Source organism: Diceros bicornis, chromosome 34 (genome assembly GCF_020826845.1).
Source record: "Diceros bicornis minor isolate mBicDic1 chromosome 34, mDicBic1.mat.cur, whole genome shotgun sequence".
Taxonomy (NCBI): domain Eukaryota; kingdom Metazoa; phylum Chordata; class Mammalia; order Perissodactyla; family Rhinocerotidae; genus Diceros; species Diceros bicornis.
Window position 1 is genome coordinate 15,169,866 of NC_080773.1, and position 142,869 is coordinate 15,312,734.

The 142,869-nt window shown below is 46.8% G+C and overlaps 4 protein-coding genes and 2 long non-coding RNA genes across 11 annotated transcripts in view; 4 read left to right on the forward strand and 2 right to left on the reverse strand.

The window, feature by feature from the left end:
- Positions 1-415, forward strand: part of LOC131397987 (cytochrome P450 2B1-like) — a 10,003-nt gene extending 9,588 nt beyond the window's left edge. Inside the window, exon 8 of the mRNA XM_058531074.1 lies at positions 324-415. Coding sequence (XP_058387057.1) covers positions 324-415 — 92 coding nt within the window. The remainder of the gene's footprint in view (positions 1-323) is intronic.
- A 5,273-nt stretch (positions 416-5,688) lies between these two features.
- LOC131396878 (uncharacterized) lies at positions 5,689-69,002 on the reverse strand. Of its 2 annotated transcripts, none has more exons than XR_009216695.1 (5): positions 68,824-69,002; positions 57,630-57,670; positions 55,765-55,840; positions 7,970-8,185; positions 5,689-5,994 (listed from the first exon to the last, which is right to left on the reverse strand). It is a non-coding gene; the product is annotated as an uncharacterized LOC131396878 (long non-coding RNA). The 2 variants fall into 2 exon arrangements; XR_009216694.1 differs by lacking the exons at positions 5,689-5,994; positions 7,970-8,185 and adding exons at positions 50,576-50,946; positions 53,634-53,718.
- Positions 68,828-80,491, forward strand: LOC131396877 (cytochrome P450 2S1). The gene is made up of 9 exons (XM_058529376.1): positions 68,828-69,264; positions 70,401-70,566; positions 72,652-72,801; positions 73,318-73,478; positions 73,579-73,758; positions 75,743-75,884; positions 77,030-77,217; positions 78,936-79,077; positions 79,169-80,491. Exons 1-9 carry the CDS (start codon positions 69,094-69,096, stop codon positions 79,348-79,350), a joined length of 1,482 nt encoding a protein of 493 aa, XP_058385359.1. The 5' UTR covers positions 68,828-69,093; the 3' UTR covers positions 79,351-80,491.
- Positions 80,492-87,910: 7,419 nt separating this feature from the next.
- AXL (AXL receptor tyrosine kinase) lies at positions 87,911-116,851 on the forward strand. 2 transcript variants are annotated; one of them, XM_058529383.1, is made up of 20 exons: positions 87,911-88,268; positions 89,399-89,621; positions 89,936-90,036; positions 90,621-90,797; positions 95,915-95,995; positions 96,128-96,243; positions 99,824-100,034; positions 100,343-100,482; positions 101,160-101,310; positions 101,523-101,549; positions 103,010-103,142; positions 103,441-103,532; positions 105,400-105,495; positions 105,653-105,730; positions 107,220-107,312; positions 107,715-107,836; positions 108,464-108,573; positions 111,380-111,539; positions 112,084-112,220; positions 114,072-116,851. In XM_058529383.1, exons 1-20 carry the CDS (start codon positions 88,205-88,207, stop codon positions 114,421-114,423), a joined length of 2,664 nt encoding a protein of 887 aa, XP_058385366.1. In that variant the 5' UTR covers positions 87,911-88,204; the 3' UTR covers positions 114,424-116,851. The 2 variants fall into 2 exon arrangements, with proteins under 2 accessions (XP_058385366.1, XP_058385364.1); XM_058529381.1 differs by lacking the exons at positions 100,343-100,482; positions 101,160-101,310 and having other exon boundaries at positions 88,143-88,268.
- On the reverse strand, positions 110,417-113,213 carry LOC131396884 (uncharacterized). Its single transcript, XR_009216696.1, has 2 exons — positions 113,127-113,213; positions 110,417-111,005 (listed from the first exon to the last, which is right to left on the reverse strand). It is a non-coding gene; the product is annotated as an uncharacterized LOC131396884 (long non-coding RNA).
- A 1,553-nt stretch (positions 116,852-118,404) lies between the features above and the next one.
- The window catches only part of HNRNPUL1 (heterogeneous nuclear ribonucleoprotein U like 1), a 33,902-nt gene continuing 9,437 nt past the window's right edge, over positions 118,405-142,869 (forward strand). Inside the window, exons 1-10 of one of the 4 annotated variants that reach the window (XM_058529377.1) lie at positions 118,405-118,983; positions 122,605-122,730; positions 124,789-124,942; positions 126,752-126,825; positions 128,386-128,525; positions 130,366-130,465; positions 132,212-132,324; positions 136,767-137,033; positions 138,296-138,418; positions 138,517-138,645. In XM_058529377.1, coding sequence (XP_058385360.1) covers positions 118,689-118,983; positions 122,605-122,730; positions 124,789-124,942; positions 126,752-126,825; positions 128,386-128,525; positions 130,366-130,465; positions 132,212-132,324; positions 136,767-137,033; positions 138,296-138,418; positions 138,517-138,645 — 1,521 coding nt within the window. In that variant the 5' untranslated portion in view covers positions 118,405-118,688. Of the gene's footprint in view, positions 118,984-120,783; positions 120,848-120,868; positions 121,931-122,604; positions 122,731-124,788; positions 124,943-126,751; positions 126,826-128,385; positions 128,526-130,365; positions 130,466-132,211; positions 132,325-136,766; positions 137,034-138,295; positions 138,419-138,516; positions 138,646-142,869 lie in introns of those variants that run through there. The other 3 variants (XM_058529378.1, XM_058529380.1, XM_058529379.1) reach the window with 3 other exon arrangements.

Sequence of the window (142,869 nt, forward strand, 5' to 3'; positions counted from 1 at the left end):
GCTTCATTTCTCAGATGGAGCTGCCCCCACTTTCTAAGATGACCACCTGGGATATACCTGCCCACACAGGTGAACAAGAGCACGGGGCTTCTTGGCTTATGGGAGAATGCAGGTATATGTTCAAGAAGGAAATCAGGAAAGATTTAGCTGAAATCACACGCTCTTAAATCCTCGGTGGCTCAGATAGTAGCTCAGAGGTCTTCCACCTCCCTGTCTCGCTCTAGGTCTCCTCTCATCTCTGATCTGTCCCTCCCACCCCTTCTCTCTGCTCCCCCCTCCTCATGTCTGCTCCCTATCTCCCACCTTCCCACTGCCTCCCTCAGCCCTGCACCTGCAGCCCCAGGATGGTGGCCTCGGGAAGCAGCTGCCACCTTTCCAGCTCATCCTGCAACCGCGACAGCTCCTAGAGAGCTAAGCCCTCCTCCCACCCTAACCGCCCATCCCCCATCCATGACCTGGTGCCTTCCTTCCATTGTCTGGCCTCTGTTTCCCTACATGCACAACATGGAGGCTTTCCAGGGTTCACAATAGGCTCTGCAGTCTGACACCCTGATTTGGGACTTGTCTCTTTCATCGTTGCATCCCCAGCTCCCAGAACAGCATCTGGCACACAGTAGATGCTCCATAAACATTTGCTGAATGAATGAGTTTCTTTTTTTTTTTTCTTTGGCTGAGGAAGATTCACCATGAGCTAACATCCATTGCCAATCTTCTTCTTTTTTTGCTTGAGGAAGATTAGCTCTGAGCTAACATCTGTGCCAATCTTCCCCTACTTTATATGTGGGGCCCACCACAGCATGGCTGGTGAGTGGAGTGGGACTGTGCCCAGGATCCGAATCCACGAACCCAGGCCACTGAAGCAGAGCACACAGAACTTTAACCACTCAGCCACAGGGCTGGGCTCAAATGAGTTTCTTTAATAAATCCCTGCTTTGACACGTACTCTCCTGTGTGACCTTGGCCAAGTGATGCCCCCTCTATGGCCTCAGTTTCCTCATCTGTACAATGAGATGTAGGGGAGGAAGACAATTCCTCTACCTTCTAGGTCCTCTTGGGTGGTCTAAGAATTAAAATGACATGAGACAGAATGACAGGAGAAAATCAAACAAAGCTTTAACATGTACGCATGGGAGAAACACAGGAAAACTGAGTAACTCACCAGAATGGCCAAGGTCACCACCTTAAATACCATTTTCAGCTAAAGACATAGGAGGATGTTGGGGGTAGTGGTTTGAGATTTCAAGGGGGAGGAAGGCAATTTACATGGAGATGGAAATGCAAATGGGCCAACTATAGACAATGTGACTTGAAAGACACATTTTACACTACATTACAGTTATTTTATGGTATTAGCTCTTTCCTAGAACAGGCCCTTCTATTTTAAATTCTTTTAGGCAGTTATGGAGTCTTTTGTTCTTAAAAATAATCAAGCCAAAGAGATACATTTTGGGGTGGCCAATTCCAATCCCCCACAGTCCCACCTTTGAAACTTGAAGAAGTTTCATAAGTCCTTTGAAGCTTGAAGAAGTTTCATAGTCCAGAAGCTGAGTTGGTAGATTGTTTCATCTCACTGAACACATTTCTTAGTCCTGGTAATAGATCAGTCCACTTAAATTTATTTCAGAAGGTGGTGATGCAGGTGGGCTCCAAAGCTAGGTCTATATTGTGTAAGCAAGCAACCAAGTATTTAATTTAATAAGAAGCATTTCTATGGAAACAAAAAGAAAAACAAGGTTAACAGTTGGAGCAAATTATAAACCAGTTTTTGAGCCCAAGGGACAGTCAGTCAAAAAGATGTCTACATGTCAGGGTCAAAACATCTTTTGCAGCTTGAAATGTCTCTGATGATGTCATCTGTTGTTCAGCTATCCTGTTGAGTGGCTTGCATAGCAACAGGCATGCTATTGTGGTGACCTCTCAAGTTTATATCAAGTTATCCAGCTTTAGTTTGCAGGGCTTCAGGAAAAAGGGTGGTTTCAGTTCTCAATGATTCCAAAGGAAAATGATGAAAAAAATTGAAGATGTTAGCTTGGAGATTTGTAGCCAGATATTTCAGGAGACTATAAGAATTCAGGATCCAGCCCAGTTTACAGGTAGAAAACAAAAACGTCAAAGACAATTAAGAGAACTAGACTCCAATATCCACAATTGTGTATAACATATTTTTTACTGAGACATAATTTTTCTCTCTAAAATCACCCTCATTTTTACCAAAGAGAGCCAAATTAAGACTAACTGGTTTGCAAAATAAGTCTAGTTCCAATAAATTTGGCCCAATTATTTACATAAGTACAGTAAGAATAGCAATTGATCATATAGGCTAATTTAAATTTGCTTTGCTGGAACTTTTTATAAGGAATCTCAGATTGAACTTTAAAGGCTTCTCAAGGCCAGGAAACCAAAGCCAAGGACTTGACTCTGCCTGCAATACCTCTAGATTTGGGTGAATTCCTCTCTTATCAAGGTCCCCCAAATATTTTGAGGCTCCAGGCACCTGTCAGAGAAGTGATCTTCTTTACTTACCTGGTAAGGTTGCTAGGAACCCTGTAAACAAGATACTAGGCCAATATTTCCAAGTGGCTTTATTCCATAAAATCCAATCTTTGTTCCTCAAAGGCTGTCTGGTCATATCTGAGTGTATGTACACTTCTCTCAAATACGACATTCTAGTCAAAGTTTGGGTAATATAACTGTTACCCGCCCGAGGGGGGTTGTCTGCCCACTGCAAGACATGCCAATAGTCAAGAGGCAAAGTGGAAGGAGAGAAAGGATTTTATTACAGCTTGCTAGCAAGGGGTAGATGGCCAACTAATGTCCAAAAGAGCCATATTACAGAACAAAGACTACAGGCCAGTTGTACAGGGGGCTGGTCTCTGGGTGGGGGAGGCAGCTGATCTCAGAGTAGTGGCATCCATCTGATTTCCAGGTGGGAGCAGACATCTGGTCTTAGTTCCTGATAATCTTTTGTTTTACTGGATATGCATCAGAGACCAGAGCAATGCCCTATACCCAGATCTTTCAGTTGTCATTAATCATGGCTATCAGCATAGACTCTCTGCCCAGGGGTTATCACATTCCTAAGGAACTCAAAGGAACAAAGTTATTGGGGCTGGCCCCATGGCCAAGTGGTTAAACTTCCATGTGCTCTGCTTCAGTGGCCCAGGTTCACGTGTTCAGATCCTGGGAACAGACCTACACCACTCATCAGCCATGCTGTGGCAGCAACCCACATACAAAATAGAGGAAGACTGGCACAGATGTTAGCTCAGGGCTAATCTTCATCAAGGAAAAAAAGAGGAAGATTGACAACAGATGTTAGCTCAGGGTGAATCTTCCTCAGCAGAAAAAAAAACAGGGAGAACAAAGTTATTGACTTATTGCAGCTGGGAGGGGCCATAAAATCACCAGAGCATGTATTTATTTCTCCTGAAGGGTGCATATCCAGCTAGGTTAGTTAATCAGAGGTCATTCAAAGTTACAATATGGTTTTGTCTACAATATGGCTTCCCTTATGTCAACCTTGTGTTGAGCCAGTATGATAACCAATGTTTCCAATTGTGTCCTGTTATAAGGAGAAAAGATTCTTATTGAACTTATGCAAATAACTATATTGCCTTGAAAATAAGAATATTCACTCTCTAAGAGTTTCCAAATTCTGGAGGGATCAGGTGGGGAGAAAAAGATAAATGTTTCAATTCTGCTTACAAAGGTATAATTTACCCAATTGTTATAAGTCACAGTTAGCTTAAGAGAAAAAAAAAAAGGTTTTTTTAAACCTGGAAAAACAAAACATTTAAAAAATCAGCAATATTTCAAATGAAAAGTCACAAAAATTAAAATCATCCTCATCAGTTCATTCAGGCCCATGTAATCAACTCTTGATCTTAACATTCTGTTAGCAGTTTCATGAAGTCAGTTTTTCCATTGGAGTTTTGTAATTTCTTAGCTGGTTTAGTTTTATGAACTGAAAGTTTATCAGAAACCTATATCCTAGAGTAAGTGTCAGAATACTTTCCATGAATCTCTCTGAAGATTAAACATTTGCAAAAGCATCAGAGTAAAATAATAACTGTGTAAATGACAAAAGACTTAAAATGGCAGTTGACAAAGAAATTTGGTTATTTCTGTGACATACAACACTTTAAGATAATAACTAAAATTGTGACTTATAACCAGGACAGATCAGAATTTTAGGAATGTTATATAATTTTTAAAACACTTATATCAATTCATTTACCCACACAATATCATAGGTCGCTATGAAACAGTGCTTAGTTATCCATTTAGCCATGGTGACAATAAGATTTTCAAGTGAATGTAGAGAATTAAATAGCTGTAAGGAAAACCTTAGCACCTGTGATTAAAGACCTGATAAAAACAACACAGGAAATTTAATTTGGGAAAACATAAAATCCCTGTCCTTCTGGTAGACTGCTCTAAGTAAAACCTTCTACAATCTCTTTAAGAGCAGAATAGAGGCCGGCCCGGTGGTGCAAGCAGTTAAGTGCGTGCACTCTGCTGTGGCGGCCCAGGGTTCGCGGGTTCGGATCCCGGGCACGCACCAATGCACTGCTTGTCAAGCCATGCTGTGGCAGCGTCCCATATAAAAGTAGAGGAAGATGGGCACGGATGTTAGCTCAGGGCCAATCTTCCTCACAAAAAAAAAAAATTGGGGCCGGCCCCGTGGCTTAGCGGTTAAGTGCGCGTACTCCGCTATTGGTGGCCTGGGTTCGGATCTCAGGCGCGCACTGACGCACCACTTCTCTGGCCATGCTGAGGCCGTGTCCTACATACAGGAACTAGAAGGATGTGCAGCTATGACATAAAACTATCTACTGGGGCTTTGGGGGGAAAAAAAAAGGAGGAGGATTGGCAATAGATGTTAGCTCAGAGCTGGTCTTCCTCAGCAAAAAAGAGGAGGATTAGCACGGATGTTAGCTCACGGATGATCTTCCTCACTAAATAAATAAATGAATAAGTAAGTAAATAAATAAGCAGAATAAAAGTTTTGATTATCCTTTTAAGACAGAGAAAACCAAATTCTAATTTTTCTACCAGCTTACTTTTTATATTAAAACTTACTTACTTAATTAAATTCATTTCAATCTTAGCCAACTTAACCACATACAAAACTCTTTTTTGTCAGAACTCCTCTTTCACAAACCTTCTATAACTTTCTTTTTACATTCAGAATATGTCCCATGCCTTCTTTCTTCCTTTCTAATACTTTAGGACAAATTTATCTTTCTTAACAGGACAAAAATATTTCCATTATTTATACCTTCTTTACTGAAAACATACATATTACTTTCCTTGAATACAAAGATGTTTTCCTTATTAATTTTTAGCAGCTTTAATCACATTAGAATTTTAAACTCTTGGAAACCTTAATTTTTAGTGAAAACTAAGTAAGCAAGCAATTATGAACTGTCTTTTACAATAGCATTCTCTGGCTTGGCAGATTTATAAATACTTTTTATAATTTCTAGAAACATGCTACTTTATAGCACAATCTTTTAATAAGACACAAGACATGTTTTCTAATAGACCCAAACACTTTTTAGTTTCTCTGTAATAAGACAAAAGTACGTAAATTTAGACATGTTTAGCAATTAATGTTTTAGTATTTTATTTTATTTGGAAATGATCTAGACACTCAATGAATTTTTATCATTTAAATTAACCTAGCAAAACTTCAAAGTTTCAGTTACCAAAGAGATATTGGCATTTATTTTAAATATATATGCCATAAGCTACAATTATTGCTAAGTGTTTATCTATAAACTCTTATCTCACTTACATCTAAATTATTCGTTCCCAACAACTATGTTTAGAATACCCATGACAACTTCATGAGACATTAGACAAAATTAACTATCATTTTAAATCATCAGGCTCACAAATTTGTAACAGGGATAACACAAGCTTATTTGACTAGTAAATCCAGGCTGCACGTCTGCATCGTATCCAAGGCTGACAACTCTGAGGACATGCCTGTTTTAATCAAACCAAGAAACTTAAATAAGCTTTCACTCACCAAAGCTTATTTTATATCATGTTAACTTGAAAGATATTTGGGTTAGTTTCTATTACATTTAGAAATAATTTATGTAATCTCTTACCTTAAGCCAATTAAACAGAGCTCTTAATTTTGGCCATAGCATCTGGAGGTAAAATATCACACATATATAACATACATATAGACACACATATTCAAAGACTCCACAGCTACTGTTTTAAAACTTTAGGACAATGTACCACACCTTTAAAAGTCTACATAAAGCATTTAACAAAGGCCCTCTTTCTAAGTGTACAATTTAACCCTAGACCAATCTATCTTGGGGGAGGGGAAGCTTTGATTACCTTTTTTTATTAGCACCCAATATTAGCCTCTGGTTTTTATCTCATACTGTGTGGGCTCAGGCAACTTATGGACTTCCCTTTAATATGTTTAATTACCATTGTCTGAAGTGCAGATTTATATGCTGTCTTACAATCAGGCAGGGGAAATGTTCCCCAGTGAGACACAATGTCTATCCCCACAATACAATCTATAATACAATCAGGCAAAAAGAGATACAATCACTTCACATAAAAGCCTATAAATATATCAGTTTCCCTACAGAATTTCATCTGAATGCCACCAACTCTTATACCTCTAACCATAGCTTTCATTAGGACATTATCAATAGGTCCTGGTCTTATAATTTTGGACAGGGGAAGCATTCCCAGTCAGACATTTTTCAAACATACTCAGGCAAAGTTGATATAACCTCCTTACATAAATATGGCTCAAACATTCTGACCTTTATAATCTTATGAACATTTATACTTTTACATTTTCTCAGTTTAATTGTAGTCCGAGTCAGGGTCTTAAGGTTAATAGTTATTTTTTTAATTCCTTTTTAATTTGGTCTTTTCATAGGTACCAATAAAACAATTATGATGAAAGCTCTCAAAAAAACTTTCTTTTTTTCAATTTAGAAGTTTTTCCAATTTAAACGATCCATCGTCTGGCCACATTGATGAGAAGGACCTTAATAGCCACTCAAACCAATAAGCATTTATGGCTTAACCATGGACACAAGAGGTGTCCCCAAAAGAGAGTGCAAAAGAAGCAGCCCTCATAAGATCCAGAAAATTCACTCCCAAAAATAGTCTACAAGAGCAAAGGCCTTCATTGCACAGGCAGAGTGAACAAGCAATGAAGGCTGAAACAACAAAGGCCCCTTATGAAATCAACTGGGACCCCTTATGACAAACTCCCCTGAGAGCTGACACAGCCAGACAAATAGAGTGCGTCTCAGAACCCCAGTCTATTCGACTGGCCACCAAGATGCGTGCTGGTATGTGCATCCTCCAGATGGCAGAGACCAGAAAGATTACAAAGCCAAGCCTTCAAGACAGAAAAAGACAAAAGAAAAAAACCTCATCTTATATGCACATTAACCGCTTTAGCTAAGCCTTGGGTCTCTTGGAGCCAGAATAATACCTAGGAGGGAGGTGCTGTGGGGTTGGGGATCGTGTGTGCTTTACAGAGTACCTCGTCATTGCATGGACATTTTCTTGAAGTTGGCAGGGGACCTGTGTCATCTACCCTGTTCCATGACCAACTTATCCTATAATGGGGGTCCGCTTGAGGTGGCGAGAGCAGCTCCTAACTGCTGAATTTGTGGCCCTTTTGGTTTCCAAGATGCCCTTAGCAACAGCTTTCACTTCATGTGCATATTCCCAGACAACAGGCTTATAGAGATGCCTGTGTCTTCCCTTATGGCTTTTCCCTTTTATGAAAAACAACGCAAAAGACAGAAACAGGCAAAACAGTTCAGAGCCCATCTCTGAACTGGGAGAAGGATTTTAACCAATGAGTACTCAAACCAAATTTCCTAGAGTTGCTGAGTCCAAGAAGCTAGCTTCACCAATATTTTCTCCTGCTAATCTAAATTTAGAAAAGGAAAAAAAAACTCACCAATCTCGCTTCCAAGGGACTCTGCAGGCAGAGATCTGGGAGACTGATGTGGTAAGAACTCCTACCTCCTGCCGGCTCTTGTCAGGGGTCCAGGATCTCTTGGCTGCAGCAGTCCAAGAGTGAGCAGGATCCAGCCTGCTAAGTTTTATCCTGTCCAAGTCTCCAAAGTGGGCAGGAAGACAATTCCTCTACCCTCTAGGTCCTTTTTTGGCTTGTCTGAGAATTAAATTGACATGAGACAGAATAACAGGAGAAAAATCACACAAAGCTTTATAACATGGATACATGGGAGAAACCCAGGAAAACTGAGTAACTCACCAGAATGGCCGAAGTTGCCACCTTAAATACCATTTGCAGATAAAGACAAAGGAGGATGTTGGGGGTAGTGGTTTGGGACTTCAAGGGGGAGGAAGGCAGTTTACATGGAGATGGAAATGCAAAGGGCCAACTGTAGACAATGTGACCTGAGAGACACATTTTACACTACATTACAGTTATCTCATGGTATTAGCTCCTTCCTGGAACAGGCCCGTCTATTTTAAATTATTTTAGGCAGTTAGGGGGAAAGTCAAAGTTTCTTTCAGAGTCTTTTGTTCTTAAAAATAATCAAGCCAAAGAGACACATTTTGGCATGGCCATTTCTGATCCCCCAGGTAATATAAAGAGAGGTAATATAAAAATACCTGCCTCACAGCCAATATTAGTCTTCATTCAACAAATTACTTATCAAGCACCTACTATGTTCCTGAAGCTGTTCTAGGTGCTCAGAAAACAACAGGAAAAACTTACCCTTGCAGCATTGACACTCACATGTGTGTCAAGGAAAAAGGAGAAAGAGACAGATAATAATCAAGAGATATAAGAAATCACTAAATTGTATTAGATGTTAGAAGGTGATAAAAGCTGTGGGAAAATAAAATGAGAGGGAGAAGAGTGTGGGATAGGGCCGTTTGCAGTTTTCAATAGGGTGATTGGGAAGACCCCACCAAGAAGGGGACATTCGAACATTTGAAACTTGAAGGAGATGAGAGAGCACTGGTGCTGACTCTAAATGGAGAGAGTTCCAGGCAGAGGGAACAGCCAGTGCAAAGGCCCTGACGCAGGAATGTGCCTGGAGTTTGGAGAAGCAGCCAGGATGCCAGTGTGGCTAGCACAGGATGTGAGCCAGGGAGTTGGGGGAGGTGAGGGCAGAGAGGTGGTGGGACAGATTACGGAGGAGTGTGGCTTTAACCCTGAGAGAGATGGAACCCATGGGAGGATTCTGAGCAGAGGAACGATGTGATCTGATTTATGTTTTTAAAGCATCCCTCTACCTGCACACCTGTGTGTCCTCAGGCGGCCGGTCTCCTCCAGAGCAAGCGCGAGCACAAGGGAAGCCCCAGAGATCATTTCCTCCAACTCCCTTTTGGCACCCAGCCCCAGCAGGAGCCAGGCGCCTGGGCTGGGTTCCCACCCACGCTCCTGCCTCTGAGCCGCGGACGTGTACCGGGAAAGGGCTCACGTGCCTTCACCTGTCTTTTGGTAACTGAGTCCTTAAGCAAAGCCGGTTATGCAAAGAGAGCGTGCGCAGTGGGTGAACCAGCAAAACCTGCTATGTAACATGCACCCAAAGGCTGCCTCTCTGCTGCCCCCTGTGGAGGGGTGAGCTAAAGCAAGGATGGTCCTTAGCTGGGATCCGCCAGGGACAGTCGGGTTGACATCCTTGTCCCGGCTTAATTATTTTTTTTTTTTATAATTTTATTTATTTATTTATTTTTTTCCCCCAAAGCCCCAGTAGATAGTTGTGTGTCATAGCTGCACATCCTTCTAGTTGCTGTATGTGGGACGCGGCCTCAGCATGGCGGGGGAAGCGGTGCATAGGTGCGCGCCCGGGATCCGAACCCGCCAGCAGAGGAGCGCGAGCACTTAACCGCCAAGCCACGGGGCCGGCCCTCCCGGCTTAATTATTAACAGCGCCTCTTTCACTCTCAAAACAATCTCGGTGTGGACAATAAATTCTATGCCGTCTAGTTTAAATGCACTTCGATTTTACAGCCCAGTTATCTTAAAAAAAAAAAAAAAGTGGATTTAGGAGCTTTAAAGAGTAAACAGTTAACAACATAAATAGGTTGAATTTTAGAATTGCAGACCTGTCAAACAACCAAAATAGCTGGCCTTTATTAACTGCTTCCTCTATGCCAGCCAATGTTGTAAATATTTTATGGTTATTAACTCATTTAATCCTTCCCCAACGTTAAGAGGTAGGTTCTATTGTCTCAGTTTTACAGTTGAGGTTACCAGCTGGTGAGTGGGGAAGCCAGGACTTGCAATGCCTTGCATCACAATGCTATGCTGTCTCTCTAGTCATGGGGTTGTGACAATTTAGAATTCTACATTAAGGAGAATCACATGTATTTATGGAATGCTCATGTGAACCATCTTTTTAAGCTTGTGGAGTAGGTATTATTTCAGGTTTTGAAATTATTGAAAAAGCCATGTCAGGTTTTTTAAATTATTGGTTTACTTATTTTTAATTGTGGTAAAATATACATAACATAAAAGTTGCCACTTTAACCATTTTTTAGAGTAAAGTTCAGTGACATTAAGTCCATTCACATTGTTGTGCAACCGTCACCACCATCCATCTCTAAAACCTTTTTCATCTTGCAAAACTGAAACTCTGTACCCGTTAAACACTAACTCTTCATTCTCCTCTCCCCCAAGCCCCTGGCAATCACCACTCTACTTTACAGCTCTATGAACCTGACTACTCTAGGAGCCTCATATAAGAGGAATCAGACAGCATTTATCCTTTTGTGACTGGCTTATTTCATCTAGCATAATGTCCTCAAGCTTCACCCATGGTGTGGCATGTGTCAGAATTTCCTTCCTTTTTAAAGCTCCGTAATATTCCATTGTATGGGGGTAATGTAGGACATTTTGTTTATCCATTCATCCCCCATGTCAGTTTTATTCATTCATTCATTCACTCACCCACTCAAGAAGTTTTACTCGGTGCCTACTATGTACCTGGACGATAGGTGTAAATAAAACTGACAAAATTCCCTGTCCTCAAAATGTTTACATTCTGGCGTGTTTGGAAACAGATAATAAATAAACAAGCAAAATATATGACATATCAGATGGTAATAAGTGCTGTAGTCAAAAATAAAGTAGGGAGGGGGCAAAGGAAACGCTGGGGCAGAGGTGAGGTCTCCCTGAGAAGGAGTGTATTTGAGCAAAGACCTAGAGGAGACAAGGATGGGAGCCATTTGGATATACTGAGGAAGAGCATTCCAAGCAGGAGAGCCAGGCTGTGCAAAAGCCCTGAGGTGGGTGGGCCTGGTGTGTTCAGGTACAGTGAGGGAGCAGGTGGGGCTGGAGTTGAGTGAGCAAGACGGGGAGAGGTAGGTGAGAGAAGTGAGACTCAGAGATGCAAAAGGCCCTTCTCAAGGTCACATGGCTTGTAGATGGCAGACCTGGGACTTGAACAGGTTCTGCCTGACCTCAGAGCTCACGTTCTTAACCACAGCATCATTTTGCTTCACAAATAACCTAGCAACAATTCCCATGTATTAATCGTTTACTTTGCGCTAATCCTGTGCTCCTGCATTACAGCATTATCTCATTTTACATGTGGCAAAACAGAGACTCCAAGAGGTGAAGGAATCGGTGGGGGCAGAATCGAAGGCGAGTCTGTCTGAAGTACAAGTCCACACTCTTTCTTGCTATTGACACACAGAGCTATGGAGTCCTTAAATTATGGAACTTCAGCACTTTAGGATCTTGGGGCCAAGGCTGACATGACTATAATACTGGTTAAATATCTAAGTACTTCCCAGGCTGGTTGGTAAATAGCCACTACCCTGAGGATCTCCTCATACTGCTCCCATGTGACTCTGGGCCACCCCAGCACCCCCCCTAGACCTCCCCAGAATCCAGCACCTAGAGGGTTAATGCTGGGCTCAGCAAGGGGCCTCCCCACCCTGCTTCTGCCACAGATCAGGTATCTATTCTTATGGTACAAGTGTTAGACGCCTGTAATGTCACCCCTACTTGCAACTATAACATGACATTTCTGGAAAAGAGCAGGAGCTCAGCTCAGAGAATTAGCACCAAGTTCACCCAGCAAAGGTATAGAGAAAGGGGCCAAAGTCAGAGGCTTCTTCTGGGTTGGCATTCCTGGGTGCAGGCCTCATTTGAACCCGCCTCTAAGGACAAATACACACCCTGGGCAACAAGCCCTTAATCTCCAGAGGAATTCCTTCTGGAACTAGGCCTGAGGTCAGATTGTATGCTCCACCCTTTTCAGCATTACCTGAGGCCTACTGGTCTCCACTGTGTTGTCCACCAAAATACTTCAGCTATTGGTCCATTTCTTCCAAGGAAGGGAAGGACCTGGGCTCCCGAGCTGCTTAGTCTGGCTGACCCTGGTCAACACACTCACCTCTGAGTTTCGCCTTCTGTGTGGCTGAGGTGGAGGCTGTTCATAAACACCAACACCCAGCTTCTCTCCTCTTCCCAGGCACACAGCTAGACAACATTTCCCAGACTCCCTTGCAGTGAGGTGTGGTCATGTGACTGAGTTCTGGCCAATGGAATGTGAGCAGAGGTAGTATTCTCTGCTGGTTCCAAGCCTGGCCCCCCAAAACCTCCCACATGCAGTTCTCATTCTCTCCCCCACCTCCAGTTGCTGGCTGAATGGCAAGGACTCTGAACCTAGAGGAGGATGGATCCACAAGACAGGAGCCTGGGTCTCTGAATGATCATGTGAAAGTCCACCCACCATCTAGATACACCTAAATAGACTCTACATAAGTGAAAAATGAACTTATTGAGTTAAGTCAATGGGCTTTTAGAGTCTGTTTGGTACAGCAACTAGTGTTACTCACCCTAATTAACTCAGTATTGTCAGGAACTTGGGAAAATCACCTCGCCTCTCAGAGTCTGTTTCCTTGTCTATGAAATGAGAATAATGACACCCATGGGTTGTTGAGAAGACTAAATGAGACAATGTATGTAACATTTCTGGGACATAAACATTTAGTTCAATATATGCTCACTGTGTCTCCATCCCTTCCCCTTCCTTCCTCTCCTAATATGCTCACAAGAGAGGCTACTTATACCATAAGGTGAGGTCTCAGAGGAGTCTGGAGATGTATTGCTCCATGGATGGGCAGGAGACTGTGGAGGCAGAAGCATGGCTGAAGTGACCTCTGGGGAACTCTATATCTGATGCCCAGAAATTGGAGTATCTCCTCTGGGCCTAAATGAGTAGATTCTGGACAATCTCAAAATGGCAGATGACTCCCCAATAGTAGATCTTCCAAGAGACTGGAAGATTAGCAGCCTGAGTTCTTACCCTGGCTCCAGAATGAGTTGCTATGTTCCAGAAGAAACAGCAGGATAAAAAACCAGTAGGCATGAAAATGGGTGGCTTTAGGGGATCTAGTGAGGAACACGCATTACCTAGAAAAGAGACATTCTGTGGAGAAGATAGGGGAGAAGGGGTGGGGGTCTGAGGATTAAAGTCTTCAGTGTCAGGCTGAAAAGTGTATGTTTTCCTAAGGATGATGGGGAGCCACAGAGAGTTTTAAGCAGGGAGAGACAAGATCTAACTATGCTTTCAAAAATTTGCTGTGGATGGGATCATTGGATGATAAATACTTGACTCCACCAGGAAGCAGATGCTTACCCCATTGCCAACTGGGAATGTCGGAAGAGAGAAGGGGACCAGTAGAGGAGTGTGAGCTCGGTAAACACCCATCTCCCATTTCACATCAGATGTTTGACTGCCAGGGGAAAGAAGATACACTGAGCAGAAGGAAGAGGGTGTAGATAGAGACACGAGTTGGGCAGTCCATTGTCATCATCTGAACAAAAACAGTTAGCCACTGAAGGGGAGGCAGACTATCCTCTACCCACTCTGGGTCCTTTCTGGCTGGGCTACAGATTAAATTGGCATGAGACTGAATAGCAGGAGAAAATCAAACAAAGATTTATAACATGTACACATGGGAGAGACAAGGGAAATGGAGTTTCTCGATAAATGGTGGAGGTTTTCACCTTAAATAGCATATTCAGGTAGACAAAGGAGGATGTTGGGAGTGGGGGAGTTAGCTATGGGAGATAACCAGAAAGCACAAGAGTATGCAGATTTAAGTCCTCGCCTTCTGCACTGATAAGAGTTTCTAAAGATAATGTCATCCCCCCTTCTTCCTGGTACAGAGAGGGAGATACATTTACAAATGGAGATTTCCCTTATAAATATAAATGTTTGATCTTAGCAAGGACTCTCCCACTCTATCGCTTTTAGACAGTTTGGGGGAAGGTCAAATGTCCTTCAGAGAAAATAATCAAGGTAAAGAGACATATTTTGAGGTGGCCAATTTTGATCTCCCTCAATACTCACCATCCCCCAAAGGTGATTGCCACTCCATCAGTGTCCTTTTGTAGTTCAGGGGGAGCTGCCTGGGACCCCCAAATTCAGGGAAGAAGATAAAATATGGATGCATGCCATGTTGGGAAGGAGGAATTCCTTTGGGTGACTGAGTAGTAGTTGGTTTCCTGGCTTTGCCCATCTAACCTGGAGAACCAGGGGGTTGAGAGAAGGGAAGGAGTTCCTGCATAGTTGCCTGCTGTTTTGCATGTGAGAATCACTTTTTTAAAGAAACCATTTGGGGCCAGAGTCCTGATTCTCACCTTCTTGAAGCACAGCGATGGTGGTGCTGGTGGGAGAGGGTATCTGAGGAGAAGTGACTTTTCTTTGTAAGTAGGCAAAGGTTTATGGGGTGAGAAATGTGGATGGAGAACACCATGTGAGGAATCTTGTATTTGCCTTCCAGATCCACTCTCTACCCTTCTCCATCTGCTCTGGGCCCTGGATGCTGGCCTGTGAGGAGGGTCTCAGCTCCTAGACCACTGGATTCCAGTTGGGTTTGGCTAATGAGGAACCACAGCAGAAAATGAGAGGTAAGGAGAGAGGATAGGGAGGATGAGTGCTCTGGGCTGGATTTATATGTGGAAACCCTAACTCTAGCACCTCATAATGTGACCATATTTGGAGATGGGGCCTTTAAAGACATAATTAAACTAAAACAAGGCCATTACAGTGGGCCCTAATCCAGTATAACTGGAGTCCTTATAAGATGAGGATGTTTGGACACATAGAGAGACACCAGGGACATTTGCCCACAGAGGGAAGACTATCTGAGGACACAGCGAGAAGGTGGCCATCTGCAAGCCAAGGAGAGAGGCCTCAGGAGAAACCAACCCTGCCCACACGTTGATCTTGGACTTCCAGCCTTCAGAAGTGTGAGAAAATAAATTTCTGTGGTTCAAGCCACCCAGTCTGTGGTATTTTGTTGTGGTAGCCTAAGGTGACTAATATAACTGACTCATTACTTCCCTAGTTCTCTCCCTGATGGGTTGTCAAGGGCTGGCTTCATCCTTCAGTGAAGGCCACAATGCCTGCCAGATGACCTTCACTCTTCCACTCCCAACCCTTGTGCCTTCAGGAGTAGGCATATTGACAGCTCCCTGCTGCTACCAGCCCTGCAGTACTGCACAACTCTTGTTGCGTCTTCTCAATCCGATTCTCACCTCTGTAACTGTCCATTTATTTAACTCTTCTCAGCTACCTAGCCAGAGGGTGCTGCTTGTTTCCCACCAGAACCCTGACTGAGACAAATTGTAACCAAGATTTTGTTTCCATTCTATTTCTTCCTGTGTCTTTGGCCCTTTGACTATTTGGCCAATAAGGATATTTTTCAATTACTGCTTCGTGGAAAGGACAAAGTAGAAAACAGAGAAAAGAGGATTATTATTATTTCTTTGATTTTGAGTTTCCAAAATCTAGCCCACAATTTCTAGTGGGATAGAAATCATTCAGGTGGGACCAGTAAATAGGGATAAGGTGGGAGCTGCAGGAGATGCCCCCATGACAGACTGAATCTTGGAACTTCACAATGAAATTTTTTTTCTCTTTTGGTGAGGACAATTGGCCCTGAGCTGACATCTGTTGCCAATCTTCCTCTTTTTTGCTTGAGAAAGATTGTTGCTGAGCTAACATCTGTGCCAATCTTCCTCTATTTTGTATATGGGACGCCACCACAGCATGGCTTAATGAGCAGTGCGTAGGTCCGTGCCAGGGATCCGAACCCACGAACCCAGGCCGCCAAAGTGGAGCACCCAATCTTAACCACTGTGCCATTGGGCCAGCCCTCACAACGAATTTTTTTAATCTTAAAATTAGAGACTCTTAGAACCACAGGATGTTAGAATCACAGAATAATAATAGTCAACATGGACAGAGCCCGTCTTAGACTGAGCATTTGCACTGAGCAATTTACATTTGTGACCTTATTGAACCCTCTTTGTCATTTTCTGAGTCAGCTATTCCATTCTCTAGATGAGGAAACAAGCTCAGAGGGGGGTGGCCTCTGTAGGGTTAGAATGTGGCAGAGATATATTTGACCCCAGATCTGCCCCACTCCAAAACCCTTAAACTTTCCTCACACTGATGCTAGCATTCACACTTTTAACAACAGTCATGATAAACACAAGAATTCTCTCATTGCAGAGCCTGCTGAGTCAGCACTGCCGGGATGTTTGACAGGCCTTGTATCACTCAACCCCCACTTCACGGAGGAAAAAACCGAGGCTCAAAGATGCTAAGCCACTCATCCTAGGTCACCAGCAAGTAGGTGGCAGAAGTGTGTCTCGAATCCAAGCTGTTGTCTTTCCCCAAAACCCATCCCAGAACAGTGGAAGGGACCTCTCCCCGACCCTGACACTTGAAAATGAAGACACTGAGGGTCAGAGAAGGAAGCTGTGGCACAGGGAAAGGCCATGGCAATGAAGAGGAGGTGAAAGTCTTGGATCAGAGCCCTGTGTTTGTAGACATTCCTGTGCACACTTCTCCCTGCCCTCTTGAGAAGGAAATAAACACTGAGGACAAAGCAAGCAAGGGCCCTTAACCTCCTGAGGAAATTTTCTGGAACGGTGTTCTCTCCCACCGCATGTACTCTTCCTGCCAGGACACAGGTGCCTCCACCTGGTCAGCCCGGATATCCCAGGTAATTCTCTGTGCTTCTAAAGAGGAATCCTAGCCCTGCCTGTATGGTCCTGATCAAGCTCCTTCCCCTCACTGTGCCTCAGTTTCCCTAGCTGAAAATGAGAGAGTAAGGGAGCCAGGCAGAGAGGAGTAGATTTGAAGTAACTAGGCTAAATTCAAAATCTGGACCAGTCACTTACTAGCTGTGTGAACTTGGACAAATGTCTTGACCTCTCTGTGCCTCAGTTTCCTCACCTATAAAATGGGGTGATAAGAGTTCTCACCTCACAGGGTTGTTTTGAAGACTCAGTGAGGAGGTGGATGTACTAGGCATGGCAGATAAGAGTTTCTCAAAAAAGTTTACCTCTCCCTAATCCCATTCTAATCAACTAAATGCATTCATGGGTGGTCTGAGACACCAGGATAGCTGGTAAGGAGGGGGTCCTGGGGCTCCAGGGATGGGCAGCGGACTGAGGTGCTCGGGTCTGATACAGAGTCCCATGACCCCACGTCTTGGACTCTGTCTGGTACCCGAATGGGCCAGGGCTCGAGATATCTCAAAATATCAGCTGACAACAGGTCAGCAAGTATTCTGAGAAAATGAACAATTGACAATCTGAAGCCCAAGCCCTGCTTCAGCCTGAGCCCTGACCTGGATCCTGGTCACTCAGTAAATGGTGACCCCGGTCACACGTGAGGACCCATCAGAGCTGCTGACCCCACACTGATCCTGAACACAGCCTAGCCCAGGAGAAGCATCTCAGGCAGAAGGGCTGGCAAGAGCAAAGACCACGGGGCATGACACTGTGTTCTGTTTGCTTAGCGAGAAGAAAAAGTGCTTAGGCCAGAGGACCCATCAGGGGAAATTTTGGAAAATGGACGCCGAGAGGTCCCTTGGGCTGTTAGCAAAATGTCTGAATGTCCCACTAAGGAGTTCTGACTTTTTCTTAAGGCCTTGGGGAGCCATGGAGGATTTTAAGCAGAGAAGGTCACAATCGAATTTGTACCTTAGAAAATTCACTCCTGTTTGGAGACTGGCTTAGAGGGAGTGAGACTGGATGTGGGGCTGTGGGAGAGGCAGGAGGCTAGGATGGCTCTTAGGTGTAATAGTCAGCATAGGTTAGCTGTTGTAACAAAGACCCCAAAATCTCAGTGGCTTACAGCAACAAAAGTTCATCTCATTCACATCTCATTGGGATGAGGGTTTGGTGGGTCTCCCTCTAGTGGTGACTTAAAGACACAGGTTTTGGGGGGTTTTTTGTTTTTTGTGTTTTCTCCATGTTGTAATTCTTCCATCTTGCTGATGGAGCGAAAAAGCGTGGAGGATTTCACCCCAGATGCATAATCACCTTGATCCAGAAATGACACATATCACTTCTGCTCTCATTTTTTGGTGAGAACTGGTCATAAGTTCTCATCCATGTAATACTAACTGGACAGTCACTTCCCAGACACAACTCTGGAAGCAATAACTCGGGAAGGCAGAACACACATTCTTGGTGGTCAGCTCCCTATGGCTGCCACACCAGGGTTCTGGTCATGGAGATTCGATAGTCAGGGTTTGTTTATTAACTGAACAAATATTTACTGAGCTCCTAATGCATGCCAGGTTCTGTTCTAAGTACTTGGAATTCACCCAGGAGGCAAAGTTCTCACCCTCATGGGCCTTGGATATTTGTGAAAGAGACTGATAATAAACGCATAAATACTATTTCTCTTTAGTTGCAAATAGCAGAAACTCACTTCAGACCAGTTAAGAAAGCAAAAAGGAAACAAAGGGGCAGTATTTATTAGCTCCCATAAATGGATATTCCATGAATACATCTGTCTTCAGTAACTCTCTGTCTCCCTCCCTCTTTTGCCTATGCCCTTCCCCACCACACATACACACACACACACACACACACACACACACACACACACACGTTGTGTTATGGCTTCCTTCTGCTGTCACTCTCACATCTTTTGGTAGGAAAGATGGTAATTGACAGACTCAGTTTCACGTTAACTCCAGAGAGACTCTGATTGGCTCTGCCTGAGTCACATGCCTGTCCTTGGTCCAATCACCATGAGTTTATGATGGTAGCAGCCAGAGCCATTTGCTCAGCCTTGGGGATGTCAATGTGATTGACAGCCCAGTGAGGACCATTTGTTGTTGAGGAAGTTCCCCAAATCAGGTGGTTACCAGGTAAGGGAGGATGTGAACGTGTGCTCGGACAATACACAGTGGATCCCTCAGTCCTAGTCCACTACAGTCCACGTTTTAGAAGACCAGAATCGAGACATACCCACTTGCTCCTACACATAGCTCAAAAATGCCCCCACTCAATGCAAAAGCAACTGTCCCACACATGACCAAAATTTCGTTTACCCTCCTCCCCAAAATAAAGTCTAATTCCTGTGCCAATGTCTAATCAAGGAACTCCGAGAGAGGTGTGAGCTGTATGATACAGTGAGGTGTCAGTCAAATATCCAATCTCTACACCCGAGTGATCATTTAAACCACTCTTTAACCACCTGTGGTGGAGTTTGTCGATTGCCTACACCACTACCATTCCCATTCTCTTTCTTTTGGGCCTGTGTCCCACAAGAATTTGGAAATACTCATTTTCCCAGCATTCTTTGTGGCTAGGAGCACGCATGTGTCAAAGTCTGTGTCTTTGTGGCTAGGAGCACGCATGTGTCAATAAGCCGTAAGGGGGATTCCTGCTATGGTTAAAGAAGGTATAACCTTCTAAAAGAATAACCTTCTAAAAAAAGGTTATTGCCCCTCAATAAAAAGACAGTAGAACATGAGGAAAGTCCTCTTAAAGTGCAGGCTGCTTTCTGCTTTCTTTCTTTGAAGACGTTCTTGGGAGGGCATGATGCCTGGAGCTATGGCAGCTGCCTATGACCATAAGACAACAAGCCTGAGACCTAAAAGTCACCAAATAGGGAATAGAGAAAAAGAACGGAGTAAACTGGTTTTTTTATTACCTCGTTGAGTTACTGAGTGAGCTCTGGCATTGCTTACCTCCAGACTTCTTGCTTTGTAAGATAATTAAATATCCTTATTACTCAGTTCACTGTTGACCCAAGATTCTTGTTTCACCGTTCACTGGGTAACCAGGCTGTGCAGCCAAGGTTAAAAGGCAGTTAAGTGCCACCCAGGGAAGAGACCAGTGCATTATTTGAGGTGGCTGAGAAGAGACAACGTGCACACCAGGCTCATATGGTACAGCCTTTACTTATAGTAAGACAGCAGATAGAGTGCACAAGATCCAGCCCCTTGGAATGTGTCAGTCTCCCATGATCAGTGGATCCATGCCACAGCCAACGCCAGTGAAGTAACTGCACATACCCCACTTCATGCTGTAGTGGAAGCACTTGGACCCCCTTCCCTCTGGGATCTGAAATTCAGAAAGCTGGAGGTGTGCCTGAGCGCCACTGACACATGCACTTAGGCAAACAGAGGAGTACTCATTGAGCCTGGAACAAGGAAAGATATTGGCTCACAAGGCGATAAGCCCAGCACAGGCTATAAGGGTTCTTTATCTCTTGGTAAGGAAGTGTTCCAGTCCCAAGAACCATTTTTATGTGGCTGAGGAGGGGTCAAAACATGAGACTGCCTTTCCCAACAATTCTGCTACTTGTAGCTGTAAGCATTCGAACCATCAACATCACGGTAGTGGAGTGACTCCCTTCGACAACTGTGGAACGAATAAGAGAAACTTGAACTAAGTTGGAGTCCAGAAGGCCTGTAGGCGGAGCACTCACACCTTATCATACATCTTCAATTACACCACAGAGGAAAAGACTCATGCTTGCATCTCCAACAGAAAGTCCAACTACTTTACTTCTGCAGGAAGATTTCTCTCCCCACCTGGCAGCAGTCCAGCCAATGGGAAATGCTGCAGCTCAGCCAATGAGAAGCTGTTGCCACCCTGAACTGTTACTTTCCTCCAACAGATTTTCCTTTAAAATAGCCCCTCCCTACTCCCCCTTTTTCTCTATAAAAGCAGGTCCCTTCCTTTGTTTTCCAGATTTGCCTATGGTTCGTCATAGCATGCACATCCTGAAGTGCAATTCTTTTGGGTATTCCTGAATAAACTCATTTTGAGGGTAAAAAACCAGTAAGTTTGCTTTCCAAGTTGACATAACCAACAATGCTGCCTCTAATCCTCTTCTCTAAAAGTTAATTCCCCATCTTGTCGTCCTTGTCCAACCGAGGGAGTTTAGAGGAAGATTTCTCATCTAGGGTTGTACTGCTTTACTTCTTTTTGTTCCTGTGGTCTGAGAATTGCCTTGATCAACCACAGGCCACTATCTGCCAGAATTGGGGCCTATTCAGACTTCTTGAACCTGTGTTAGGGAGATACTTCAACTGTTGGTAATTCCATGGAGGTTGTCTATAAGACCAGAAATTCTGACAACTCATAGTTCTTGAATGTGAACTCAGGGCCAATAGGCCAAATGCACTTTGTGTGAGTTAGCAAAAGGCACTCCCTCTAGATGGATAAATTAGAAAAAGGATCTCATCTGGGCAGATCCATTCCTCAGTGTGCAAAGTTTGATGAGCATTACTTTCTTGGGGGGAAAAAAAAGTATCTTCCTGTAGTTGGATACAGCTCTGCACCAAGGTGCATGACTTGCCAGGTGAAATGTGAGCAGGATTGCAGTCACTGTTTATTCCTTGTGCAGTAAACAGCCTACACAACTGCACAAGCATTCACTGTTTGGACCCCATCCTCAAAAGTCTGCCTCTCAGCAACAGTCGTCAGAGCTCTTGGACCCCTGAGGGGAGTCAAGAGAGCTGGACATGCTGACAGATGTTGGCCAAGTGACTGAAGGATGGTGGGACCAAGGGTATGTATCAGGGCATCTCCAAGAAGGAGGCCTGGAGAATATCTATATTAATTAATGTAAAAGTCAAGTTGCTATAACAAATAGATCCCAAAATACAGTGGCTTAAATAAAATAGAAGGTTCTTTCTCTCTTTTGTGGCCCTCTTGAAGTAGGCAACTTGTCCAAAATGGCAGGTGGCTCCCCTCCATGTGGCCAATCAGGGACCAGGTTCCTTCAACCTGGTTGCTCTGCCACAGTCCAGTGGTTTTCAAAGTGCAGCCCCCAGATCAGCAGCTTCAGCATCACCTGGAACTTGTTTAAAATGCAAATTCTTGAACCCCACCCAGACCTGCTGAATCAGAAACTCTGGGGTGGGTCCAGCAATTTGTGATTCCACAAGTCTTCCAGGTGATTCTAATGGACACTCATGATGGAGGACTACTGCTCAATGGTGTCCTGATCTTCATGGTGGAAGGGCTTTGTACTTCTTGAATCATCCCTTCCTGTCCAGGAAATGGTCAGGATGGAAGTCCTGTGGCTGTTCAAAGACCTTAAGCCCAGAAGACACTTGAATTCCGGGCATGCAACATGGTTTAGGAGGGTGAGGGAGTCTGGTCTAGCATAATAGTTAGCAGCACAGATTTTGAAAACAGGCTGCCTGGGTTTAATTCCCAAAGTTGCCACGCACCAGCTGTGTGACTTTCAACAAGCAGTTTCCTCTCTCTGATCCTCAGTTCCCTCTCCTATAATTTGGGGATCATTACTATATCTCATGGTGTTACTATGAGAATTCATGATGTTTTTATGTGTCCTACACATAATGAGCCCTCAAAATATTAACTTAATCATTTTAATATTTAAATATTGATAGGAGCTGCTATTTGTTCCAAGCCTTGTATTAAATGCTTTCCCTACAATATCACATTGAATTCTCATGATGCTATCGTGATAGGTGTGTTTTATATAAAGATATTAATTTTATAAAGGAGGAAACTAAGGTGAAGACTGGTAAGTCATGTAGGTTATAGGTGATGGAATGGGAATTCTAACTCGGGTCTGATTCACATAGCCTCAAATCTTAACCACTTCTCAAGAACACTGATTCCTCTGTCTTCTATGAAGACTGCGCCATCTAATGGCTGAAGGGCTGATCTCTGATAAGAATGGACGCGGCAGGTCTAGGCGAGAAAGCTCTCTCAGCCTGTTTGTAGCCTCTCCAGATTTTCACAATCACTTGGGCAGGCAGGAGAATCCCCATAGGAAAGACGAGGAACAATGGGCCCAGTGGCAGATCCAGCCCCAGAGCCAGGTGTCCAGAGAGGTATGCACCAGATACTGCATCAGGCACTGTACATTATTGTCTCTGAATCATCCTAACAACTCAGAAGTTGATACTATTATTGTCCCCACTTTAGAAATGAGTAAAACGAGGTTCAGAGGTAGTAAATGTCCAAGGACTCAGCTTGGAAGCAGCAGCGCGGGACTCAAACTCAGGACTAATCAGCCTCTCCTGCGCCTGGCTCTCTATGGACTGGGAGACAGCGCCACCTGGTGATAACCGGTCTGAGCTGCTTCCCAACTGGAAGGAACCTGATGAAAAGTGACAGCGAATACATAGTGTTTGCCAAGTGCCAGGCACTGTTCTAAACGCGTTACTTAGATTTAATTCAAATTAACTTGTTTAATCCCTCATCCTAACAACCCTATAGGCAGGTAATTAATAATTAATAGTCTCCACCTCTCCCCATTTTTATTTTACTTTTCTTTCTTTGAAGAAAATATTTTTATTGTGGAAGATTTCCAGCACACACAAATAACAAATATAGATATAACCATATACCCATCATACAGTTTCAACAATATCAACTCACGGCCAATCTGGTTTCAACTATTCTCTCAACAATCCCTTCCCCTCACACTCTAAGGAAATCAGGATTATTTTGAAGTAAAACCCAGCCATCATATCAATTCATCTGTAACTATTTTCAGTTATGCATCCCTAAAAGTATTCCCATTTTACTGTTGGGGAAACTGAGGCATGAAGAGGTCACATAACATGATCAAGGTCTTTTTGCTGATGGGGTGCAGAGGGTGGATCAAACCCGGATGGTCTGGTTCCAGGGTGTTTACCTTTAATCTTGTGATGCCCCTTGAGTGTTACATCATTCAGACGGCAAAGAAATTCAGACATTTCTTTGCAAAGTTGTCAAACTGATTCTCAAGTTGACAAATTTGGAATAGAAAAATTAGAGATGAAAGGATTCTAGGGCCGGCCGCGTGGCTTAGCAGTTAAGTGCTCGTGCTCTGCTGCTGGCGGCCCGGGTTCGGATCCTGGGCGCGCACCGATGCACCGCTTCTCCGGCCAGGCTGAGGCCGCGTCCCACATACAGCAACTAGAAGGATGTGCAGCTATGACATACAACTATCTACTGGGGCTTTGGGGGGAAAAATAAATAAATAAATAAAATTATATAAAAAAAAAAAGAAAGGATTCTATCAGTGTTAACTTTACTGCAGTCGACAACTGTAGTGCAGCTGTCTCAGAGAACATCTCTGTTCTTAGGAAATGCACACTGAAGTATTTAGGGGTAAAGGGCCGTGTTGTGTGTAATTTACCCTAAATGATTCAGAAAAATTATTAGATACATAGATGACAGAGAGAACAAATGATATTGGCAATGGGTTAAAATGTTAACCCAAGGTGAATCTGGGTAAAGAGTATAATTGATGTTATTGGTACTACATTTATTCTTGAAACTTTTCTGTATGTTTGACATTACTTCCCCCCAAAAGTTTTAAAATTTAGAAAAGAATGCATACTGGAGGGGCGGAGTCAAGATGGCAGCGTAGGCAGACTCTGAACTCACCTCCTCCCGTGGACACAGCCAATTTACAACTACACGTGGAAAAATTACCCCTGAACTGAAAACTGGATAAGAGGAACTCCTGCAACAACGAACAATCCTAACTGGGGTAGAAGAGGCAGACACTCCCTTCTGGAGAGAAAACGCCACCTTCACAAGCCGCCAGCTTCACGGCCGCCAGGAGCAGCTCACAGGTACGCAGCCTCCCTGGAGGTGCGGGGCCCTGAGCCGGGGAGCGCCCCCGCTGTGGGCATTTTGTGGACCCAGCACAATCGACACCAGCGGCATAATATCTGACTTTGCCTGCTACTAAAGCATTGGGGAGTACCCCCAGAAAACCCAGTTCACAAAGAAACTAAAACTGGCTCTTAAAGGGCCCGCGCACAAACTCACCCGTTCCAGAAAGCATCCTAAAATCACCAGAAAGAAAGGTGCACAGTGCTGGGGTGAAAAGAGACTCACCTAATAGGCCCTGAGTGCATCTCAATGAGAGGTGAGACCTCTCCAGGGACTGGGACATTGGCGGCGGCCATTGTTGTGGCCTGGTGTGAGCGTGCTGACACAGACGCCATTGGAGTTCTCCCTGAGGCCTGCTAGCCCAGGGTCTGCTCCACCCGCTAGAGCACCGATTTAATCCAGCTCAGCCAGGGCAGGCAGCCCACCCTAGAGACTGGCCCCACCCAACAACAAGCCCTCAGGCAACGTGTGGGCCTGCATAGATTGGTGACTGGATTCTCTGCAGCCTGGCAACTGAGCTGACTTGAGTGGGGCAGGGGGTGCACAAGGAGCCAGTGGAGAGTGTGGGGTGGTGGCGGAGTGTGTGGGGCTCCCGCCATGGAGAGACTGGGTCCGCTTGGGGGTCGGGGCGCTCACACGGGGCAGGACTGTGTTGACTGTGTGTGTGGACCTGTGGGCAACAGGGCTTGTCAGCTGCAGAGGACTTGTGCTTCTCAAAGACCCACATAGGAGGTTTGCCCCACCTTCCAAAGCCTGAAACAATTGGGTGCTCCTGTGCCTGAGGCCAGCCCCACCCAGCTGCAATCCTCAGAGAGCTGACAAGAGACCTAATAGGCTAGATGCTTACAGCAATTGTAAGGCCCTGAGCCTAACAATCTGCCACGCTGGGGGCCTACTCACTTAAAAGAAATACTGCAACACAAATGTGGTATTAGAACTTGCAGCCAACTGTGCTGGGGCTCCCCACACCTGATAAAGAGATTGAAGGGCCCACAACAACTACAAACAGCTGAGCATTACAACAGCTGGCCAGGAGCATAACTCAGCCTCCCTGGGCGCCTATAGGGAGAGCTAACAGGCCACAATAGAAGGACACACGTAGCCCACATAGGGGTCACCCCTGGAACATTGAGAACTGAGGGAAGCACACTGGAAACCTCCTAAGGCATCACTTACATAAGGTCACCTATCCAAGAGCAGGAGACGTAGCTGACCTACCTAATACGTAGACACAAGCACAGGGAAAGAGGCAAAATGAGGAGGCAAAAGAATACATTCCAAGTAAGGGAACAGGACAAAACCCCAGAAAAGGAACTAAGTGAAACAGAAATGAGCAACCTACCTGACAGAGAGTTCAAACTAAGAGTGTTAAGGATGCTCACTGATCTGGGGAGAAGAATAGATGAACTCAGTGAGAATGTCAACAAAGAAATGGAAGATATAAAAAAGAACCAATCAGAAATGAAGAATACAATACTGGAAATGAAAAATTCATTAGAGGGACTCAAAAGCAGAGTAGAGGATACAGAAGAACGGATCTGTGAGCTGGAAGAAAGACTGGAAGAAATTACCCAAGGTGAACAGGTAAAAGAGAAAAGAATTAAAAAGAGTGAGGACAGTCTAAGGGACCTCTGGGACAACATCAAGCGCACTAACATCTGTGTTATAGGTGTCCCGGAAGGAGAAGAGGGAGACAAGGGGGCAGAGAATCTATTTCAAGAAATAATAGATGAAAACTTCCCTAACCTAAGGAAGAAAACAGACATCCAGGTACAGGAAGCACAGAGAGCCCCAAACAAGATAAACCCAAAGAGGCCCACACCAAGACACATCATAATTAAAATGTCCAGAATTAAAGATAAAGAGAGAATCCTAAAAGCCGCAAGAGAATGTCAAGTTACATACAAAGGAAACCCCATAAGGCTATCAGCTGACTTCTCAGCAGAAACCTTACAGGCTAGAAGAGAATGGCACGATATATTTAAAGTGCTAAAAGAAAAAAACTTACAGCCAAGAATACTCTACCCAGCAAGGTTATCATTCAAAATGGAAGGAGAGATCAAAATTTTCCCAGATAAGCAAAAATTAAAGGAGTTTGTCACCAAGAAACCAGTGCTACAAGAAATGTTAAAGGGACTGATTTAAGGGGAAAAGAGAAGACCACAAATAGGAAAAATTATCTATTTCCATGATTAGAACGTAATGGATACAAATGCACAAAAAAGAGGTTAGATATGATATCAAAAACATAAAAGGAGGGAGGAGAGGACTTAAAGAGTACAGCTTTCAGACAGAGGTCAAACTAAAGTGACCATCAATTCTGTATAGAAGTAAGGAACAGAGAAGGACTACTACAACACTGAGGGAAAAAAAAAAAAGTTAAAAAATGGCAGTAAGTACATACCTATCAATAGCTACTTTAAACGTCAATGGACTAAATCCTCCAATTAAAAGGCATAGGGTGGCTGACTGGATAAAAAAACAAGACCCATATATATGCTGCATACAAGAGACACACTTCAGACCTAAAGACACTCACAAACTGAAAGTGAAGGGATGGAAAAAGATACTCCACGCAAATGGCAATGAAAAGAAAGCTGGGGTAGCAGTACTCATATCAGACAAAATAGACTTTAAAACAAAAACTGTAAAAAGAGACAAAGAAGGGCATTACATAATGATCAAGGGAACAATCCAACAAGAGGATATAACACTTGTAAATATCTACATACCCCATGTAGGTGCACCTAAATATATTAAGCAATTATTAACAGACATAAAAAGAGAAATAGACAGTAACACAATAATAGTAGGGGACTTTAACACTCCACTTACACCAACGGATAGATCATCCAAACAGAAGATCAATAAGAAAACATTGGCCTTAAACGACACACGAGAACAGATGGACCTAGTAGATATATACAGAGCATTCCATCCAAAAACCGAAGAATACACGTACTTTTCAAATGCACATTGAACATTCTCCAGGATTGATCACATATTAGGCCACAAAACAAGTCTCCATAAATTTAAGAAGATTGAAATAATACCAAGCATCTTTTCTGACCACAACGGTATGAAACTAGAAATCAACTATAGGAAGAAAATCAGAAAAGCCACAAATACATGGAGATTAAACAAAATGCTACTGAACAATGACTGGGTTAACGAAGAAATCAAAGAAGAAATCAAAAAATATCTGGAGACAAATGAAAATGAAAATACGACATGCCAGAATTTATGGGATACAGCAAAAGCGGTTCTAAGAGGAAGTTTATAGCGATACAGGCCTATCTCAACAAACAAGAAAAATCTCAAATAAACAATCTAACAATGCACCTAAAGGAACTGGAAAAAGAAGAACAAACAAAGCCCAAAATCAGTAGAAGAAGGGAAATAATAAAAATCAGAGCAGAAATAAATGAAATAGAGACCAAAAAAACAATAGAAAAAATTAATAAAACCAAGAGCTGGTTCTTTGAAAAGATCAACAAAATTGACAAACCTTTAGCTAGACTCACCAAGAAAAAAAGAGAGAAGGCACAAATAAGTAAAATCAGAAATGAAAGAGGAGAGGTTACAACAGACACCTCAGAAATACAAAAGATTATAAGATAATACTATGAAAAGCTATATGCCAACCAATTTGACAATCTGGAAGAAATGGATAAATTCTTAGAAGCATACAACCTTCCAAAACTGGGTCAAGAAGAAGTAGAGAATTTGAATAGACCAATCACCAGTAAGGAGATCGAAACAGTAATCAAAAACCTCCCCAAAAATAAAAGTCCAGGACCAGACAGCTTCCCTGGTGAATTCTACCAAACATTCAAAGAAGACTTAATACCTATCCTTCTCAAACTCTTCCAAAAAATTGAGGAGGGGGGGAAGCTCCCTAACTCATTCTACAAAGCTGACATTACCCTGATACCAAAACCAGACAAGGACAACACAAAAAAAGAAAATTACAGGCCAATATCACTGATGAACATCGATGTGAAAATCCTCAACAAAATACTAGCAAATCGCATACAACAATACGTTAAAAAGATTATACACCATGATCAAGTGGGATTTATTCCAGGTATGCAGGGATGGTTTAACATTCGCAAATCAATCAACGTGATACACCACATTAATAAAATGAAGAATAAAAATCACATGATCATCTCAATAGATGCAGAGAAAGCATTTGACAAGATACAGCATCCATTTATGATAAAAACTCTGAATAAAATGGGTATAGAAGGAAAGTACCTCAACATAATAAAGACCATATATGAGAAACCCACAGCTAATATCATCCTCAATGGTGAAAAACTGAAAGCTATCCCTCTAAGAACAGGAACCAGACAAGGATGCCCACTGTCACCACTCCTATTTAACATAGTATTGGAAGTCCTAGCCAGAGCAATCACGCAAGAGAAAGAAATAAAAGGGATCCAAATTGGAAAGGAAGAAGTGAAACTGTCACTATTTGCAGATGACATGATTTTATATATAGAAAACCCTAAAGAATCCACCAGAAAACTTTTAGAAGTAATAAACGAATATGGTAAAGTTGCAGGATACAAAATCAACATACAAAAATCAGTTGCATTTCTGTACACTAACAACGAAGTAGCAGAAAGAGAAATTAACAATACCATCCCATTTACAATTGCAACAAAAAGAATAAAATACCTAGGAATAAACTTAACCAAAGAGGTGAAAGATCTGTACACCGAAAACTATAAAACATTTCTGAAAGAAATTGAAGAAGACACAAAGAAATGGAAAGATATTCCGTGCTCTTGGATTGGAAGAATTAACATAGTTAAGATGTCCATACTTCCTAAAGCCATCTATAGATTCAATGCAATCCCTATCAAAGTTCCAACAACATTTTTCACAGAAATAGAACAAAGAATCCTAAAATTTATATGGAACAACAAAAGACCCCGAATAGCTAAAGGAATCCTGAGAAAAAAGAACAAAGCTGGAGGTATCACACTCCCTGATTTCAAAATATACTACAAAGCTATAGTAACCAAAACAGCATGGTACTGGCACAAAAACAGACACACAGATCAATGGAATAGAATCGAAAGCCCAGAAATAAACCCACACGTCTATGGACAGCTAATCTTTGACAAAGGAGCCAAGAACATACAATGGAGAAAGGAAAGTCTCTTCAAGAAATGGTGTTGGGGGAGAGTGACGTCAGCATCATGGCGGAGTGAGCTTTCCCGTGAATTCTTCCCCCACAAAATACAACAAAAGTAACAGCCACAGACAAACAACGGAATCCCAGACAGTCAAAAGCTGGAGCGGAGGGATCCACACTGCCGCACATCTGAGAGCGGAACGTGCTGGGCCCCCGGAGGAAGTGGGGAGAGGTAAGGAGAACTCCGCTCCCTCCCCATCAGATCAGCGATCCGGTCCGCGCGGCTCCCAGAGAGGGGGGAGGGGCGGCCCTCGGCGGGAAACTGCAGCTCTTCGGGCGCTCTCAACCAGTGGGAAACTCCTGCACAGAGGGCTCAGAGGAGCCACAGGACTACCATCAACATCTAAGCAACCCAGAGAGCGGATAAAGAGGGGCAAACGAGAAGCCTCCCACATCAGGGACCCAGAGGGCAAAAGAGAGAGCTCCCCCCTCCCCACAACCCGGAGTCTGCAGCTCGACCAGATCTAGCGGTCCGAGGCAGACCTGAATAAATTGGACTGGACCCGTGGATCGCAGTGGGGAAAAGAAACAAAACAAAACAAAACAAAACAAAACTGCGGATCGCAGCAGAAAAACTGGGGCAGAGCGCAGGGGGCTTAGACTACACAGCCCTTCACCACCACACAGTGGCGGCAGGTGGAAAGTGCAACCAGAGACTTCCAGGATGAGGAAAACCAAAACCAACACAGGAACCACAATGCAAAAATATATGAAATCACCAGACCAGAAACAAAATGACAAGCAACCAGAAATCAACCCCGAAGACACAGAAATCCATAAACTAAATGACAGAGATTTCAAAATAGCTATCATAAAAACACTCAACGAAATACGAGACAACACAGACAAACAATTCAATGAGATTAGGAGTTTCTTCACAAAAGAGATTGAAATCATAAAGAAAAACCTATCAGGGCTGATGGAGATGAAGAACACAATGGAGGAGATAAAGGAGAATCTGGAATCTTTAAAGAACAGAGCTGACAATATGGAGGAAAGAATTAGTACTTTAGAGGATAGGAATACAGATATACTCCAGATGGAAGAAGAGAGAGAACTAAGACTAAAAAGAAATGAAGAAAGACTCCGAGAAATATCGGACTCTATTAGAAAATGTAACATAAGAATTATAGGTATTCCTGAGGGAGAGGAGAGGGAAAGAGGAACAGAGAGCCTATTCAAGGAAATAATAGCTGAAAATTTCCCAAATCTGGGGAAGGAGCAGGAAATACCAGTAAGCGAAGCCAACAGGACGCCTATATATATTAACAGACAAAGGCCTTCACCACGACACCTAGTGGTAAGGCTAGCCAGGGTCAACGACAAAGAAACAATATTAAGGGCAGCTAGACAAAAACAAAAAATAACGTACAAAGGAACTCCCATCAGGCTCTCAGCGGATTTCTCAACAGAAACTTTTCAGGCTAGAAGAGACTGGAATGATATATTCAAAATACTAAAAGACAAAAACTTTCAGCCAAGAATACTCTATCCAGCAAAAATATCCTTCAAATATGATGGAGAAATAGTAACTCTCCCAGATAAACAAAAGCTAAGGGAGTTCATGGCCACGAGACCGCCACTACAAGAAATACTCAAGAAGGCCCTCAGGCCCGAAAACAAGAAGAGAAAGGGAACACAAAGCTTGGAGTAAGGAGAAAAGTAGGCAGACAAAATCAGAGAAATAGTAGATCTTTACCGGAATAGGTTAGCAACCACTTAAATACTAAACTCAAAGATCAAAGGAAGAAATTCACCAAAAATAAATTTAACCTCATCACTGTAAACACACAGCCACAACCCAAGATAGAATAAGGTATAACAAGAGCAACTTAGAAGGGGAAGAGGAAAGTGACTGAATTGACTTAGTATAAGGAAATAGGAGGCTATCAGATAATGGACTATCTCATACAGAAGATTTTTTGCCCAAACCTCAAGGTAACCACTAAACAAATAATCAAATTAAAACCACATATGATAAACAAAGAGAAAACTAGAAGAATCATAAGACAGAACAACCAAACTGAATTGGCAGTCCAAAACAAATGGGACAAGAAACAAAGGAAATGCAAAAGAACCAGAAAATAAGTGACAAAACAGCAACATTCAACCCTCATATTTCAATAATTACCCTAAATGTAAATGGATTGAACTCTCCAATCAAAAGATACAGAGTGGCAGGATGGATTAAAAAGCAAGACCCAACAATATGCTGCCTTCAGGAAACACATCTTAGCACTAAAGACAAGCACAGGCTCAGAGTGAAAGGATGGAAGACAATACTCCAAGCTAATGGCAAACAAAAGAAAGCAGGTGTTGCCATACTCATATCAGACAAAGTAGACTTCAAGATAAAACAGGTTAAGAAAGACAAAGAAGGGAAATATATAATGATAAAAGGGACACTCCATCAAGAAGACATATCACTTATAAATATATATGCACCCAACATAGGAGCACCAATGTACATAAAACAACTATTAACAAACCTAAAAGGAGAAATCAACAACAACACAATAATAGTAGGGGATCTTAACACCCCACTTACAGCAATGGATAGATCATCCAGACAAAAAGTTAATAAAGAAATAGTAGACTTAAATGAAAAACTGGACGAGATGGACCTAGTAGACATATACAGAGCACTCCACCCAAAAACAGCTGACTACACATTCTTCTCAAGCGCGCATGGAACATTCTCTAGGATAGACCATATGTTGGGAAACAAAGCAAGCCTCAATAAATTTAAGAGGATTGAAATCATAACAAGCATCTTTTCAGACCATAAGGCTATGAAACTGGAAATGAACCAGGAAAAAAAAACTGGGAAAGTGACAAAAATGTGGAGATTAAACAACATGCTACTGAACAACCAATGGATCATTGATGAAATTAAAGGAGAAATCAAAAACTATCTGGAAACAAACGAAAATGATAACATGCCATATCAAACCATATGGGATGCAGCAAAAGCGGTCCTGAGAGGGAAACTCATAGCGATACAAGCCCACCTTAACAAACAAGAAAAAGCCCTAATAGGCAACCTTAAATTACACCTAACAGAACTAGAAAAAGAAGAACAAACAAAGCCCAAAGCCAGCAGAAGGAGAGAAATAATAAAAATCAGAGCAGAAATAAATGATATTGAGACCAAAAAAACAGTAGAAAGGATTAATGAAACAAAGAGTTGGTTCTTCGAGAAGATAAACAAAATAGACAAACCCTTAGCCAGGCTAACTAAGAAAAAAAGAGAAAAGGCTCAAGTAAATAAAATTAGAAATGAAAGAGGAGAAATTACAACGTATACCATGGAAATACAGAGGATTATAAGAGAATACTATGAGAAATTATATGCCAACAAATCGGACAATCTAGAAGAAATGGATAAATTCTTAGACTTATACAACCTCCCAAAATTGAACCAAGAAGAAATGGAGAATCTGAATAGACCAATCACAAGTAAAGAGATTGAAATAGTAATCAAAAACCTCCCAAAAAATAAAAGTCCAGGACCAGATGGCTTCTCCAGTGAATTTTACCAAACATTCAAAGAAGATTTAATACCCATCCTCCTCAAACTATTCCAAAAAATAGAGGAAGATGGAACACTTCCTGAATCATTCTACGAGGCCAACATCACCCTGATACCGAAACCAGACAAAGACAATACAAAGAAAGAAAATTACAGGCCAATATCGCTGATGAACATTGATGCAAAAATCCTCAACAAAATATTGGCAAACCGAATACAACAATATATTAAAAAGATCATACACCATGATCAAGTGGGATTTATACCAGAGACGCAGGGATGGTTCAACATCCGCAAATCAATCAACGTGATACATCACATCAACAAAACAAAGAATAAAAACCACATGATCATCTCAATAGACGCAGAGAAGGCATTTGACAAGATACAACATCCATTTATGATAAAAACTCTCAATAAATTGGGAATAGAAGGAAAGTACCTCAATATAATAAAGGCCATATATGACAAACCCACAGCTAACATCATACTCAACGGGGAAAGACTGAAAGCCATTCCTCTGAGAACAGGAACGAGGCAGGGCTGCCCACTCTCACCACTCCTGTTCAACATAGTACTGGAGGTTTTGGCCAGAGCAATTAGGCAAGAAAAAGGAATAAAAGGAATCCAAATAGGTAACGAAGAAGTGAAACTCTCACTATTTGCAGATGACATGATTGTATATATAGAAAACCCTAAAGAATCTGTTGGAAAACTGTTAGAAACAATCAACAACTACAGCAAAGTTGCAGGGTACAAAATCAATCTACAAAAATCAGTTGCATTTCTATATGCTAATAATGAACTAACAGAAAGAGAGCTCAAAAAGATAATACCATTTACAATTGCATCAAAAAGAATAAAATACCTAGGAATAAATCTTACCAAGGAGGTGAAGGACCTATACAATGAGAACTACAAGACATTATTGAGGGAAATCAACGATGACATAAAGAAATGGAAAGATATCCCATGCACGTGGATTGGAAGAATAAACATAGTTAAAATGTCTATATTACCTAAAGCAATCTACAGATTCAATGCAATCCCAATCAGAATCCCAATGACATTCTTCACAGAAATAGAAAAAAGAATACTAAAATTTATATGGGGCAACAAAAGACCCCGAATAGCTAAAGAAATCCTAAAGAAAAAGAACAAAGCAGGAGGCATCACAATTCCTGACTTCAAAACATACTACAAAGCAATAGTAATCAAAACAGCATGGTACTGGTACAAAAACAGACACACAGATCAATGGAACAGAATTGAAAGCCCAGAAATAAAACCACACATATACGGACAGCTAATTTTCGACAAAGGTGCTAAGGACATGCAATGGAGAAAGGAAAGTCTCTTCAATAAATGGTGTTGGGAAAACTGGACATCCACATGCAAAAGAATGAAAGTGGACCATGTGCTATCGCCATACACAAAAATTAACTCAAAATGGATCAAAGACCTGAAGGTGAGACCTGAAACTACAAAACTCATAGAAGAAAATATAGGCAACACACTATTTGACATTGGGTTTAAAGGAATCTTTTCAGATGACATGCCTACCCAGACTAGGGAAACTAAAGAAAAAATAAACAAGTGGGACTTTATCAGACTAAAGAGCTTTTATAAGACAAATGAAATCAGAATCAAGATGAACAGACAACCAACCAGCTGGGAGAGAATATTTGCAAAACATACATCTGACAAGGGGTTGATCTCCATAATATATAAAGAACTCACACAATTGAACAACAAAAAAACAAACAACCCGATCAAAAAATGGGCAGAGGAAATGAACAGACACTTCTCCAAGGAAGATATACAGATGGCCAATAGGCACATGAAAAGATGCTCAACATCACTAATCATCAGGGAAATGCAAATCAAAACAACACTAAGATACCACCTCACGCCCGTTAGAATGGCTATAATCACCAAGACAAAAAACAACAAATGTTGGAGAGGATGTGGAGAAACAGGAACCCTCATACACAGCTGGTGGGAATGCAAATTGGTGCAGCCTCTATGGAAAACGGTATGGAGATTCCTCAAAGAATTAAAAATAGAGATGCCCTATGATCCAGCCATCCCACTACTGGGAATCTATCCAACGCACCTGAAATCAACAATCCAAAGAGGCTTATGCACCCCTATGTTCATTGCAGCATTATTCACCATAGCCAAGAAGTGGAAGCAACCTAAGTGTCCCTCGACTGACGATTGGATTAAGAAAATGTGGTATATATATACAATGGAATACTACTCAGCCATAAAAAAAGACAAAATCGTCCCATTTGCAACAACATGGATGGGCCTGGAGCGTATTATGTTAAGTGAAATAAGCCAGAAAGAGAAAGACAAACACTGTATGATCTCACTCATATGTGGAATATAAACAAACACATGGACAGAGAAAACTGGACTGTGGTTACCCGGGAAGTGGGGGTGGGGGGTGGGAGATGGGCACAAGGGGTGAAGGGAGTCATATATGGGGTGAAGGACAAACAAAAATGTACAACCCAAAATCTCACAATGTTAGAAACCATTAAAATATCAATAAAAATGTAAAAAAAAAAAAAAAAAAAAAAAAAGAAATGGTGTTGGGAAAACTGGATGGCCACATGCAAAAAAATGAAAGTAGACCCTTACCTTACACCATACACAAAAATTAACTCCAAATGGATTAAAGACTTGAATGTAAGACCTGAAACTATGAAACTTCTAGAAGAAAACATAGGCAGTACGCTCTTCGATATCGGTCTTAGCAACATCTTTTCAAACACCACATCTGACCGGGCAAGAGAAACAATAGAAAAAATAAACAAATGGGACTACATCAAACTAAAAAGCCTCTGCACAGCAAAGGAAACCATCAACAAAACGAAAAGACAACCTAACAATTGGGAGAAGATATTTGCAAACCATACATCTGATAAGGGCTTAATCTCCAAAATATATAAAGAACACATGCATCTCAACAACAACAAAACTAACAACCCAATTAAAAAATGGGCAAAAGACCTGAACAGACATTTCTCCAAAGAAGATATACAGATGGCCAACAGACACATGAAAAGATGTTCAAAATCACTAACTATCAGGGAAATGCAAATCAAAACTACAATGAGATATCACCTCACGCCCGTCAGAATGGCTATAATTAACAAGACAGGAAACAACATGTGTTGGAGAGAATGTGGAGAGAAGGGAACTCTCATACACTGCTGGTGGGAGTGCAAACTGGTGCAGCCACTATGGAAAACAGTATGGAGATTCCTCAAAAAAGCAAGGATAGAACTACCATATGATCCAGCTATTCCACTGTTGGGTATTTATCCAAAGAACTTGAAAACACCAATTTGCAAAGGTACATGCACCCCTGTGTTCATTGCAGCGTTATTCACAATAGCCAAGACTTGGAAGCAACCTAAGTGCCCATCAAGGGACGAATGGATAAAGAAGATGTGGTATATATACACAATGGAATACTACTCAGCCATAAGAAACGATGAAATCCAGCCATTTGTGACAACGTGGATGGACATTGAGGGTATAATGCAAAGTGAAATAAGTCAGAGGGAGAAGGTCAAATACTGTATGATTTCCTTCATTAAGTAGTAGATAATAAGAACAATAAACAAACACATAGGGACAGAGATTGGATTGGTGGTTACCAGAGGGGAAGGGGGGAGGGAGGAGGGTGAAAGGGATAATTCGGTACATATGTGTGGTGATGGGTTGTAATTAGTATTTTGGTGGTGAACATGATATAATCTATGCAGAAATAGAAGTACAATGATGTACACCTGAAATTTTTACAATGTTATAAACCAATGTTACTGCAATAAACAAAAAATTAAAAAAAATAAAAATAAATAAATAAATAAAATAAATGGGGAAAAAAATCTCAAGAACAATATTTCATGACATTTAAAAATTCTATAAAATTCAAATTTAAGTGTTTATAAATAAAGTTTTATTGGAATACAAAAAAAAAGAAAAGAATGCATACTATAAATAGTATAGGATTCCATTTATGTGATGTTTTTAAACAGGCAACAGAACTCTAGATGACAGAGGTCAGGACAGTGGTTCTGTTTGGTGGGTATCAGCAGGAGAAGGGACAGGACAGAGCCGTCCAGGGCACAAAAAAATTCTATATCTATTATGAACATGTCTCATTAGGCAGTATGCTTAAAAGCTTCCCACTTTGCTGTACACTGATTATACCTATATAAAAATGAAGGCAAAGGAACAGAACAGATTGTCATACATTCATAAAATGGCTTATTATAAAGCAAGGAAAATGAATGAACTATAGTTTTATACAATAAAAAGGATGAGTCTCAGAAACATAATTTTGAGCAAAGGAGCCAGATGCAAAACAATATCTATTACATGTTCCGTTTATGCAAAGTTCACAAAAACAGGCATTTAAGGATGCATGCTTAGGAGGTAACATGCTGAACACACTTATCAAACACTAAAATGCTGTGAAAGTCAGGAAAATGCTTTGCTTTGGGAGAGGAGAGGTAGTGGTCGTGGGGAGAGTCAGTAGAGGGGCTTCAGGATGAAGCAACATTTTGCCCCTTAAGCTGGTTTTGCTTTGTCACAACTCATTGAGCAATACTCACTTGCTGTGGGTACTTTTCATATGTATTGAAATAAAATACACATAATTTTCCATCACATCTAAATCATGCGATACTAAGGAATAAATTTAATAGAATATGTGTAAAACCTGTACACTGAAAACCACAAAATATTATTGAGGGAAACTGAATAAGACAGAATAAATGGAAAGATATACCGTGTTCAAGAATCAGATGACTTGGGGGCCGGCCCCATGGCGTAGGGTCAGGGTCAGTCTTCTTCAGCAAAAAGAGGAGGACTGGGGCCGGCCCCGTGGCTTAGCAGTTAAGTGCGCGCGCTTCGCTGCTGGCGGCCGGGGTTCGGATCCTGGGCGCACACTGATGCACCGCTTCTCCGGCCACGCTGAGGCTGCATCCCACATACAGCAACTAAAAGGATGTGCAGCTATGACATACAACTATCTACTGGGGCTTTGGGGGAAAAAATAAATAAATAAAATTTAAAAAAAAAAAAGAGGAGGATTGGCATGGATGTTAGCTCAGGGCTGATCTTCCTCACACACACACACTAAATTAATTAATTAATTTAAAAAAAGAATCAGATGACTCAATATTGTTAAGATATCAATACTCCATTGATTCGCAGAATAAGTGAATCCCAAACAAAATCAAAATCCCGGCAAGCTTTATCTTTTGTAGAATATTTAATAGATTTTGTCAAGCTGAGACTAAAATTTATAGGCAAATGTAAAGAATCAACAATAGCCAAACCATCTTGAAAAAGAACAGAGTTGGAGGATTTACACCACCTGATGTCATGATTGACTATAAAACTACAGTAACAAAGACAAGGTGGGGGCTGCCCCAGTGTCACAGTTGTTAAGTTCACGTGCTCTGCTTCGGCGGCCAGGGGTTTGCAGCTTCAGATCCCAGGTGTAGACCTACACACCACTCATCAAGCCACGCTGTGGCAGCATCCCACATACAAAATAGAGGAAGATTGGCATAGATGTTAGCTCAGGGACAATCTTCCTCAAGCGAAAAAAAAAAAGGGGGGAACAAGACAAGGTGTATTGGCATACGGATAGAAATATAGATAAATGGAACAGAATAGGAAGTCCATAAATATGTGATTAATTGATTTTTGACATAGGGGTCAAGATAACTCAATGGAGAAACAATAATATTTTCAACAAATGGTGGTAAAACAACTGAATGTCCGTGGAAACAAAAGAAACCCTGCCTTTTACTTCACATTACATACAAAAATTAACTTGAAATGGATCAAAGACTTGAAAGTACAAGCTAAAACCATAAAACTTTTATATAAAAGATATATAAAAATCTTCGTAACCTTGGGGTAGACAAATTTTTTTCTGCAGGACACAAAAATCACAACCGTTAAAAAAAATTGATAAACTGGACTGAGTCCAAAATAATACTTCTGCTCATCAAAAAGCACCATTAAGAAAATAAATAGACAAGCCACAGATGCGGAGAAACAGAATACATATATCTCACAAAAGACTTATGTCTTGAATACATAAAGAACTACAACTCAATAAGAAAAAAGATCCAACAAAAAATGGCCAATAGGCGTATGAAAAACTGTTTAATATCATTAGTCATCAAGAAAATACAAATTAAAACCAAGCAGCTAACCACTACACACGCACTAGAATGGTGAAACTGAAAGATGCAGACAACACCAAATGTTGGCAAGGATCACCAGAATTCTCATGCATTACTCATGGATGCATAAAATGGTACAATTGCTTAGAAAAACTTTTTGGAAGTTTCTTAAAAGTTAGACAAGAGCCAGCCCTGATGGCCTAGTGGTTTAAGTTCGGTGCTCACTGTTTCAGCGGCCCGGGGTTCACTTCCTGGTCATGGAAACACACCACCCAATCTGTCAGTTGCCATGCTGTGATGGCGGCTCACATAGGAGAATGAGAACAACTTACAACTAGGATATACAACCATGCACTGGGGCTTTGGGGAGGGGAAAAAAAAAAGAGGAAAATTGGCAACAGATGTTAGCTCAGGGTGAATCTTTCCTTGCAAAAAAAAAAAAAAAAGTTGGACAACATGCAACAACAGCAGATGAATTTCAAAATCATGCTGACTAAAACAAGTCTTAAAAAGAACACATGGGGCCAGCCCAGTGGCGTAGTGGTTAAGTTTGCACGTTCCACTTCAGCAGCCTGGGGTTCACTGGTTTGGATCCCGGGCAAGGACCTACACACTGCTCATCATCAAGCCATGCTGCGGCAGGCGTCCCACATATAAAGTAGAGGAAGATGGGCATGGATGTTAGCCCAGGGCCAATCTTCCTCAGCAAAAACAGGAGGATCGGCAACATATGTTAGCTCAGAGCTAATCTTCCTCACCAAAAAAAAAAAAAGAAGAAGAAGAACACATGGGGTATAATTCCATTTCTTTGAAGTTCTAGAACACATAAAACTAATTTATGTGGGGAGAAAAACACAACAGTGGTTGTTTCTGGGACACTGACTGGGAAGGGACATGAGACAACTTTTTGAAGTGATGATGGTGTTCTATATCATGCATTTTATTCTATGTCCATTTTACCTTAAAAACATATACAAATATTCAGTTTTAGGTAATGATATTGATGCTTAGTGTTTGGGGGTGAAATGTCCTGATGTCTGCTATCTAGTTCAAAATGCTAGTCAAAGACCAGTCCTTTCTTTGGAATGTGCAGGATTTGAGCACCCTAAACCTGTCGAATTAATTATTTGCTGCACATGGCCCTACCTCTGCCACTCAAGTCCTTGGATGTCCCTCACGAAAGAATTTACACTCTCTAAGCCTCCATCTTCTCGTCTATAAAATAGAGATAAAATAAGATGGCAGCTCACCAGTGGCTGACACAGTGCCTGGCATGCCAGAAGTCCCAATAATAATATCATTAACACATATACAGCACTGCAATGTGCCAGGCATGGATCTTATTCCCTCATTTCATTCTCACCTCAACCCTATGACATAGCAACTATTATCTTTCTACTTTGCAGATGAGGAAACCGAGGCATTGAGAAGTTGAGTGACTTATCCAAGGTCACACAGGGAGTTAAACATCAAACCTGGAGCTGGACCCTCCTAATCATCCCTCCAGACGGAGCCCCAGCAAATGCGAGCTATTGTGGGTGGTAGCATTATTATCGTTATTGTGAACAATAAATGGGGCTGTTGTTGTTTGTGACGATGATGCTGGCAATGATATTCGGTACTTCTGAAATAAAGCAAATTTGATAAATAAAAATTTTGGACAAATCAGTTTTGTCTAACTAGGTTTTTAGATGAGTTGATCTAGAGATAAATACAACAGAGGCTTGTCTGATTTCGTGCTAATAACAGATGTAAAGGGTAAAGTGCTGTGCCTACAAAAACGAAGAGGGAGGTGAAAATACAGAGCAGAGTCATTTCTACTGTACTTTGTACAGAAATTTAGTCAGAGCAATACACACACACAGACACACTCAGAAACATACAACACCCAGTCAGTTCTCCATGATGACAGCGCAGTAATTGCTCATGTATTTCACTCAGAAGCGCGCACACAGACACACACACACACACACAGACTTACATTTTGTCCTAGCCTATGTGAGGCTCATTGACCCATTGCAATGAGGGAGAGAGGGCGCACCCTACAGGGACCATGGAGCATCTCACCAGACAAAGGAAAAGATGCAGGTATCATAGGATTTGGGGGAGAGTGGCATTTAGGTGAAATTTAAATGAAGCAGTGTTTTCATAGGCTCAAAGCAGGGCTGTGTGTAGAAGGATCAACATCAGGTCTGGACTGAGAAGTGGACGTGAAAACAAGGGTCTTGTTAACGTGGAACTCTCAAAGTTAAGTGTAGAATTGTGTACTCAGAAATCCTTTATCTAAAGTCCTGCACCTGGGTTGGAAAAGGAGGCTGCTTCTCTGTGTCCAAGAGCCTTAGATCCACCAGGAAGGGGTGGGATGTTTCATTCTGACTGTTATAATTTCAAACAGCAAAATTTCTGATCACCTATGATTTCAGAAAACAAGGTTTTCTCAGTGAGTAAGAAGGCACTAGGGGCCGGCCCAGTGGCGCAGGTGGTTAAATGAGCGCGCTCTGCTGCGGCGGACCGGAGTTTGCCGGTTCGGATCCCGGGCGTGCATCAACGCACTGCTTGGCAAGCCATGCTGCAGCGGCATCCCATATAAAGTGGAGGAAGATGGGCATGGATGTTAGCCCAGGGCCAGTCTTCCTCAGCAAAAAAAAAAAAAAAAAAAAAAAGAGGAGGATCGGCAGATGTTAGCACAGGGCTGATCTCCTTATAAAAAAAAAAAAAAAAAAAAAGAAGGCACTAGTCACTCCAAGCAGTGAGTCATTATGACACTTTAAAGTTACAGGGTGACCATTTCCTCTTAACGTTGCACCTGGCTTTATCCCTCTGTTATTCCAACCTGATGAATAGCAGGGCACATTTTTACTTTCTCATTATGAGCGAATTTTCACTTTCTCCATTTAAAATGGAAATGAAATGCTACCTACTTTGCAGTGATATTGTGAAGATTTAGCAAGACACGTAAGCGAAGGGCTGATCACAAGTCCTGGCGTGTAAGAAGCTGTCCATAAATATTAGCTACTGATGTTGTTGCTATCATCAGTATTATTATCGCTATTGTCACACAGACCATTTTGATCAGCTGAAAGCCCCACCCACCTGCAGAGAAAAGGCTTTGTTCCCAGATCATCTAGGTTCAAACCTGGCTCTGTTGCTTCTGAGCTGTGTGACCTTCAGCAGTTATGTCACCTCTCTGAGCCTCAGTTTCCTTATCTGTAAAGTGGGGATCATAAGTGTAGTTCCCTCAGGATTTGTGAGAATTAAATAAGATCTTTTTATTATTATCTCTCTGTCCATGTCTTGCCTGCTCCCACTCTAGCCATCTCTGTCCTGTTCTCCTCCTCTATCCCTCCACCCTCCCACTCAGCGCTTCAGCTAGAGCAGGCATTTGTGGGCTCACAGCGCCGCCTGGTGGTCCAGAGGCTCTGATCCTTGGAAGGAAGCACAAGACTGGAGGTGAGGATAAAAGGGAGGGTGCTCGTCAGAATGGCTATAATTAACAAGACAAGAAATAACAAAAGTTGGAGAGGATGTGGAGTAAAGGGAGCCCTCATACACTGCTGGTGGGAATGCAAACGGGTGCAGCCTCTATGGAAAACAGCATGAGATTTCTCAAAAAGTTAAACATAGAAATACCACATGATCCAGCTATCCCACTACTGGGTATTTATCCAAAGAACTTGAAATCAACAATTCAAAGAGATTTATGCACCCCTATGTTCATCACAGCATTCTTCACAATAGCCAAGATGTGGAAGCAACCCAAATGCCCATCAATGGATGAATGGATAAAGAAGATGTGGTGTGTGTGTATATATATATATATATATATATATATATATATATATATATATATACACACACATATACATACATACATACAATGGAATACTACTCAGCCAGAAAAAAAGACCAAATTGTGCCATTTGCAACAACATGGATAGACCTGGAGGGTATTATGCTAAGCGAAATAAAGACAGAGAGAAACAAATATCATATGATTTCACTCATATCCAAACACATGGATAGGGAGAGTGGATTAGTGGTCACCTGAGGGGAAGGGGTAGGGGGAGAGTGAAAGGGATAAAGGGGTATATACGTATGGTGATGGATAAAAACTAGACTATTGGTGGTGAACACAACGTAGTCTATACAGAAACAAATACATAATAATGTACACCTGAAATTTACACAGTGTTATAAGCCAATATGACCTCAATAAAATCACTAAAAAATAAAATTTAAATTTAAAAAAAGGGAGAGAGACGTCAGCATCATGGCGGGGTGAGCTTTCCTGTGAACTCTTCCCCCGACAAGACACAACAAAAGGAACAGTCACAGACCAACAACGGAATCCCAGACAGTGAAAAGCTAGAGCGGAGGGATCCACACTGCCGTACATCTGAGAGCGGAACGTGCTGGGCCCCCGGAGGAAGTGGGGAGAGGTAAGGAGAACTCCTCTCCCTCCCCATCAGATCAGCGATCCCGGTCTGCACGGCTCCCAGAGAGGGGGGAGGGGTGGCCCTCGGCGGGGAAACCGTGGCTCTTCGGACTCTCTCAACCAGTGGGAAACTCCGGCACAGAGGACTCAGAGGAGCCACGGGGCTACCATCAACATCTGAGCACCCCAGAGAGCAGATAAAGAGGGGCAAACGAGAAGCCTCCCACGTCAGGGACCCAGAGAGCAAAAGAGAGAGCTCCCCTCTCCCCGCAAACCGGACTCTGCAGCTCAACCGACCAGACCAGACCTAGCGATCCGCGGCAGACCAGACCAAGTTATCTGCGACAGACCAGACCAAGCGATCCGCGGCAGACCTGATCAAACGACTGGACCCGTGGATCGCAGCGGGAAAAAAAAAACAAAAAAAACAAAACTGCGGATCGCAGCAGAAAAACCGGGCAGAGCGCAGGGGGCTTAGACTACACAGCCCTTTACCACCAGACAGTGGCGGCAGGTGGAAATTGCAACCAGAGATTTCCAGGATGAGGAAAAACAAAACCAACACAGGAACCACAATGCAAAAATATATGAAATCACCAGACCAGAAACAAAATGACAAGCACCCAGAAATCAACCCCGAAGACACAGAAATCCATAAACTAAATGACAGAGATTTCAAAATAGCTATCATAAAAACACTCAATGAAATACGAGACAACACAGACAAACAATTCAATGAGATTAGGAGTTTCTTCACAAAAGAGATTGAAATCATAAAGAAAAACCAATCAGTGCTGATGGAGATGAAGAACACAATGGAGGAGATAAAGGAGAATCTGGAATCTTTAAAGAACAGAGCTGACAATATGGAGGAAAGAATTAGTACTTTAGAGGATAGGAATACAGATATACTCCAGATGGAAGAGGAGAGAGAACTAAGACTAAAAAGAAATGAAGAAAGACTCCAAGAAATATCTGACTCTATTAGAAAATGTAACATAAGAATTATAGGTATTCCTGAGGGAGAGGAGAGGGAAAGAGGAACAGAGAGCCTATTCAAGGAAATAATAGCTGAGAATTTCCCAAATCTGGGGAAGGAGCAGGAAATAACAGCAAGCGAAGCCAATAGGACACCTATATATATTAACAGACAAAGGCCTTCACCACGACACCTAGTGGTAAGGCTAGCCAGGGTCAACGACAAAGAAACAATATTAAGGGCAGCTAGACAAAAACAAAAAATAACGTACAAAGGAACTCTCATCAGGCTCTCAGCGGATTTCTCAACAGAAACTTTACAGGCTAGAAGAGACTGGAATGATATATTCAAAATACTGAAAGACAAAAACTTTCAGCCAAGAGTACTCTATCCAGCAAAAATATCCTTCAAATATGATGGAGAAATAGTAACTCTCCCAGATAAACAAAAGCTAAGGGAGTTCATGGCCATGAGACCCCCACTACAAGAAATACTCAAGAAGGCCCTCAGGCCTGAAAAAAAGAAGAGAAAGGGAACACAAAGCTTGGAACAAGGAGAAAAGTAGGTAGACAAACTCAGAAAAATAGTAGATCTTTACCGGAATAGGTTAGCAACCACTTAAATACTAAATTCAAAGATCAAAGGAAGAAATTCACCAAAAATAAATTTAACCTCATCACTGTAAACACACAGCCACAACACAAGATAGAATAAGGTATAACAAGAACAACTTACAAGGAGAAGAGGAAAGTGACTGAATTGACTTAGTATAAGGAAATAGGAGGCCATCAGATAATGGACTATCTCATACACAAGATTTTTTGCCCAAACCTCAAGGTAACCACTAAACAAATAATCAAAACAAAACCACATATGATAAACAAAGAGAAAACTAGAAGAGTCATAAGACAGAACAACCAAACTGAATTGGCAGTCCAAAACAAATGGGACAAGAAACAAAGGAAATGCAAAAGAACCAGAAAATAAGTGACAAAACAGCAACATTAAGCCCTCATATATCAATAATTACCGTAAATGTAAATGGATTGAACTCTCCAATCAAAAGATACAGAGTGGCAGGATGGATTAAAAAGCAAGACCCAACAATATGCTGCCTTCAGGAAACACATCTTAGCACTAAAGACAAGCACAGGCTCAGAGTGAAAGGATGGAATACTCCAAGCTAATGGCAAACAAAAGAAAGCAGGTGTTGCCATACTCATATCAGACAAAGTAGACTTCAAGATAAAACAGGTTAAGAAAGACAAAGAAGGGAAATATATAATGATAAAAGGGACACTCCATCAAGAAGACATATCACTTATAAATATATATGCACCCAACATAGGAGCACCAATGTACATAAAACAACTATTAACAAACCTAAAAGGAGAAATCAACAACAACACAATAATAGTAGGGGATCTTAACACCCCACTTACAGCAATGGATAGATCATCCAGACAAAAAGTCAGTAAAGAAATAGTAGACTTAAATGAAAAACTGGACGAGGTGGACCTAGTAGACATATACAGAGCACTCCATCCAAAAACAGCTGACTACACATTCTTCTCAAGCGCGCATGGAACATTCTCTAGGATAGACCATATGTTGGGAAACAAAGCAAGCCTCAATAAATTTAAGAAGATTGAAATCATAACAAGCATCTTTTCAGACCATAAGCCTATGAAACTGGAAATGAACCATGAAAAAAAAACTGGGAAAGTGACAAAAATGTGGAGATTAAACAACATGCTACTGAACAACCAATGGATCATTGATGAAATTAAGGGGGAAATCAAAAACTATCTGGAAACAAACGAAAATGATAATACACCATATCAAACCATATGGGATGCAACAAAAGCGGTCCTGAGAGGGAAACTCATAGCGATACAAGCCCACCTTAACAAACAAGAAAAAGCTCTAATAGGCAACCTTAAATTACACCTAACAGAACTAGAAAAAGAAGAACAAACAAAGCCCAAAGCCAGCAGAAGGAGAGAAATAATAAAAATCAGAGCAGAAATAAATGAAATTGAAACCAAAAAAACAGTAGAAAGGATTAATGAAACAAAGAGTTGGTTCTTCGAGAAGATAAACAAAATCGACAAACCCTTAGCCAGGCTTACTAAGAAAAAAAGAGAAAAGGCTCAAGTAAATAAAATTAGAAATGAAAGAGGAGAAATTACAACGTATACCATGGAAATACAGAGGATTATAAGAGAATACTATGAGAAATTATATGCCAACAAATTGGACAATCTAGAAGAAATGGATAAATTCTTAGACTTATACAACCTCCCAAAATTGAACCAAGAAGAAATGGAGAATCTGAATAGACCAATAACAAGTAAAGAGATTGAAACAGTAATCAAAAACCTCCCAAAAAATAAAAGTCCAGGACCAGATGGCTTCTCCAGTGAATTTTACCAAACATTCAAAGAAGATTTAATACCCATCCTTCTCAAACTATTCCAAAAAACAGAGGAAGATGGAACACTTCCTAAATCATTCTACGAGGCCAAAATCACCCTGATACCAAAACCAGACAAAGACAATACAAAGAAAGAAAATTACAGGCCAACATCGCTGATGAACATTGATGCAAAAATCCTCAACAAAATATTGGCAAACCGAATACAACAATACATTAAAAGATCATACACCATGATCAGGTGGGATTTATACCAGGGACGCAGGGATGGTTCAACATCCGCAAATCAATCAACGTGATACATCACATCAACAAAACAAAGAAGAAAAACCACATGATCATCTCAATAGATGCAGAGAAGGCATTTGACAAGATACAACATCCATTTATGATAAAAACTCTCAATAAAATGGGAATAGAAGGAAAGTACCTCAACATAATAAAGGCCATATATGACAAACCCACAGCCAACATCATACTCAACGGGGAAAGACTGAAAGCCATTCCTCTGAGAACAGGAACGAGGCAAGGCTGCCCACTCTCACCACTCCTGTTCAACATAGTACTGGAGGTTTTGGCCAGAGCAATTAGGCAAGAAAAAGGAATAAAAGGAACCCAAATAGGTAATGAAGAAGTGAAACTCTCACTATTTGCAGATTACATGATTGTATATATAGAAAACCCTAAAGAGTCTGTTGGAAAACTATTAGAAACAATCAACAACTACAGCAAAGTTGCAGGGTACAAAATCAATCTACAAAAATCAGTTGCATTTCTATATGCTAATAATGAACTAACAGAAAGAGAGCTCAAAAAGATAATACCATTTACAATTGCATCAAAAAGAATAAAATACCTAGGAATAAATCTTACCAAGGAGGTGAAGAACCTATACAATGAGAACTACAAGACATTATTGAAAGAAATCCATGATGACATAAAGAAATGGAAAGATATCCCATGCACGTGGATTGGAAGAATAAACATAGTTAAAATGTCTATATTACCTAAAGCAATCTACAGATTCAATGCAATCCCAATCAGAATCCCAATGACATTCTTCACAGAAATAGAAAAAAGAATACTAAAATTTATATGGGGCAAGAAAAGACCCCGAATAGCTAAAGAAATCCTAAAAAAAAAGAACAAAGCAGGAGGCATCACAATCCCCGACTTCAAAACATACTACAAAGCAATAGTAATCAAAGCAGCATGGTACTGGTACAAAAACAGACACACAAATCAATGGGACAGAACTGAAAGCCCAGAAATAAAACCACACATATACGGACAGCTAATTTTCGACAAAGGTGCTAAGAACATGCAATGGAGAAAGGAAAGTCTCTTCAATAAATGGTGTTGGGAAAACTGGACAGCCACATGCAAAAGAATGAAAGTGGACCATGTGCTATCGCCATTCACAAAAATTAACTCAAAATGGATCAAAGACCTGAAGGTGAGACCTGAAACTATAAAACTCATAGAAGAAAATATAGGCAACACACTATTTGACATTGGTTTTAAAGGAATCTTTTCGGATGACATGCCTACCCAGACTAGGGAAACTAAAGAAAAAATAAACAAGTGGGACTTTATCAGATTAAAGAGCTTTTATAAGACAAATGAAATCAGAATCAAGATGAACAGACAACCAACCAGCTGGGAGAGAATATTTGCAAAACATACATCTGACAAGGGGTTGATCTCCATAATATATAAAGAACTCACACAACTGAACAACAAAAAAACAAACAACCCGATCAAAAAATGGGCAGAGGAAATGAACAGACACTTCTCCAAGGAAGATATACAGATGGCCAATAGGCACATGAAAAGATGCTCAACATCACTAATCATCAGGGAAATGCAAATCAAAACAATACTAAGATACCACCTCACGCCTGTTAGAATGGCTATAATCACCAAGACAAAAAACAATAAATGTTGGAGAGGATGTGGAGAAACAGGAACCCTCATACACAGCTGGTGGGAATGCAAATTGGTGCAGCCTCTATGGAAAACGGTACGGAGATTCCTCAAAGAATTAAAAATAGAGATGCCCTATGATCCAGCCATCCCACTACTGGGAATCTATCCAACGCACCTGAAATCAACAATCCAAAGAGGCTTATGCACCCCTATGTTCCTTGCAGCATTATTCACCATAGCCAAGAAGTGGAAGCAACCTAAGTGTCCCTCGACTGACGACTGGATTAAGAAAATGTGGTGGGGCCGGCCCGGTGGCGCAAGCGGTTAAGTGCGCACGCTCCGCTGCGGCGGCCCGGGGTTCGCTGGTTCGGATCCCGGGCGTGCACCGACGCACTGCTTGGTAAGCCATGCTGTGGCGGCGTCCCATATAAAGTGGAGGAAGATAGGCACCGATGTTAGCCCAGGGCCGTCTTCCTCAGCTAAAAACGAGGAGGATTGGCGGATGTTAGCTCAGGGCTGATCTCCTCACAAAAAAAAAAAAAAAAAGAAAAGAAAATGTGGTATATATATATAATGGAATACTACTCAGCCATAAAAAAAGACAAAATCGTCCCATTTGCAACAACATGGATGGGCCTGGAGCGTATTATGTTAAGTGAAATAAGCCAGAAAGAGAAAGACAAACACTGTATGATCTCACTCATATGTGGAATATAAACCAACACATGGACAGAGAAAACTGGACTGTGGTTACCAGGGGCAGTGGGGGTGGGGGGTGGGCACAAGGGGTGAAGGGAGTCATATATATGGTGACGGACAAACAAAAATGTACAACCCAAAATTTCACAGTGTTAGAAACCATTAAAACATCAATAAAAAAAAAAAAAAAAGGGAGGGTGCTAGGCTGGAGAGAGTTATAGAGCCCTGGCACGATACCTGTTATGGCTGGAAAGGACTTTGGTCTGTGTGTGGGAGAGAGCGTGCCCCTGTGCATGTCGTGTCTGGGTCTCAGTGAGTCTGGGGTCCGTGAATGCTTGGATGGGTCTGTGTAAGGTTCTAGGTGAAAGGCAGTTGAAAGTCTGAGACAGCTGGAATCTGAATAACCTGGAGGCTTCCGAGTATGAAAGACTGGGTGTACGCAAGTCTCTCCAAACAGATGCATCAAGGGCAGGTCTGGGCCCCAACTGGGTACCTGTGTTGTTGGGATGCGGTGTACAAGTGTGAATCGGTGAATGTGTGTACTATCTGGACCCAATAGCTTGACTGTACCTCCCTAAAAATGAAAAGAACCAGAAAAACATATTAAATGGTCTTCATTAATTATATAGTAATAATATTGATGTTATTCTGAAAACTATTAGATATAAATATAGATTACAGATATGGATGTACAATATTAGCTTATATACATAAATGATACTGATATAGAAAGATGGTATAGACATAGATATCTATACTATAAAGATATATATATATAGTATAGATGTAGATGACATACAGGTAGATGATTTCAATATATGTGATATAAGTATGGTATAGACATATGATATTGATGCATAAATAGATGTAGATGATTAGAGAGGATAAAGCAGATAAATAATAATTTATGTTAATGATAATGATAATAATTATTATGTTAACATAATGATATTACATTAATATCATTAAGAACCAAGATCTTCGGGCCTGCCCTGTGGCTTAGCGGTTAAGTGCGCGTGCTCCGCTGTTGGCGGCCCGGGTTCGGATCCCGGGCGTGCACGGACGCACCGCTTCTCCGGCCATGCTGAGGCCACGTCCCACATACAGCAACTAGAAGGATGTGCAACTATGACATACAACTATCTAGTGGGGCTTTGGGGGAAAAATAAATAAATAAATAAAATTATTCAAAAAAAGAGACAGAAGGTCTTGAAGTACAGTTTGATAGAAAACGCAACAGAAATGCTTGATTCTTTCCCTTATTTATCAGTTTTCAAAAAAATGAGTTGGTTTCTCAGCGTCCTTCCAAGCTGAGCCGTGAGGTTCTTTTGAGTGTCATGAGGATGATTCTCTGAGGTGCCTGATCATGGTGAGAGTTTCATGGTCATGTCAGAATCTAGGGTTGAAATACTGACAAGTGCTTAGAAAAGTAAGAAAATGAAAGACAAAGCAGTTATTAGCTTTAGGAAAAACAAGCCTGTAGGAGAAAGAAAAGTAGCTGTAGGTCGCTACATGGCCCAGCTGTGAACTCGATTACATAGTCGTAATAATGTAAGCACTCAATATTGATTTAACTAGAAATGGGGATCAACTCCACTGAGGAACTGTGGGGCGGAGAAGAGAGTGAGTGCTGAGGGGATCTCTCCCGGAAGCCATCCCAGGATTTGGTTCCTGAAGGAATTCCGCAGGAGACCGAGGTCCTTGGATCTACTTTGTCTGGTGTGGGAGGCTGAATAATGCCCCTTTCCCCCAAAGATGCCCATGGTAAAAGAGACTTTGCAGGTGTGATTAAATTAAAGACCTTGAGATGGGGAGATGATTCTGGATTATCCTGGTGGCCCATTGTCATCATAAGTGTCCTTATAAGAGGGAGGCAGAAGGCTCAGAGTCAGAGGAGATGTGACAGTGGAAGCAGAGATTGCATGACGCAGCCATGAGCTGAGGAACATGGGCAGCCTCTAGATACTGGAAGAGGCAGGGAACAGACTCTCCCCTGGGGCCTCCAGAAGGAACCAGCCCTGCTGAGACCTTGATTTTAGCCCCTGGAAACTCATTTCAGACATGACTTCCAGAACTATGAAAGAATAAACTAGTGTTGTTTCAAGCCTCTAAACTGGTGGTAATTTGCAGCAATAGGAAACTCAGACACCCAAGTATGAGGTTGTTCTGAAATGGGACAAAAGGGAGGCCCTGTCCCTGACTGATCCCTGGCCTCTGCCTCTTCCCTTCCAAACCTCTGCATTGGCTTTTGCGGCAACAAAGAGTTGGGGAGTCCCTCTGTCCTAAACAGCCCAGTCCCCCCAATCAGACCACATATGTCTCACCTCCTGGTCTTTGCCCAGGCTGTCCCCCCTCCCTGGATTTCCCTCTGTGGCTGGATTTAGGGTTCAGTGTAGATCCAGGGTTAAGATTCATTCCAGGACGTGGATCAGCAGTCTGTTTGGACCAGTGGTCGGGGCTCAGACTGCTGTTTTGTACTCTCCTGGAATGTCCACTGACCGTGAGATCATCCAGCCCCTGCTCATTCAGCCCTGGAAGAGAATCCAAGCTGTTGTAGCATCTGGTTTGGGCCCTGAAGTCACCTCAGCCACGCACCTGCCTCCTGGAGAAATGTCTCAAAAGATTAAGGAACTCATTCAGCTGTTGCCATAGGTGTTTATCTTCAAAAGAAACTGTGCCAAAGTTCTTGGCATCAGAATTTCAACAGGGAGAGGTTCCCACCCATGCCTCTGGCTTCCCCCTCATACCTTGCACCTGCTACGCCTGGGTGGATGACTTTGCACAAGTGACGTCCTGACTCTGGCCCCAGGCCCTCCTTTGTAAACCAAAGGTGATGAATGAGAAGATTCTAACAGGGTTCCAAGGTTAAAATTCCACAGTTCCTTTTTTTTTTTTTGTGAGGAAGATCAGCCCTGAGCTAACATCCATGTCAATCCTCCTTTTTTTTTGCTGAGGAAGACTGGCCCTGAGCTAACATCTATTGCCAATCTACTCCTTTTTTTTTTTCCTTTTTCTCCCCAAAGCCCCAGTAGATTGTTGTATGTCATAGTTGCACATCCTTCTAGTTGCTGTATGTGGGACGCCGCCTCAGCATGCCCGGAGAAGTATTGCGTCGGTGCGCGCCTGGGATCCGAACCCGGGCCACCAGTAGCAGAGCACGCACTCTTAACCACTAAGCCACGGGGCCAGCCCCAAAATTCCACAGTTCTGAGAGCCTAGAGTTCCCAGGCAGTAGGGCACAAGCTTTGGATTCAGACATACCTGGGTTTGAGCCCCAGGCCTGCCACAGATTGGTTGGGTGGCCTTGGGAAAATGACTGAACACTCCTGGGCCTCAGTTTCCTTATCTGTAAAATGGAGATTAAATAAGGCAATGCCACAGAGGAAATGAACAGACACTTCTCCAAGGAAGATATACAGATGGCCAATAGGCACATGAAAAGATGCTCAACATCACTAATCATCAGGGAAATGCAAATCAAAACAACACTAAGATACCACCTCACGCCCGTTAGAATGGCTATAATCACCAAGACAAAAAACAACAAATGTTGGAGAGGATGTGGAGAAACAGGAACCCTCATACACAGCTGGTGGGAATGCAAATTGGTGCAGCCTCTATGGAAAACGGTACGGAGATTCCTCAAAGAATTAAAAATAGAGATGCCCTATGATCCAGCCATCCCACTACTGGGAATCTATCCAACGCACCTGAAATCAACAATCCAAAGAGGCTTATGCACCCCTATATTCCTTGCAGCATTATTCACCATAGCCAAGAAGTGGAAGCAACCTAAGTGTCCCTCGACTGACGACTGGATTAAGAAAATGTGGTATATATATACAATGGAATACTACTCAGCCATAAAAAAAGACAAAATCGTCCCATTTGCAACAACATGGATGGGCCTGGAGCGTATTATGTTAAGTGAAATAAGCCAGAAAGAGAAAGACAAACACTGTATGATCTCACTCATATGTGGAATGTAAACCAACACATGGACAGAGAAAACTGGACTGTGGTTACCAGGGGCAGTGGGGGTGGGGGGTGGGCACAAGGGGTGAAGGGAGTCATATATATGGTGATGGACAAACAAAATTTCACAATGTTAGAAACCATTAAAACATCAATAAAAAAAAAATAAGGCAATGCCTCTTAAGTGTACAGCACAGAGCCTGGTGCCACACACACTCTATATATTATTGCTGTTCAGTTTGTAACGGTTATTTATAATTAGGTCTGTGGTGGTGATGCCCAGTAACTTAGGGCCAAGCATCAGGACACAGTTCTGGACATGCTGGGTTGTGATATAGGAACTATGGCCAACTCCTTTATTAACACAGGACACAATCAATCAGAGAGTGTCAGACAGAAAACAACACTGCTCTTCAAGGTGGGGACTGGTCCTTAGTCTGGGATACCCACATAGGGAAGGGTCCATGAGGATTTTCCACTGGATGGGCAAATATAGGGCTTAATTAAAAGAAATTAATGCCCAGATCCTCATCTTCCCAATGGACAATTCCCTGAATAAATCTGCCTGAGAAGGTCCCTGTAGGAATGACTTACCCACTTCCTGTCTCCACCCTTCACCCACTTTTTTAAAAAGTGAAAAACCCTACCTCCCCTCATTCTCAATTCTTGCTCCCAAGGCAGAAAATTATCCAGTTGGCCAAAGAGACATCTAGAATATTAATATTGTGGTTGAGAAAGGGAGATACTCTAATGACTGGCTTACAAATCCTTTTGCAAGTCTTTGCTTTTCAAGTTTCTGCTTCCAATACTTTGCATTCAACAAAATTGGGAGAAGACCTAGAAAGATCATCAGCTGAGAAATCACCAAACTATTTTTTGGAGATAGACCACAACTGATTTTTGGAACATAGCTTAGAAGGAGTTCAAAGAATTAAAGGACATCGCTATACTAGGTTTGCTTGGGTTTTTTTGATTCTCATATTTTAAATTGTGTGAACACGTTTTCTCCATGCTTGCATGAAAGGAGAGAGAAAGGGGACTTGCTCATTTTTCCCTAGGTATCTCCCATGTATACGTGAGATATATATGTTAATAAACTTCCGTTTGTTTTTCTCTTGTTTAAAAAGAGAGAGGGAGAAAAGAATTAATTTTTTTAAATAAAAATAAACATGAGAAAGAGACTACCAGAACAATTTTATGCCAAAAATGTTTGAAAAATAAATCAAGTGGACGAATTCTCAATAAAATAATAATAATAATCCAACTTGCCAAATGGACACAAGAAGAAAGAATAAACATGAATAGCCCTACGATGATTAAGGAAATTGAATCTATATTTAAACACCTTTCCCTCTAATGTTTCTGAGAGTTTCACTAGTGAATTTTACTAAACAGTTAAGGAAGAAATTATGCCAACCTTATACAAACTCTTTCAGGGAACAGGAAAAGAGTAGCTTTTGTGAAGCCAGCAGAAACTTGATACCAAAACCTGCCTGAGACAATGCAAGAAAGTAAAATTACAGGCCAATCTTGTTAATGAACTTAGATATAAAAATCATAAATCAAATCTTAGCAAACAGAATCTTGCGAAATATAAAAAGGTTCATATACTATAATTCAGTTGTCTTTAACCCATAAAGAATGGCTTAACTTGAGAAAATTATTCAATTTAATTAACAGATTAAAGGAGAAAAATTATAGGATGGTCTCAATGGATCTGAAAAACTATTTGACAAAATTCAACACTTATTCAAGGTTTAAAAAAAAACTCCTAGCAAACTAAGAATAAAATGCCTTCAACTGATAAAGTTTCCTGCAGCGAAGTTCTTACCTAATAGTGAAACATCGAAAGTTTTCCCTATGAGGTTGGCAACAAGACAAGGATGCCTACTCTCACCACTTTTCTTCAACATTGTACTGGAAGACTTAGCCTGTGCACTAAGGCAAATAAGTAAATAAATGAAAAAATAAACAAATAAATGGCATAAGAGTTGTCAAGAAAACAACAAATCTGCCATTACTTGCAGATGATATAATTTGTAGGTATAAATCCAACACTTTATAAGTGAGCATAGAAAGATTACCGGATACCAAATCAATATATTTGTGTTTCTAGATGAAAACCACAATTACCAGATGGCATTTTAAAATAGCATGTAAAAATATCAAATACCTAGGAATAAGTCTAACAAAAGATATGCAAGAACACTACAGAGAAAATCAATGAAATAATATTGAGATAAATTTTAAAAGATAAATAAATGGAGAGAGAAACCATATTCCTGAATTGGCAGACAATATTTTAAATATGTCAGTTCTCCTCAAATGGACCTACAGATTCACTTTAAATCAAACCAAAATTGCAAAAGGTTATTTTGTGGAATTTGATACACTCATTCTAAAACGCATATGGATAGTAACCCCTTAAAGTTACACAATATTATATGTCAACTATCTCAATAAAGCTGGAAAATAAAAATAAAAACGTATATGGAAATGCAAAGCATCAAGAAAAGCCAAGACGCTCCTAAATAGGAACAAGGTGGAAGGATTTACTCTACTCAATATCAAAATTTATTATGAGGGGGCCAGCCCCGTGGTATAGTAGTTAAAGTTTGGCATGCTCTGCTGCAGCAGCCCAGGTTCAGAGGTTCAGATCCCGGGCGTAGATCTACACCACTCATCGGCCACGCTGTGGCAGCATCCCACATACAAAATAGAGGAAGACTGGTACAGATGTTAGCTCAGGGCAAATCTTCCTCAAGCGGAAAAAAAAAAGAGGGGGGCCAGCCCCATGGCATAGCGGTTAAGTGCGCGTGCTCCGCTGCTGGCGGCCCGGGTTTGGATCCCGGGTACACACAATGCACTGCTTGTCAGGCCATGCTGTGGCGGCGTCCCATATAACATGGAGGAAGATAGCCATAGATGTTAGCCCAGGACCAGTCTTCCTCAGCAAAAAAGAGGAGGATTGGCACAGATATTAGCTCAGGGTTGATCTTCCTCACAAAAAAAAAAGGAGGAAGATTGGCAACAGATGTTAGCTTAGGGGCAATCTTCCTCAGCAGAAAAAAAAATTCATTATGAAGCCATAGTAATTAGGATGGTGTAGAATTACCATAAGCATGAACAGGGATGAATGGAAGACATGAGACAGCCCAAAACAGGGACTCACATTTGGTTGATGCCAGAGATGACATTACATAGCAGTGGGGAAAGGACGGTTTTTTCAATAATGGGATTGAGACAATTGAGTATATGGAGAAAAAAAAATTTAACACCTACCTGACATGACACCAAATATCAATTCCAGGTAGATTGTAGATCTAAATGTGAAAGGCAAAGCAATAAAGATTTTAGAAGATAACCTAGGAGCATATCAAGGAAAGGAAAGCATTCCTAAATAGGACACAAAAAAGCACTAACAATCAAGGAAAAGATTGACAAATAGGACCACACTCAAAGAGAATTCATTAGAAGACTCCAGGCAAAGAAGGAAAAGGCAAGCCACAGGCCAAAGAAGATATTTGCCATAAACGACCAGCAAAGAGGTCACATCCAGAACAGAGAAAGAATTCCTAGAAATCAATCATAAAAAGACAAACAACCCAAATGAAAAATGGACACAATTGACAACAGACATTTACAAAAGAGAAAGTTTAAATGGCCAATAAACAAATCAAAAGATGCTCAACCTCATTAGCCATCAGGGAAGGCAAATTAAAACCATAACACAACATAACTACACACTCACAGATTTTCTAAAATTAAAAGATCTGGAGCAAATTTTGGCAAAGATGTGGAACAGAAAATTTCACACACTGCTGTCCAGATGTGAATTAGTATGGTCACTTGCGAAATTTGGTAGGAACCACTAAGGTGAAAGAAATGCACATCCAATGACCCATCCATTTTTCTCCTGGGTATATACTCAGCAAAAATGCATAAACATATATCAAGAGATGTGTATTTTAAATGCTCATGGAAGCATCATTCATACTGAGCAGAATTCTATTGGTAAAATGAGTAATATTAATTCACAGATACAAGAACTAAGTGGGAAAGAAGCCCATTCATTTCCTTAAGAAATAAATGTCAGGGCCAGCCCAGTGGCATGATGGTTAAGTTCACGCGCTCCACTTCCGCAGGCCGGGGTTCGTGGGGTCAGATCCTGGGTGCAAACCTACACACCACTCATCAAGCCATACTGTGGCAGCATCCCACATACAAAAAAGAGGAAGATTGGCACAGATCTTAGCTCAGGGACAATCTTCCTCACCAAAAAAAAAAAGAAAGAAAGAAAGAAATGTCAAATATAATTTTGCTTTTTATGTTTAATAATTGCATATCAAATTATGTAATGATTTATGTTTTGATCACTTGTGTACAAGTAATAGTTGTAATAAAAACCCGATTCAGGAGGAAAAATGTTAATTTCTCAGAGTCTAATGGTCACAAGAAATAAATTTTGCTTAATTTCTATTTATTTACATTTTGGGAGGGCAGAAATATGATAGGATGATCACTAAATGCTACTCAAGCATAAAAATACATTAGGATAAAATTCTGTGGCAGAAGTGGAATGAAATACAAGTTCAAAGAGTAAAAAGAAACTATAAAATTAAAGAAAGAGGTGCTTATGTCTTTTTGTAAATGGTTAATAGTAGATCTCAGGTCTTGAAGATTCCACTGGATATATTTAAAAGAGTGGCATACTTTTGTTTTTAACTGTCAATATTTACAATACACCAGAAATGGCAACAATTTAAACTTATGAAAAAAAGTTTGCCATCAACTTAAAATGTGTAAAGATACAAAATTTTTCAAAAAAAAATTTTATGTACTACAAAGACAAAATAGTGAGAAGACTGCTCTCAAGATAACTGAAAAGGAACTCAGTCAAAACTGTAGCACCAAATTCAGGGGTTCACAGAGCTGGATCCCCAAAGCTATGATTTTTAAAAATACTCAACTCTGGTTATAACATTTACAATATTGATTTAAAAACTTCCTAGAAAATAGTAGGTAAAGACAGAAGCATCTCTGGGGTCGGCCCTGTGGCTTAGCGGTTAAGTGCACGTGCTCCGCTGCTGGTGGCCCGGGTTCAGATCCCGGGCGCACACCGATGCACCACTTCTCCGGCCACGCTGAGGTGGCATCCCACATACAGCAACTAGAAGGATGTGCAACTATGACACACAACTATCTACTGCAGCCTTGGGGAAAACAAACAAGGAGGAGGATTGGCAATAGATGTTAGCTCAGGGCTGATCTTCCTCACAAAAAAAAACAAGATAGAAGCATCTCCAGGGATCTCCAAGACCGGCACAAAATTCTACAAAGATAAATTTTAATGCAAAATAAATATTAGCCACACAATTTTTGAAAAGTATTAGAAAATACAAATTCTGGCGGGGAGTTGGCTAAGAACCTCTACTCCACCTGCCTGGTGGTGGCTGTCCCCTTCTCTCCCAGGCCTCTCACCCACAGTCTCCCTGATTCCTCCTCCTCTACCCGCCTCAAATACTGGGATTCCTGGGGGCTAGGACCCAAGTCTTCTCCTCGCTGTCTCTCTAGAGTGAGTCCAGCCATTCAGAGGGCTTCAAATGCCACTGACTGTCTGCTAAGGACCCCCAAACCTATGCCTGCTGCCCAGATCTAACATCACCCGGCCCCTGCCTGCCCCCCTTCCCACTCCAGCCACAAGGGCCTTGCTGGGTCTCCACGCTACCTCCCAGGTCTCAGGCCACACCTGTAATGTTTGCTCCCCTCTTCCCTCCCAAGTCCTGCCCCTCCTTGAGGTGAGAAACCAACTCCCCCACCTGGCCCCCCCGCCAGCACTCCGTACTGGAATTATCAACAACTGAGTTCCTCCAATATCCAGGCTACCCTCTGCAAGGAACACTCTTCCCCAAGATCTTCCTCTACTCATTCTACAGACTCACATATGCCCTCCTCCAGGAAGCCCTCCCTGACACCTACCATTCCCATTTCCCACAGTCCCCTGTGCCTCCCCCATCCCAGGCCAGACCAAGCCGGGCAGTCGATGGTGACTGATCTGTCTACCCCACTGGACTGTGAGCGCCACGTGGGCATGGCTGTCTCTGTCTCCACTGTGACTCCAGCATCGCCCAGCCAGGCCTGGGCACAGAGCCACCTGGCATCAGCTCTGGATGGAAGGAGCTGAGCCGGGCTCCCTGGGGCCTCCAGCACTCAGCACATGCAGAGGGCCCTTCTGCATCTTTGCCCTCTGGATCCCCTCCAGCCACTCCTTATACTGGCATGTTGAAATATAACCTGGGAATTAAATGCAGATGGACTTTACTTTAGATTTGGAGACATGGGAGCATAAAGAGGGACGTGACTTTCCCAAAGTAACACCAGCAGCCAGTGACCCCCTGACCCTGGGTGGGGCCTTTCGTCAGCTATCTAAGGGTGGGTCTCTGTAGAAAGATAGAAAATAACAGAGCCAGTCCAGGCTGGTTCCAGCAGCTGAACTGAGAACACTCGTGACCTTAGGAGTTCCTCGGAATTGACACCTGGGTGGGGGCTGAAATGGGCAGGACCAGGGAGTGAGGGATTAATGGGAGAAAGGGAATTCTTTATCTGTAGTCTTTCAAAGTTTTAATGAGCCCATGATCACCTACTGCTTGTGTAACTGAATTTCTATGAAAAGTAATCATGGAGATAATAATGACATTGGTTTCGGGCTGTTGCAAGATGTGGGCGCCACGCCTGGCACAGAACACGCACCTAGAACAAGAGGACAGGGAACGGGCAGCCAGCGCATAATGACTGTTTGCCTTGATTTGCCATTAATCACGCCATGCCCTTTAATCCTCCCAGGGAGGTACTAATATATCACCCTTATCTTACTGAGGAGAGACCGGAATAGAGGGGGGTTAGCTCCTGGCCACACAGGACAGGCGGAAGAGGAGGAGGAGGAGGAGGAGGAGGGGGAGGGGGAGGGGGAGGGGGAGGGGGAGGGGGAGGGGGAGGGGGGAGGGGGGGGAGGGGGCGCGTTATTTGTATCCCTCTCAAGTTCTCCTGGACCCCTCGGGTCTATATGGTTTTCTCCCCCTTTCGGAATCCTCCTCCTCTTCTCCCACTCGGCTCCCCGCCCCCTCCCAACGCTAAAGCCCAGTGACCTGTGGGGCGGAGGGCGCCCCCTGGTGGAGTCCGTGTGTGAGCAGCAGAGGGAGCTGGGGGTTTGCAGGATGGATGCAGTCGTGCGGGGCTCCTACCAAGATAAGGAAGGGGGGGCGTCAGAGTAGGGATCACTCTCTCATTTTTCTATCACAGCCCACAGCAACCACCCTGTTGGGGAGTAGGGAAGGAGCAAAACAGTACCCCTAAACTGAGGGGAGAGGGGGAGGGAGAGAGGGATGAGAGAGTGAAGAACAATCCAGAACCACAGACACTTAGGAGCTGGGTGACCTTGAGCAAGTAACTTAACTTTCTTCTGCCCCAAATTCCTCATCGCAAGACGAAGACACGGATGATACATTAGTACCTCCCTCAAAGTATTAATGGGGGCTCGTAGGATTCATGCCTTTTGTAGGAGGAACACAAGGGAGATTCCTTAACTCAGCCTGGGCTGGGGGCCGAGGGCGGGGGCTCACTATTTACTGAGCCTCTAAAGCTGGGGATTCAGAGACAGACCAAAAACCTAGCCCTGCTCTCAGGGGCTCCCCACAAGGTTATTATGGGCAGGCCACCACGTAGATAGCAGAGTTATTGCATTTGATGGTTACTGCATCTCTGGGAGGGATGTACAGTCATGAGCCCCATTTACAGATGGGGAAAACTGAGAGGTTGAATAACTTGGCCAAAGTCACACAAAAAGACGTGGCAGTGGCAGTCGCAACTGAATTCAGGTAACTCCTGTTCCCAAAAGTTTCCAAAACGGAGGCTCCAGCCCTTCAAAGCTCAAACTGGGGCTTCCACCTCCTATGCCTCCCATCTCCCTGAATTTCTTCTTCCTTTTGAATGCAGAACCGTTAAGCTCACTCCTTTGCTGCCTTGGGTCCCCCCAGTCATTTCCTAAGAGGCTGCCCTCTACCGTCCTTCCACCTCCCCCGCCTCCACCAACCGGCTGAGCCACATATTTTCATCAACCAAGACAGTTCTCGCCCTCTGAGAATTCTGAAGCCAGCTGCTGGAACTGGTACATTTCCATCTCACTTAATGGGATGGTCTGTGTCTCCCCCCCCAGGTGCTGTGTGGGGCACAGACACCCAGGGGGGAGGAAGACGGTCCCTGTCCTCGTGATCCCCCAGCTCTGGGCTTTGAGGGGCAACCAGCATCAGATAAATGATCACAGATGTGCAGTTTACAGACCCCCTGGCTGTGAGTGGAAGGTTGACGGGAGAGGTGATCCTGGAGGCCTGGAGGCCAGGAGCTCTGGTAGGAGACTGGGCAGAGGCCAGGTGGAAGGGGACTGGGCTGGACCAGAAGTGAGGCCAGGAGGGGGCACAGTGAAGCCAGATGCTGCAAGCAGAAGGAACCAGACCCCCATGACTCAGGCAATTGAAATGAGGAAATTCTCAACCCAGAGAAAGATGCAGTGCTGTCTGTAAGAGGAAAAAACAAAACAACCTAGAGATGAGTCCATAGGGGAAATGGATGGAGGCATTATGTCAAAACCATTCCATGAACCACTAAAACAAATGAACCAGAGCCACATGTATGGACATGAACAAATCTCAAAAACTAAAGAAAAAAGGCCAGTGGCAGAAAGATACGTGGATGCCATGTGCTACCCTGTGTATAAAGTTTTTAAACCTGCAAAAGAAATTTTCCCAAATAAGTGTGCAGATGCACAATATGCAACAAAAGAATAAAAATGTATCTCGGAGTATTAACTGTACGAGAGTAGTTCCCTGGGGGAGGGAGGCAGGAACATGACATCTGGGAAGGGACCCTAATTCAGTCAGGAATATTTTATTTCTCTAAACAAATAAATGGTAAAAGTGTTAAGATTGCAGCCGGCCCGGTGGCATAGTGGTTAAGCTGGCGTGCTCTGCTTCGGCGGCCCGGGGTTCGCGGGTTTGGCTCATCAAGCCATGCTGTGGTGGCGTCGCAGATACAAAATAGAGGAAGATGGGCACAAATGTTAGCTCAGAACCAATCTTCCTCAGCAAAGAAAGAGGAAGATTGGCAACGGATGTTAGCTCATGGCGAATCTCCCTCACACACAAAAAAAAAGTGTTAATATATAATAAAGACAGGTGTGGATACACAACTAATCATGACAATTCCTCTAAACCTGTCCCATCTCTGTATTTGAAATAATTAATTATTTTTAAAACAGAAGAAAGAGGGGGGTGGAACCAGATGATAATCGGATACAGACAAAGATGGAGAGGAGGGAGCATGAGCCATCACAGAGAAGACCTGCAATTTCATCTTACTCAGCCATTGGCTGCCCTCTTGATGTAAATTTGTGGGAGCAGTGGCTTATTTTTTTTACCACCCACCCCCCCCCATAGGGTATAGTACATAGAAGGTCTCAGGAAAAGAGAGGATAGGATGAGGCATGGGATAAATCTGTGGGGGAGAGGAGGAGGGAAAGAGTGGATGAGAGATGGGATGTGGGGATGGCACAAGGGGACAGCAGTAGAAGACCCAAGCACATTGCTGCTTTGTGGTCTGTGACATAGTCAACTCCCTGAAGTCACTCACAGCCAGGGATGCTCTTAGAATGCAGGGAGGCCGCAGGCCTGGGGTAGCAGGAAGGAAACAAGACTCATCCTAAACTTCCCCTTTGCCCAGTTCTGGGGTGCTGGGTGGGGCAGCTTTGAAGGAGGGAAGGGATAGAGACTAAGATAAGCAAGGCTGGGAGGAGAAAGCTGGGGCGGGGGTGGGGGGGCCCAGAGAGCAGACAAGCCATGGCTCATCCCTAGACAGCAAGTCAAGCTCTAGAAACATAAGGCTTGGGCATCCCAAGCAAAATCAACCCCCCAGCAATTTCTAGAACCCATCCACCACTCCGCCTGCTGGAACCCTGGGGTTGGCAGCCTCCAGAGTGGTCTGAGAAAATCCATGGTAGAAGGCTAAATTTAAAGAGGGTCACTCTGGCCCCACCCAGCCCACATCAGAGGGTATCTGATGGGAAGTAGCTGGTGCGGGGTGGAGGGGGTCAGCTGTCAGCTGCTGAACAAGATATATGGGCATCTCCTGACCCAGGGTGAGAAGAGGCCAAGATCCACCAGAGATGACTCAGTTACTGTGAAATCTATGTTGGGAACCTCTGCGTCTTTGCTCTTTCGACTTGAGAATTCTGAAACCTTGATTTCTCTTTAGATGAATTTGAGGGACTAGCAAATTGTATTCAAATCATTCATTCAACAAAGTATTTATTGAGCACCTACTGTGTGCCAGCCACTGGGGATACAGCAGTGAACCAAACAGACAAAATCCCTGCCCTCATGGAGAGAATATTCTGGTGGGGGAAGGCAGACTAAAAATATAAATCAATATATAAGACGCTTTCAGGTGGTGACAAGATGCTATGAAGAAAAATTTTTATGTATTCAACAAACATGTTCAAAGTTTATGATATGCCAGGCACTACTGTAAGTGCTTCAAAAATATTCTCATTGAATTTTTTTGTGTGTGTGTGTGTGGAGAAGATCAGCCCTGGCCATCATCCGATGCCAATCCTCCTCTTTTTTCTGAGGAAGATTGGCCCTGGGCTAACATCCATGCCCATCTTCCTCTACTTTATATGGGACGCCACCACAGCGTGGCTTGACAAGCGGTGCATCAGTGCGCACCTGGGATCCAAACCTGCGAACCCCGGGGCGCCGAAGCCGAGCACATGCACTTAACCGCTACGCCACCAGGCTGGCCCCCTCATTGAATATTTATTAAACATCTTATTTAATAAATGAAAGCGGGGTCTGGAATGGGGGAGGGAGCTAATTCAGCTTGTGTGGTCTGGCAAAGTCTCTTCTGGAGGGGACTGGCCTTTGAGCTGGGAACGGGAGAATGAGCCAACCTCAATCTCCAGACCAAGCATTTCAGGCAGAGAGCTAGTGCAAAGGCCCTGAGGCTGGCTTGGCATTCAAGAACCTAAAAGAAGGCCAGCATGAGTGGAGTATCATGAGCAGAGAACAGAGTGGGCCAAGATGATGTCAAACACAGCCAGTGGACAGATCCTGAAACCAGCAAAGAGCTAGCCATTGATGATTAAGTAGCTAGGAACTAAAGTTTTTTTCCTTTTTGCAATTACTGATTGTAGCTTTTAGTTGATCTCCTGCCCATTGTTAACTGTGCTGTTTAGGCAATGTGCTATATGACTCCCACTAGGTTCCTATAGATAACATCTCCTTGAAGCCTGAGTCACCATTGTAATGGAAGTTGGAGCTGTTTTTCAGGAATTAGAGCCCCTTGTCCACTTCAGGCTGGGTGGGACCACCAACCCATCAACTAGGCCCACGCAGATGTCCAATAAGCGACCTTTTGATGTCAAAAGGCTAAAACTCCACCCTCAGGTCATGCCAATGCCGCCATTTTGTGAACATGTGGCCTATGAAGAGGCATGAAGTCTGACTACGCTTGCGCAGATCATCAATCACCTCACCTCTCCTCACCTCCAATCATCTATCTCCACATTTCAGACCACCTTGCCCTGAACCCCATAAATATCCCTGAGTCCCTATTTTCGGGGAAGCAGATTTGAGACTTGTTCTCCCATTTTCCTCACCTGGCTGCCTTCTGATTAAACCCTCTCTCTGCTGCAATCTGGTGATCTGGGGGATTGGCTGTCTGGGTGGTGGGCAAAAACGGACCTGGTGCAGTAACAACCCCAAAGGACCTTGTAGGCCAGCAAGAGGGGCTCAAATTTTATTACCAGGGTAGTGGGAAGTCTTGCCTTGGAATCTTTAAAATCTTGGGAAGTTTTAAGTTTTCTTATCTATAGGATCTTGCAATCAAAGTCATCTTAAAACATTAGACTCTTAGAACCTTTGCAATCTTCTTTTTTTTTTATTTTGTGAGGAAGATTAGCCCCGAGCTAACATCTGTTGCCAATCCTCCCCTTTGCTGAGGAAGATTGGTCCTGTGCTAACATCCATGCCCATCTTCCTCCACTTTATATGTGGGTCCCCTGCCACAGCATGGCTTGATAAGCAGTGTGCAGGTCCACGCCTGGGATCTGAAGCGTAGCGCAAACTTAACTACTACGCCACCCGACCAGCCCCTGCAATCTTCTAACTTCTGTTCTAGGCGAGAACCCCTTCCCTCAAAACATGGCCAGAATGCTCCTTGCAGTCTCCTTTGGTCTTGATTCCAGCCTCTGACATCCAAGGGGTGTGCCCTGCAACAGGGGAAGGAGAGGCAGGGAGGCTGGGATACACTTTGTTGCCAGGATGTAGGTGCTAGTTCTTAGTTCTGGAGGGTTCCAGGAGCTCCCAAATCCAATCTCTTACCTTTCTGCCCACTCAGCTCCTCTCCTGGGACAGCTAACAGGCATCTCAAACTTCATGGGGACAAAAGAGAATTCCTGATGCCCCTCCCTCTTGCAAAACCTGCTCCACCAGCTTCCCAACCCCAATTGGTTCCCATACCTTCCCTTATCTCCTTCCTCACCTCTGTAAAAGGTGCTGCCATCTTTCCACCTGCCCAGGACAAAAAAATCTAGCAGTAGGGAAAAAGTTCCGTCCTTCTGGATTATCAGATTCTGGTGTTGTTCGCTGTCTTTGCAATAGTCTTTTGGAATGAAATCTCTCCTTAGCTAAGACAGGATTTGCTTTTATTTGACAGAATTAACTTGTATTCCTTCCTTTGCCTTCAAACACAACTTGTCAGCAAATCCTCCGGCTCTATCTCCAAATACATCCCAAATGTATCCATTTCTTTCTCTCCCCACCGCCGCCAGCCCAGTTCCAAGCCACTGTCGTCAATGCCTGGACCTTCTACTAAATTCCCTGCTTTTTCTTCCTCTGCTCCCTGTCCCCACAATTCCTTCACCGGAGGGCAGCCAGAAAGGTCTTTAAATGCAAAGAGAAAACTAATCTCCATGAGGGAGGTGATCAACACAGTGGGGGGTGGGGAGGGCATTGACTGGGAAGGGGCTTGAGGGAGGTTCCTGGGATGATGGTAACTCTGTCCTGACAGGAGTTTGGGTCACACAGATGTATACATTTGTCAAAATTCATCTAAAATACACTTATGATTTGTGCATTGCATTGTATGTCAATTTACCCAGGGAGGTGGGAGAATTACCTATAAACAAATATTGAACTCTTCCAAATGCAATGCATGCTGAGACAGTTAGGAGTGAAGTGTACTGGTGTCTGCAACTGTCTCTGAAACACATCCAAAACAATTAGATGGACTGATGGGACAAGATGAATACATATGTAAACAAAGCAAGGATAGTAAAATGTTACTGGTGGAATCTAGGTGGTGAATATACAGGTGTCTACTGTAGGTTTGAAAGTTTTCATAAGAAAATGTTAAATGAAACAGCAAAGCAAACCAAGGAACTGGAAACCCTTCAACTGTTGCCTTCGTGCTAGAATGAAATGCAAAGTCTTTTCCAGGGGCCTGCGAGACTGGTCCCTGCCGACCTCATCTCCTACACTCAATCTCTGATGCAACAAATACTTATTGAGCACTTCCTGTGTGCCAGGTACTGCCCTAGACACTGGGGATACAGCTTTGAACCAAACAGCACAGACCTGACTTTGCAACCTTCTTTCTCAACAAGCCCATTTCCCTGGCAGGCCTTTGCACTACCTGAAATTATCTTAATTTACGACTTCATTTGAGCGTGGATATGAGCTCAAGGAGGGCAGCGCCCTTCTCTGTTATTCATAGCTGCACCTCCAGGTCCAGGACAAAGTCTAGTTTATAGTTAGACCTCAATAACAATTACTAGTGAAAGAATATTAGCTAACATTTATTTAACACTTGTTATATATGCATCTGGCCCTGTTTTAAATTGTGTACACATACAGACCTAATTAACCCTGAAAACTATCCCTATTTTACAAACAAGTTAACAAAGGCACAGAGAAGCTAAGCTGTGAACTCAAGGAGTCTGGCTTCAGACATGTTCCTAACCACTATACTATACTGCTAAGCGAATGAATGATTCAATCAGTCATTCAGATTGGCTTGAGTTCAAATCCCAGCTCTGCTGCTTGTTAGCCATGTGGCCTAGGGCCAACCCATTAACCCCTCTGAACCTCAGATTCTTTGTTGTTAAAGGTCAAGTCCTTCCTCCTAGGGTGCGGTGAAGATGTAAGATGCTGGAGGAAATCGGCTCAAAGACAACACACACGTACGCACACGCGAAAGCACACGTGAACGCACACCACGATTACAGTGAGGAGGGAGATAGGAGCTGGGTGGGGGGGAGCCGGGAGGCGGGGGGCGGGGTGAAAGTCACCGCCAGGCACAGGGTGTGGCCTCCCGAGGCGGCCAAAGTCTCTGGCTTCCAGGTTGCTCCTGTTTGCCCACGCCCTACCTGGATCTCAAGGCTCTATCTCCGCACCCTGAGCCTGGGTGACCTGAGACATCCGTTCGAGAGTGTGGCCCCGACACCAGGTGGCGGCGGCGGTCTGGGAGAAAGAAATTCGGCGGCGGGGAGAGCATGCTGCCTAAAGGCAGGGGGAGGGGCTAGCTGCCCCGCCCCCTCCGCCAGATATCCTTGGGCAGGGAGCCGCGGGCTCCCGCCCCCAACCGGCCCCGCCGCGTGCAGCGTCTGGGAGCGAGGAGAAGCAGCCAACCTGGCGAGATGGAGGCGGCCGGCACCTGGGCGCTGCTGCTGGTGCTGCTGCTGCTGCTGACGCTGGCGCTGTCCCGGACCCGGACCCGAGGCCACCTGCCCCCCGGGCCCGCGCCGCTGCCACTGCTGGGGAACCTCCTGCAGCTCCGGCCCGGGGCGCTGTACTGGGGGCTCTTGCGGGTGAGGGGCCACGAGGACGCCCTCGCCGCGGGCGGGGGTCCAGGGCCTAGAGAGGGAGGGGTCCCCAGGGAAAGAAGCCGGAGTGCCAGGGCAGAGAGGCTTTCGGGTATCCTAGAGGAGGCGGGAGCAGCGAACCAGGGCTGAGAAGGAGAGGGGTGCCTGGGGAGAGAGGCTGGAGCAGGCAGGGCTAGGAGGGGCAGAGACCTCCTAGCGGGATCAGGTGGCACGAGTCCGGGCAGAGGGGCCCACAGAATCCTGGGAAGGTGGTGGGAGCAGGGGACCAAAGCTAAATAAGACCAGAGTCCCCAAGCAGAAGAGAAGCTGATGGTGTGATGGTGGCTGGCTTGTCCCAGGGGGAGAGGTAGCTGGGAGGTTCAGGTGAGCTATCCCAAGGAGGGGGCAGACAAGAAAGGGGGGGAGGGGCCCTGGGGGGGAAGTGGAAACAGAGGCTGGAGGGTTCCAGGAATCTGTCTGCAGAGAATCAGGCAGTTGGAGCTCAGCCAGGAGAGAGCTGGAAGTTCAGAGAAGGGAAGGAGAGCAGGAAAGAAGTCTGAGGCTTTGTCAGCCTTTGGGGGGTGGGGGCAGTGGGCAGAGGCCAGAGGGTCGCCATTCAGAAGGAGTCTGGGGGACTTCCAGAACGTGGCAAGGGGGGTGGGGGTCTTGGGGAGAGATGGGACAGGTGCTCAGCAGTATCTGCTCCAGAATTGGAGAGTTTAGCAGTGCTTGAAACGGGTGGCTAGTTTGGGGGCGGGGGCGGGGGGGGGTGGATACTGAGGAATTAGGAGAGACCAAAGCTGCAGCTGCCCATTTTTGCTGCCATATGTCTGAGCTGGGGGAGTGGGGTGGATTCTGGGTTGTCCCAGAGTCAGAAGTTAGGGCTTTGCAGGAGGTAAGGGGGTGGGGACTAGAGAGTGTGTTAGGGGAGGGGGCTCCATGGGGAAGGAGCCTGGGATCCTGGTGCAGAAAGAGAACTGAGCCTCCCAAGGGGCTGTTTCTGTTTGGGGTAAGGAGGGGATTCTTCGTAGAGGGAGCAGATGGCTCATTCAGTGACAGGGACCGTGATGGAGACACTTGGACTGGAAGACCAGCTGCCTGCCCCCCACAGCACCTGCCCCCTTCTCCCTCCCTGCCCCCAGCTGAGTAAGAAGTACGGCCCAGTGTTCACTGTGTACCTGGGACCCTGGCGGCGCGTGGTGGTCCTGGTTGGGCACAAGGCTGTGCGGGAGGCCCTAGGAGAGCAGGCCGAGGAGTTCAGCGGGCGGGGCACGTTGGCGACGCTGGACGGGACCTTTGACGGCCATGGTGAGTCGTGAGCAGATCTGGAGGCAGGTGGCTCCTTCGCTCAGGGCCTGCCACTGCTTACTGCTGTGTGACCTTCATGCATGGCTTAGTGTCTCTGGACCTCTGTTTCTTTGTGTATAAAATGGGAGGACAATCGCGCCTATTACATAGGGTTATACTGAGGCTTGAACAAGGGATGGGCATTGCACTAATTACGTACTCATTAGTTACCAGGTTATAGTAGTGTTATCACTGCTCCAGGCAAAGCCCTGAGGGCCGGGAGGAAAGGAGAGAGCTTTCAAGTCCCTGAGAATTGATGGACAGACACAAAATCTAGAAACTGTTCTCTACGCTGAGACTGAAAGCTGGAGGCCGGTGCTGGGCGCTGCCGGCACCACAGCAGTGACTAAACAGCCTCAGTCCTGCTCCCCAGAGCACATAGGGTAGTGGGTAACGGACCTGTCACCAGAAGTGACAGTCCAGAGAGGTCAGGGCTGGGGTGGGGGAGGCACAGGCAGAGGGATCAGGGCTAGGACTGGGGAAGACCCAGGACTGCGGGAATAGGAAGAGGCACCTGATCAAGCCTGATTGGTGGGGGGTGTCCAAGAAAACTTCCTGCAAGACGGGATGTCTGAGCTGAGACTCATAAGATGAGTGGGAAGGGAGTTCCAGGCAGAGACCAGCACATACAAAAGCATGGAGGGAGAGCAAGCAGAAGCCTTCATTCATGCAACTGACAGATTTTCATCATGCCTGGCCCTGTGGCACAGGGGACACAGAGGTGACCAAGACAGATGTGGTGTCCTGTCTTGCTGTGGGAGAGGTGGACTTGCAATAAGACAATAGAGGGAGAGATTGGCATTCTAAAATGAGAGCTACAGCCTTGAGAGCAGGACATAGGGGACCTGGGGCCTGGGGGTGGGGCAGGTGGGGAGACAATGGGAGGAATCAGAAGGCTTCTTAGAGGAGGTGACATTTGAGCTGAGACCTGAAGGATGAGTGGAGTTAGTTCATCGAGGATGGAAAGGAGAGCAATCGCAGGGGCAAAGGCCTAGAGGGGGGTTCCTGACACCTTTGAGGAAGTGAGAGAAGGCCAGTGAGATGGTAGTGAGTTGAGTAATAAAGCTGGAGAAGTTGGCGGAGCCTGGTCATGCAGGGCCTGAGTCACACCAGTGTTGGGCTTTGGGTTTTCCTGAGAGCAGTAGATTTGAATCAGGGAAAGGATATAGTCAGAGTTAGAAGAGTCCTCGGGTTGCTGTGTGGTAGCCCAGGAAGGGGACTGGGCTGGACCAGGGCTGCAGCCGTAGGGTGGTCAGGAGAGGAATCCAGGACTCTGGCCAGGGGACAGGGGATGACGGACTGAGACAGGAAGAAGGAGAGATGCCTAGGCCAGGTTGGAACACAGTGGAGGGGTGGGTGGGCAGGGGACACTCAGGAGGAGGTGTCCAGGAGGCCACTTTGGGCCTGCATTCTGCAGGTGAAACACTGAGCTCAGAGCAGGGAATGGTCTGTCCAGAGCAGATCTCTTGGATAAGGGAGGAAGACAGTGCAGTTCTATCCTCCTCCCTCCCTGTTCAGCCTCCAAACGACGTGAGGCGTGGGACCCAATAGTCCTCCATAAGTGTTGGGATGGATGGATGGATGGATGCATGGGACCCAATAGTCCTCCATAAATGTTAGGATGGAGGAATGGATGGATGGATGGATGGTACCCTATAGTCCTCCATAAATGTTAGGATGGAGGAATGGATGGAAGGGAGGGAGAAAAAGGAAGAAGAAAGAAAGATAAAAAGATGTGTGGGTGAAAAGAGGAATAAAAAGGTGGACAGGTAGAAAGAAGGAAGAAAGCTTCACTCACCCTGGTTAATCACAGAACAGCAGGAGCCTGGATAACCTTGTTCCCAATTTCTCAGGAGAATGTCACGCTCTGACCCAAGGTTAGGCATTTATTGAGCACCTACTGAGTCCTCATCCCTGGGCTAGGCTGGTATAGACTCAGGACAGGGCCTGAAGAGTTCCCCTTGGGGCACCTCACTGGAAGGAAGGGGGTGGTCCTAGGGAATGGGGAAAGGGTCCGGTCCCTCCTTGAGTCTACCTTCTGCACAGGGGTCTTCTTCTCCAATGGGGAGCGGTGGAGGCAGCTGAGGAGATTCACCATGCTCACACTACGGGACCTGGGCATGGGGAAGCGGGAAGGCGAGGAGCTGATCCAGGCAGAGATCCAGTGTCTGGTGGAAGCGTTCCAGGGGACAGAAGGTCAGCAGGGCGGGTCAGCCCAGGGCCCCCGGGGTCCTGCCTGAGTGTGGGGAGGACCTTCCCACTGTGCCTGGGAGTCCCCTAACCTGGCCCCAGGAATGAGTGGGAGGGGATGTCTTGGACTCTGGGGCTGGGCTGGGGGCTCTGTTCACCTCCACCTCCAGCTCCTTCTCCACCCTCTCTCTGTCTTACTGTCTCCCTGAGGGTCTCTTTATCCCTGTGTCACATCGCTCTTTCTGTCTTCTTTCTCTCTCCACTTGTTTTTCTCTCCTGTAAGTCTGTCTCTCTCCTTGTCTGTATGTCTGTCTCCCTGTCTATCTCTCTCTCCTTCCCAATCTGTCTCTCTCTCTCTCCCTGTCTATCTCTCTTTCCTTATCTGTCTGTCTTGCTCTGTCTCTCCCTGTTTGTCTGTCTCTCTCTCTGCCTGTCTCTTTCTGGTTGTGTCTGGCTCCCACTCCATCTCCGTCGGTCCGCTCCACCTCCAAGTCAGCTCCCCTCTGCCCCCTGCCCCCCTAGGACGGGCATTTGACCCCTCCCTGCTGCTGGCCCAGGCCACCTCCAACATGGTCTGCTCCCTCACCTTCGGCCTCCGTTTCCCCTACGAGGATAAGGAGTTCCAGGCCTTGGTCAGGGCGGCTGGCGGCACCCTGCTGGGAATCAGCTCCCCGTGGGGCCAGGTGAGTGAGTGGGCTCCCTCTCTGGCCGCCTTCCCCAGGCTCCTGCCCATGCCCACCTCCTGCCGGGCCCCCATGAGAACAGCTGCCCTTCTCCCCACAGACCTACGAGATGTTCTCCCGGCTCCTGCAGCCCCTGCCCGGCCCCCACACGAAGCTCCTGGGCCACCTGAGCACCCTGGCTGCCTTCGCGGTCCAGCAGGTGCAGCGGCACCGGGAGAACCTGGACACCTCAGGCCCTGCACTCGACGTCGTGGACGCCTTCCTGCTGAAGATGGCGCAGGTGGGGCAAGGGTATGGTGGTGGGGGGGGTCCTGAAAGGGGCAGATGGCCTGGCCAGCCCCCACCCGGGTGTGGCTGGGCGTCTCTGTCAGACCTCCCTCTCTGTCTCTCTGTGCATGTCTCTCTCTCTCTCTCTCTCTCACTCTCTCACTCTCTCACTCTCTCTCTCTGTATGTCCTCGGTGGATATGTGTCTCTGCATGTGAGTGCATATCTTTTCTTTCTGGCACATTGTTCTCTCTGCCTCTCCCCACCCACCTCCTCGCCTGTGTTTGAGTCTCTTGCATCTCTCTTCTTTCTCCTCCCTCCAACCTTGGCCCCCTGTTCAGGCTCCATGCTCAGTGACCTGCCACCAACCATCCCCACCATCACTTCACCCCACCCCCTGCTCCCCCCACCCACACAGGACATTTCCTGTGAATTACAATCATTTACTTATGAAATCTTGCAATATCAAATTATACTAATAAAGTCTACTTAATTTATTTATATTAATGCGATCAATTTTAATTAATTTAATTAATGTGAAAACAATTTTTTTTTTTTTTGTGAGGAAGATCAGCCCTGAGCTAACATCCATGCTAATCCTCCTCTTTTTGCTGAGGAAGACCAGCTCTGAGCTAACATCTATTGCCAATCCTCCTCCTTTTTTTCCCCAAAGCCCCAGTAGATAGCTGTATGTCATAGTTGCACGTCCTTCTAGTTGCTGTATGTGGGACGCGGCCTCAGCATGGCTGGAGAAGTGGTGCGTCGGTGCGCGCCCGGAATCCGAACCCGGGCCACTGGTAGCGGAGCGCACGCACTTAACCGCTAAGCCACGGGGCCGGCCCCGAAAACAATTTATTATTATGTGAGAAAATTAGAATTAAGGTGACTCCTGTGGAAATAACTAGGTTTTTTTTGGTGAGGAAGATTAGCCCTGAGCTAACAGCTGTGCCCATCTCCTTCTGTTTCACACATGGGATGCCTGCCTCAGCACGGCTTGATAAGCGGTGTGTAGGTCTGCACCCGGGATCCGAACCCACAAACCCAGGGCCGCCGAAGTGGAGCATGCGAACCTAACCACTATGCCACCGGGCCGGCCCCAGGAAATAACTGGTTCTGAATTGTACAAACTTTGGAATTACGAGAGAAATTCAGGGCCACATTCTTTGAATAAATGCAGTCACCCTGTTCTTGGAGAGAGAGAAATTTTTTCTTAACCTTGTGGCTCCATTTCTTTTTCATTTTTTAAATTAAAAGAAAAATTTTAATTGTAGTAAAATACACATAACATACAATTTACCATCTTAACCATTCTTAAGTGTACAGTTCAGGAGTGTTAATTATATTCACATTGTTGTGCAACCAACCTCCAGAACCCTTTTGAACTTGCAAAGCTGAAATTCTGTACCCAGTAAACAACTCCCCATCCATCTCAAGGTTCATTCATGTTGTAGCATGCGACGGAATTTCCTTCCTTTTTAAGGCTGAATAACATTCCGTTGTATGTGTGTACCACATTTTGCTTAGCCATTTACCCATCAGTGGACACTTGCTCCCACCTTTTGGCTATTGTGAATAATGCTGCTATGAACATGGGTATACAGATATCTCTTTGAGACACATTGAATTCTTTTGGGTACATGCCCAGAAGTGGAATTGCTGGATTGTGTGGTAATTCTATTTTAATTTTTTGAGGAACCACCATACCATTTTCCATAGCAGCTGCACCATTTTACATTCCCACCAAGGGTGACAGGGCTTCCAATTTCTCCACATCCTCACCACTTGTTATTTTGTGGGTTTTTTTAATAGTGACCATTCTGTTTCATTTTTAAAAACATGTCAGCCAGAGAGAATTAGTATCAAGAGCCCACTTCCCGACCTTCCCAAACATTTATTTAAACTCCCTGACAAGCTGAGCTGCACCCCAAGCCTGGCTGTGCTGGGCCTCTACTCCCCGCAGCCTGTGTTCTCTGAGCCCCTCCGCCTGGTTTCTCTCAGGAGGAACAAGACCCAAACACGGAATTCACTGACAAGAATTTGCTGATGACAGTCACTTATCTGCTGTTCGCCGGGACAATGACAGTCAGCACCACAGTCCGCTACACCCTCCTGCTCCTGCTCACATACCCTCGGGTCCAAGGTAGGAGCCTTTTCCACCAGCCAGGCTCTGGGAACAGAAACGAGGGCTCGAGAGGGAAGAATGTTCAGGAGAGTCGAGAGCCTGAGCCAGAGCCTGGAGGCAAGAATGAGCCTGGCATTTGTGGGGTCTGAAGAGTGAGAAGAAATTGGGGGGCTGCTGGTTGCAGCGTGAGGCATAGTGAGAAATGAGGCAGGAGATGTCTTAGGGCCTTGTCGCCTTAGTGGTCCATTGTCTGCCTAATCCTGAGTAATGGGGAGCCGTGGAAGGATGCTGAGCAGGGGAGAGCAGAGTCAAATGAGCATTTTAGAAAAGTCCTGTGGGTCACCATGAAGAGGTAGATTGTAAGGTGTGAGAGAGGATGCCAGGAGCCCAGGGAGGGGGACAGGGAAGGGACCTGGGCAGAAGAAGATAGGGCTGAGCTGGGCTGTGGGGAGGGAAGAGGGGGCCAAGTAGACAAGTGGTGGAGAATGATGGAGGAGGGAGGCACCCAGGGAGAGGCCAGGGGACTGGGGGCCATCCTGAGATAGGGACAGAAGGGATGAGGAGCTGTTTCAAAGGAGACGCTGAGGCCGATTTGGGACAATTTGAGTGTGAGGGGTCTGGGGCCACCTGTGGGGAGGCATCCAGGAGGCCACAAGACACCGGGCTCAGAACTGGAGACGGAAAATGAACTGGGGTCATGAGAGCACAGGCAGGTACAGGCTGCGATGGTGAGGGAGGGCGTGGGTGAGAGGCAGGGCTGGGAGTGAGCCCCGAGGAAGTCCGGTATTTCAGGGTCAGGCAGTGGCGCTAAACGCTGTGGGCCAATGGTGTGGGCTGACCTGGAAGGTGGGACTTAAGGTCTGGTGGCCTTGATGGAATGGAGTCAGCTGTGACTTCAGCTCTCGGGGCCTCAGTTTCCTCATCTGGGAAATGGGGATAGATAATGGTCCCCACCTCACAGGATTGCTGTCGGAATTAAGAGAGACGTGATGCTCAGCACACAGGATGTGTGGGACCTGGGCCCAGCGAGGGCTGGGGGACTCCCTCCCCACCCGCCAGCCTCACTGCTAACCACAGCTGCTCAAGAAGATGGGGCTTCCAAAGGGAGGAGCACAGGGCCCCACCCCAACTCTGACCTTCAGCCCCCCTCTTCTTGGGTGCAGAGCTCGTGCGGGAGGAGCTGACGCGGGAGCTGGGGCCGGGCAGGGCGCCAGGCCTGGGAGACCGAGCCCACCTCCCGTACACGGATGCGGTTCTGCACGAGGCGCAGCGGCTGCTGGCACTGGTGCCCATGGGAATGCCCCGGGCCCTCACGAGGACCACCTGCTTCCGAGGGTACACCCTGCCCCAGGTGAGTGTGCGGGTCAGCCACAGCCCCGCGGTTGTCTCTGCCTCAGGCCTGAGTCTGGTGCCATCTGTGTGTCCCTCTGACTTTCCCCGGATCTTGGTCTCTCTCTTCCTCTCTCCTCTCTTGCTGACATCTCCCTCTCTTTCTCTCTGTCCCTCTCTCTCTCGTTTCTTTCTGTATGCAGTTCTCTTGCCCTCTGGTTTTCTCTCTCTGGGCCTCAATTTCCCCGTCTGTCCAGTGGATATCCTAATTCTACCTCCTTCCAAGGTGGTTGGGACAGTCAGATGAGGTGACAGGCAGGGAAGCAATTTGAAAACTGAGGGCTGGGCCCTCCCCCTCAGCCCCTGCTGCAAACACACGCAATCAGTCTCTCCCTCTCCCTCCCTGCACTCTCTCTCTCTCTGTCTCTCTATCTCTGTCTCTGTCTCTTTCTCAGTTCCTGCCCCTTCATTCAAGAGCAACTCAAGGCCAGCACCACCAGGGGGCGATGTCTCCTGGGAAACCCAAGGCACCAGACTGCAAGCTGCTCCCTCCTCCAACTTCATTGTAGAATCAAACCCATGGCAGTTAGAATCCAGCCATGCTGTTTTCTAGCTGGGACTTTGGGCAAATCACTTCACCCTCTGAACATCAATCCACCCCTCTTCTAAACTGGGAAGTATAGTATCGACTTGGGATTGTAAGGAATCTACGAGCTAATGCTTCTAAAACACCAACTCGGCTCCATTCAGGGGTGGGGGGGTCCTGTGAATGCAGCAGCAGCAACTATTGCTAATGTCATGACTACTGCAACTCCAACAACTATGGATAATGACAACAAGAATAACAGGCATCAACGATTGAGGTCGTAGTCTAAATGCTTCGCATGAGTATTACCCTATTTAATCTTCAGAGCAACCCTACACCATAATCATGCCCATTTTACAGATGAGGAAACTGAGGCCTGGAAAGATTAGAAGACTTGCCAAGGTCACCCAGCCTACAAGTGGTAGAGGTGGGATTTGCACCCAGAGCCTGTGCTTTAACCACTACTGCCTGCCTTTCTCTTATTCTGACAGCAATAACATGACCCTGTCTTTTCCTGTAGCCCCCTCACCTTCCCAGCCCAGACTCCCGTTAGCCAGAGTCCCTAACAAAGGAGGTCCCTCTCCCTCTTCTCACACTCCCACCATCCTTCTCCCTCCACCACAGTCCTAGGAACATGGTAATTCTGATCTTGGCTGAAGGGGCTACCACTCCCCCCAGTCCTGGGCAGGGGGAGCCTCCATGGACAGACCTCTCCTGCCCACCCTTGCCTTCACATCCCGAAGACCAAAGCGGCAAAAAGCTGGACTCTGAGCCAGGGGCTTAGAGCAGCCACAGCTGAATACTCCCAAAGTTTAAAAGTAAGATATAAAAATAATAAGCTCTGCTGTGTCCAAATGTTACCTCAGGCAAGTTGCTTAAGTTCTGAGTCTCATTTTTCTCATCTTTAAAATGGGGATCATATTAGTAACTGCTTCCTAGGCTTGTTAAAAAGATTTGATGAGTGTGTGTGTGTGTGTTGTAATACGTGTACCTATAACATATGAGATAATATATATAAAATGCTTGATCCATGTTGATGCCTTTATGTTTTGTGAACTGGTGTCCCCAACACCGTAGACTCTTGTGCTCTGCCCTTGGGAACCGAAGGCCTGGGTGGTGGGGATATTTGTAGTTTTATTATGATTTCTCTGCAGGGCACTGAGGTCTTCCCCCTCCTCGGCTCTGTCCTCCATGATCCTGAGGTCTTTGAGCAGCCGGAGGAGTTCAATCCAGGCCGGTTCCTGGATGCGGACGGAAGGGTCAAGAAGCAAGAAGCATTCCTGCCCTACTCCTTAGGTATCTGCTGGGCCTGTCCCTGCCCACCCATGAGTCCTCCCGGGCCTGGGTGTGAAGGGCTGGCCCAGCTCCATCTGCCTCTTCCCTCCAGGTAAGCGCGTCTGCCTCGGGGAGGGCCTGGCACGAGCAGAGATCTTCCTCCTAGTCACTGCCATCCTGCAGGCCTTCTCCCTGGAGAGCCCATGCCCACCGAATGCCCTGAGCCTCCAGCCAGCTGTCAGTGGCCTTTTCAACATCCCCCCAGCCTTCCAGCTGCAAGTCCGGCCCCACTGACCTCCACCCAACTCCACCATGTGGACCAGTTGAAGGAGGGAGACTTAAGGGCTGGTGGCCTCGACAGTGGCATGGACATGGCTGTGTCTACAGAGCCACAAGTCTACACCGCAGGCAGCCAAATTCATGCGCCCATAGCTGTTTCCTAGAGTTGGTCACACAGATACTCAGCCTACACATCCACAGGGCCACAGTCGTCCGCCCACACAGCTGTTGAGACACAACCACACACCCATACACAACCACGAGGGCCACGAGGCAACTCGGCCACACAAGCTTTTTACAGACATAAATTTGGTCCATCTGGAATCATGACCACATGACCAGATAACCCACCAACTCATATACAACACAGCACCCCTGGACTCGCAACCCACACGTGGAGTTTGGCTGCCACCTTCACAGGCCACCAAAACAGCCACCATGTTCATGACCCACATGCCCTCTTCACTCATCAAGCTTACCAGTGCCACTATCTCTGGGAGCCTGGTGCAAAGAAGAACATGTCCCCTCCTGGGTCATGTCACCACACAGACCATCCCTGTCCTCAGCCCCAACATGCCCTCTGTCGTGTGACCATGCCACTATCCAGGCATATGACCGTCACCATCCACATGCCCCCAACCACTGAACCACATAGCCAGCCCACACATGACACCACCCTGGGTCCCGAATATCTTCCCACTGAGACACACTACTCCCAAGGAGGCACAGCCACGGCCTCCTCTGCACCTTCAGCTCTCAAGGACACCCGTTTCCAAGCACCCTGATCTGCAAATTCTCCCAAATATGAACATACCCCCAGTGTGCAGTTGTGCACACAGGCCTGGGAACCAAGTGAACTTAGACGCAGGAGGACCCTCAGACCAGACAAGCACCTTCCCACTTGTGCTTATGTAACCAAGTTGAAAGCCTCCCCTGCGTCCCACCCCCCCAACACACACACGCTGACCCAGCACCCCTACTCTGCGTCAGAGTCCCCATTAGACCCAGTAGACGGGACTAGACGACCAAGGTGGGGGCCAGATTCCAACTTCCTGTGTCAGGGAAGAGGCCAGGTCGGACGTCCTTGTGACTTGAAGGTCCCCGTTTTGCAATAAAAGTTCGTTTCTGGCCCCTGGTCTGTCCGTGGCAGGGCCTAGCCTGTGTGTGACATGTCCATCATTGTGAGTAAGGGGTGGAGTTGGGGGGTCCACCCCTCCCTCGAGGCTGGGCGGGAGCTAAAAAACATGGCCCCCGCCCACCCTGGCTGTTGACATCAGTGCCAGATGTGGAGGTGGGGGAGGGGAGCCCTGTCCTGGGCCTCACTTCCGGCAAGGCCGCTGTGTGGGGGCCGGGCAGGGAGAAGGTACCGGGCAGAACTGCCAGCCTGGGGGCGCCCCAGATAGAGAAAGCCCAAAAGTAGCAATCCACACCCTGGGAACTCTCCCAGTCTGAAAGCAGATGCTGAAACAGACCCTAGCCCCACTCCAGCCTCTAGGAAACCAGAGTCGTCTTTTTATTTGTTAATTATCTAGTAAGGAGGTTTTCCAACACAAAAGTAGAGAGAATAGTGCGGTGAACTCCTGGCGCATCACTTGCGTCATATAACCATCAACTTTCTGCTATTATTATTTCATCTGTCACTCTCATGATTATTTTAAAGCAAATCCCAGAAAATAATGGAATGTGCATTTCTAGCAGTAAAGGACATTTCCCCCCAACATTTTAATAATGACAGTTTTCAGACATGCAGCAAAGTTGAGGGAACGGTACAGGGCGCTGTTGGCCACGCTGCTTTAGCACATTTCCCCATCCAGCTCGTTTTTTTAGGCATTTCAGAGAAAATTGAAGAAATCAGTTCATCTCCTGAATGCTTCAGTAACGCATATCTCACTAGCTAAAGTTTCCTTTTTTCTTTTTTTTTTTAATTTTCCATGATGTTGTTATTTTATTTTTTGGCTTAAGTTCCATAAAGGTGGCACAAAACAGTGATATAATAGAGAATTGGAAGATGAGATTGGGATCAGGTCCTAACTTTCTAGCTGATCACACCTTGACTGAGGATTTAGCATCTAAAAGGGTTACTAGGGCTGGCCCCGTGGCTTAGCGGTTAAGTGCACGCACTCTGCTGCTGGCGGCCCGGGTTCGGATCCTGGGCGCGCACCGACGCACCGCTTCTCCGGCCATGCTGAGGCTGCGTCCCACGTGCAGCAACTAGAAGGATGTGCAGCTATGACATACAACTATCTACTGGGGCTTTGGGGGGAGAAAATAAATAAATAAATAAAATTATAAAAGGGTTACTAAATTTAAAAGAAGAAATGTGAAAAATTCTGCAACCTAATGGGAATGAAATACAGGCTAAGCTCTTGGATTTACTGTTATTACTATTTTTTATATGTCAGTTTGATGTGGAATGAATGAGGCTTAAGGTTTTCTTCTTTTAAATTAAGGCAATGACTTGCTTTCCTGTGCACTCAAAATTCACGTTCAGGGAAATTTGGAATCAGAAATACCAGCAAACTCATTTATTTAAAAAGGAATGGACCTTGCACTGCATCGATATGAAAGTTGATATGAGTTTTGATGATTTCAGTAGCAAGGTAAAGAAAATATAAACTCAAAATGGCTTAAAGGATTATTGGACTACAAAATAAAAGTATTTAGAACTATTATGGTCTTCAGTTTTTTGTGTGAGTGGTAAAATATACATAATATTTATCATTTTAACCATCAGTAAGTGTACAATTCACTGGCATTAAATACATTCACAATGTTGTGTAACCATCACCACTTCTTGTTTTAGTGCCATCGACTCCTAGCGCCCCTGTGGACAGCAGAGCGGAACCCTGCCCAGTCTTTTTGCACCATCCTCTCACCTTCTGGCGCTATATCAGACAATGCTCTGCTGCTATTCACAGGGTTTTCATGGCCAATTTTTTTGGAAGTGAGTGGCCAGGTCCTTCTTTCTAGTCTAGTCTAGAAGCTCCACTGAAACCTGTCCACATGGGTGACCCTCCTGGTATTTGAAACACCGGTGGCAGAGCTTTCAGCATCACAGCAACACGCAGCCGCCACAGTATGACAACCAACAGACCAGTGGTGTGGTTCCCTAACCAGGAAGTGAACCCTTGGCACAGCCGTGAGAGTGCTGAATCTTAACCACTAGACCACCAGGGCTGGCTAACCATCACCACTGTCTATACCCAAAACTTCATATCCCCAACAAAGACTTATTAAACAATAACTCCCCCCTTTAAAATTTGCTTTTTAAAAGTCACAACCACAATACCCATTTTCACACCTATCACTATTAGCAATTCTGCAGTATCAGTGTTCACATGTCCCTGACAGTCACATAAATATTTTATAGTTGGATTTGTTCAAATCCAGGTCCAAAGGCTCACCACACACTACCTTCATTTGAACCGTCTTAGGTCTTTTAAATCTGCAACCAGGGGCTGGCCCTGTGGCCTAGTGGTTAAAGTTCTGCATGCTCTGCTTCAGCCACCCATGTTCACAGGTTTGGATCCTAGGCACAGACCTACATTACTTGTCAGCCATGCTGTGGGGGTGACCCACATACAAAATAGAGGAAGGTTGGCACAGATGTTAGCTCAGGGCAAATCTTCATCAGCCAAAAAAAAAAAAACTGCAATCATTCCCCAACTTTTTTTTTTTTTTTTTTTTTTTGCTAGGGACGATTCACCCTGAGCTAACATCGTTGCCAATCTTCCTCTTTTTACTTGAAGATGATTGCTTGAAGACACTGAGCATTTGCCCTGTACAATTTTTCATACCCAGAGTTGGCTGACGGCATCTTTATGGCACCACTCAAGATGTCTTTCATCCCCAGGAATTCCCAGTAAACTGGAAATTAGATCAGTTTCGGGCTCATTGTGGCAAGAGCCTCTCACTGGAGGTGCTGGGCTCCTTCCTGGAGCATCACATCACAATAATCAATGGTCCCAAGTAGTGTGTCCAGGTCCTGATCCCTCCAGTAGAAAGTTTCCCATCAACCTTTCACTTACTGGCCTTAGCAGAGGGACCATTTAAAACCAAATCAGGGCCGGCCCCGTGGCTTAGCGGTTAAGTGCTCGCGCTCCGCTGCTGGCAGCCCGGGTTCGGATCCCGGGTGCACACCGACGCACCCCTTCTCCAGCCATGCTGAGGCCGCGTCCCACATACAGCAACTAGAAGGATGTGTAGCTATAACATACAACTATCTACTGGGGCTTTGGGGGGAAAAAATAAATAAATAAAATCTTTAAAACCAAATCAGGTCTCTCCCCTGGTCAAAGCTACCCAGTGAGGAAGCCTCATGCACTGTTGGTGGGAATGTAAACTGGTACAGCCATTATGGAAAACAGAATGGAGGTTCTTCAAAAAATTAAATATAGAATTACCATGTGGCCCAACAATCCCACTATGGGTATATATTCAAAGGAAATGAAATCAGGATCTCGAAGAAATATCTGCACCCCCACGTTCATGGCAGCATTATTCGCAATAGCTAACACCTGGAAACAAGCTAAGTATCTGCCAGCAGATAAATGGATAAAGAAAATGTAAGATATATATAATGGAATAGTATTCAGCCATAAAAAAGAAGGAAATCCTGCCATTTGTGACAACATGGATGGACCTTGAGGGCATTATGCTAAGTGAAATAAGTCAAACAGAAAAAGACAAACACTGTATGATCTCACTTATATATGGAATCTAAAAAAGCCAAACTCACAGAAACAGGGATCTAGCATGGTGACTATAGTTACTACTGTATTGCATATTTGAAAGTTGCTAAGACAGTGGAGCCTAAAAGTTCTCATCACAAGAAAAACATTTTTTGTAACTGTAGTGACGAGTGTTAATTAGACTTATTGTGGTGATCATTTCACTATACAAATATTGAATCGTTACGTTGTACACCTGAAGCTGACATAATGTTATATGTTAATTATATCTCACTAAAAATTAATTAATTTAATGAAAAAGAAACAGAGCAGAATGGTGGTTGCCAGGGGCTGGGGGGTAGGGGAAGTGGGGAGATGTTGGTCAAAGGGTACAAGCTTTCAATTATAAGATGAATAAGTCCTGGGGATCTAATGTACAGCATCATGCCTATAGTTAATAATACTGTATTGTATACTTGAAATTTACAGAGAGTAGATCTTAAATGTTCTCACCACACACACATGCAAAAATGGTAACTATAATGAGATGATGGATGTGTTAACTAACTTTATTGTGGTAATCATTTTACAATATGTACGTGTATTAATTGAATCATCATATTGTACACCAATCTCAATAAACCTGGGGGGGGGGAATAGTCCCCCAGGGGGTTCTGTCATAGTTAGAATAAAAACCAAAGTCCTCCTCACCAGGCCAAGGCCCTCTCTGACCTTATCTCCTCCCCCACCCCATCCATTCCAGCCCCACTGTCTCCTCCTTGAAGTTCTTCACATGCCTGCCTCCAGGCCTTTGCACTGGCTGCTTCCTCTGCCTGGAATGCCCTTCCTTACGTGACTTACTTACTAATTTACTTCAGATCTTGATCATAACCTCAGAGAGGCCCTCCCTGACCACTCTCTCTAAAATAGCACTCCCATCCCTTGCGATCCCCTTCTCTGCTTTATTTTTCTTCACTGCCCATCCTGCACCCCGATAAATATTTATCTCACTGTTGTCTTTCTTCCTCTTGCAATTTGAGTTCCATGAGGGCAGAGATTCATCCTCCTCACTGTGGGATCCCCAGCCCCTGGCACAGGGAATGTTTCTTTTGTTTATTTATTTATTTTTCTTTTTGGAGGAAGATTGGCCTTGCGCTAACATCTGTTGCCAATCTTCCCCTTTTTTCTTTTTGTTCTCCCCAAAGCCCCAGTTCATAGCTGTGCATCATAGTTGTAGAGTTATAGCTCTTCTATATGGGATGCCGCCTCAGCATGGCTTGAAGAGCAGTGAGTAGGTCCTTGCCCAGGATCTGAACTGGCGAACCCCAGGCTGCCGAAGCAGAATGCATGAACTTAACCGCTATGCCACCGGGCCGGCCCCACAGGGAACGTTTCTACCCATCTGCCCATCTCATTTTTTAAATGCATTTGAAAGTAAACCGCATGTACACATTATGTGCTCAATGAATAGTTCTTGAGTGAATGAACACAGATTCAAGTTGGCCGTGCACACAGCCGGGTCCACTGAGCCCTGGGTGTGTAGGGCCCCCAACGTGTTCAAACAAGTGGGCAGTGGGGCCAGTCAGGTGGCGCAAGCAGTTAAGTGCGCGGGCTCCGCTGCGGTGGCCCGGGGTTCACTGGTTCGGATCCCGGGTGTGCACCGATGCACGGCTTGTCAAGCCATGCTGTGGCAGTGTCCCATATAAAGTGGAGGAAGATGGGCATGGATGTTAGCCCAGGGCCAGTCTCCCTCAGCAAAAAGAGGAGGATTGGCAGATGTTAGCTCAAGGATAATCTTCCTCACAAGAAAAAAAAAAAAAAAAACGAGTGGGCAGACTTGCACATATTCACACCACCCAAAAATATCACAGTTATTGGCAGGGCTTTTACAGGGTGGTTGGGATATACCCGGTCCCTGCCCTCCCAGAGCCCACAGAGCAGTGGAGGAGACAACATGAGACACACAGACATGCCGATGAATATATCATGACAACCCACACAGAGTGTTGCCAAAGAAAAGGACAAAATGTTAGGAGTGAATGACATGGGGACCTAGATTAGACTGGGCAGGGCCAGGCAGTGACACAATGGAGAGGGAATATTGAGATGGGGGTGAGGGGTGTGTAGGAGTTGAGAACAAGGGGCTGCAGGAGTTGCCCTGAGGCCTGTGAGCAAGGGAAAGAAGCCTGCGGGTGGGGAGGGGAGGGTCAAGAGACATGAGGGGATCCTTGGAGGGCTCAGTAAGCAGTCTGGGGTTTTATCTTGGGAGGTTTGGAGAAGAGGAGGAAAAGAGTTTGACTTGGGATTGAGAAACATTCCCCTCTGGTTGTTGACAGGTTAGAGGCAGGGAGAGTGGAGAGGGAGGGCCCAAGGAGGAGGCCAGAGCAGGGGTCCAGGAGGGAGAGGATGGGGCTGGACCAGGGTGAGGTCATGGGGAGGGGAGCAGGGCCAGGTGGGAGAGAGGTTTGTGAAGCTGAATCCTCTAGGGGCCGTGGTAACTTACTGCAGGGTGGGGGGTGTCCAGGAGGACCCTGAGGGTCAGGCTTGGGTGGCAGGATGGATGCTGGGGCTGTCACTGAAATGGGACACATATGAGACAGCTCAGAAAGGCTGATGGTGAAGAGCCCTGAGTGCCAGGCTGAGGAGCTGGGAGCTCACTCCAAAGGCAGCAGGGAGCCAAAGTTAAGCAGGGGAGGGACAGGGTCAGATTTGAGTTTCAAACATCCCTCTGGTTGCTGAATGGGAGATGGGTTGGCGGGACCAAGAGTGGAGGGAAGGAGGCCAGGGAGGAGGCCAGGGCAGGGGGCGGTGGGAAAGGATAAGGCTGAACCATACGGGGTGGGTGGGGAGAAGGAGCAGGAGGGAGAGACATCAGGAGACTGAATGGATAGGACTTTGTGAGGAGCCCTAGGAATACCACTAGACAAACAGAATGGCCAAGAGGAGAAGAGTGGATGCCCACCCCCTCCTGCACAGACACCCAGGCATGCAGAGACCCCCGTGTGCAAAACACAGGGGCACAGAAATGGACAAGCAGCAGAACAACCGTGCAGGCACCAGATCTGCAAGGACCAGGACACACAATCCCGCCAGAGGGAGACAGCAATACAAGTGCACAGAGACAAACAAGATGCAAAAAACCAAGGACACCTTGTCAGCTGTCGTCACCACGTGCGGAGAACTGCACATGCACTGCCCTGGGATATCCTCCCTCTAGCCTGCCAAGTGGGTTCTATTCTTATTCCCATCTTACAGACGGACAAACCAAGGCTCAGGGAGGCCAGTCACTTGCAAGGTCACACAGTTAGTGGTAGAGCTGGGATTCTACCTCTGTGGGTGCCCGTACACTGGTACCCTGTTCCTGTGTCCATGTGGGTCTTTTTCGTATGAGGATCTGTGTCTCCCCGAGCGTACCCTGGGGATGCCCACCCGGCCACGTCCTCTCTTTCTGGTTTCTGAGGTTTCTCCGGGAATGGAGTTTCTGACCCGGCTTGTCTGAGTGTGTCCGTGGGCTGGCAGCGTGCCTCTGCGTGTCTCCTCCTGTCCCAGCCTCTGTGTGTTGATGACATCTGAGTGTGTGTGTGTGTGTGTGTGTGTGTCCTTGTCCAGGGAGCTGTGAGCGTGAGGGGGAGTGCCTGGCTGGGGCTGGGCTGGGGGTGGAGGCAGGGGAGGGGGGTGTCACACAGGCTGAGAGGGGAGTGGAGTTCTGGAGGAATGTTTACCAGACACGAGAGAGCCCAGAGGGACAGCGCCCAGAGCCGAGTTAGCGAGACGCACAGCTCCCCCCATCACTGGCCCAGGATTAGGGGCGCAGCCACCAGGGGCCCCTTCCCCCTCCTCAGCCTCTCTCCAGGGCCCCTTTAAGACAGGGCTGGTCCTCTCCTCTCTGAGTTAACCCCTCGCAGTCCAGGTGGCCCCCTAGGCTCCCTCCGGCCCGGTGGGCGGAGGCAGCGGGGGAGCCAGGGGCGGAGAAAGGGTTGCCCGAAGTCTGGGAGGGAGAGAAGGAGGCAAGGGAGCGGGGAAGGCGGCCGCTGAGCAGAGCTGGCGAGGGGCCCCCGCCGTGCCAGGCGGGCAGTGCCAAATCCGGGGAGCCCAGAGCTGGGGGGAGGGCCGGGGACAGCCCGGCCCTGCCCCCACCCCCTCGGGGTGCTCAGAAACTTCTGAGGAAAGTTTGGCATCGATTGCGCGGTGCCCCGAGGATGGGCAGGGTTCTGCTGGCCTGGTGCTTGGTGCTGTGTTGCTGGGGGTGCGTGACCCCCGAGGGTGAGTGATGGGGGGCTTGTGGGGCAGGACGGCCCATGGAGGGGCTGGGGCCGGAGGGAGCGGAGGGGGGATGGATGGCAGGTGCTGGGGGGTGAGCCCCAGGCTGCTCATGGAGTTTCCTTGAGACAACAGAGAGGGAGACAGGGAGACACAGAGACAAACCCAAGAGGCCAAGGGAGAGAAAGGGACTCTGAGAGAGGAACACAAGGACAAGAAACAGAAACTGGAAGGGTCAGAGATGGAAGGAGATGGACACAGAGAGAGACAGACAGACAGGAGAAGCTGAGGGCCTTGGGGAGAGGGGCTGAGCTGGGGGCTTCCCCCGGAAGGAATCTTCCAGAAAGGAACACTAAATCAGGCAGCGGGATGAAGAGGGCTCTGGAGCCCTAGGGGAAAACCCTCGTCACTGTCGTCCCCCGCTTGTCCCTGCCCCACAACTGTCTGTCTGCTCCGTCTCAGGGGAGGGCGTCTCTCGCACCAGCTCTACCATCTCTGTGGGTCTCCATTTCTCTCTCTCTGTCTCTGTCTTCATCTCTCCCCGTTCTCTAGGTGTCTCTGTTGATGTCTCTCTCTCTGTCTCTGTCTGTTTCCCTCTGTGTGTCTCTCCTCACACTTTTTTACCTCTCGGGGGTGTCTCTCTCTTTATCTCTCATCCTCTGTCTCTCTCCAGGTCTCTGTTCCTCTGTCTCTGACTCCCCATGCCCAACTTTCTCTGGCTTCTCTCCCTGTCTCTCTTCTGTTTCTTTCTCTCTCCTCTCCCTCCCCAGCCCCTGTTTTTCCCCACCATCCACCAGCCTGATCTGTCAAGTCTCTAGAGACCCTAAGGGAGGGCAGCAGGGGCAAGGGCTGGCCCGCTGGGCAGTCCAGGGCGTGGGAGGCTGCCAGGACCTGGGCCTACTTCCCAACGGACGAAAGATGAAGGCGGAGGCCGGACCCCAGTCCCCTGGGAAGGCTCCCAGCCTCCCATCAAAGCCTCCGCCCGCCACCCTCCACTGAGGTCACTCTACAACTATGTGGGCCTGAGGGCCTGGCGGGGTCCTGGCAGCCGGTAGGCAGCCCGGGAGGGATGGAACTGAGGAGTCGGAGGGAAGTGGGGTTTCCTAAGCTGACTCTTCCCCATCTCCCCGTAGGCACACAGGCGGAGGCGGACCCCTTTGTGGGGAGCCCGGGAAACATCACCGGTGCCCGGGGACTTATGGGGGCCCTTCGGTGTGAGCTCCAGGTTCAGGGGGAGCCCCCTGAGGTGACCTGGCTTCGCGATGGACAGGTCCTAGAGCTGGCGGACAGCACTCAGACCCAGGTGCCCCTGGGCGAAGACGGGCAGGACGACTGGAAAGTGGTCAGCCAACTCAGGTGCCCAGCTTCTCCTGACCAGCCACAACCCGATCCCTGTCCCCCCACCTCCGTCACATGGTGGGTGAAGAGTCATGGGCAGGAACCCCACCTGGGTTGGAACCCCAGCATGGTCACTCTGCAGCTGTGTGGCTTTGCGCATGTGACGTAACCCTGGGTTTCACTTTCCTCTTCTGTAAAATGAGTTAATAATAGTACCCACTTCTTAGCTCTTAGGAGTTTCCAGTCCAGACCCCCCTCTCTCAGCTCTGATGACCCCCTCCCAGTGTCCAGCTCTGACCCGAACCTCTCTATCCCTCCTCTTGCCCTGTCAGACTCTCATCCCTGCAGCTCTCGGATGCAGGATGGTACCAGTGTGCGGTGGTCCTGCGAGGAAAGACCTTCATGTCCCAGCCTGGTTATGTTGGGCTGGAGGGTGAGCCCTGGGCTCAGAGGTCCTCGGAGGGCAGGAATCCTGAGGGTCAGAGGGTGCTAGAGGATTCAGGGTGTCCCCTGAGGACATATAGCCTACGAATATCAGAGATCTTGGGGGGTCAGGAAGCTGGGGAGTCCATAAATTATTGAGGACAGGCCTGTGCAGGATTGTATGTCCTGGGGGAGAAGACATCTTGGGGGTTGTCAGATATCCTGGGGTCAGACATGGTAGGGTAGGACATTCTGGGATCAGATAAGGCATCAGAGGCACGCCTTAACCCTCTCCCCCATCCCGGGGGCCTCACTCTCCTCATTGGTAAAATGGGATGAGGAGTCAGACATTCTGGAAAAGAGATATGAGGGGCTCAGATGACCTGGGGATCAGACATTGGTGGTGAGAATCAGATATTAGGATAAGGTGCCTTGGGGGTAGAGGCCTGAGGGGTCAGACATCTAAAGGAAGTTCAGGTGTCCTGAGACATCAGACATAGGAGTCCAAGACCCTGCAACCTGCAACATCCTAGTGGTGAGTCAGACCCACTGGGGGCTCAGAGGGACCCCAGCCTCTACCACCAACACCCCCAGGCCTGCCTTACTTCCTGGAGGAGCCTGAGGACAGGACCGTGACTGCCAACACCCCTTTCAACCTGAGCTGCCGGGCCCAGGGACCCCCAGAACCCGTGGACCTCCTCTGGCTCCAGGATGCTGTCTCCCTGGCTCCAGCCACAGGCCAGGCCCCCCAGTACATGCTGCGTATTCCAGGTGAGTCCGGGCAAGTGGCCGGCTCAGTGCAGAGGGCCAGGCAGGATGGAAGTGGGGAGCAAGGGAGCGCTCATGCCTCTGTGTGAGTGTCTGCCTGTTCCTCTCTGTCTGTCTCTCTCTGTCCCTGTGTCTCCCTCTCTGTTTTCTCTTTGTCTCTGAGTCTCTCTGTCTCTGCATCTCTGTCTCTATTTCCTCTTTTCTCTCTGTCTCTCTGTTCTCCATCTCTCTCTGTTTCTCTGTGTGTGTGTCTGTCTCTCTGCTCTTTCTCCCTCCATTCACGCCAGACTCTCTGAATAGAATTCTTTGTCCTGGGTTTTCTCTGAGCTGTTCCACGGCCCAAGTGTGTGTGGGCCTGCTGCCCCTTTGTCAGCCCTTGACCCCAAGCAGGGCACCGGAATCAACTGTGCCTCCTCTCCCCCACCTGCCCACCTCTAGACCTGAAGAGCCCCACAGGACGGACAGAGCTGAAAGCAGAGAGAGGGGGAAAAAGTGGGAAACAGAGAAAGACAGTTACAGAGAGAGAGAACAAAAGTCACAGGAAGGCACAGACCACAGAGGTAACCCAAGATGGAGAGACAGGACAGGGAGGTCTGAGTGACAGGACCTTGGGGTGACCATCCCCTTCCACACCACACAGATGGGGCAGGACTTGGCTTGGAGTCACACAGCAGTCAGAGGCAGAGCTGGGGGACCCTGGGCACAGGGGGTTCCCCTCACTGAGGAAGGAGAGACAGGAACACAGACGGGGGAGGCTCAGTCAGAGGGAGGCTGCCGGACCTGGAGGGCCTTGGCTTCCGGCACCCCCAACCTGTTGCCTCCCTCTGCTAGAGTGGGGAGAGGACTCCTGATGGGGGTCTCCCAGGGTAGAGGGAGGTGCTCACATTCCCAGCATTCCGGGGGCCCTGAGTGTTCGAGGAAGCGGTGGTGATCATGCCAGCCCCCAGAGGGGTGACTCAGGCCGGTGGCTCTGGAGTCTGAGTCAGCCTGGCAGGACCCTGGAGAGGGAGAGGGAGAAGGGGCTGGTTCCCTCACCCTATCCGAGGAAGAAAGAGAAATGGTGGGGGGGCACAGGTGTGAGAGGGTCTGCATGTGTACCAGTGTGTAACGGAGCTGTCAGAGAGGGGTCTGTGTGTGTATCTCAGTGTGTGTGTGTGTGTGTGTGATCTGGGTATGTATCCACGTCCCTCTGGACCTGTGTCTCAGTGCATCAGTCAGCATCAACCTCTTTGTATGAGGGTGTGCCTTAGCAAGGGCCAGCTTCTGTGGATGTCTCAGTGTGTGTGTATGTGTGTGTGTGTGTGTGTGTGTGTGTGAATTGGTGTGTCTGTCCCATTGTGTGTTTGGGTCTTTACAGTATGTCTCTCAAAGTTTCTCAGGGGCTGTCAGTGTGCATGTGTGTGTGTGTGTCACTAAGTATACCAGCGTCAGCCTGGTGTCTGTCCTTCTTTGTGTTTGTGTGTTCGCAGCTGTGACTCACTGTGTAAGGGTGGAGTGTGTATGTGTGTGGGGAGCGACGGCAGAGTGAAGGACGACAGTGTGTTCTGTGGCTACTATACATACCTCTCTGTATAGAAGTGACAATGTCAGCTCACAGGTGTGCACCTACAGGTATGAGTGTGTCTTGGTGTGAGCTTCTGTTTCCTTCGGAGTCCCGATGTGTCACTGGAAAACTTGGTGTGTTTCTACTGACTTTGGCTGTCTGTGTGTATATATATCTGTGTGCACGGATATCTCTGTGGTGTCTGTGTGTATGTCACATGGTGAGCGTCTTGGTATATGACTCTGTCACATGGAACCCTGTATCCGTGTGTGTGTGTGTGATTCACAGCAGGCAGTAACAACACCCTTCTGCTTCTGTCTGGTCTCCTGATATATCAGCCCTGCCCCAATTGCCTCTTGTGAATGAACCTGGGATGCTTACCAGCCACTGTGTATATGCGTGTCTATGCCACCTATGTGCACGCAGCAGCATCTCCACACTTGTGTGTCTGTAGCAGTCCTGCATGTTTACATAAGTGTGTGTTTTTTTATCAGTCTGAATTTCAGTGAATGTGTCTGAAGGAACCTGAGTGTGTCCAGCTACGTTTTGGAGGCTCGGCTGTGTTTCTATGTGAGCAAGTCAACATAAACCTTATTCATGTCCCGGTGTGTATTGTTGTCTGCTTCAACCTCAGTGTATGTCTGTCACTTGGTGAGTGTATCTCAACAGGCAGGGCGATTTGTGTGTCTATCAGCTTCAGCCTAGGTGTCAACTGTGTTGCTGGCTGTTTGTAGTCAATGTGTGCACGTTTGATTGTGTGCTTCTGTGTGTGTTTCTGTGTATGTGCGCCGTCAGCCCCTGTGTGTATACATGTAAGTCACAGAGTGTGTATTTGTGTCACTGCATATTTGCAACAGCATGGGCCCTGTGTGTAGCTTAGCTTAGCCAGTGCTACGTTGTCTGTTTTTGTGCCATAATGGCCCCTGTGTGTTGAGTGTGATTCATTGTGTGTGTTGGGGGGGGCTGCTGTGTCAAGGAATTTTGTCCGTTTGTGTGTCTGTCCCTTGATCTGACTCAGGGCGTGCCCCTCTCTCCTTCCAGCCCTCTTCTTCCCTCGGAAAAAGCGCAAGGGGGGAGGGTAGGGAGCGCAGGGAGGGGGGGACAGTACATCTGGAAAGCACATCTGGAGTGGGCCCCGGAGGGAGAGCCCCCTGGAGGGGAGGGGGTCCCAGGCCCCTTGGTCCCTGCTCTCCCCTCCCTCAAGGTGCGGGCGCGGGGGTCTGGGAAGGGGGATGCTGGGCCGCGCCCCCCGGGCCAGCCGGAAGTGCGGGAGGGGGAGGGGGCGCCCTGGTGACTCATGCGGGGGCAGGAATGCTGCGGTCGGAACAGGACCCGGCTCCAGAGCCCCCTCCCGCCCCAGGGCTCCTCCGGCGGCGGGCAGCGGCAGCTCCCGCGCGGTGACCCTGGCGGGCCCCCACGTGCCAGGTGGCAGGAGGGGACCCGGGCTCCCCGCCCCTCCGGCAGCCCGCCCGGGGCTGTCCCGTCCCTCCCCCGGGCCGGCCGCGGGGGCTGCGGGCCGGGCACCTGACCTTGGCTGGGAACCGCCGCCTGGGCAGCGAGCTGCGGAGCTTCCCTGCCCACCCCCTTCCGGCCTCGGCCGCCTTTCCTTCATTCCGCTCCCTCTGCCGACTGAGAAAAGGAAACTTTGTGTCTGCGGGGAGATGGTGGGAACACAGGCACACACGGCAGGACAAACACACAAGCGTACAACATCCTCAGACACGCACCAAGCCACAAACACCGCACGGAAACACAGACAGAACTACAGTCACGCATGTAGACTTAAGACTTGGTGCTTCTCACATCCTGTCACTCAGATGTTGTGTATGTGTGCATGTGTCTATGTTCCTGTGTGTGTGAATCTGTGGATGTTTAGTTGTGTAGTTGTGTATCTCTCTGTGTGTCAGTGTGTTTGCCTCTGTACTTGTATGTGACTTTGTGTGCGTGTGTGTGTGTGTGTCTGCCTGTGTTCCCACCACAACCACACTGGGGAGGGGAGGCAACCCACCCCCAGACACTCAAATACAGTATTCAAGACACGTACGTTAACTCACTCACGCACGGAATTACACATGCTCGTGTTGCTCCAGCTACACTCAGAAACTCTCATAAGTACACAAATGTATACACATAAATTCACTCACTGATTCAACAAACATTTATGGAGCACCTGCTCTGTGCCAGGCCATCTTAGGCCCGGAGGCTACAGCAGGGGACGAAACAGACAGAAACTCCTGCCCTCCTGGTGCTGACGTGTTAGTGGAGTTGACGTACAGGGACCAAGATACGCAGGTTATATGTGGAGTATTTTGTGATGAGAAGAGCCAAAGAGAAAAAGAAAAGCAGGAAGTGGCCAGATCTGGAGGGAGGTCAGGGAAAGAGTGACTGGGAAGGTGGATCTGAGTAACAAATGTGAAGCAGGGTGGGAGGGAGCCCTGTGGACATCTGTGGGAAGGCTGTTCCAAGCAGAGGGGACAGATGTGCAAAGTTCTGAGGGGGAAACGTGCTTGAGCCTGCGTTCCAGAAACACCAGGAGGCCAGTGCGGCTAGAACAGAGTGAGCAGTCAGGGAGCGAGCCAGTGAGTGAGGGGGAGAGGGGTTCGTAGGAGCTGAGCTCATGAATGAACAAACACCTCGGGGCCGGCCTGGTGGCGCAAGCGGTTAAGTGCGCGCGCTCCGCTGTGGCGGCCCGGGGTTCGCTGGTTCGGATCCCGGGCGCGCACCGACGCACTGCTTGGTAAGCCCTGCTGTGGCGGCGTCCCATATAAAGTGGAGGAAGATAGGCACCGATGTTAGCCCAGGGCCGTCTTCCTCAGCAAAAAAGGAGGAGGATTGGCGGATGTTAGCTCAGGGCTGATCTCCTCACAAAAAAAAGAAAAAAAAAAAAAAAATGAACAAACACCTCTACATTGACACACACCTGGGGGGCCTGTTACACACACCAGGTGTGTCTGTTAGGTGTATATGCCTCTACGTGTGTCTGTGTGGCTCAGCGTGACTGTGTTTGTGCATGTATGTGTGTGTGTCTGTGTGTCTTTGTGTGAGTGTGCATGTCTGTGTATGTGTCTTGTGTGTCTAGGTATGAGTGTGTTTCTGTATGTGTGTGTGTTTGTGTGTCTATGTGCATAATTATGTGTGTTGTGTATGTGTCTAGTGTGTCTATGTATATGTGTTTCTGTGGGGATATGTAACTGTGTGTGTCTATGTATGTGTGTGTGAGTATGTATGTGTGCCTCTATCTGTGCATAAGTGTGTGTGAGGGTGTGTGTGCCTGTGTGTGTATGTGTGAGTGTGCGTCTATGTGTATGTGTCTATATCTGTGCGTGTGTGTGTGTCTGCATGTATGTGTGTCTATGTGGTGGGGCGTTAGGGCTGAGCCACAGCCTGTCCTTGTGTATGGGGATGGAGGTCTGTGTCCCCAATGCATTGCTTCCCCTTCCTCAGCCCTCCCTTCAAGCAGGTGCCCATGTGAGCTGGAAGGACCCTGTCAGATGGGACATGGTAGGGAGCGGCCTGGCATGGCCCGGGAACCTCTCCCCTCTCTGACACTGGGCCCCTTCTTCATATGACTCCTCAGGCCTGAACAAGACGTCTTCCTTCTCCTGTGAAGCCCATAATGCCAAGGGGGTCACCACATCCCGCACAGCCACCATCAAAGGTGACAGGAAAGGGAGCTGGGTGTCAGTGGGTGTGGGGCTTGGGTCAAAGGTCAGAGCTGGGGTAGAGGGCAAGGTGGGGAGCTTTGGGCAAAGGTCGCCCAGGGTCAATCCCTCCCCTCATCTGTCCACAGTGCTCCCCCAGCGCCCCCGCGACCTCCACCTGGTTTCCAGCCAGCCCACAGAGCTGGAGGTGGCTTGGACGCCAGGCCTGAGTGGCATCTACCCCCTCACCCACTGCACCGTGCAGGTGAGACCTCAGATTTTTCTCACCTCAGTCTCAGCCCTCCTTCTACCCATATCCACAAGCCCCCATCCTCTCCCTGGGAAATCAGCCCTTCTCAGCCACTCGTGTGTTGAGAGGCAGTAGAGCCTCAGGTTAAGCCAGATGTCCTGGGTTCAGATCCTGGCTCCCCCAGCTGCTCGCTTCATGAGCTTGGGCAGGTGACTTAACCTCTCTGGGGCTCAGTTCTCTCATCTACAAAATGGACACAATAGTAGTACCTACCTGATAGGCTTGTTGTGAAAATTCAATGAGGGAATACAAGAAACAAACTTAAAATACTATCTGGAACGTAGATAACGCTTAATAAACTACAGTCACGTGCCGCCTAACGATGTTTCAGTCAACAATGGGTTGCATATATGACAGTGGTCCCATGAGATTAGTACCATAGAGCCTAGTGTGTAGTAGGCTATACCATCTAGGTTTGTGTAAGCACACTCTGTGATGTTCACAAAACAATGAAGTCGCCTAACAATGCATTTCTCAGAATGTATCCCCACCATTAAGCGACGCATGACTGGACCAGCTGTTTTGATTTTGTTTAGTGTTAGTAATATTGACACTAGCCAGAATGGGAGCCCTGAGACAGCAGGGCCCAGAGCCACCTCTGTCACCACTGGGTACCCACGGCCCTGTGCTTCTCTCCTCCCAGCCCTGAGCACTCTGGGTTGTCACTGTCTGGGAGTGAGTCTGTCTCCCACTGGATTGTGAGCTCTGGGAGGGCGGGCCGGGCTGTCCCAGTCACCCTGGGTCCCCATGATTGCCCAGTGCAGGGCCAGATGGACTAGGGAATGTTTGCTGGAACAATCCCTGACAACTGCGATAAGCTAGACCCAGCCTTCTGCACCCAAGTTGCTCCTACTCCAGAATAAGAAAAACAAATAAACCAACACAGATCTCTGAAAACGAGGTCCAATTCTGGCCTGAAGTTCTGAGATTTAGAAGTTGGGGCGAGGGCGGCACAGCACCTGTGATTGGAGAGGACAATAGCTAATAATGACCAACTTTTATTGAGTGTCAACTATGTGTTGGGCCTTGTGTTATGGCTTGTCACTCCCTTGTGTGTTTGTGAAGTAATGGGTCCACCCGTTTCCCAGATGAAGAAACCAAGGCTCAGAGGAGTTAAGCAACTTGCCCAAGGTCCAGCCAGGGAGTGGCAGAGGTGGGATTCGAACCCTTGTCTCACTAAACCCCAACGGTACTCCTTACCTCCTTAGAGCCAACGCTTGATTAAACAGGAGTCGTCTTTCTTATGATTACATGTGCTAGACACAACCTCATTCACTTGTTATTTTAACTCGAGAAGGTAGCAGCTGTTAATCTTCCTGTTTTCAAGGTAAGGAACTGAGGCCCAGAGGGGGTAAGTGACCTGCCCTCCCTCCCAGCTAAAAAGGATAAAACTGATTTAATCCCAGAGGCTGGGCCGATTTGGGAGACCTCAAATGCCAGGTCAGGCATCAGCTGTGCCCCTAACCCACGTCCGTCCAGTGTCCGCAGGAAAGCAGAAGTGCGTCCTCTTCCCCTCCGGGTCTCACTTCCTGCTCGGTGTGAGTTGGGACTGAAGGGTTCTAACCGGAAGGTCACAGCCATCCTAGGAAAAAGAGAAGTGGGAGTGGGCACAAGGAGGCTGACTGTCTGCACCCACGTCCCCTTTGTCCCAACAGAGGTTCCCCTTCCCGTCTGTCACTGTGGGTCAGAGAGCAGGCATGGGGATAGCCTCCCCCCATCGTGCTACCTACCATCTGCCCACCTCCTCCCTAGGCCTCGTGGTGTAGCATCTCCCCACATGGGGCCTGTGTGACTTTGGGCAAGCTTGGTACATAGTTGGCACTCAAGAAATGTTAGCTGTTGATATGATGTGCAAACCAGTTTAAATGCACTGTGTCATTAAACCTCGCACCCTGCCAGGTAGGGCCTCTTGCATGCCCATTTTCCAGAGACAGCAACTGAGACGCAGAGAAGTTAAGACACTCACTCTAGGTCACACAGCAAATAATATCCAAGCCAGGACTTGGACCCAAGAAATCTGGCTTCAGAGCCCACACATTTAAGCAATAAACTTCCCAACACGTTGTGTGGCGGTGTGGTTGGGTCTCCTGGTTGCTCCCTAGGGTGAAGGCAGGACTCCTGAGTGTATGGCTGTGAGCTGTGTGGCTGTGGTGGGTTTGTGGTTCTGGACGGCATGACTGTACAGATGTATTTCCCAGCTGTGGCCTTGCCACCCTGATCATGCCTTTCCCAGGGATCAGGTGGGTGTGCCAGTCTGTGCCACAGTGCGGGGTATACAGAGTTTGGCACTTGTGGCCAGGCAACCTCAGACACACACAAAATAATAATGACAAACACTCAATATGCACTGGCATTCTTCTGAACACTTACGGGCATCAATTCAGTCAACCCTGTTGATATCCCATTTTACAGAGGAGGAAACTGAGGCACAGAGCTAGGGAATGGTAGAGGCTGGATTTGAACCCCAGATCCAGCATCCATGCTCTTCAGCACTAAGCTGCACTGCCTCTCTGGACGGAAGAGAAGTATTGTTACTATTACTGATGCTCTTAAATGGATATTCTTGCTGTAAGTAGGTTAAAGGTTTGAAGACAGGAATGGGGTTCAGGTTGAGTGACAAGCGGTGACCTTGGGCGAGAGATTCCATCTCTCCAAGCCTCGGTGTCTTCATCTGGATAATAGGGATAAACACAGTACCCACGATGCAGGGCTGAGGTGAGGGTCAGATGAGTTCAGATTTGCAAAGGGTTTTTCTCTTTTTATTAAGATATACATAATGTGGGGGGCCAGCCCCGTGGCATAGTGGTTAAGTTTGGTGTGCTCTGCTTCAGCGGCCCAGGTTCACGGGTTTGGATCCTGGGCACGGACCTACACCACTCATCAGCCATGCTGTGGCAGCGACCCACATACAAAGTAGAGGAAGACTGGCACAGATGTTAGCTCAAGGCGCATCTTCCTCAAGCAAAAAGAGGAAGATTGGCAATGGATGTTAGCTCAGGGTGAATCCTCCTCACCAAAAAAAAGAAAAAAAAAACATATACATAATGTGCATCATCTTTGGTGTACACCTAGATTGTTTAACACGCGGATTCATCCATGTAACCATCCTCCAAATCAAGATGCAGACCCTTCCCAGCCCCCAGAGATGCCCACTCTTCTGACTTCTCCTGTAGGACATAGCTTTTGCCTGTGGTTGAACAGCATTGTTATCATTGTTGTTGATGCTGACTACCTGCCATGCACTGTGCAGCCGCCCCATTTTCCAGATGAGGAAACTGAGGCTCAGGGAGGGAAAGTCTTGCGAGAGGTGGCTTTTGCCAGTGACGACAGAGCCACATCGTGCAGCTGGGTGGTCTCCTCGTTTTGCAAATGCAGGTGCCTATGTTGTACTGGCATGGAGCTGCGACACACATACATACACAGACCCCTCCTTGCAAAATTGCGTAGTCACACTAGGATCACCGCCATCGAGAGTTGTGTGACCGTGTGTGATTATGTGGCCATCCTGTCCTGATGCCTCCTTCCCTCTTCTCAGGCTGTGCTGTCAGACGATGGGGTGGGCATCTGGCTGGGACAGCCAGACCCCCCAGAGGAGCCCCTCACCTTGCAAGCATCTGTTCCCCCTCACCGACTTCGGCTGGGCAGCCTCCATCCTCACACCCCTTATCACATCCGGGTGGCGTGTGCCAGTAGCCAGGGCCCCTCACCTTGGACCCACTGGCTTCCCGTGGAGACGTCAGAGGGAGGTAAGAAGGGGCTGGTGGCGGAGTTTGAGGGGAGATGTCACGTGCTGCCCCACTGGCCCTTGCTCACATCAGTACCACCCCCAGGATCTCCTCTCACTCATTTACCCTTGTGGCCTCAATCTCCTTCCCGTCCAGTCCCCAACTCCTCAACACAGACCACTGGCATCTCTCCCTGTGCTTCCGCTCACGGGAGGCCTGCACGAGTGCCCACGCGCATGCCCTTTGCACCCTGCCGCCACTTCCTGGGAACAGGGGAGGGGGTCAGGAAGTGGTGGGGGTGCCAGCTCCTCCTCTTCCCTGTCCTCCAGTGCCCCTGGGCCCCCCCGAGAACGTTAGCGCCATGCGGAATGGGAGCCAAGCCCTCGTGCGTTGGCAGGAGCCGAGGGCGCCCCTGCAGGGCACCTTGTTAGGGTACCGGCTGGCCTACCGAGGCCAGGACACCCCCGAGGTGGGTGCTGCTGGCCAGGTTGGGATGGAGTGGCTGGGGAGGAGGGAGATGGGGAGGAGGAGATGACAGGGCAGATGTGGACAGTTGTGCAGGTCAAGTAGTACGCAATCATACTATGCCTAGGAGAGCACATTCTGGGGAGGTTAAAGAGGTCCAGGGGAGGCTATTTATGAATCATTGTAAAAGGCGTTTCAGTAGACTTACATATTGACTATGACGATTTTACAGCAGATAGTTGTACAGCATCTTGAGGAAGGCGTGCCTTTTCCTAATCTGCACAACGGTACTCTCTGAGCAAGCAGCACCCCTGTGGTGGAGAGATGCGGAGGGAGAGAGGATGGGGAGTTCTAAGGGGATGGAGAGATGAGGGTGAAAAGATGAGAATTCAGCTCTTCAGCAAAAGTACCATGTGCCATGCACTGTGCTGGGACTTGAGGACACGGCAGTGAGTGAGACAAAGTCCCAGTCCTGCTGGAGCTGACACTTCAGTGGGCACAGAAATGGAGAATGGAGAGGGAAGGCTGGGGCATCGGAGATGAAGGGTAGGAGGAGGTAGGGGATGAGGGGCTGGAGGTGAGGAGAGGGCTCTGAGAAAGATGGAGAGTTGAGGCCGAGACTGAAGGCTTAAGAGTTAGGGGACTGGGGCTCTACCCTCATCTCACGTCTGGACATCCTAGGTGCTAATGGACGTAGGGCTAAAGCGAGAGGTGACCCTGGAGCTGCGGGGGGATGGGACTGTGCCCAACCTGACGGTGTGTGTGGCAGCCTACACCGCCGCTGGGGATGGACCCTGGAGCCTCCCTGTGCTCCTGGAGCCCTGGCGCCCAGGTAACTCCAAAGCTGTGCTCAGCCCCCTTCAGCCTATCCACAAGGACCTTGTCTGTCCAGATGCCCTGACTTGCTCCGTGTACCTTTCAGTGTTACCCCAGTTTAGGCTCTGTTTCTACCCAGAACCTTACGGAGAGCCTCACTCCCTCCCCCGTGTCACACCAGTCTTGTCCTCTCTGAGCGTGTCCTCCCTCTGTCCTTTCTCCTCACAGGGCAAGGACAGCCAATCCACCAGCTGGGTAAGGGCTTTCACACCCCCTCCACTCCCTCCCTTTCCTCAGTGCCCAGTGGAGACCCCATCACCACACACATACTCTTTGTACATCCCTTTTGTGTTTCTCAAAGTCATCACTCTAATCCTCTACTTCTTGGGATTGTGTGGTCCTTGATGGAGGTGTCTGGAATGGCATTGTAGGTACTCAGTGAATGGTAGATGGATGGATAGATGGACGGATGGACGGATGGATGGATGATTGGATGGATGGATAGATGGACAGATGGATGGATGGATGGATGGATAGATGGATGGACGGATGGATGGATGGGTAGATGGGTGGATGAATGAATGACTGGGTGGGTAGATGGATGGATGGATGGATGGACGGATGGACGGACGTACAGATGAGTTATCTGCCTCACATCCATCCCTCTTCAATATTTCTCCAACACACATTGTATCCTCCTAGCACTATTACAGCCCACCTCTTGTAACTCAACCCATTATCCTTAAATATTCCTCACATGCCTTCCTACATTTCTTTGCATACCCTTTCCACACTAATCCCACCCTCCTTTCACGTTCATCCCATTATAATCCTTCTTTCTTCTAATTCATTCCCACCCTTTTTGCACACCCTTTCCATTCATCCCATGCTCCTCATCTGCCCTTCCCACGTCTTCTACATGCTCACTGCACACTCCTCTCACACTGAAGTTACATCCTTACAAATCACTGCTCACTCCTTGTATCTAAAAGTCCTTGAATACTCCTCACTCACATACCCCAAACTCCTCCAACACCCATCCAACACTCTGTACACACTCCTTTGCACACCAAGCCCCTTTGCACATTTATTTCATCTCATTCCTTGCTTTATGAAAACCCCTTTCTAGTCATCACACACTCCTCAAAAATATTCCGTGGCCATTTGTCCCACAAGCCTCACTCTCCTTGCATATTCATTGCACACGCCTCAAACACTTGTCCTACACTGCATGCACTCTCTCCCCTACTCACCTGTTTTTCCACACCCAAGTCTGCCCTCCTTGCACAATCCTCATACATATCATACACACCTATACCACGTGAGATTTCCTCACACCCATCCCATGCTCATCCAGCCCTCCTTGCATTCTCATAAATCATTCCACATAAGTCTCTCACTCCCATCCCACACTCCTTCCACACTCATTGTACACTCCTCAAGTGTCGATCCCACTCTTAACTCACCTCACCCATCCATCCCACTCTTAACTCACTTCACCCCTCCCACGAGTTTCATGCTCCTACTTTAATGCACACTTATATCATATCCATTGCATGCCTTGCCCAGCCCAGTCTCCTTGGTTATGTGAATGCATCTATCACATGCTCATCCAATATGTCCATGTCTGCCTCCCTCCAGCATCACTCCCTTGGGTCCCAGGGGGCTGGATCCAGGGCCTCAGCCATGACTTGTCCCCCATACCCCCCTGACAGTGAGTGAACCCCCAGCCCCTGCCTTCTCGTGGCCCTGGTGGTATGTGCTGCTGGGAGCAGTTGTGGCCGCTGCCTGTGTCCTCATCTTGGCCCTGTTCCTCGTCCACCGGCGGAAGAAGGAGACCCGCTATGGGTGAGTTGTAACTATGTGGGTAGGGAGGCTAAGGTGGACTGGGATGAAGAGGTTGGGGGCGGGGGAACCATGAGGAGGCTGGTGCAGGAGGAGAGATTACCAGGAATTGGAATGGTCAAGGGTCTGGAGAATGAATGGAAAGCAGAAGGTAGCAGTTCAAGGCATGCTCAGCAAATGCTGGAGGAGAGGGCAGGCAGGGCCTGGGGTTGGGATGGTTCTCGCTCTCACTGCTGGTGGAAGGGGGGGGTGGGTTCCACATAGTTCTGCTCTGTCCTCACCTCCTCCTCGTTCCCCCCAGAGAGGTGTTTGAACCAACAGTGGAGAGGGGTGAGCTGGTGGTCAGGTACCGCGTTCGCAAGTCCTACAGTCGCCGGACCACTGAAGCCACCTGTAAGTGAACCCCATGCCTCCCTGCCCTGGTTTGGGGTAATGAGTGTAGAGATTTAGGCCTGCTGGGCTTCTGTAGATGCATGAGTCAAAATTTTCGAAGGCCCTGGAATAATAGGATGTGAGAACCACAGACTCTAAGAACAACGGAATTGTGGAACCACACAGAACCTTAGAATAATAAAATCTCAGACACAATATATCTTAGAAACACCAAACCTCAGAGTCATAGGATCTTAGAACAATGTAATCATGATGATGATTATGATAAAGATGATGATGAAGAAGAAGATGCTGCTGATGAAATAATGTTGAGAAGTGATGATGGCGATGATGATAACAGCCAACCCTAGCACTTCCTATGTGACAGGCCCAGGTCTAAGCACTCTATACCTATCACTTAATCTAATCCTCACAACAACCCAGTGAGGTAGGTACATTATCCCCCCCCACTTCACAGATGAGGAAGCTGTGGCATAAAGTGGTTCAATAACTTCCTCAAGGCCACACAGCTTGTAAGTTGGAGAGCTGGGATTCGAACACCAGCAGTTTCACTCTGAAGCCCATCTTCTTAACTGCCTCTTGTAATTATAGAATGTTGGAGAGGTAGAATCGATCTCGGTTTGAAAAATTATAGGCTCAGTAGTATAGACCCTTAGAATCTTGAAAATCATAGAATCTTAAAACTATCGACTTTCTGTTAGAGGACTGTGGAGTTATCGAGGGTCCCATCTTTCCAATTGGGGAAACTTAAATCCAGAAAGAAAAGGGGCAAATCTAGGTCTCTTCCTAGGACACACAGAAAAGGCTGCCAGGGCCCCAGGGAGATGTCCAAGAGTCTGGGAAAGACATTTACTTAAGAGGAGAAGGAAGAGGAAGCAAGGGGGTCACAGTGATCTAATGGAATACTATGCCGCAGCAGTTCTCAAAGTGTGATTCGAGTCCCCGGGGGTCCCCGAGACCTTTGCAGGGGGTCCATGAGGTCAAACTATTTTCATAATAACACCAAGACATTATTTGCCCTTTTGCACTCTCCTTCTCTCACGAGTGTTCAATGGAGTTTTCCAGAGGCTTCGTAATGTGTGATGATGTCATCACTCTGATGGTTGATGGAACGTGTGCTCGTGTATTCTTGTGTTTTAAAAATCTATCCATTTTAATTCTGAATACAATAAATATCAATATAGATAACCCACATAAACAAAGGCTCTCAGCAGTCCTCAATAATTTCAAGAATGTAAAGAGATCCTGAGGCCCATAAGCTTGAGAACTGCTGCTATACAGCAATGAAAATGAATAAATTACAGCTACACACAACAACTACATTACAACTATCTCATAGACATCATATTGAGTGAAAGAAGCCAGACACAAAAGAGAACATAGTAAGTGATTCCATGTTTATGACATCCCAAAATAGAGAGGACTCATCTGTGGTCAGAGAAGTCAGCAAAGTGGCTACCCTGCGAGGGCAGGCCATGGTCTGTTCTTGACCTGGGTGCTGGTTATACAGTTGTGTTTGGTTTGTGAAAATCCACTGAGCTGCTCACTATGACTTGTGCAGGTTATACTTTAATAAGAAGTTAAGAAATATTTTTAACAACTGGTAAGGCAGGATGCTGACCAATCAGGGTGCCTACTGGAGCAAGATTATGTGGCAAGCTTTAACCTCTTAGTTGCTACTCTGGGGAAGATTCAGGGGGTCTAGAAGAGGAGCTAGGGTGGGGGTGGGGGGTGCTTAGGGCAGTAGCTTTTTTTGAACGAATGCAGAAGTATTTTGGTATTTTAACAAGTATATTCCTATCGGTGAGTGTCGCCTGAATGTCAGCCCTGCTCCATGTCTCTGTCCACCCCACCTCCCTCAATACAGTGAACAGCCTGGGCATCAGCGAAGAGCTGAAAGAGAAGCTGAGGGATGTGATGGTGGACCGGCATAAGGTGGCCCTGGGGAAGACCCTGGGAGAAGGTGAGTCCCCCCAGCACACACACACACACACACACACACACACACACACACACATATGAGCCCTGAAGTCCTTCACTTCCTCACCCCCACCCAACCACAGGAAATGCAGTCCCCACAGGCCCACCTGAGGTCAGTGTCTCCCTTTGGTCCCCCACAGGAGAATTTGGAGCTGTGATGGAGGGCCAGCTCAACCAAGACGACTCCGTCCTCAAGGTGGCTGTGAAGACAATGAAGAGTGAGTCTGTGCATGCGTGTGCACACATGTGGGACCCCCATCCCCTAACCTCAGACGCCTTCCCTATGCCTCTAAGGAGGGAGAAAAGCAGAAAAGTTAATAGCAAATTAGCCCTAGCATAGAACCTCAGTGTTTCCAGACAGGAAATATTGTCCTTGCCAGGTATTTCAATAGAAGAAATTTAATATAAGGAGACTACTGCAAACGTGTAGGAAGGACTGAAGGAACAATGGGGGGCAGTGAGGCAACCTAGACATTAGCAGCAGCAGTACTATCACTTCCACCCCTGGGCCTGAAGGGCAGAGGGAGGAAGTGGTGTTACCAGAGCCCATGGCCAGGGATACCTGGTGGGATTGGGGAATCACAGAGTTAAGAGCTACGTTGTGAAAGCTTGAAACACAAAGGAGACACAGCCACCACCAAGGCAATACTGGAAAGAGAGAGAGTGGAATACCCTGGCTTTTCCCCGCCTCCCGTGCACCTGCCAATCTCCCATCGGTTCTTCCTATTGGCAAACTCCGACAGGAAATCATCTGGAAAGGGAGCCTGGGAAATGTAGTTTTCAGGGGCCAGCCCCCTGTGATACATAGCAGGGCAGGGGAAACTCCAGAATGAGGCACACCTGGCTTCATCATTTATCAGCTGTGTGATCACATGCAAGTGACTTTCCCTCTCTGAGCCTCCCTTTCCTCATCTGGAAAAAAGGATCATAATGTCCCTACTTTCTAGGGTGTTGTCAGGCAAAGCACTTAATGCTGGGGGTGGCAACAGTATGTGTAATAAACGTGGACTGCAACTATATTACTTACATCATCAGAGACGGCAGGAGCCAGTCCAGGGTCACACAGCACTGGAAGTCCAGGGCCAAGTCCTTTCCACACAGGGAAGTATAGAGGGTCAGGCTGGGGCTGGAGGTGAGGGAGGATTGATCCGTTCTGAATCACGGGGGCTAAAAGCATGGGCTATGGAGTCATCGCTCTCTCACTCATTCATTCATTATGGAGCACCTCCTATGTACCAGGTTGTGTTCTCGACCTGGGTTTGAATCCCAGCTGTGTGACCTTGGGCAAGCCACTTTGCCTCTATGAGCCAGTGTCCTGTGTAAAACAGGGATAATCCGGGGCTCATATGGATCCCCAGGGCTGTGGGAAATGTGCTGGGAGCAGCCTAGCATGGTGTGAGCACATGGACCCCAGAGCCATTCTGCTTGGGTTTGAATTCTGTGTATTCCACTTGCAAGCTGTGTGTGCCTATGTAGGTTCCTTAACCATTCTATGTCTTGGCCTTCCCTTCTTTAAATAGGGATAATAATAGTAGCACCTCAGGGGATTAAATGAGTTAATATATGTAAAGTGCTGAGTATAGCACCTGGGAATTACTAATCATGTTTGATGAAGATGATGATGATGATGATGAAGGAGAGCAGGAGGAGGAGGAGGGAAAGAGTCCTCTCCCCTGCTCCCCAATTCACCTTCCTCTCTCTCTCAAGTTGCCATCTGCACGAGGTCGGAGTTGGAGGATTTCCTGAGTGAAGCCGTCTGCATGAAGGAATTCGACCACCCCAACGTCATGAGGCTCATCGGTGAGGGGGGCGCCTTTAGAGGGTCCAGGTCCCATGGAGGCCACACCAGAGGGATGACCCCTCCCTCAGGCACTGGGAAAACTAAACCTCCAGGCTCCCTGCTCCCCCCTCCCTCAGAGTCAGCAAGCCCCTCCCTCCTTCTACTCTCTCTCAGCTTGGAATGTGACCTCTGACCTTTCCCAGAAATAGCTGAGGTCCCCAGGAGGGCTTGGGGAAACATCCCTGGGAACTGTGCTGGAAATGGCTCCTCTGAAGCTTGGTCCCTGCCACCCCCCCACCCCACCCCACCCCACCCTGGCAACAATGTGGAGGCCAGATTTGAGGGGGAGACACAGAGCTGGGAGAGGGGATGGCTTCCCCTTCTGCCCAACTGGAGTGACAGGGCTGCCTGGCCGGGCTCAGGCGTCTGTTTCCAGGGTTCCGAACGAGAGGGCTTCCCGGCACCTGTGGTCATCTTACCCTTCATGAAACATGGAGACCTACACAGTTTCCTTCTCTATTCCCGGCTCGGGGACCAGCCAGTGGTGAGGGGCATTTAATCTTCTGGTCCACAAGTATTCATTGAACGCCTACAAGGGACCCAGTGCTGCTCAGACACTGGGAGGACCATGGTGACCAAGAGCTTGCTCTCATCGAACTGTCTGCCACTGGGGGGACCAGGCAATAAACAAGTTAACAAATAAATAAGCAAGATAATTTAAGTGCTAGGAAGGAAATAGAGCAGGACGAATGATAGGGAGGCTAGGCAGTTTGTTTGGGTGGACAGGAAAGGTCTCACTGAGGAGGTGACCTTGAAGGAGGAGCCAGCTGGCAGGAGATGAGGAGATCTGGGAGGAATCAGTCCCAGCAGAGGGCACAGCGTTGGCAAAGGCTCAGAGGTGGGAACAAGCATGGCTTGTCTGAAGAGCAGCAAGGAGGCCCCTGGCTGGAGCCTATGTCAAGGCCAAGAACAGTAGGACATCAAGTTGGAGAGGAACGCAGGAGGGGGTTATATAGGGGGTTATACAGGGCCTTGTTGGAAAGGGGTTGGATTTAATTCTTGGAGCCTTGGGAAACCATTGCAGAGCAGAGCCAGGCACACAGAGGAAGGGAGGAGGGATGGATCTCGGGGACTGTGCTGACTTCTCTTCCCTCCTGCCCTGGCACCCTAGTTCCTGCCCACTCAGATGCTGGTGAAGTTCATGGCAGACATTGCCAGTGGCATGGAGTATCTGAGTACCAAGAGATTCATACATCGGGACCTGGCTGCCAGGAACTGCATGTGAGTATCAGGCATTCCACGGACCCTCCCTGCCTCCTTCAGAGAGTTCCTTCCCTCCTTCCCAAGATGCAAGAGGGGGCAGGTCAGAACTCAGGACAGGGATAGAGAAGTCAGCAACGGGGTTGGGGAAGGCTTCCTGGAGGAGGTGGGCGCTGAGCTGAGATCCTAGAGTATTTGGATGTGGAGAGAGAGGAGGCAAGAGGGTGGGCTCAGTGGGCAGCATGAGGTGAGCAAAGGGATGGAGATGACCGATGCGAGTGGTAACATTTAAGCCTCATCTCTGTCCACCTCTACGCTGAGTGTCTTGCCTAGGGCTGCCCTTGGGAAGGGGCCAGATTGGATAAGGAGACCACACCCCCTGCCAATGCAATGGAAAAGCAGAAAAATGGGCCAGAACTAGGGCTAAGGTGAGGGTGGGGTGTGTGTGTGTGTGTGTGTGTGTGTAAACACAGGCTTAGAATATCAGCCTCGTTACAATGTTGGGCTCATAGAAATTGGAGCTGGAGAATCAGAGAATCTTCTCTAAAACATGTAAATGTTCACAACTCTCGGGAATATGGAAATTTCTTTATTCCCCTCAACTTTTATTTTGAAAAACCCAGTCCTACAGAAAAGTTGAAAGAATTATACAGTGAACATCCGTATAGCCTCCTTGTTGGGGTTTTGTCACATTTCTCCTCTCTTCTCTTTCTCTCTCTCTTCTCAACTATTTGAAAGTAAGTTGCTGAGATGGTGACACTTTACCCCTAAATCTTCAGTAGGTATCTCCTAAAATAAGGACTTAGTCCTAAACAATCACAATTCTGTTATCACACCTAATTAGATAAACAATAATTCCATTACATTACCTAATACCCAATCCATATTCAAATCTTTCCAGTTGTCCTATGAAATGTACATTAGGGCTGTTTTTTTCCCCAAACCAGGATCTATGCAAGGTTCCCGCATTGCATTTGGTTGTTATGCCCCTTTGCTCTCTTTTAATCTAGAATAGCCTCCCCCACTCCATCTTTGTATATTTTTATGGCATATTCTTTTGGAAAAGATCAGGCCAGCTGTCTTGTAGAATGTCCCATATATAAGATGTGTCTAGGGGCCGGACTGCTGGCATAGTGGTTAAGTTCGCGTGCTCCACTTCAGCGGCCCGGGGTTCGCAGGTTCGGATCCCAGTGCAGACCTTCATACCACTCATCAAGCCGTGCTGTGGCGGTGTCCCACATACAAAATAGAGGAAGATGGGCACGGATGTTAGCACAGGGCCAATCGTCCTCAGCAAAAAGAGGAAGATTGGCAACAGATGTTAGCTCAGGGCCAATCTTCCTCACCAAAAAAAAAAAAGGAAAAAAAAAGATGTGTCTGTTTCTTTGTGGTGGCATTCGACTTGTTCCTCTGTTCCCTGTATTTCTGGTTAATTGGAAAGTAGATCTAAAGGCTTGAATAGACTCAGTCAAAATGGAATTCCTTTATTTCTGTAACTTGGGCTGATCCTAGTCAAGCCCCCAGTGTAATAATGACACTGAGAATAAGAGTGGACTATCAACTGTTACACACCTATCATGCTTTCTTTTAAGTTGTTAAAATACTGAAATACTTTCTCACCAGTTGGCAACTGGCCACAGCTCCAAGCCTCACGTGCTCCAAAGCCACCAGCTTAGATGCCTGAGCATTACCCATCTCTGTCCCCCACCGTGATCCTCTGGACCTCCCCTGGACCCAGCAGTTAAAGGTTAACTCCTGGCATATCAGGGGCCTCCAGGGTCTGTTTTGATTGGTCATTGCTCAAGCCCAACCCCCTGGCTAGAAATGATCAATTCTTAAAAAAATAGAATCCCAGAAACTCAGATGCAAGAATCCGAGAATCTTCTATTTATGTAAAGCACAAAAACAAGCAAAAGTAATTCATGCTGTTAGAAGTGAAGATTGTGGTTACCCTTGGAGGGGTAATTACAGGAAGAGAGGTTTGGCAATGTGTTTCTTTCTTTTTCACATTTAAAAAAAATCCGTGTGTATTTTACGTACACTAAAATATGCACATCTTATATGTGCAGCTCGATGGATGTTTACTTGTCTATAGACCCACATAAACAACCAGATAAAGATAACAAAGATAAACAACAGATAAAGAACACTTTTAGGCCCCGGCAGCCTCCCTCGTGCCCTTCCCAGTCACTGCCCCCAAGGGTTAATCACTGTTCTGGATGGACGTCTGTCACCATCAACTTCTGTCACCTGTTCTTAAACATCATATAAATGGAATCATGCAATTTGTACTCCTTTGTGTCCTGCTTCTTTCACTCAGCATGATGTTTTTGAGATCAATCCATGTGGTTGTGCGTATCAGTAGTTCTTTTTCTTTGCTGTGTGGGATTCCGTTGTACAGATGTCCCATGACGTTCTGTTTCTTAATCTGGGTGCTGGTTACATGGGTGTGTCTGTGAAAATTCCATCATGAGAGCTGTTCACTTAAGATTTGTACGTGTTTCTATATATATAGTATACTTCAAGAAAACAGTTTCGTTTTTTTAAATCAGAGAATCAAACCCAAAGAACCTAGAAAGGCCTTTAGAGTCTGGCAAAAAGCCAGAGCTGGGAAGGCCCTCAGCAGCCCTTTGTCCCGCCCTCATTTTACAGAGGGAACAAGAAGTAACGCAGTTCTCTCCTGGTCTGGGGCGAGCTGGGGAGATAGAGCCCCACCCCCAAGCAGGACTGCCAGGGTAGGAGATGGAGAAGTGTCTGACAGCGAGGGCAGGCTTCCTGGAGGAGGGAGCCGATGCCATGACCCTGTCCCTCTCCCCAATCTGGGTAGGCTGAACGAGAACATGTCCGTTTGTGTGGCGGACTTTGGGCTCTCCAAGAAGATTTACAACGGGGACTACTACCGCCAGGGACGCATTGCCAAGATGCCAGTCAAGTGGATCGCCATTGAGAGTTTGGCTGACCGCGTCTACACCAGCAAGAGTGATGTGGTATGTGCGCCCCCTACTGGAGTGGGGAACAGGGGGTGGGTGTGGCCTGTTCATCTCACACTGCACTGGGCTCACAGGGACGGAGGGGCTTCCCCGCACAGCGGCCTGTCCACGTGGGCTAGGCATGTCTGGGGGTGTGGTGGGCATCTGTGAACAGTGGTGTGGACATGCTGGGGATATGCACAGGCCCATGTGTGCATGGTGGCAGGTTCATACATGGGACCTGTGAACAGTTTGGGTTAGGAGAGGCAGTGGTAAATATGTGTACATGTGTATAGCCAGGGTGTGGAGGATGAAACATGAGATCATGTGTCCCTGACGTGTGTAAATGTGTGCATGGGTGAGCATGTCTATGCGTGCACGAAAGTTAACTCTATGAATGTATACCTGTGCTAGAGGGTTTCTGTGAATAACTGTGATGCACCCACAAAGATAGCTCTGCACACATGTGCATATAAGTGTGGGTGTACCCATGAACCTGTGTTTTGGGGGTTGTCTTTGTACAGGAGAGACCCTCTAATTCCCTCTCCCTTCCCCCCCACAGTGGTCCTTTGGGGTGACAATGTGGGAGATTGCCACACGGGGACAAACCCCATATCCAGGAGTGGAGAACAGCGAGATTTATGACTACCTGCGCCAGGGAAACCGCCTGAAGCAGCCTGTGGACTGTCTGGATGGACTGTGAGGACCATTAGGACCCCCCCACACCCAATCCCAGATTTCATTCCAAAACCCTGAGCACCCCACGTGGCCCCGACATATCCAGGACCTCCTAAAACCTGCACAGAATCCCTCAGATCCCACAGAATCCCTTCGGGGGCAGGAGGAATCCACCCACCCCTCACCAGTGCTCTGCAGGACCACTGCTAGCCAACAGGGTGCAAATTAGCAAAAGGTGCCCTTTCCTCCTTTGCCTTGTGCATGGAATGCAGACTGGATCAGCCCCCTCGGCAGGTGTCCATGGGCAATGAATAACCTGCACAACCTTACCTGGGGGACCTTCCTCTGAGGCCCCCCTCCCCCAAAATTCTAATTCATTCCAGTCTCCTGAGCACCCATGCTTCCCCTAGATGGTCTTCAACGCCCAAGACCCTCTGCAAAACCCTCCAGTTTGTTATATTGAGCTTCTCCAAACTCTCAGGTCTCCTCTGAGATGTTCTCAGGATCCTCTAGAACAGTACTTGTCAAACTTTGCCTTCTCACAGCACACAGAGAAGAGCAGAATATTTATCCAGCACTTTGGGGGTAAAGAGAAGATGTTGCTTAGATCAGGAGGGGACAGCCTGAGGTTTCAGACTCCCCAGGTCCTCCTTGGGTGCTCCATGAGCTTAGGGAAGTGAGAATAATAGCTAACATTTCTACAGAATTTACTAGAAGGCACTGTTTTTGGTGTTTTGCATGAATTAATCCATTTGGTCCTTACACAGCCATGTAAGGTAGATAGGTACCATTACTATTCCCATTTGGAGATGAGAAAACTGAGGCCCACAGAAAGGGGGAATCACTTGCCAAAGGCTGCACAGCTGATGTATTAGTTATCTATACCCCAAAATCCAGTAGCAAAAAAAGAAAACAAGCATTTATTACCTCACGTAGTTTCTGAAGTTCAGGAGTCTGGGAACAGCTTAGCAGGGTGATTCTGGATCAGGATTTCTAATGAGGTTACAGTCAAGATGTCAGCTGGGGCTGCAGCCATCTGAAGGTTGAGAGTGGAAGGTTGCTTTCGTGGTGGCTCACTCCTCAGTTCTTCAACATGCAGACCCCTCCATAGTGCTGCTTGAGCTGCCTCAGGACGTGGCGGCTGGCCTCCCCCAGATGAGCATTGCAAGAGAAAGAGCAAGGAGGAAGCCACAATGCCTTTTACAACCTAGTCTCAGAAGTCACACACACCGTCACTGCTGCCGAGTCAGAATTGAGTCACTAAGTGCAGCTCACACTCAAGGGGAGGGAAATTAGGCTCCATCTTTTCAAGAGAGGGATGTCAAAGAATTTGAGCACTATTTTATTTTATTTTATTATTTTATTTTGTATTTAATTTTAATTTTTTGTGTGTGAGGAAGATTGTCCTTGAGCTAACATCTGTGCCCATCTTCCTCTATTTTGTATGTGGGATGCCGCCACAGCATGGCTTGAGGGGTGGTGTAGGTCCACGCCCGGGATCCAAGCCCACAAACCCTGGGCTGCCAGAGTGGAGTGTGCAAACTCAACCACTCTGCCATGGGGCTGGCCCCAGGCACATATTTTAAATTGCACAGCTTGCAAGCCTTTGATGCCAGAGACACATTGGGAAGCTCTGCTCTAGCAAACCCTCACTAGAACACCACCCCATACCCAGAGAGGTTTCCCAAGACTCTTTCCAGCTCCTGAGTCTCCCAGGATCCCCCCTCAGAAACTCTTGAGAATTCCCAAATCCCCATAGATGCCCCCAAACTGCTATGGTTCCCTCCAGTCCCATGAAATGCCCCCAGACTCCCAGAATGTTCCCCTTCTGAGCCCCTGCTCAGTCTCCCACCCCTGACTTTGCTGCCCTAGGTATGTCCTGATGTCCCGGTGCTGGGAGCTAAACCCCCGGGACCGGCCGAGTTTTGCAGAGCTGCGGGAAGAGCTGGAGAACACGCTGAAGGCCCTGCCCCCTGCCCAGGAGCCGGACGAAATCCTCTATGTCAACATGGATGAGGGTGTGGGTCATCCTGAACCACTTGGAGCAGCTGGAGGAGCTGACCCCCCAACCCAGCCTGACCCTAAGGATTCCTGCAGCTGCCTCACCGCGGCTGAGGTCCATCCTGCTGGACGCTATGTCCTCTGCCCTTCTACAGCCTCTGGCCCCACCCTGCCTACTGATAGGGGCTCCCCAGCATCCCCGGGGCAGGAGGATGGAGCCTGAGACAACCCTCTACCTGGGACTCCCTCTCAGGACCCAAGCTAGGCACTGCCACTGGGGGACCCCCCTCCACTTTCCCGCTCCAGGCCTTACCCTCAACTGCAGCTCTCTCTTCCTACCTATTCCACTTCCATCCCAGATAGATCCTCCCCCTTTTCCATGCCTTTGTGTCCCCATGTGTAAAAGGAAGGGGTTGGACTGCAACCCCTAAGGGTCCTCCTAGGTCTAACATTCCAAGATTCTAGATTCTAAGGTTTAAAGAGTCTAGACTCAAAGGTTCTAGGTTTCAAAGATGCTATAAGTCTTTGGTTCTAAGGACCTGAAATTCCAAAGTCTCTAATTCTAAAGTGCTAAGGTTCTAGACATAGAAGTCCTAAGGCCTATATTCTAAGGCTCTGAGATTCTATGGCTCTAGATTTTTCTGGTTCAAAGATTCTTGATAAAGCCCACAAGATTTTAGGTTCTAAAGCTCTAAGATTCTAATTCTAGGATCTAAGACTCTAAGATTCTAGATTTTATTTTTCTAGGGTTCTGAATCCTTAGGGTGTAAGATTCTAGATTCTACAATTCTAAAAATTCTACAATTCTAGACATGGAGGTTCTAAGGCCTAATGTTCTAAAATTTGATATTCTAAGCCTCTTAGAGTGTAAATCTTCTGGCTGTAAGACTAGATCATAAGCCTTCAAGATTTTATCTTCTCAAGTTCTAAGATTCTAATGATGGCCAACTATAGGTCTAAGGCATTATGATCCTTGAAACTCTTGTTAGGAGATTCTGGATCCTAAAGGTCTAAGATTCTAGAATCTGCAATTCAAAAGTTCTAAGAGTCTAAAGATGGAGTTTCTAAGGTCTCATGTTCTAAGATGTGATGTTCTAAGACTTAGCCTAAGAACCTAGATTCTCTGTGTCTGAGATTCTAGATCATATGCTTCAAGATTCTAGATTATTAAACTCTAAGATTCTAATGTTGGTCTGTTCTATGTTCCAAGACACTTTAGACTCTATTGGTCCAAGATTCTGGATCTTCAGCATCTGAGGTATAAGTCTCTGCAGTTAATTGTGACTAACTAGATACCAAAGTTCTTACCATTTCTTTCTTTCTTTTTTTTTTTGAGGAAGATCAGCCCTGAGCTAACATCCATGCTAATCCTCCTCTTTTTGCTGAGGAAGACCAGCTCTGAGCTAACATCTATTGCCAATCCTCCTCCTTTTTTCTCCCCAAAGCCCCAGTAGGTAGTTGTATGTCATAGTTGCACATCCTTCTAGTTGCTGTGTGTGGGACGTGGCCTCAGCATGGCCGGAGAAGCAGTGCGTCCGTGCGTGCCCGGGATCCAAACCCGGGCCACCAGTAGCGGAGCGTGCGCACTTAACCGCTAAGCCACGGGGCCAGCCCTCTTATCATTTCTAATGCTGGACATCTTTAGGTTCTATGCTGCATTCTGCCTTTCTAGGATTTTAGTTATGGGTCTAAGATCCACAGTTCTAAATCTTAAGATTCTAGACACTGTAGTGTTAAGATTCAAATGTTGTAAGATTCTACAGGTCTACAGGCATAGAATTCCAAGGGACGATTCCAAGGTTCTAGCCTTATATTCTTCTGTGTGACCTTCCCCTTCTTAGCCACCTCTGCTTCCTCCTCCCTTCATGTGGGGGTGTGCCCCCTCAAGCCTGTGCAATGCATTAGGAATGTCTCCTTTCCCCAGGGGACAATCTTCCTCCTCTTGGGCCATGCTGCCCCCCTGAGCCAGTCTCTCATGCCCCTGTACTGAGTGTGGACGCTGGCGCCTCCAGAGGGGCCCAGATCACATAAAACTTTGTAACCACACTTCCGTCTCCTCTCGTCTCCACTCAGCTGTCATGTGGCCTCCCTCCCTGGCAACTCAGTTTCCCCTTCAGTAAAAAGAAGAGTTTGGTGGGGTCTAGGAGTTCTCCCCTCACTAAAGAGGGTAGAGATGAACATACACATAGACAAAAAGACACGCAAGCAAAGAAATGCAGACTCTCTGAAACCCCTGGCAAGGAATAGGCACAGAGATACTCACGAGGTCACACAGAGACACTCCTCCCCACAAAGTAACAGATACATGAATTAGTGGACATACTCAGGCACACCTGGTCACAAATACAAAGACACTGAAATTCAGACACATGAGTAACAGAGACACACAAAATTACACAGATACAAACATATTTATAAACATATGCACAGGCAGATACTCCCCAGGAATAGGGAGAAACTAGAGTAACACAGATACAGACACACAAAGAGTAAAGTGACACAAATACTCAGAGACATATAAAGTACAACAGGTACTCACAGACCCAAACGTTCAGATTCACATAGAAACACAGGCACAGAACACCTCCGATAATCACCAGCCCATAAAGGGACTCCTGCCAAGACAAGTCCCCTGTGTTTTGCACGCATCGCGGGCACACGTTCCTGGGTGTGTCCAGAGCAGATGGAGGAACCCTTGGCAGCGCCCGGACGCCCCCCGGTGGCGGCTCCTGAGAACCGAGAACAGTTCAATCCGGGCCACAAACTTTTTTAGAACAAATCATTCTGGGAAGCTGGGGGTAGAGAGGAAGTCGGACGTGGGCGTGGGGCGGGGTGTCTGGACTGAAACCTCTGGGCCCACGTGAGTGTCTGTCCCGCTTCTGAGTGGGTGCTGGGTGTATAGGTTGCCGTAGTGTAAGCTTGTGTAACTGTCCTGTGTGTCTTTATCTTTAGATGCCGCCTGCGTGTGCGGACCTTAGTGGGCACATCTACACTGCAGTTTGGTGTATTACCCCTTGAATTGATGCATCTGATCTGACTCACGGCCATTTGTTTATCTGTGTTGTGTGTGCCTTTGTCTAAATAGAGGTCGTGTGTGGCTTTTGTGGGCTGAAGGTATGGCTCAATGCGCAGCGGGCGTTTGCATTGTGTGTCTCGATTGTGCATCTTACAGAAGTTTTGAGTCTTTTCAGTTAGAGGCGACAGGTGGTGCAGCGTTAGACATTGTGAAACGCTGTGTGGCGTTTGTATTTAGCAGCGTGAGGCGTAACTACGGACCTGTGTGTTTGAGCTTGTCAGTAGAGACGCCAAACAGCCACGTCCACTGAACAGGCGTCTAGAGGATTTGGGGTAGAGACCCGCGAACCTCTGGAGGTCTTTCCGGGGGGGACGGCTCTATGGTCGCGTGCAGAGCGCCCATTCCACGTAAGATCCCAACCATAGAGAGAGAGGGCAGCGAAGCTCAGATCGGGGAAAGAGGCGCCCTGTGAGATGTACTATCAAAGGGGAGAGGGTGCCATTTCCTTTACAACTTTTCTCCCGTTGTTAGACTAGCCTCTATTTTCAAACCTGCAGGACTCTCTGAAGTCAAAGGGTTGCTTTTCATTAAGACAACTGAGTTTTTTCCAGGCTAAGAATAATTAATCCACTTAATCTCTATTTCGTATACCTCCTTCTACAGCGAGATTTGTGAGGCCGTCCGCTGAAAAATGGCCAATCTGGTTAGCTTTTCCTAAAGCGATCCAACCGTACTAGCTTTAGTGAGATAAAACAATAACTGCGATTGGTGGGCAGATTGTTTTGAAACCGCCCTAACGGCAAAGGGTAGGTCCTTCGTGAATTCATCTCTTTCCGGTTTTTAAAGGCAATAGTGAAGGGGGGGGAGGGTCTGCCGACCCTCCATTTGATTGGTTCTAGTGGTTTTACCCGCTTGGACGCCTCTAGGGGCGGGAGATCTAGACCAATCAGGATATGTGTTACAGAGACACTAGTTTGATGAAAGGACCGCGCAGGAAAGGCCGTGAGGGCGCTCATTCTGAGATCTCGTCGCTGATTGGCCCAAGTCTTTACTCCCTTTCCCTCATTTGACCCTACGAGAGAGAGCGCGCCGGCGCTACCCAATCACCGCGCGCTCCGCCTCCCTCCTTTTCCCGCCCTCCGCTCCGGCCGCGGCATCAACGTAGGCCAACGCTTCCTCCCCGGCAGCTCTTGAGCCCTTTCTTTGCCGTTCTTTTGAAAGCCGCGCTCTAATTGGCTGAATCTCCAGGCCCGCGCCCGCTGCCCTCACGAGGTGACCAATTGGCACCCGTGTTGCATCGCACGGGGCAACAGAGGAGGGGGAGGCGGCGGCGGCGGCCATTTTGAGCCGCCGCCGCCATTGGAGTGGGGGGCCCCCCCCTTCCCCCTTCGCCTACTGACAGGAAAGGTTTAAGGGGGACAGAGCCCTGGAAGGCCGGGCCGGGCTCGGGGGCCGCCCCGGGGGCCCGGGCCATGGATGTGCGCCGTCTGAAGGTGAACGAACTTCGCGAGGAGCTGCAGCGCCGCGGCCTGGACACTCGCGGCCTCAAGGCCGAGCTTGCTGAGCGGCTGCAGGCGGCGCTGGAGGCCGAGGAGCCCGACGACGAGCGGGAGCTCGAGGCCGACGACGAACCGGGGCGACCCGGGCACAACAACGAGGAGGTCGAGACCGAGGGGGGCTCCGAGCTGGAGGGGACCGCGCAGCCACCGCCGCCCGGGCTGCAGCCGCACCCGGAGCCTGGCGGCTACTCGGGGCCGGACGGACATTGTGAGAGTGCGCGGGGCGGGGGCCGGGGAGCCCAGAGTCCGGGCCGAGAAAGGGCTGTGGGACGCGGGAGTCCGGCGCCCGAGGTCGGGGAGACGGTCTGAGGATTGGGGGATCCCGCCACCCGCCGCTGAAAAGGATCTGGGGACCAGGGCCTCGGGACGACCGGAGGGTGGATCCTGGCATTTGGTGCAAAGGAGATAGTGGAGTGGGGGCTCCTGGTTTCGGAGAGGAGGACGGTCTGGGGGGTGTAGAGCCTGGGGCTCGGGGACCGGAAGCCGTCGTTTCTGGGGCCAGAGAGAGTCGGAAGAACAAGAAATTTTCTATTCAGGGGCTGAGAAGGATCTTGGAAATGGGGATCCTAGGGGTTTGGGGGCTGTGCTAGCCTGGCGAGTGGGTTGGGCGTTAGGAGCCTCGTTTTAGTGCTCGGGAAGGAATGACCAGGTGTCCAGAACTAGGAGAGTTTTGAGGATGGAGGATCCTGGAGTTTGCTGCTGGATGAGGTACTGGGAATTCTCAAATTTGGTACTGGAATAGGTTGATGAAATGGGGGTGCTAGTGTCTGGCCGGGGAGGGTCTGATGGACTGGGTGCTCTGTTTGGCTGATAAGTGTGTAGGGGATGTGGGACACCACCGTATGATTGGACTATGGGAGACCCACATCTGTCTGAGGATGGCCTGTAGGAGTGTGAGATCCAGGGCTGGCAGGCCAACCTTGAGGCAGGGGCAGCTTGGGCATTTGGTGCTGGGAAATCTTGGGACCTTCTGGTTGACTTCCAGAGGAAGCGTAGGGAATCTTGGTGTCCGGAGGCTGGCAGGGGAGGGAAGGATGCTTCACTGGACAAGGGACCTAGAGGACTACAGCTGGGAAGGCTCTCAGGACAGATAACTCAGGGGCTACTGCTGAATGATCTTGGATTAACAGTACAGGTTGTTTGGAGAACAGAGGTAGCTAGGAGTGGAGCGGGACAGATGGTTGGTGGAGTTTGAAGTCGATGGAGTATCTGGGGGACGGAGGATCCTTGTGTCTAGCACAGGAGTGTGTAGCTGGTCTAGCAAATATGGGGGAGGGGGGGAGGGGAGAATGTAGAATGTGTAAGGAGAAAGAACCTGTTGATTTGTCTGGGGGCCTCTGGGTGGAGTCCGGGGAGTGTTTCTGGGGCTGGGTGTCTCCATGAGAGGGCTCCTTGGTTCCCAGAGGCAGTTATTTGTGTGCCCAGGGATGGGGAGACCTCAGAGGGTAGCAGGGAGTCTCTGCATCAGCCAGAAGGTAGGACTTGAAATGAGAGGGAGTAGGATAGATCTGTGATAGTCTGAAGAGAGGAGACCGTGGTATGGGTGGGAGTAAATCTGGAGTTAGAAAAGGGTGGCTTCCTAGCAGGACTAGGGAATGGGGACTGGGGAGAGTAAGGAGTAAGTAGAAAGGATACTGGCGTCCAGGATTTCTGGTATTTCTCTGAAAAGAGGGCACCCTGGGCCATGGGGCTAAGGGAATGAGAACAAGGGGGTCAGGGAAGAGACATGATTTGGAGTGGGCGTTGAGTACTTACTTGTTCGAGAGAGATGAGATCTCCGGGAGGGGAGCAACCTGAGTGTAGATTTAGGGTGGAGAGCAGCCTAGGGCTTGTCCAGGACCCAGGTGCTGGAAAGAGTACTTCCTATGCAGAGACCTGTGAAGGAAAGAGGAGTGGCCCAGCGTGCATGTCTAAGGCAGGAGACACCCTGGCAAGAATGCCTAGGAAAAAGGGCCAATGGCTGGAGGTGTCTAGGAAAGCGAGTTAGGTGCTCCAGAGCACAGGCTCTAGACTCAGACAAATTTTTGTTTCAAATATGACTCCATGACTTGGACAAGTCACTTCAGAACTCGGTGAGCCCTGGTTTCCTTGTGTGTAAAATACGGAGACTAATGCCCCCAGGATTGTTGTGAATGAGATCGCATGTGTAAGGGGCTTAGCACTGGGTCTGCCTGTTATTAGGAGATGGATGTTTTAGAGAGTGGAGAAGGACCCCAGAATCATAGCTTCTCTGGACGAAGCTGCCTCAGTGGGCACAGGAGAGATTCTCAAGAAGAGAGATATGAGGCTCTATGGGAAGAAGAGCACTGTGCTTGGAGCCTGGAGGAAACAGAATGGTTTGAAAGGGCCCCCCGTGTTCCAATTAAGGAGATATTCTATTTCTTCATCTCTCTCCTACCCTCTACAGCAAAGTCCTTTGAGCCCCGTTCATGCCCCCCTCCAACCCTTCTTTCAGCTCTGGTAAACAGACCTGTAGCAAACCACGTGATCTGTTACTTTCCTCCCTTTGGGCTGCACCTGGTTTGTGCCCAGATGTATTTGTCCTGTGAGAAAGGATCCAGTCAGTTAGCAAGTGGCAGAATAGTCTCTCCTTCCCTGTGGTTCTCCCTCACTGGTCCTGGCACAGCCACTAGTAGGGCCCTAGAGGCACCTAGCAGAGCTTGCCCCTGGGGTGGAGAGCCTGCTTCCTGCTCATCCTAGGTTTCCATACTTCTCTCTGGGTTTGGCTGCAAGGTTCTCCTTGAGGGAGTTTCAGGTTTGGTACTTTGGAGTTAGTCCCACCTCTGAGCTTTCACAAGTGTTATCTCAACCCCAGGAATGTTTTCTCCATTCTCATCACCGAGTTGTTGCCTATGTATCCTTTGAGTCGAGGTTTATCTGTTACTTTCTGGGTTCCTTTCTTAGCTCCTGGTACCTCTTTGTAGCCCTTAACACAGTCATAATTAGCTTTTTGTGTTTAAGTATTTGTTTAATGTGCGTCTATCTAACTAAACTGAAGGCTTTAGTAGGGCAAGCTTATTCTTAGCTGTATCCCAGGGTCTGATGTGTAGTATGCACTCCATGAATCGTTAATTTTGTTATTCTTACCATCCTTCAGCTGAGCTCCTCCTCAATCCACAAGACACCTTCCCAAAACCCTTCCCACCTAACTCTAGGTATTTCAGGACTTATGCCTAATGAGTCCGAAGTCCACTCTTATCATGATTTCTGTTTTCTTAACAATTCCTTTCCTTCCCCTTCAACTGAGATGGTTACCCTTTATCTTTGCAGCTATTGCAGGGTGGAAGAGATTCTTAAAGAGGGTTGGCTGTGCAGATAGGAATAGTGAATTGGGCTGGGCAGAGGACTGGTTTGTGCTCTGAACCATTTTAAGATTGTGCCCTGAAGGCAACTCCCTAAGCATTATACCATATCAGAGAACAGCTAGAGTGGTGGGTTTTTAACTGTGCTACAAGGAGTTCCAGGTGTCTGTAGAATTGCCTGCTGCCCTGGAGTGGGAACTTAGAGGGCAAGGTCAAGCTGGACCCCTTCTCTGACCCTCCCATCTCCTTGCTTCAACCAGAGCAATTCTGCTTCAGTTGGTTTTGTATCTTGGGATTCTCTAGAACCTAGTCATAAATAGATCTCCAACCTTTTAAGGGGCAAGAGGGCATGTCCTCAGGCAGTTGGGGCTGCTGACTGCCCAGATAGGTTTCTATCTCAAGATGTTGTCACACCTTTTAGCCTCTGGCAGACTGATTGTCCCAGGTGGAGATGATGTCGTGTAGCATAAAAAAGCCACCTCTAATCCCAAGAAGCACACTTCTGACTGGCCATTTTTTGTTTTAAGATGTCATGGACAATATTACCAGGCAGAACCAATTCTATGAGACCCAGGTCATCAAGCAAGAGAACGAGTCAGGCTACGAGAGGAGACCGCTGGAAGTGGAGCAGCAGCAGCAGGCCTATCGCTCAGGTAGGAACGCGCACGTGGTGCATCTCTTTTGAGGGAAATAGAATCAATACATGGCTGTTACCTTCTGTGTAGAGCCTGTCTTCCTAGAGAGACGTTGCATCTTCCTCTTGGTCAATCGATTTGGGTTTGTCACTCTGGCGAGGTTTTTCTGAAGGAAAGAACTTAGTCCTGCTTCCAGGTGTTGGAAATTGGGAGTTTTCATAGTATCTATTTTCAGATGTTAGTATCAACACTCTAGAGAGTTTAGATCTGAGGCCAATACTTGAGTCTTATTTAGAGTCTTAGAATATGGAGGCCAGAAATGATCTTGTAAATCTAATCTGGTATTTCCCATGTTTGAAAGAATATTGTTTCAGGAGACATTATTAGGGACTTCTCAGAAAAGGGTTCCTTGGCCAAACGCATCTGGAAAATGCAGCATTTGCTGTACCACCTCTGGGAGAGTCACTGTGCTCATTAGATCATTAAAGGCTCTGAAGAGTCCTAGATTGAGGAAGCTCTGCGTTGCATTGTTTAAACCCAAGATTTCCCAAACGTGTAAATATGTCTTTGCAGAACAAAGTTCCCCATAATGCCGGTTTGGGAAACACAGATGTAGTCCAGCTCTTCCCTCCCCGTTTTACAGATTGGGAGGTGGCTTGCCTGATGGCAGAGCTGGGGTTAGGACTCAGGAAACTGGCTCCTGGGCCACTGTTCTTGGTTAATAAGCAGCATTCCTCACCATTTGTGTCCTACTGTTTAAAAAGCTGAGTCCCGCTGTTGCGTAATGACAGAGCCAAGACTGACTCCTAGTCTTATGCTTCTTTCACTGTGTTGTGGCCCTGATGCCTTTTCTTAGCGAATCTCTTTGATTCTATCTAATTCCATTCTGTTCATCCACAAAGTGAAATCCCCAGACATTTCTTGTGGGTGGCTCAGGATTTTAATGAATGTAGGTTAAACCACAGATTCGTGTCAGGCTCTGTGACTTGTGGGATCCTTTGGCCCAAGGAGAGTATTTTTTGTGCCTTTATCAGCAGACATTTATCAGGGCCTCCTGTGAGCTCAGCACCGTGCTGGGAACCGTGGAGGCTCTCTTCAGATGGGTGAGCACCATCCGTGCCTTGGAGAACCAGGAGCTCTCTCTGAGACATGTGTTCTGCATGCCAAAACTAGGGCGTGATCCAGGGTGGTCTTGGGTTAAGTGCTCAAACGAGTGGATGTGAGTGATCCACAGCACCAGGCATAGATGCTGTGGGAGGAATGAGGCTGGACTGAATCCAGTTTTCTCTCAGTTAGGTTTTGGTTCTTAGAGTCTGCCTGAGACCAGAACTTTTCTGTGGCCCACACAGCACATTGTCCCATCCTGACTTCTGTGTGTTATGACTTACTGAGGCCATCACACCTATGCGCTGGCTTAAGTGCAGACCCTCCCTCCTGGAGTGATTCTGGGCTTTGTGGTAGAGTGATTAAAGCCAGTGGAGTTAGCTGCAGGACCACAGTGCTCTGTTGAATTGACCTTCTCCACTCCCTTGCCAGGCTGAAGAAGCTTTGTAAGAACTAAAGTGGAGAGATTCTTTAGGAGGAGAAATTAGAGAATGTAGGATCATGGAATCTCAGAGTTTAAAGGGGTCTTAGAAGTTGTCTAGGGCTCCCTCCTACTCTGTGCAGGCCAGGGTATCTGCCAACTTTCATGGCGCCTTTGCCAAGTAGCCAAAGGCAGCCGTTCTACCTTTGAGTGGGCCTTGAGAGAGCTTGTAGGTCCTTATTTAGTGCTGAAATCCCCTCTTTCTCCCCATGAAGCCTGAGAGTTATCTGACTGACATCTGTCACCCCATCGACTGCCAGTTCTGATGTGCCTGGTTGGCCATCCCCAGCCTCCCTTTATCCTAGGCCTGTTCTCCGGTACAGTCTTCTTGGTTCCCTCAGCAGGCTTCTGTTAAACCCAGCAGCTGCCTGTGCCCAGCCCTTCATCACTATAGTCAGGATTCTGCCAACATCTCCTGAGGTAAAGGAGACCAGAAAGGTGATAGCTGAGGAGTTTCCAAGTGTCTTGACCATCTGGATTTGTCCCAATAGAAGTGAAGACAGAGATGAAGCAGGAAGCACCCACCAGCTTCCTCCCACCTGAAGCATCTCAGCTCAAGCCAGACAGACAGCAATTCCAGAGTCGCAAGAGGCCTTATGAAGAAAACCGGGGACGGGGTTACTTTGAGCACCGAGAGGATAGGAGGTGGGTGTGTGAGGCGATAAGTCACCCTTTTTTCCAGGAGGTCTCTATGTCCATAGCCTGGTGCCACTGGGACCTTTGCACTAACCAAGAGGGGCAGAGCAGAGTTCTCCTTGCCCTCACACTCTCCCTGGGTCATTCCTACACTCACTACCAGATTCAACTTTGCTAAACTTTGGGTCTTTCCCTCGGTTCCTACCCTCCTATTACCTGCAGGGTAAAGTCCAGCACCTTGCCTTTCATGTGTGAGATGCCATCCTGCCTCTTCTGTCCTTTGCCCCACTGCCCTGCAGTCCTGCAGTGTCCTCTTCTTAACAGCTGCTCTATATCCCTCCATTGAAAGAAAGATCTATTTCCTGACCCTTCTCCCAAACATCCCCCCTCCATCCTTTACTCCTTCATTTGTTGTCAGTGCTCAGTGCTTTCACAAGGTGCCCACCCTTGGGCTGCACGCTGGGGACACATGATTTGGACAGTGAGTTTTGCCTTCTGTTGTTCACAATATAGGGACTGAGACAGACACATACACAAGTAAGCCACAACCTAGTGGGGTGAGTAGTCAGGGTGTGTGTGAGTGTCAGGAGCTCATGGGAGGGAGTGGCCTCTCTGCCCTGGTTATTTCCTTTTTCCCTTTCCTGCAAGCCACCCCCCCCCCCCCCCCCCCCCGTCCCATCCCCTGCGTTCCAGCCCCAGTCCTACCCCTCCCACCTTCCCTCCTTCAGCTCCCCTGTGGAGACTTTCTCAATCACAGAAACTAGGAATGACCACTCATTCTCTACTTATCTGGACTGATCATCTGACGCGTTTATTTCCTGCCTAGGGGAATCCGTCCTCTAACTAACTTGTGACTCTCTTTAAGATAGGGCCTATGACTAAAGTTAGGACATGGAACCCACCTCCTATGAGTTTCTCCCACTGCCTCTCATATAGCAGAGTCCTTAGAGCTACTTGCTCATAGAGAGCAGAGGAGGAACACTTGCTCTTATCTGGGGCTGGCAGAGAAAGCTTCCTAGGATGGACTTAACCGTGTGATGAGCTCTGTGCTAGCCATGGACTGGCAGGTCTGGAAAGGTGTTCCACCTGAGGAAAGCCTGCTGCTGGGGGAGTGCCAGCAGCCACATGGGCATGGGGTACCTGACCTGGGCACATGGTGGACTAGGGTCATCCAGGCTGTCTGAGGTAAGACCCTGGGCATTAGACCCCACCCTTCTATCCCTCTCCCTTATTCGTATATATTGGAAACCAGCAGTATTTTAACATAGTCCCTTGTTAGTGTTTTGGTAGGAAGTGAATCTCGTTCATAATTTAGGACACTTTTGAAAGAGAGTAGAGACTGAAAAAATGGGTCATTTCAAATCCTTTCAGAGTTTTAGGAAGCCTGGTATATAGACAGATTGTAATTACTGGGGTTTATCTAAGCTCTTGCACTTTCCCCTTCCCGGCCCAGTGCCCTTTGGTCTACCACAGCCTCTTGTCGCTAACAGTCAGTTTGGAGGCAGTTCTCAACATGCAGAGGGCATGGATCAGAATCATGGGGTGTGAGAGGAGTCGTCTTTGAAAAAGCTTTCTAAATGATTCTGATGGCCCTCTTTAGCAGAGCATGCCCTTTCTAGTCCCTGTCCCCACCCTAGGAGTTAACAGTCATTGCAAGGATGTAGGGTTGCAGGGTTCTTTTGCTAACCTCTGTGGAAAGAAATTGAAATCCAAGAAGCAGACTGGAAACCACTTGTAAATTCCAGCAGAACCTTCATTTCCCTTCCTCTGTGCTTGTCCAACCCTTCTGGTGTGACTTAACCCCTCTTTCTGACACAGGGGCCGCTCTCCTCAGCCTCCTGCTGAAGAGGATGAAGATGACTTTGATGACACCCTGGTTGCCATTGACACATGTGAGTCCTTGGAGTCCCTATCTGATTCTGCCTTCCAGTCAGTATTGGGAAACTATGCCTTGACTTTCACAAGAATGCCTGCCTGGCACCATCCAGAGCCAGTGTTAATCCAGATGTGAGAAACAGCAGAGCTCTGGAACAAGGGTGCTGGTTTGGAGACAGAAGATCTGCTCCCAGCTCTAGCTGTGGGATCCTGAACAAGTCATTCTACTTGTCTTAGCTTTTCTTCAAGGAAGAGTAATCCTGTGCTAATACCTCTGAGGACTTGCAGTGATACTCATCAGAGGATGGATACAAGAGCAATTTGGAAAACCCTGAACACCCTGCACACACAGGGGGTTGTCATCTAATCAGGAAGGGAACCTGAGTGCTGCTGGGGAAACTTACTCTTTGACGACCAGTTCCCCAGTTTCCATCAGCTGCTCACTTTCCTGGTGAAACCAATGCCACTTTGTCCTCTGAGGCATTAACCTGGCCTGCCCTGCTCTGTCTTCCAGTTCAGTTTTCTTTCCACTAGATAAGTGGCTTTCCCCTTGACTGCACATCTAAACCCTTGGGGAAATGATTATAGAGGTCGTATCCTTCCTCAGAGCTCCTAAGACTAAGTGTCAGTGCCTATGAATCTGAATTTTAGAATGCACCCAGAAGCCCAGTCAGGTCTGAGAACACTGCACTTTTCAACAGAGCAGAAAGTTAACAAACAGCAGTTCAGTTGTATATTTCTTTACATAGCTCATTTATAGAGCAATGGCTACATGCTTTGGAAGTGGGAAAGATATCTCATACATAGTCCCTTCTATCACAAGATCTCAAAGACAATATACCCAGAGTAAAGCTAAATATTTTTTAAAGTATTGGGTGGCAGTGGTCCATGAAGCAGCATCTGATCAGATGCCAAATGTACAGACTGTGGTGCTCAACCTTTAGAGAAAGGAGAGAGCCTACCGGATGGGTTGGTCACGAAAGACTTTCTTGGAGGCCTGACTGGCTCCTTGAAGAGTGGGGAGATTCAGAGCCCACAGGAGGAGGTGGGAGCCTTTGGCACACCCAGACAGTGATGCCTGGGTGGCAGGGATGGATCAGGGTCAAATATTTGTGCAGCTGTTGGCAGCAAGAGTCTGGCTCCCAAAATGGTATAGTTAGTAGGAGGAGATGGTTGAAGTGTACAGCTGTGGGGATTAGCCTTTTTTTGAATTCGAAAATCCCTTGAAACTGGTGAGGGTATGGACACTCTCTCCAGCAAGTGTATATCCTCATAAAAGGCATTTGTTTACAATTTCCAGGGGTCCCCCTGACAGCCATCCTTGGACCCCAGCCAGGTGAAGAACCCTTGTTCCTGTGTGCTTTGATCCTCTGCAGGCTAGTTTGCAGTAGTCCAAAGCCTTTCTACTGGAAGGGAGAATGGTTAGGCAATGCAGCTGGTTTCTCATGAACCTACCCCCACAATGTCTTGGCTTATGTACTCCTGGTTAATAGTTTTGGGGAACTTACCTTTGCTGGTGCCTGTCCCTCTCTTGGGACCTTTAAAACATCAACCAACTCAGGCTTTTTCCTCCATAGATAACTGCGACCTCCACTTCAAGGTGGCCAGAGACCGGAGTAGTGGCTACCCGCTCACAATCGAGGGCTTTGCGTACCTGTGGTCGGGAGCCCGTGCCAGCTATGGGGTCAGAAGGGGCCGTGTGTGCTTTGAGATGAAGGTGAGTGGGAGCAACAGAGGGGACAGAGACAGAAAACAAGTCTGTCCTTTGGAAGAGCCTGTTGCCATCCACTTTGGTCAGAGCCATGATTGCAAAAGAGATTTCACCGAGCACAGACTTTATATTCCAAGCAAAAAAAGTATAATGAACTTGAGAGAACTATACTATTGCTAAATGCTCTATTGGAAGAGCAGGCCAACCATCCATACTTCATGAAGCAGATTTTTCCTTGGTGGGATGTGTCCAGGTATTAAACAGCCAACCATTCCAAGGGTGACATGTTTGTAGAAGTGGGAAAAGGAGTTGTTTGGAAGAGAAGTGAGCTAGAAAGAATGGACTCAGGCATCCCCAATTAAAAGGAGGCCAGAGGGAGAGCAGGGCAAAGAAAGGTTCTGCCGTCAGGCCATCCTCTACCATCATTTCTCCATAGTTCCGTGTCAGGTTACGTTGATGAAAATAATACATGCTCGTGTTTAACAAAAGTTCAGATGCCACACAAGATTATAGGGTAGAAAAGCAAAAGTCATATTCATGTCCTCCCAGTCCCCATCCTACCCTCCAGAGACAACTTATATGTTAATTTCTTGTGTATCCATTGTATCTCCAAACTTATTTATGATCGCTAATATTTATGGAACACTTTGCATGCACTAGATATGGTGCCAAGCTCTTTACACAGGTATCTCCATTAATCCTCACAGTACCATCATGAAAATAGGTAGTTATTCTCCTTTTTTGGTGGTGGAAGCTGAAACTGAGGGTTATCATATTTGATTGACTGAGATGTTGATTGTCAGTTGCACGTTGTTTTGTGTGCTACTCATAGAGAAACACTGCCAATTAAAATGACGAGTGCTTTCTTATTACATTAATTGTAAGATATATCTTGACTTTGGAGATGTTAAAATGTGAAAAATGTGCGTCCAAAAATCGGTGAAATAGGGTAACTTTCCAAAAACCATAAACTAATATAATACAGGTGGTTATGGTTATTAGGCAGTCTAAGCTCTGATTCAATTAAAGGTTAAGTCAGAAGTCACTTTTTATTTTTTCTACTTCTTTTACTTAATACTGTATCTTGGACATTTTTCCATACCAGTACATTAGCCCTCTCTCATTCTTTTTAACTGCTGCATCATATTTTGTGGCGTGAATGTGCCATAATGTGACAAGTGCCTTATTGATGGGTTTTTGGGGTTTTTTTGTTTGTTTTTTTGGAGAGGAAGATTGTCCCTGAGCTAGCCTCTGTACCAGTCTTCCTCAGTTTTTTATATGTGGGACGCTGCCACAGCATGGCTTGACGAGTGGTGTGTAGATCCGTGCCTGGGATCCAAACCCATGAACACTGGGCTGGTCCCTGGTTTTTTTGTTTTAATATAAACAGTGCCACACTGGATGTTCTTGTGTGTATATATGTGTGTGTTTACACACACACACACGAGTGTATCTGTTGGGTAAACTGGAATTTGAATTGCTGGGTTGTAGAGCCTGTGCATTTGCAGTTTTCACAGAGTTACATTGCCCTCCAAGAACATTGCACCAGTGTATCCTTCTACACCAAATATTACGAGAGTCCCTGTTTCCCCTGCAGCAAGTTTTAAAACTGAAAAATAACTGTATTTTGAGATACATGTCTCTGTGGCCCTGCACTCTCCTGAGCCCTTCAGAAGCTCTCGTTTCAGTGCAACAGGCCCTTCAGAGCTGCTTAAATGTCTTTTCCCCAGCATCAAAAGCTATTGCTGCTTTTTATTGCCTGTGTGCTTCCCTCCTCTATTGCCTCGTAACCCACCAGCCTCCAGAAAATCAATTCTGAGCCCTCTTCTGAGTTCTCTGTCCCCAGATCAATGAGGAAATTTCTGTGAAGCACCTTCCATCTACGGAGCCTGACCCGCACGTCGTCCGTATCGGCTGGTCCCTGGACTCCTGCAGCACCCAGCTAGGTAAGGGGAGGTCAGCCAAGCGGTCTAGAGAGTAAAGTGATTACCTCTATCCCTGGATTCTCAAGCTCCCTAAGCTTCTCTTCCTAGCATTAGACTCAAAACGGAGCTAGCCTGAGGTGGAACAGACACAAGGATTCGATATATGCCGCTGCCTGTTTTCAGACATACACGATTCAGCCAGAAGGACCACAGTCATATAACAACCTTTCTATGAAAAATTTATCCTTCTTCTTTTAGGAGAGGCTCCAAAGTTCTCTTTGGAAAACTATTCCCTGTCTTAAAAAAAAAATATCAGTTGTCTCCTGTTCTCAAACCATGCTGAAAATAAGTTCCTCAAGCCCCGTTAAGTTCTGTCTGGGATTTTCTGTCCAGGCCTAACCTGGAGTAAAAGGGGAAGCAGAAACCAGTGGGTCCAGGGCTGGTTGGCAGAGAGAGGCAGGGGCTGCCTATTGAGAGATTCTGAATTTTCGCAGGACCCCATGCCTCAGTGGGGTCAGAACCAAGTGACTGATTTCAATGACCACTGCTGAGACTTTCTGCCTTGGTCATATAAATATTCTGATTATGAAAATAATCTTTGCTCCTTGTAAAACTTCAGGCCATACAGAGAGGGGAAAAATGAAAATCATCCTAAACCTGCGAGATAACAACCAGCATCAACATTTTCATCTACAGTCTTGTGGACGATTGTCCACAACTGGGTCACACCATGGGTACTATTTTGTAACCTGATTTCTTTTTCCTGCTTAATATATGGTAGGCATATTTTTGTAAATAAGTATAGCTTTTTGACCACTGCATTGTTTTCGATTTTATAGTTGTATCACTTATTTATAAATGTTTTGTAGATCATTTAAATTGATTGCAAATTTTTGCTGCTGAACACTTAGCTGTCCTTGTGTGTAATTGGTCTGACTGTTTGCTGAAGACTGGTCCATAAAAGTAGAAATGCTAGGTCAAAAGGCTTATATAGTTTTCATTTTGATACGTATTAGCACTTTTTATTTAAGACTCATGTCTCATTTTATCTTTGTCTCAATTTTGAGTTGTAAGGGGTCGGTAGTTAATACAGGTGAAGATAGAAAGCCCAGAAAGATCAATCAGATGTCCAGGGTCACACAGCTGGTTTGTATAAGAATTGGGCCTGGAATTCATGCTTGTTGGCTCCTGCTTTTCTGGCAGGATGCTCCTTGGGTTCTTGGCCCAGGATCTCTATATAACCCAGATGTCAGCCAGGGCTCTCGGGATCTCAGTCAGGTCGCTTCAGTCCCTAGTACTATAGCTTAAGGAAATCCTTTACCTTTCCTAGGGGTTAGACCTCATAGAAGCAAAACCCAGCCCCTTTACTGATTTCTGCCAAAACCCACTGGCACCAAAAATTGATGCCATTAGTAGACTTGACTGAATGTTGTCACAGGGAAGGGTTACATCTCAGCAGAGTGCATTCCTCCATCCCGGCTTCTCTCTTCCCCTCCTCCCTTTCTTTCTAAGTTCTCCCTTTCTGTGCAGAGCAGTTCAGTTCACCTCCTACTCCCAGACTTAACACCTAAGCCCATCAAGCCCTCAGGAGTTCTGCATAACAAAGGGCTTCTTTTAACAGAACCTTCCTTATCTTTCTCCCCAAAAAGTATCTGTTTAATAAAACTAGTAAAGAAAATGATTTTCTTCTTTAAAAGTATGTGACTACCATAAAGGCTGTTGTGACCATGGCAGGTTTAACCTGCCTTTGCCTATTTCTTCCTTCAGGCGAAGAGCCTTTCTCCTATGGCTATGGAGGCACTGGGAAGAAGTCCACCAATAGCCGGTTTGAAAACTACGGAGACAAGTTTGCAGAGAATGATGTGATTGGCTGCTTTGCGGTGAGTGCTGGCAGCCTGTGGGAATTGGCAGAACCAAATGTTGGTCCTATCAGATGGACCTGCAGACACTTCTTTTTCATAATAACTCTGTCCATTGTCTGCCCCGTCCAGCCACTCTCACCATAGCTCTTTGTCTCTCTTTGGCAGACTGAAATGTTTGCTGTCATTTTGTGCAAAATTCTGCCATTCTACTCCCTCTGGTCTTTTGTACAAAGCTGTCAGATGGTATTCTGAAGAGGTTTGAGGACGTCAGGTGTGCACAGCCTTCCTCCATTCCTAGATACCAGAGTGACATTTTCTAAACCCAGGAATTTCTTATCTTTCTTTGCTATGGAATAGCTTATCTGCTCTCGAAGGCATTGGTGGTGGCTCTTGCCCCACTTTGGCATCATCTCATCCCAAAACTTCTTCCTTCTTTCACATCATGTTGGTTGAGCCAGGCATCCTCCAGTGCACTGCCTTCTAGGAGGGCCGGGGTGGATGCAAAACACAAGATAGGGTGCCTAAATTGCTGCAAGCTTCAGTCCCCGAGAGCAGTGACCGACGCTCACAGTGCTATGGAGTGTGGCTGTCCACTCTGGGGCCAGACTCTGCACACCCAGTCCCTGCTCTGCCACTCACAGCTGTGGGCACCTTACCTGCCCTGCATTTCAGTCTCCTCTAAATGAGAATCTTTGCACCTCCCTCAGAATTCTGTGTGGGCTCATTAAGTTCATCCTTTAGCAGCGCTTAACGGCAGTGCTTGGCACACAGTAAGTGCTCAGTAAATACTACTTAATACTGTTATTATTATCATGAGGAGTTATGGATGTTTTTTAAATGGGCCATGAGGCCCCAGGAAGGAGTTGCTACCCAGGTGGATGCTTCATCTTATTCTCTCTCCCTCCTTCATATTTGCACACATGTACTCTCCCCCCCCCCCTTTTTTTTTAACTTAAAGAAAAACTGTAATAATTCTCGAAGAGTCTTGCCCAGATTCTAACATTTGCCACATTTGCTTTACCATTTTCTCAAATATATGTATGGTTTTCATCTGGCCTATTTGAGAGTAGGTTGCCTACCTTATGTCTTTATTCCGTAATACTTCAGCATGCATTTCTTAAGGATAAAGCTATTATCTTAACCACAGTACAGTTATCAAATTTAACATTGATGTAATGCTGTTATCTACTCCACAGTCCACATTCACATTTTGTCAGTTGTCTCAACAATATCCCCTAGAGCGATTTTGTTACTGGTTCGGGATCCAGTCCAGGCTCATGTATTGCATTCTCTTGTCATGTCTTTTTAGTCTGAAATAGTTTCTCAGTCTTCTTTTGTCTTTCATGACCTCATTATCCTTTTAATAAAAAAACATATTCTCTTATATAAAAATTAACCATGTTTATACTCTACAAATTGTTCTAAACCTTGCATTTTTTCCATTTAACAGTAAATGTTGGCTGTCTTTACTTGTCTGCACATAATATAGATCTAGCTCAATTAAAAACATTTTTGAATAGTTAATAAATTCACAGGTTTCCAGAAATATCAAGAAATATAAAAAGGTATGTAGTGTAAAGTCTTCTTCAACTTCTTCCCTGTCGATGCATTGTTCACACACACCCTCCTGACATGTGAACCCACTGGTACTCAGGATTTCTTTATCCAAATACAAGAAGGATGAATGTTACTATTCTTCTTTTACACAAAAGCTAGCATATTATACGTGTTATTCTGCATCTTTTTTTGCTTAATTATAGAGAGATATTTTTATGTCACTACTAGAGGACTTCTTTGTTTGATGTAGTCTGTAGTCATTATGTGGATCTACCATACTTCCATAATAAGTCCTCTGTTAGTGGACCTTGGCTTAGTTTCTTACCTTTTTACTTAGTGGCTGCCTAGTAGTCTGATGCAGGCATCAATTTACCCTGGTTTAATTTAGCCAGTCTTCTGTTGGTGGACCCGAAAGTTATTTGCTGGAATGGTCAATGCTGCAGTGACAGCTCCTCTGTTTCCCACTTACCAGAACATCTTGGCGATCTTTTTGTGTCTCCACACATGGATCCCCTCTGTGATTTAGTGTCTGCCACTTTCCCATTGGAGCACAGTTAGCAGTGCTGGGGCGAGCAATTATACATATATCTTTGCATTCTTGTGGGAATATAGTTGTAGTGTTTATTCCAGAAAGCATAACTTGTGGGTCAAAAATGTATTTTTAAATTTTGATAGCTGCCACCAAGACTGCACTCCAGAGAGATTGAAGCAGTTTAACATGGCATCTGTGTGTGACAGTGTTCCCCAAACTCTGTCCCATCTGAACGTCAGGTTCTGTGAGTGTGTTGCAGTTTGGAACTCTAGGTCTTGACTCGTGTTTCAACCAGATCATCTCTATTTCTGTTTTTAAGATTCCATCTGCAATTTCCTTTGTTCAAAGGATGCCATAACTTTTTAAAAGGCTCAAGTGAGGGATTGGAAGAGGTATGAAAATCAGTGACCTGAGGGAGCCTGGAGGGAGAACGTTTGTGTCAGATCTTGAGTTCTCAACATTCACAAAACAAAAAGGACAAAAGCTCCTTGCAGGTAGAGAGAATAGTGCGTATAACCCATGTCAGCAAACCGTAGGGAGTGTAATGCTTGGACCTCGGAAATGACACAGGGAGATGTGAGAGATGAGGCTACGAAAATGGCCCACTCTGAATAACGCCACGCTTAAGGACTTTGGGTCTTTAGACCCCAGACTGGCTGCGGGAGTGACACGACTACATTAGCCTTTTGGTGGTGGATTTATCAGTTGACGGTGCTGGTTTATGTACAGTATGGTAAGTTCCTTAGTGAAGCTGGTGACCATAAGGAAGGTTAACCCCCACAATGTTCATTTCCATGTTAGAATACAGGTGACCTAGGCCACTCTTGCTCCGGTGAGAAGATGTGGCAGGGACATTGGGTCAGGATTCAGTCTGGGAAATGTTCATGTGTCTGCTCTGAGTGGGCTGGACCTGTGTGGGCTCTTAGAAATGAATAGATAAAAAGGACTGTATAGAGCTGCACCCAGTGAGCACTGACGTGGGTGGTGAGGAAGCTCCTTGCAGGGAGGGGCTTTCACTGCTTCTTAAAGGGCAAGTCCCAAGGTGGTCTCCCCATTCAAGAGGGAAAGACTACCACATCTTGTACTCTTTTATCAGGAACTTGACTTGTACTGAGCTTCAGTCTTCGATCTGATCCTAAGTTTTGAGTCTCCCGTTTAGTTATAAACCTTTACCCTGCAGCTAAAGTGATCTTTCTAAAAAACAGTTTTGACCAGGCCACTCCTGTTCGAAACAAGTCAGGGGCTCTGATCTGCCATCAGCACGAAGTCCAAACTCTGGAGGTGAGAGAGAGCCTCTCACACACTGAGGGCGGGGACCATGTCTCCTCCCCACCCCTTCAGCCCAGCACAGTGGCTGGCATCTTGGGGCAGTAGCTCCCATTCATCGTATGCTCACTGTGTAGTAAACTCACTAACCCGCTTAATCCTCAGAACGACCTTATGCAGTATAGATTCTTATCATGGCACCCCTTTTTTGATAAGGAAATTGAAGATGAAATAACTGGGCCACACAGTTAGTAAATGGTAGAGCTGAAGCAGTCCACCTTCCAAAATAGCATCTTAACCACAAACTTGAGCTGTTCAGTAGAAACTCAGTAAATAGTTGAATGAATGAGTATGGTCCCTGCCTGGCTCTCCAGCTGTACCTGAAATGACTTTCCCTCATCCTTTTTGCTTCAGCCACTCTGACCCTGTGTTCTCTCACTGCCAGGTTTGTACACAGATAACACTTCTCTTTAGGACTCTCTCCTCCTACCGCAAAGTTGGCTCATTTCTGTTTATTGTTCAGGACTTGGCTTACAGATCCCCTCCTCAGAGTCTTGCTCCTGTGTAGGTGCTCTTACTGCATTAGGATCGTGTCCTTGTCTAATTCTCCGCTAGGCCCTGACTTCTGTTGGGCCCAGATCACTGTAGACGTGCACGAGGAAGAGCGGGAACTTGGGGAACAAGTATGGGACAAACAAATGAATGCCTTTGTAGAGCTGGGCTTGACTTAAAAGGCCCTGCCCTGGCTTTCTTTCCCTCTGTTATCTTCACAGACTGCCCTTGCTGGGGTTGAGGACAGACAAGATCGCCTTTTCCTTTATTTTCATCTCAGGCTAGGCACAAGACTCAAATACTTTGGAGCTTCCTAAAATTATGTGCTTTACGCCCACCAGCTTTTGGGTCTTGGGCAAGGAGAGCTTTGGGCTGCACATTCTCTTAGCTGTTCCCAGGTGCTGCCCGTCATACCTGTGTGTTAGGGAAGAATGCACTTCAGTCTGGGAAGCTGGCTGTATTTCCACTCCCTGCATCTGCTCTCTCTGACTTGTGGCTCCCAGTGCCTTAAGCTGAGTGTTGGCAATTATCTTCCTTTGCCTTTTTCTCCTAGGACTTTGAATGTGGAAACGATGTGGAACTTTCCTTCACCAAGAACGGAAAGTGGATGGGCATTGCCTTCCGAATCCAGAAGGAAGCCTTAGGGGGTCAGGCCCTCTACCCTCATGTCCTGGTGAAGAATTGTGCAGTGGAGTTTAACTTCGGGCAGAGGGCGGAGCCCTACTGTTCTGTCCTTCCGGGCTTCACCTTCATCCAGCACCTTCCCCTGAGTGAGCGGATCCGGGGCACCGTCGGACCAAAGAGCAAGGCGGAGTGTGAGGTGAGTGGGCCTGGAAGACTGAATTGGTGGCTGCCTCTCCAGAGCCACATTGCTGCCAAGGCAGAGGGGAGGCACTTGGCAGCTGGATATGGTGAAAGCAATACAACCGTGCTGTGTAACCTGGGGGCAAGGGGCCTCTTCCCTTGGCTCCTCAGGGCTGGACTCAGAGTTGAAAGCTGCTGTGAGAGTGAGGCAAGGGTTGTGGGTGGCTTAGGCCGGAGAGGGAGGGGATAAGGTAAGAGACCTAAATCTTGGAAAAGTTCCAAAAGGAAATTGCGACGCTACTCCTTTGGTGAGGTCAGAATCTTGGAAAAGGAGACTTTCCTCCCAGCAGAAAGGATGTGAAGGTACTTCCTGGTGAGTGCATTCTTGAGGGAGGTTGTACAATTCCACAGTCCCACCCAAGACTGAGAACAAGAATGACAGCTGGCCTTGGGGGTGATTTCGCTGCAGAAGCTACGCTGGTGATCTTTGTTCTCAAAATAATGTTTTTTCTGATATATAAGTGATTTTATGTTTATTCTAGAAAATTAGGAAGTAAAATAAAATTAGTTTCCCATAATTCAGCCATCTGCAAATAAGTTTACTTTTAAGGTTTGAAGTTTATTCTATTCTTTTTGCTATGCTAGGTGCATGTTGTATACACACACACATTTATAATTGAGATCTTATGGTATAAGCATTTTGACATCCTTCCCTTTTCACTTACCATTATTTTATTAGCTTTATCTCACCACGTGAACACCTCTTTTTAAACTCACTTTTAATGGCTTCACAAGCTAACCATTTCCCTCTTGTTGGGCATTTAGGTTGCATCTAGTGTTGCCCAAATTCTAAATGTACTGATTAGATACAATGCTCGTCTTTGTGCATACAGTCTGTCCCCATTTCAGGCTCCAAGAAGGTTGTGACACGTCTCGTGCCCACTTTGTGGGCCAGCCTTAGTGCACGGCCATCGTGGGCCTTTTCCTGTCAGAGGCCACTTAATGCTACCTGAACAAAAATGTAAATACTCATGATAACAGTGCTTGATTTTGTCCTCACACTGTGCCAGATCCTCTGCTGAAAGTCTGACAAGACTCATTTCTTTGAATCCTAATAGCAACGCTGTGAGGTAGATGCTACTATTGCTCGCGTTTCCCAGTGGTGGCCACGAGGTTTAGAGTCACCCTCGTGGTTACCAGCGACTCAGGGTGGTGCCAGGCTGCCATACCACACACTGCTGCTGCTTCACAGTGTTCCTCTCCGTCTTGTTTTTGCAGATTCTGATGATGGTGGGCCTGCCCGCTGCTGGTAAGACCACGTGGGCCATCAAACATGCAGCCTCCAACCCCTCCAAGAAGTACAACATCTTGGGTACCAATGCCATCATGGATAAGATGCGGGTAAAGACAGCCCCTAGTCTCTCCTTATCCACCTCCCACCCCACTGAGGGCTGCCCTGCAACCAGGACCACCCACCCTTCACCACCCCCTGCCCACAGGTGATGGGCCTACGCCGGCAGCGAAACTATGCTGGCCGCTGGGACGTCCTGATCCAGCAGGCCACCCAGTGCCTCAACCGTCTCATCCAGATCGCCGCCCGCAAGAAACGCAACTACATCCTAGATCAGGTATTTGCTGCTGACCATCATGCCCCAGGAGAGGGAAGGGGCCTGTTGGGTGCCTGGAAATTCTCCAGTCCTTTTATTTCTTCCGCATAATGCTCTTGGACTACAGTGCCAGTCAGGGGGTTGGCCATACATGATGGTGAAGTCCCAGACTCTTAGCACAGTTCTCTGAGCCCAGTCTGTGGGTGAGGTCTGTGGCCACGATTCAGGCCTAGCTCAGGCTCTTAGCAGCCCAGAAGAACATCATCAGGTGAGAGCTATTTAGTGAAATGGAAATGGCCTGGATTTCTGAGCCCCAGACCTGGGCTTGAATTTCAGCTCTGCCACTTCCTAGCTGTGTGCCTGGGCAGCTGACCTCATCCTCTGAATCTCAGTCTCCTGGTGTCTAAAATGGAGATTGTAATGGGGTCCACATACTTTACACAGGGCCTGGCACAAAGTAGCTGGAGGTTGTTGTTAATTACTTTACAGAATAGGTATGACCCAGCTTCTCCTAGCATTTTTTTTTTTTTTTTTGAGGAAGATCAGCCCTGAGCTAACATCCATGCCAATCCTCCTCTTTTTGCTGAAGAAGACTGGCCCTGAGCTAACATCTATTGCCAATCCTCCTCCTTTTTTCCCTTTTTCTCCCCAAAGCACCAGTAGATAGTTGTATGTCATAGTTGCACATCCTTCTAGTTGCTGTATGTGGGACGTGGCCTCAGCATGGCCGGACAAGCGGTGTGTCGGTGTGCGCCCAGGATCCGAACCCGGGCCGGCAGTAGTGGAGTGCGCGCACTTAACCACTAAGCCACGGGGCTGGCCCCTTTTAGCATGTTTTTATCACAGTCAGGTACATCTCTAAGTCACATGTTTTCTAACTGCATTTCAATTAAGAGTAGGGTTCTGGTGATCTGGGAACCTTGGAAATTAAACACAGAATTTTGTGTGCTGGTGCAGATGTGTCCTTTTGTAAAAAATGGCAATTTTGAGTTAGGATAGGAAGGTCGTCCATGGCTTTCAGCATTCTCAAAAGTATGAGTGATCCAAACATGGTTAAGGATCCCTGTCTCAGAGTAATGAGTTCCTCATGTCTACCGCCTGTGATGCGTCACTCTTGACATTTGTCCTGAAAGCTTTCTCAAGTAGCAGATCCTATATTTGGGGATCTGTGAACAAGCCTCTGTTCCCCTTAGCCTTGTGTTTGTGCTTTCTTAAAAACCTGAGTGTGCAAATATGTAAACTAAGTAGCACCCCTCCACTCCCCGCAGCCTTACTGGAGTGCCTTCCATAAGTATAGCCCTGGGTACTTAGTTACCATGAGTTCAAAGGGCTCCTGATGAGGGTAGAGCTGGTGATGGTGGTTGGCTCATCAGAAAGGTGGTTGGAAACTCCAGGGGACCAAGTTGCTTTTGCATAGAGTGAGCATCTTATGCAAAACAGTTGAGCAGGAGCTTCTGGGGTTGGTGAACATGTGGAGATGTTGGGAGAGTGGTATGCTCAGAGAGCATGGAAGCTCCGCGCCCCTTCCTACATACCTGCCCAATACATCTCTTCGATCTGGCTGTTCCTAAGTTATATCCTTTTATAATAAACTAGTAATCTGGTGTTTACAGTTGACAAAATGATGCCTCATAGTCAACATTTGAAAGGAACACATAGAAAGCACTTAGTTGTTAAAGACAAAAAGAAAAAAGGCTATTGATTGGTGATAGTTCTTCATGAAAGACCAATTAATTTAAATGATCCTGCCAAGCAGTTAGGTGTTGGGAGTGGAAGCCTGTGGTTTGCTGATGAAACAGCCATGCTAGAAAAACTAAAAGTTGGCCAAGGCTGTGCTACACCTTGGCACTCTTATCTGATGGTGGAGATGTGAGATTTGCTCTGGGTTCTGCTTTTCTGGAAAGTGGACATGAAAAGGTGTACTTTAATCCAGTGACCAATGCTACAACCATGGGATTGAGCCCTGATGACACACATTTGTGAAGAAGACAGGACATGATCCCATAATACTAAATTTTGATAAAAACAATTAATTGGGCTAATGTTTACAATAAATTTATTTCTGGGAAAAAAAACAAGCGTTTGAGCACAGGATAGTCCAAGAGCCAGCCAGGGTTACTGGCCTATCAATAATGTGTACAGCCAGCCTTCTTCTCCTTTGAAGACTTTGTTTGTTTTTTAACCCCGACCTCACTTTGCCCCGGTCTTCTTGTCAGGGCATTTTGGAATTGTAGTCCACCTTGGCCCCACTGGGACTCAGTGTCCTGAAAGGTAGAGCAGTGGTGATGTTGTAACACTCTGAGGATTCCTTTTTTTTGGATACCCCAGCAAGTATTCTCTGCCTGTCTTTTTCTCAGTTTGCTGGTTAAATCAGCTGTGAAAGCCATTTCAAATATGTGGCTGAGTGGAGAAGGATTATTAAGATTAGGGGTAGATCATCTTAACGTCTCTGTCCAGCATTTGGAAGTGGGTTTTCTCTGGAGGTCAGGCCCCAACACCTCAGCCAGGCACAGAACAGCTGAGTACTGTCAAGACTTGCTGTTGGCCTTCTCAGCTTGTGCTGGCTTATTCAGGGACAGGGTCCAGGGCTGTACTAGGTGCACTTACGGTCTTCAGAGCTGCTGACCTCCTGGTAGAGGGACATGCAGATCGGGCCAAGTCATCGAGGCCAACAGTGAGGTGAAAGAACCTAAACTCTGAAGGTGGGAGAGGAGGGTTCTCTGGTTAGCCACAGATTGGAGGATTGACAGAGGGCCTGAAGCTATAGGTTACTCAGGCCTGGGAATAGGTCTAAGGCCAGCATTTGGCTTAAACCCCAGAAGTGGCTTCCAGAAAACTCTGGGTCAGAGAGAGAGAGAGTGTGTGTGTGTCTGTGTGTAGAAGATTCAGAGCAGGCCCCTGGCCAGATCCTGGCACTTCCCACCCCAGCAGCTTTGGCAGTGAGGGATAAGGTGATGCATAGCTCTCTCCTGAGCTAGATGGAACTTCAGAGCGGAGACCAGTACCACAGGCAATGTCTCTGCAATCCCTGGATCTCAGCCCAGGGCTGGCTTTCCCCTTCTCTGGTTTTTCCCAAATGGTCAGACCTCCCTGCATTTGGCTCTTCTGGGTCTGCTGTTATGTAGGTTGGCCTCAGCAATGCCCATCCTTGAGAGGGAAAGAGAATATGCCTGCAGAAGCCAGGCGAGGCCACATGAGCCAAGATTCTGCCTTTGTCTGGCCAGAACCCCAGCTCCTACCCCAGCATGTGTCTTATTGGGCACAAGGTCTCAGGTGTGTTGGGGCTTTGACCTACGTTCCATGATGACCTGAGTATCCTCTTCAGATCATGTGGGTGTTAACAGCTGTGGAACATCTGAGGCGAAAAAGAAAGGAGATGGACCAGAGAGTAAACTGAGGCCACATAGAGGAAAGGAACCTGTCTGAAGTTATGCATTTGATTTACTGGTAGAACACGTCTGTTGACTTCCCAGATGGCCACAGCCCGTAATGGTTGGGACTGTTATGGGAAACTGGGAAAACTTTCTGGAGGTGAGATGCCTGGGCCAGGACATGAAGATGATAAAAAGAATTGAGGCTTTGTCCTGGGGGCAGTGGGGAGCCATGCTCCTGTTTTCATCAGAGAGGGATATGGCTAAATTTGCCTGGCTAGTAAAACGTTGACAAGAGAGGAGAAAAGGGAAGTAGGAGTGCTGCAAGTGGCTCTTTGGGGTCCTCTTGCTGGTGGAAAGCCTCCAGATAAGATGCTGCCTGGCCTGTCCCTCGCCTATGAAGGAGCTTTGGGACTGGGTGCAGAGCAGGAGCTGGCAAAGTTGCCTTCCTGGAGGCCTCTGAGAAGACCTCTGCAGGGCCGTGTGTGAGGGCCCCAAACTACCCCTAGAGTTGACTGCAGACTAGGAGTTCCCTTAGGGCTCCAGCAGCCCAGAGCCTGGCCAGGCAGTGATCAGAGGCAGGGCTGGATGTGATGACATGGCCAGCCTCGCCTCAGCTCTCAGAATGGCGGTTCTTGTCCTGCTTTGCATCCCTATTGACAGGTGCCACGCCTTTGCCTGAAACAGAAACCCAGGGCTAGAGCAGAGGCCCAGAGTAAACGGCCTCTTGTTAGCAGGCGTTGGAGAAAGGGATGTTTGTTTCCTCCACCTTCCCCATCGCCTCTTCCCATCCATTGTTGACACTCTGGCCAGTTCTCTCCCTACACATGTGCTTCCTTCCACTGGCTTTACTTCACTCTGGGCCCCGAGTGAA

Coding starts and splice junctions, on each gene's coding strand:
- LOC131396877 (XM_058529376.1), top strand. CDS start 69,094: ATGGAGGCGGCCGGCACCTGGGCGCTGCTGCTGGTGCTGCTGCTGCTG. Junction 69,265..70,400: donor TGTACTGGGGGCTCTTGCGG/GTGAGGGGCCAC, acceptor CCCTGCCCCCAG/CTGAGTAAGAAGTACGGCCC. Junction 72,802..73,317: donor AGCGTTCCAGGGGACAGAAG/GTCAGCAGGGCG, acceptor CTGCCCCCCTAG/GACGGGCATTTGACCCCTCC.
- AXL (XM_058529383.1), top strand. CDS start 88,205: ATGGGCAGGGTTCTGCTGGCCTGGTGCTTGGTGCTGTGTTGCTGGGGG. Junction 96,244..99,823: donor TCACCCACTGCACCGTGCAG/GTGAGACCTCAG, acceptor CCCTCTTCTCAG/GCTGTGCTGTCAGACGATGG. Junction 101,311..101,522: donor CCTGGAGCCCTGGCGCCCAG/GTAACTCCAAAG, acceptor TTCTCCTCACAG/GGCAAGGACAGCCAATCCAC.